This window comes from Uranotaenia lowii, chromosome 3 (genome assembly GCF_029784155.1).
Source record: "Uranotaenia lowii strain MFRU-FL chromosome 3, ASM2978415v1, whole genome shotgun sequence".
NCBI classification, from domain to species: domain Eukaryota; kingdom Metazoa; phylum Arthropoda; class Insecta; order Diptera; family Culicidae; genus Uranotaenia; species Uranotaenia lowii.
Window position 1 is genome coordinate 298,569,304 of NC_073693.1, and position 125,883 is coordinate 298,695,186.

At 35.5% G+C, this 125,883-nt stretch overlaps 3 protein-coding genes across 3 annotated transcripts in view; 1 reads left to right on the plus strand and 2 right to left on the minus strand.

Annotated features, from left to right (window-relative positions):
* Positions 1-3,704, minus strand: part of LOC129757559 (bumetanide-sensitive sodium-(potassium)-chloride cotransporter-like) — a 28,016-nt gene extending 24,312 nt beyond the window's left edge. Inside the window, 2 exon segments of the mRNA XM_055754835.1 lie at positions 2,844-2,943; positions 3,273-3,704. Of these exon segments, the coding sequence (XP_055610810.1) occupies positions 2,844-2,943; positions 3,273-3,511 (339 nt within the window). The 5' untranslated portion in view covers positions 3,512-3,704.
* A 15,761-nt stretch (positions 3,705-19,465) lies between these two features.
* Positions 19,466-31,698, minus strand: LOC129757563 (coiled-coil domain-containing protein 149-A). Its single transcript, XM_055754838.1, has 5 exons — positions 31,323-31,698; positions 21,050-21,745; positions 20,894-20,975; positions 20,544-20,688; positions 19,466-20,441 (listed from the first exon to the last, which is right to left on the minus strand). The coding sequence occupies exons 1-5, from the start codon at positions 31,482-31,484 to the stop codon at positions 19,889-19,891; spliced, it is 1,638 nt and encodes a 545-aa protein (XP_055610813.1). The 5' UTR covers positions 31,485-31,698; the 3' UTR covers positions 19,466-19,888.
* A 27,379-nt stretch (positions 31,699-59,077) lies between these two features.
* LOC129753646 (dynein axonemal heavy chain 5-like) lies at positions 59,078-121,606 on the plus strand. Its single transcript, XM_055749481.1, has 9 exons — positions 59,078-59,123; positions 60,868-61,232; positions 67,307-67,444; positions 95,581-95,879; positions 107,273-109,097; positions 109,583-109,702; positions 109,792-111,061; positions 111,142-111,623; positions 118,380-121,606. The coding sequence occupies exons 1-9, from the start codon at positions 59,078-59,080 to the stop codon at positions 121,581-121,583; spliced, it is 7,749 nt and encodes a 2,582-aa protein (XP_055605456.1). The 3' UTR covers positions 121,584-121,606.
* Positions 121,607-125,883: the final 4,277 nt, after the last annotated feature.

Here is a 125,883-nt window from a genome sequence, read left to right on the forward strand (position 1 = left end):
TTAGGGGTTCATTTTACAACATTATTTGGGGTTTATTAATAGCTATTTTCCCTAGCGACGTCACATGACATTGTTTTTATACTTGCGGTAAACATTGTGCACTGATAGGTTAGGATTTTCAGCTCTCGATGACCTCGATGTACGGCAGATGTAGATGATTCCAATCGGGAACGGCCGGGTAGGTTATTTCCGGCAAGATTATCATTGGCTCCTTACCGGCGTCCCGGAAGGGCCCACGACAAGCACCGAGATGTCAACGGCCTCGTCGTCCTTGTACCCATGAACAAACGGGTAATTTGATGAATTCGTGGATCGATCGGTATTTGGCGTTCCGATCTCCTCTTTCTGTCCGTTCTGGATTTGAGCCGCGTCGTGTGCTGTGCAACAAGCAAATAAACAAACAAAAAAAAGGCCCTCTTGGACCTTCCAAAGAGGTTATGATATCTGGTGACGTCATTCAATGTGCACGTGTTTTACAATATACATGTTTTTTATAGTTTTCAGTAAATTTACCTTTTTTTTATGTCGTATTTGTACAGAATTGTTCTTTTCACTAAATGTTGAGTGAATTTTAACCGCTTTTAGCTATTTATATAAATACAAAAATTTTAACGTGTTTTCTTACAAATGTAACATTTTACAACTAACCGTACTACTTTTTATACATTTTTAACGAAACCGCACACTTTTAACGGTTTTAACTATTTTTTTGTTGATGCTTACAGGTAATTTTAGCTTATTTAACCTGTAAATAGTAAAAAGTAATTTTAAACACTCTTACACCACATTTCACAAAAAAACAACGTACTCTAGCAACGACGCGCACTTCCGACTTCTAAAACGGTCACGAACAGAAAGAACTTCCTCTGCGATGCCGATTTGTAAAAAAGACGTCGGCAAGATTTGAGAGAATTACAAGGTGCGTCGCTCTCCGGGTGGTGACACTTCCCCGTCACGCCAATGGATGACCGACGCCCATGGATAACCCAGAAAGAGAGTGACTGTGCGCGATGACAGATAGGTGGGATGTCTGCCGTTCTGTTTTCGAACGACTGTTGTAGCGTTCTCCATAAAGGACAGGGATTATTGGATTTTGTGACGGAGTCCACAATAAAAAAAGTAACCACGGTTACAATTTCAAATGGCGTAAGATTGCATGAATTTTGACACATTGTGCGTTGACTTGGTGGTCCCACTCCAGGTTACTTTGGAATATTATCCCAAGATTGCATACTTTATCGACGAACAAAACATTAGCTGATCCTAGAGTAATGACCGGTAGGGCAGAAATCATTCTATTACGAGCGATGACCATCATGTTAGATTTCGAAGCATTGATTAGAAGCATATTCCTATCAGACCAAACTTGTATACACATCAAATCGTCATTCAGTTGTTGGGCCATTTCTTCAAGTGAGCTGGTAAAGCAGAGGTAAAGTTGGACATCATCAGCAAACATGTGTATTTGACAGTGGTTAATAATTTCTGGCAAATCGGCACAATGGGCCCAAAACTAAACCCTGCGGTACACCCGAAATAACCGGAACAGGATCTGAACAAATTCCATTAATACTCACAACTTGTGTTCTGCCAGACAAATAGTACTGAATCAAATTCAGCCGGTGCCAGGAAAGTTTAATTTCGAAGATAGTTTCCGCAGTAGTTTGACATGTGAAACCCGGTAGAAAGCTTTGGAGAAATCGATCATCATCAGAAATGCAGCACCAACAAAAAAACCGTACGAAAAATTCGAAAAAAAATAGAAGATTTGTTGGAGCAGTTTATGAGCAGTGCTGTAGGAGCGATGTGGAAAATATGCGAGCCCTTGTTGTCTGCGTCATTTGTTCACTGTCAATTTTGCTACCATTGTGCAGTTTTCTGCAGCCCTTCGTGTTAGATTTAGCCTCCATAGTTTTTCCAAAAATGATGAATGTTGTTTCGGGCAAGTGTCGTTTAAACGTTGTGTGTCAATTGAAAGAAATACACAAATGCAACGGATTATGAATTAAATATTAATTCAATAATCAATTTCTCAGCTTATAATTAGTGTATTTAAATTTATTATTACCCATAGTACTTTGAAATATACAAGGTAGGGTATTTCGCTCTCTTTAAACGTATTAGTAAGAGGCTCCGAAAAATAGTTATGGAAAATTCTGGGAAATGTATAGAATTCATCATAAAATCTTTTTTTTTCTAAAAATAGACAAGCATTAAAAGTATGAAAAAAATGCACTGATGCAACGAACAATATTTGGCTTTTCGAAATAGCTAGAAACTTAGAAAATCTTCTAAAAAATTTTCTAGAGGTGGACATTTTTAAACTGGGATTTAATGAAGGGAAAAGTCCCAACGATGCTAAATAAAATAATGATTGTTTCCTGACACACCATGACTATTCTAGCCTAGTAAGTAGTGCTTCTATGTTTAGTGAAATCATTATCTCTGTAGTTCGAACTCGTGAGCGCTGCATGCACATACTCCTTTTTTTAAATTTTAACAACGTGAGCGCTGCATGCACATACTCCTTTTTTTAAATTTTAACAAAAATTGTTTTACAAAACGCCAATTTTTGTATAGATTCTCTTATCTTCTCGAGTTGTAGTTACCTAAGAAAATTTCTGATTTCTGAATGCGAATTACGTTTTAACATTTGGTTTTGGAATAATCAAGTCAAGAGACATTTTTGTTCAACATGATTTGAAAAAAGATTCTCCAAATTCGAAACTTTGTTATTAAACTGTACTTTTTACTTGTGTTGGATGAATATCGATGGAAATCAGAAAAACTCAGAAAATAGATTCACTAATTTGTAGCACATCCAGAAAAGAAAAAACACCTACCTGTTTCTCTTCGGCCCTTTCCCCGTGCAAAATGCCCATCGAGGGACGTTTGTTTTTCTTAGTCGATGATCGGTAAGCATCCAGCCGCGGAAAGGCTTCCCTGTAATCGAAAAAGCACACAAACGCTTCAATCAAAACGATAGCCATATGATTTTTCACAGTTAGGAGTCATTCGACGACGTTTCATGATCGGCGGGTGCGGGAAATCGCATCTTTATTTTCTGTTATTTTTCTCCACTGTTCCTGTTTGGCTTAGCAATTAATGGCAATGTGTCGAAATCGGATAATTCACAACACCTTGATACTACCCGCACTTGGTCAGTTGTTTCCCATGACGATTGCCATTTATTTTTAAGTTAGTTGCCAAGGGATGAATTTGAATTCACGAAAATAAAAGTAGATCTTGGAGCACAAAAATCTAAAACATACTTCACAATTTGCATGATGCTGGGACGCCTGTGATCACTATTATCGGTCGTCACACTTTCATTTTCGCTAACATAGCTGCTGAACCGCACCGAGTTATGGTGACCGCTCTCTGGGTCATGTTTCCGGTAGGTTGCACCTCCGCCACCTGGAAGACCCATCGGAGGATCCCAGGCTAGGGTAGGTTCTTGGCCACCCTCGATCGGAATCGTTGCATGGACGGTAAATCGTTGCTGCGACATTGTTTTCTGGTCACTTGAACTCAATTTCAATTGTCAACTTAATGTTGTAACATTTTCCAATAGTCACACTTGAAAAAAAAACCAATCATCTGTTGATTGATCTAAATATGATCAACCGCAAACTGTGCGGTTAAGCTAGTCAGCTTTACACCTTGACACTTTACTTAAAAATATATCACTAAACCACTGATCGCGGGACACATCGTTCGACCGAAAGATAAAAACTAAAGCCCCCCAATGGGGATGGGACTTGCTTTTATAACCGAAAAATCTATCCCCCAATTTTAATTAGTTCATCACGATTGAGCTGTTTGGAGGTTGCCAAAAGTGTTACTTGCTTGTTCCGAAAATCAAAATCCTCATCCGTGAATGAGAAAATGTTTTGATCCTATTCTGGTTTGGGGTGGATTCATTGATTATTTCAGCCCGATCGTCATTCAGTAGCCCGATTTGGTCAATTAGAGCTAAGTTCCGATACAACTGAGTTATCCAAACTTTTACGTCATAGACTCAGACTTCTTCAAACATTTACTTCTACAATCTTTCATTTTAAATAGTAATAGATTTTGAACATAAATTTCCAAATCTTATACATACTTGAATTTTTTAAATTTTAAATCTACCACTTACGTATTGTTCAAAAATAACAAGATCTGATTGAATAACTGAATTCTCAACCTAAAATTCAAATATTAATTTTATTACTTATTTTCATTTACTTACTTACTTAATGATCCCGCGCCGATCCTCCGGTACATAGGGCCGTGGTAAAAGACCTCCACTGTTGACGATCTGGAGCCAGCGTCTTCACTTGGTCCCAGTCTTCGCCGCCACGAGTTTCTGGGTCTGCCTCTTCTTCGATGACGTTCTGGATTCCAATCTAGCGCCTCTCTACAAATCTCGTTTTCATCTCTTCGCAGCGTGTGCCCAATCCATCTCCACTTATGTTCCCGAATCTCGATTTCTAGCGCCCTTTGATGACACCGGCGATGCAGTTCCTCATTCGAGATCCAGTTGCCAGGCCACCAAGCGCGGATGATATTCCGCAGGCAGCGGTTTACAAATACTTGCAGTCTTCGCGTCGTCACCGGATATGTGCACCAAGTTTCGCACCCGTACAGCAATACGGATTTGACGTTTGAGTTGAAGATTCGGATTTTCATTCGTAGAGAGATCTGGCGTGACCGCCAGATGTTTCGGAGACTCGCAAACGCAAATCGTGCCTTTCTGATCTGGGTTTCGATGTCTTTTCTGGTACCACCATCAGGCGTTATCTGGCTACCAAGATACTGGAAGCACTCCACTTTCTCAACTTGCTGCCCAGCTACCATGAAACTGGAGGGATTTCCTGTGTTGATCTCCATCGACTTGGTCTTTCCGACATTGACTTTGAGACCTGCTGCCTTGGAACTTTCGGTGAGGTCGTCGAGTTTGCTCTGCATATCTGGTTGTGTTTGGGCGATCAAAACAATATCGTCAGCCAGGTCAAGGTCGTTCAGTTGCTCCATTGTTGAAGGATTCCAAGGCAATCCTCGGTTCGGTGCACAGTCAATCGATCCAATCAGAATCTCATCCATTACGATTAGAAAAAGTAGCGGTGATAGAATACATCCTTGTCTCACTCCAGCAGTTACCGGGATTGGTTCGGACAAGACACCGTCGTGCAAGACCTTACACGAAAATGCCTCATATTGTGCTTCGATGAGATGGACTAGTTTCTCTGGGACCCTTCGTCGCCTTAGAGCCGCCCAGATGTTTTCATGGTTAAGTCGGTCGAATGCTTTTTCGAAATCAACGAACACCAGCAGAAGAGAGTCCTGGAATTCGTTGATTTGTTCCAGTATGATTCGTAGCGTTGTGATACGGTCCACACATGATCGTCCGGATCGGAATCCAGCTTGTTGCCGTCGGAGTGTAGCGTCGATTTTCTCCTGGATCCTGTTCAGCATCACTTTGCAGAGTACTTTGAGGGTTGTACAGATCAACGTTATGCCTCGCCAGTTACCGCACTCTGTCAGGTCTCCTTTCTTCGGGACCTTTACGAGGATACCCTGCATCCAGTCGGCCGGGAATGTTGCAGTATCCCAGATGTCAGCGAAAAGACGGTGCAACATTTGTGCTGACAGGGCAGGGTCGGCTTTCAGCATTTCAGCAGGGATGCAATCGATCCCAGGTGCTTTGTTGGATTTCATGTTTTTGATTGCCGCTTCTATTTCAGCCAGCGAGGGCGCTTCCGAGTTGACGCCATTTATGCGACTTACTGTTGGCGCTTCAAGCTGCGGGTTCTGTTGGCCATCGCTATTCGTGACTCGGAAGAGTTGTTCGAAGTGCTCAGTCCATCGTTTGAGCTGATCTGTTCGATCGGTCAATAACTGACCTGCTCGGTCTATCAGCGGCATTCTTGCATTAGTCCTTGCACCACTGAGGCGGCGAGAAATGTCATAAAGTAATCGGATATCTCCATTGGCGGCGGCTCTTTCCCCCTCTTCGGCTAGGGAGTTTGTCCAGGCTCTCTTGTCTCGTCTACAAGCTCGTTTAACTGCCTTTTCCAGCTCCGCATATCGTAAGCGGGCGGCTGCTTTGGCTGACCCGGTACATGCCTGCTCAATTCCGACTTTCGCCTTTCTCCGATCATCGACCATCCTCCAAGTTTCATCCGACATCCATTCACTCCTTTTGCCACAAACTTTACCCAGAGTACCATGGCTCGTCGTGATAAAGGCATTCTTGATTCCACACCACTGTTCTTCGACTGTTCCGTCTGTCGGCAACTTCGAGGCTCGGGATTCTAGCTGTTCAACGTATGCCCTTTTCACCTCTGGATTCTCCAACCGGCGGACGTCGTATCGACACCCGACTTTCTCCTCGCGCCGTTGGACACGCGCAACTCTCAGTCGTATCTCGCCAAGGACGAGGTGATGGTCAGATGCAATGTCTGCGCTTCGTTTGTTGCGGACATCAAGAAGGCTCCTTTTCCATTTTCGGCTGATGCAGATGTGGTCAATTTGATTTTCTGTTCGGTCATCTCGGGATACCCAAGTGACCTTATGTGCTGGTCGATGGGGGAAGAGCGATCCACCGATCACCATGTTGTTGTTGCCACAAAATTCTACAAACAGCTCTCCGTTTTCGCTCATTTGTCCTAGGCCATGGCGCCCCATGATGCGCTCAAGGTCCTGATTGTCGGAGCCAATCTTTGCGTTGAAGTCGCCCAAATGGATTTGAATGTCACCCTTCGGAATTTTCTCTACCACGCTGTTCAGTTGACTGTAAAACTGCTCTTTCTCCTGCAAGTCGGCAACGTCAGTTGGTGCATAACACTGGACCATTGTAAGGTTTCTAACCCGTGTTCTAAATCTGGCTACGATTATTCTTTCGTTTATCGGTTCCCATCTAATGAGGGCCGCGTAGGCCTGCGGGCTTAACAGGAAACCAACTCCTCGTTCCCGAGTAGCATGTTCTCCTCGTATGCCAGAGTAAAGCAGGACTTGCCCGGACTGTGTCTTGTGTTCTCCAGTGTTAGGCCAACGGACCTCGCTCAGTCCCAGAATTTCAAGCTTGAGGCGGCTAGCCTCTCTAGCAAGTTGTTCCAGTTTGCCTTGTTGGGCAAGGGTCAAAACATTCCAAGTTCCAATTCGTGTTCGTGTTTTCATGCTAAAAGTCGTCGCCAAAGTTCCAGGTCGGTTATTTCTTTCGGATTCCGTAACAATTTCAAATCGGGAGCAGTAGGTTGTTAGCCTAAAGTCCCTATCCCGCGATGGGGCTGCCATCTTGGACTTAGCTGGCGGGAGCCGCATTTCATAAATTCAACCGCTTGCTGCAAGACAGACGCTGTTTGAGCCGCCCCTGACCTGGAGAACAGACGCTCGGTTGTTGTTGCACGCCGACCTGGGGAACAGACGCGTGCGGCCACCTTCTCAGTCTGTATGCGACCAAAGCATCCACCGGGGTTGGGTACCCGATCTCCGCTTAGGTTACTCGCATCCCAGCCGGCACCGCGGGGAGGTAGAGATAGGAGTTGTGAATAAGAGGTGATATGACCACTATGGGGTCTCGTGTTGCACATTATCCACCGTTTACCAGCCAAAGCTTATTTTCATTTAATCAAAAAAAATGCATAAAGGTTCGTTTTTTACTACATGATTCTTTCTACTGGAGTGAAACGACAAAAGACAAAATTAAATTCACTGTTGTTATAATAAACTGAGGCAAATTGGTGTCATTTTTCAATTTCTCCAACCCTGGGGTCTAAAAAGTTTCGTTTTTGTTCAAAACTCATCCATGAATTTTACCATAACTTTAAGTAACGTTTACAAGAGTAAATTGGCCCAAGTTTGGCCATGTAAGTTTTGTTAGTCTTTAAAGTTTTAATTGAGATTATTCACTCTATTTATCTTTTTCAAATTATTGAAAAAAATATTCTTATGAGGTTTTGATTAAAAGAAATTTGAAATATTTTCGCTTGAATGCTAATTCCTCCTTTCACGAAAAACATTTTTTACATCCATCATTTTTTAGGAAGCTTGAATAGATTTGGCCCTATTTTTTTTCTGCAAAAGATGAAACTGTTTTTTTAATCTTTCCTATCCTGTATCTAAGAAAATCTCTGTTGGAGATTATCCCACTTTTCCAGATGGATAATCTTCTTGTACATTGGTTTGTTTAAATTTTATTTACTCAGAATTTTTTTAAAAGACTTCCGAACTTTGTTAAACCATGATAAAAACTTACTTTTCATGTTTTCAATTGTATGTGTGTATTTTTTTTTACCCTAAATATTGAAAGCTCACTAATAGTTTTTTGAAGTTATCGAAAACAGATCATCTCTGACCCGAAGTCACCAATTAAATTTTTCTATTCTTGGGCAGAAACATCCCATTAATTATTTTGAAGAGTAATCAATGTTAAATTCTCAGATATCATTTGTTTGAATTCGCAGTACTAAATAGTCTTAAAATAAATTTTCTCAAAAATGGATGTTTGAATCGACTACATTGGTCATCAATGATAACTCAAAAGTTAGAAATTGGCCAATGAAATTTAATTGTATAAAACTCAAAACCTTAGATTTAATAATCTTATCAATTTTCTAATCCCCCACTTAAATTCCTCGAAGGCTATTGAAGCTCTGAAATCGCAGCTTTGGCCTTATAACTCGGAATCTAATTAATTTTTCTTTCTCTATGAGGATTTCCAAAAATATGAAAATGGTTGGCTTTTAAAAGCTGGAATTTTTAGAAATCGGTTCGTCAGTTTTTCAGCAATCAGTCCGAATAGCTTAGCTTAGCTTAGCTTGGTTGACTACTCATATCCACCTTAAATCATTGAACTTGAAGTGCTTAGCTATGATAATTTATTTAAAACTTCAGATAATATATTCGATAAGACTTTTTTCAACTTACGCACTTCAAACTCCATGATCGCTGGCGTGGCTAAGCGAAACAAGTTTCACGTCGCCAATGGTTGCTACTCCGTGATTGATCGAGGCCATCAGCTTTGTGCAAGGGCCAAAAGAATGATGCTTGGGACTAGCAGTTCATTCACAATGCACAAAACTCATGCTCTCCCTTTGAAAATGATCAATAACGGCGCCGGCCACGTCCTAGTAGTCACTGGGGGAAACAGGAAGGAATGTTAGTATGATACTTTTTAGGTTCAATCAACAACCTCTTATCTCTATATAATCCAAAAACTAGTTTTGAAAAATTCAGAAACAAAGGTAAATCAATATCGCCTACTATAGAAACCGTCTATACGTCTGCGAATCTATATACAAATATCAGAGGAAAGGGTTGTGTTAGTAGGGGAAAGGTTATAGATCAGGATCCATTTTGGTGAATGGTGCGATCGAGTTTTCCTACACCTCCTATGCTCCTAGACTTTTCCTAAGGAAACTCCTATTTCTATTATTGAGGCAGTGATAAGAAGTTTAATTGTAAGGTAAATATGTATTTAAATTTTCTTTAAACTAACTTGTTTTCCTAATTCTTGATCCTGAAACACTAATGTATTTTCAAAAACGACCTTTCAGAGTTTACACAGTTCTATAAAACTTTGAAGAATATTAATAAAAAGATATTTCAAATATTAAAATTTTGTTAATGGATGAAGTGATGTCTTTTGTTCCTTTTTATTTGCATTAGATCGTTTTTGGAAACTCATCTGTGTAATTCAACTCTTTGCCTCGCGATTGCACGGAGAAAACAAATCAACCAAAAAGGTTGGTTATTTTTCATCTAATTGGTGAATTATAGGTTAAAAGTTTTGTTATGGTATATTCTTGTATAAAGATTTTTGAGTCATCATATTTGATTTGGCATCATTTTACATCGTGTTAAGTTTAGTTGATAGCCACCTGGATCATTGAAATCGTTGGGATTGGGATTGGGATAATTTTTATCTTGCAAAGTGGTTTTGTTAATCGATTCTACTTAATACCTTAATACCTTAATACCTAATATCAATGTTAAAACTTTATTTTGAACAAATATGATTTAATGTCCATTATTTGGTGCAATTAAAATTTTTGACTTTTGATTTTTTTTCATTGCATGTAGTCTATTGACATCTTTGAACCTGAATTTTATTTTAAGTCAACTGTCAACAGATCTAAAATAAGATTTTAAATCGTCAAACTCACTATGCTATGCTAACCAACGAAATATATTTTTTTCAAAAAAATAAAATGTATTTAAAAAGTGTACTAAGGTATCACTAGTTTACTAATGAGCAAATCTATTTTGAACTCCACGCTAGCTTGTGTGACTAAGTAGAAAAATCAAAAGTTTTTCGATCAAACGAGTAGTTTTTATCATACACGCGTTTGTAGCTTCCCGAATTCTTAATGATCATAGCTTGATTCATTGTATTGAAATTCATTCATTTCAAAATATTTACAACAGCTCAAATATTTACCCTTTTTTGAAAACTTTTGTTGGTTTGATTTTGAAATTTGGAAACAGAAGGTTCTAATGAAATAAAACTTTCACAGCCTACAAAAAACTACTCAGGGAACTGCATGACATATAAGCCTAAATATATTACCTATTTAAAATGTTATTCAAAACACGTTTCCCTAATAAAAAGCTACAAAAAAATCAACATGATTCCTAAGCCTGAAACTATTGAACTTTTTTAGTGTGGGATAATTATAATGAACTATAATCAATCAACAAATAAGCACCTCAGGAGCATGTTGATTCAAGCCAAGGCTCAATGAAGATTTGAAAAAAAAAACAAAATGTAGAGCACGGTTTTTCAAAATAAACTGAATTTTAATTAATCTTAAATTACTAGCTGAGAAAACATTTGAATTATGTTAATATTAAAGTCTCTATGCAAAAAATATACAATAAATATATCGACAGTCGGAAATTAAAAAAAAACATTGAAAATTTGTTTGAAAAAATTATAAGCGATTTATGAAGGATTGTACTGTTAAACAACCATTTAACCATTTAACCATTTAATTGAGTTTAAAATTTTCGCTACAGTTGAAAATGAAATGCAATTCCCACAATTTCAAGAAAAAAATCTTCTACTCTAGACATTGCGCGACTGTTAGCAAGGATCAAAACCTTCTCTTATTTTTTACTACCGCCATCTGAATTGCGTTTTATTTCTCTTTTCTTTACTTAGAATCTTGAAAATACTCGCTTGTTGCCATGACGACTTGATATAGGAAAAAAAAGTAAATAAAATTTTCAAGCCTAGCTACGAATATCGAAATTGCTAGAACTTGTGAACTAATGTCTTATTGTTACTGACAAAAATAGTTGATAGTTTAGTGAAAAAGACAAATAAACAAAATTGACTTATCTTAAACTTGGATACTCGAACCGTTCCGCTCAAACCATATGGTATGGTTAATGTTCCTTCGCAGCCCATTTTGGTCAATCCGGGAGGGCGTAGTACAAACCCCTCTCTACTCGGCTGCCTCAAAGGAGAAAAAACTCCTGATATCGCACTTATTTATCACTTTCCCGAAACAGGGTACCCCACGGAAACAAAGCACAGACACTGCCCATCTTTTTCGGAACAAAATTTAAAAAACAGCACCAGAAACACACGATAAAATATAAAATCAAGAACCGAAACACGAGCCTTTTCTTTCCGGCAACGTTGGATTTATAATTCTTTGAAATTCACCAAGTTTTCTTTTCTGGAAAAACACAAACGAGAAAAACGCGACGTCCGAAAAAACCCGTCCGTTCTCAAGCACCCATAATGCTTTAAAAGTTTTGAATGTCCAATTACTAAGAAATGAGCTATCAGCATCTCATTTCTAAAAGAACTAAGCATTAGTTTACGCATTGAATAATCACGTTTAAAATAATTAAATTGCTTGTTCTAGAGTGGCTTAAATTACTTCAGGATTTTTTTCCAAATGTGATACAAACTTTCCTCCCAACCCAACCAACACAGTCTATACGCTTTACCTAGTTCTTTTTCAGCAATCAGTCCGAATAGCAGAAGAAGTCAATTCATTGTTCACTGTTCAGTTCATTGTTTGTTTTTGTAGACCCTCAAAGCTCCCAGCAGCGGTTAAGGGGGGGGGGGGGGGGGGTAGGGTCTAACACTTTAAAAAAAAAATCGATTTTTTTATTTTTTTATTTTCTTATTGTAAAACATTTCAAGAATGTTGTGTCAAATTTTCAAGTCAATTGAAGCAAAACTGTAGAAGTTATAGGCCTTTATCTCCTCCTATCTAATACTGCAAGAAAGCAAGAGCAGAAACTTCAACGAAATTAGAGAAACATGAACTATCAAAGAACGAAAGAACATAAGCCGTAAATATCATGAAAATTTCGAAAAAGATACAACGGCTCACCGACAGGACTTGAACCTGCAATCTCCGCTTCGGTACAACGGCGCGTTAGCCAATTCCACCACGGTGAACGTGATGGAACCGGCGAACACGAGCAATCGAGCTCTGCCGATCAACTGCTGGACCTTCTATCGAAACACCATGTATATCCCGCATGTGATCTTTCCCTCCGCATGTATTTTTTTCGAAATTTTCATGATATTTACGGCTTATGTTCTTTCGTTCTTTGATAGTTCATGTTTCTCTAATTTCTTTCATCACATATGAAAATGTGATCATTTTCAGGTACAAAGATGTACCAAGCAATTTCATAACATCAGTATTGATTTCAGAAACTTCAAACGCGTTTTTCTCGAAAGCACATTTTGAAAGTCCGTGGACATCGTCATTTGAAAACTACTTATCCGATTCTTTTCAAATTTGGAACATATTTTCTACATACAGTGAGCGAAATAAGAATAGCACCACTATGTGTTTTGCTTGTTTAAATATGAATGATTGAAAATTACCGAAATTTTCTTCCACAGTTTGTTCTGAATTGCTTAATGGATAAATCAAGCATAAGTTTACTTTTTTTGGACGTAGCAATTGGCGTTGAGGACCAAAAAAGTGAAAAAAGGGTGCGAAATAAGAATAGAACCACTTGAGTTTTTTCAACAAAAACATGATTATTTTTAAAAATTTACTGTATAAAAGTGAATAATAATGCTTCAACGAATTATTTGAATAGATAACTGCATTTTAAGGAGTTTTCCAGAATTCCAAAGGTTTTCAAAGGTATTAAAAGGGAGTTTTAAGAGATGGTCCTCTAGCGTTAAGAAATTTGATATTTAAGCTGTAATTCTTTACCACACTACTTACTTTCTTCATTAAAATGACGTGAAATGATGAAACAAACATTCCCGATTAATTTTGAATCAGAAAAAAATAGGTTGGAAATCAAAATCTTTGATTTTGTTCAGTAAACCACACTTTTTCCAGTTTCAAGTCGTAGATGGCAGCACTATCTTGCAGGTAAAACCAAATTTAGTTTCAATATTGATTTTGCAGGTTTATTTAGGCCCATATTCATCATTTTGAAGTATTTTCCCATCACAGTTTTGTGGAAGTTCACGCTGCAGAAAACTTTCCCGGATTTGCAAAAGAATCACCAGCACAAAAATGTAAAACTGCCAAAATTCCTGCTCATCTCAACTTCCGATTGAATTGCAAATCATACCAATAATACTGCTAGCCGTCTGGTCCATCAAGCTCCATCGCAAAGTATAACTTTTAACTGATCATCGGTCCAAAAAAATCACTTTTAGTGACCTTGATGCAATTCTATTTTTTTTTGGATTTAGTGATCTTAGAATTTTCAAAGCCTTCACACGGTACATGTATTTATATCTTGAACAAAATCATCCAGCACTCCCTAATTAATCCCGGATATTCTAAAATGGGCATGAATTTGGTTTAATGGCAAGATAGTGCTGCCATCTATGACTTAAAACTAGAGAAATAGTGTTTGACTATTAAAAAACATTAGTATTTTTGAATTACAACCTGCTTTTTGGATTCAAACTTAGTTTCAAATCTATGTTTCATCATTTTGCATCATACTTTTGAATGTAAATGAAGAAATCAAGCAGTTTGATAAAGTTTTATAGCTCAAATATCAAATTCCTTAATGCTAGAGGAGCATCTCTTAAAACCCCCTTTTAATACCTTTGGAGACCTTTGGAATTCTGGAAAACTCCTAAAAATGCAGTTATCTATTCAAATAATTCATAGAAGCATTATTATTCACTTTTACTCAGTAAATTTTTAAAAATAAATATGTTTTTGTTGAAAAACTCAAGTGGTTCTATTCTTATTTCGCACCATTTTTTCACATTTTTGGTCCTCAATGCCAATTGCTACGTCCAAAAAAAGTAAACTTATGCTTGATTTATCCGTTAAGCAATTCAGAACAAACTGTGGAAGAAAATTTTCGTAATTTTCAATCATTCATATTTTAACAAGCAAAAAACATAGTGGTGCTATTCTTATTTCGCTCACTGTATAAAATACCAGACCCCAACGTTTTTCTTTTTTGTTTTTTTTTTACTTTGGGGAGATTTTACAGATACAAAATGGCGGATTTTTTCGTGAAAAATCGTAGTTTTTACTTCAAACAGCCACAAAAATTTCATAAAAAAAAATTTCAGTTAAATAAAAACGTTGGGGTCCAGAAAAACATCTATTAAAAATATTTTGCTCTGATTTTTTGACTTCAGATGATTCTGTGCTGAGATACAGTGTCCACCGCAAATCCTGTTTTCTAAAAGGCATCCTTGAAAGTGCTCCGTCACCGGTTCATTTTTCAATATTTTTCTACGAAAAAATTACTAAATGTTCTTTTAACAATGCTTTGTATAATGCAAAAAATTTGAATACATTTGTTTGAACGATAGCTCTAGAAAAAAAATCGTGAAAATGGTGTTTTTTTATCCGTTAGACCCAACCCAACCCCTTAAGAGCACATTGAAAGCCACTACAATTTCAGTCAATATATTCCTAACAGGTTTGTAGTATTTTTCAATCCAACATGTAGGCTCATATTGCATCCAAATATCTCGTACCAGTACCACGTGCTTTAAGCAGTAGAAGTAAAAAAAACAACCGCCAAAATTTCCACTTTCAAATTTTTAATGCTTAGCAAGCTTTGATTTGCTATCTAGTACTCGTGAACTCTGGTTGGTTGCTTCTAATGCCTGGCCCATGGTGATGGTGAAAATAACCCCGCCAAAGGAAACGAAAATTGCTTGAAAAATGGGTGCCATGACTTTTGGTTCGTGGGAATAAAAATAAAATTTGTGTGGGGGACCCCCTCCATCCCTTAAGTCGGAGCGGTTTGTAATTATTATAGAAACCATCTCCGGCCCCAAAAACCCTCAGATGCCAAGTTTCACGATGATCGGTTCAGTAGTTTCCGAGTCTATAGGGAACAGACAGAAAGACAAACATTCATTTATATACATATACTAGCTGACCCGGTGTGCTTTACTACACCTTTCAAAATCAAATGATATTTTCAGAAATTATTCAAACTTTTATTGTTTTATTGGCATTACTTTAAATCAAATTATAACATAATTTATAAGCAATCGCTATAAAATGAGAGCTGCAGCTGGAGTTTCTAATTTCAACACAAAGATAACTTAAACAAATATTCGAAATCTGGCTCTATAAATTTGTGTTAAGGATCTGATAATTTGAAGCTGTCTAGACGGTCTCAAATTAATCGCAAACCATCTAACTTATAAAATATGGTTGTTTTTTCTTGATATGTTCTGGATTTATGCTGAAAAACTAATAAGAGAGCCCTTCCCCTGTCTTTACTTTCACCCCCTGCTGAATGCAGGTCTTGATTTTTAATAATCATACCTATTTTTTTCGTTCCCAAAAATCCTCTTATATCAAATAAAGTTCCATTGGTTGATAAGTTTTTTAGCTTTACAACAAAAATTTATATGGACCCTCCTCCTTTCTTCTCCTCTCTACACTGTAAAGCGTAAGGATCTATAACAATCGTAGAAAGATATCTCGTAACTAAGTACCTTTCCATGCCATATTTGTTTCCATTTGTTGGCTTCGTTAGCATAAATTGAGAACATATGCTAACACAATTGTATTGGGCTCACCTCCCTTCTCCTATGTACCTACTTACTGAAAGGAGGATGGTGTGTCAGATAATCATAGAATCATACCAAATTGATTTTTCATGTTAAGTTTTGTCCATTTCTCGGATTTTGTAAAAAAAAGAGTTAAATGTAAGCCTCCTCTTCCCTTCCTATAATCCCAATTCTATCATCTTATTGCAAGAAAGGAATTGTTTCACATAGAAAAAGTATTTTTCGTACTCAAAAACTTTTTGATGCCAAATTTGGTTTCATTTGGTCGATAAATTCTCGAGTTATGCAAACAAAATTACATGGAAGCTCCCCTTTCCCTTTTTATATCTTTCCGCTGAAAAAAGGTGGGGCTTCAATTTATGACAGAAACATTTCTCGAATCCAAATACCCTCATATGTTATACTGAAAATTGTAAGGGAGACCTTTCCTTCCCCTTTTCATCCACCTCTTTGAAAGAGTGAGGGATACCAAATATTCATAGAAGCATTTCTCATACCCAAATATCGTTCCATGCCAAATTTGGTTCCATTTGCTGTTGTAGTTTTTTAGTTATGATGTAAAAATTGTATGAAACTTCCCTCCCTCTTTCCTTTCTCCCCACTGGAAGAAAGAAGGGTTCTCAAACAATCATTAGAACATGTCACGTTCCCAAATACCCGCCCATGCCAAATTTGGTTCCATTTGCTTAATTAGTTTTTGAGTTGTGTAAAAATTATAAAAGAGGCCCCTCCCTTGTTTATATCCCCCTACTGGAAAGAGGAATGGGTCTCAAATAGTCATAGAAATATTTTTCGCATCCAAATACCCTCCCATGCCAAATTTGGTTCCATTTGCTTTATTAGTTTTTGAGTTATGTAAAAAAAATATGAAAGAGGGCCCCTCCCCCTTTCTACAAAAAAGGGGGAGGGGTCTAGAATAATCATTGAAATATTTGTCGTATCCCAATACCTTCCCGTGCCAAATTTGGTTCCAATATCTTGATTAGTTTTCGAGTTATATGAAAATTGTAAGGTAGCCTCCCTCCCCTCTTCCTATCACCCCACTGAGAGGGGGGAGGGGCTCTTAATATTCATTGTAATATTCCCGTCCCCAAATACCACCTCATGCCAAATAAGATACCATTTGCTTGATTGGTTCTCGAGTTATGCAAAAAATAGTCTATTGTTTGGGAGGCCCCTCCCCCCTTTCCTGTTAGGGGGAGGGGTCTCAAACCATAATAGGAACCTTCCCCGGCCTCCAATACCCCCATCTGCCAAGTTTCACGCAAATCGGTTCAGTAGTTTTCGAGTCAATAGGGAACAGACAGACAGACAGACAGACAGACAGACAGACAGACAGACAGACAGAAATTCATTTTTATATATATAGATAGATTATAAATTATTAAATTGATTGTTAAAGGTTATATACACTGTATCAAAAAATTGTCCGTACAGCACGTACCTTAAAATCCAAACAATCAAAAAGTGCACTTTTTCAGTCAATAAAAATACTACAATTACATCATTCGCTGCAGAAACTAGTCCTTTTTTTAGATCAGTATTAAAAATGTTTATAAATTAAAACTTAAAATTAATCCAATTCATTCTGTATAGAAAGTCCCGAAAACGACGTCAAAAAATTGTCCGTACACTGATGCCTGTGTCAAATATAAGTCAAGCAAACAGTTATGTGTCAGTCTGTCGAACGCAGAAACGTGAGTTGAATCTCAGCGAAGACAATTTCCAGTTGTTTGAGCGATAAATACGGTAAAATGAACTTTATCTCGCACAAATCAGTAGATTTTCGTGTTTCCGGATGTCAACGGGTATTTTTTTATGAAAAGCAAACATTTTCCTGTTAATTAAATCCACAAAAATTATCAAGAAAATGTCTGCTTTTCACAAAAAAAAATACCCGTTGACATCCGGAAACTGATTGCTGACCTGAAGAATGACGGTAAAAGCTTGTCCGAAATTGCAGGTATAGTAAAACGGACACGATCGTCAGTTCAGTATGTCCTTCAGAACTTTAAGAAGATCAACTTCCTGGAGACCACTCCAGGAAGAGGCCGCAAACTGAAGCTTACGGATCGTCACCATCGCATCATTGTCAGGGACATCAGTCAGAACCCTAAAATCAGTGCCCCGAAACTAGCAGACAGCCTGAAGAATTTTGAAAACATACAGGTTAATCTTCTAACGGTACGGAACATACTTCATGAGAAAAAATACCGAGATCGTGTTGCTCTGAAGAAGCCGTTTGTATCTGCTAAAAATAAGAAAAAGCGGCTGGAATACGCTCAAAAGTATGTTCTGGAACCGGAAGAGTTCTGGCAAAACGTCATATTCACTGACGAAAGCTAATTTAATATTTTTGGGTCTGACGGACATGTAAGAGTGTGGCGTAATCCAAATACTGAATTGGATCCGAAAAAGTTGTGGTTGTGACCGACAGTTAAGCACGGTGGTGGCCATGTAATGGTGTGGTATGCTTTCAGTGCAAATGGCACCGGAAACTTGACATTCATTCACGGAGAAAAATAAATAGATTTATCAGTCATATTACGCGTCTACAGGAATATAAATATGATTGTTTGGTTCTGACCCGAAAATACGATCAAACCAACCATCAGCTTATACGATTAGTCTCCAGGGAGTTAGTCTTCTTAAAGTTCTGAAGGAAATACTGAACCGACGATCATGGCTGTTTTACTGTTCTATGCGTAATTCGAAGACAAGTAAATAAATATATTTCGGAAAAGTTTTTACCGTCATTCTTCAGGTCAACAATCAGTTTCCGGAAGTCAACGAATATTTTTTTTGTGATAAGCAGACATTTTCCTGTTGATTTAATCCACAAATTGTTGAAATCTACTGATTTATGCGAGATAAAGTTCATTTTACCGTATTTATCCCTCAAACAACTGGAAATTGTCTTTGCTGAGATTCAGTTCACGTTTCTGCGTTTGACAGACTGACACATAACTGTTTACTTGACTTATATTTGACAAAGGCCTCAGTGTACGGACAATTTTTTGACGTCGTTTTCGGGACTTTCTATACAAAATGAATTGGATTATTTTTAAGGTTTAATTTATAAACATTTTTAATACTGATCTGCAAAAAGGACTAGTTTCTGCAGCGAATGATGTAATTGTAATAGTATTTTTATTGACTGAAAAAGTGCACTTTTTGATTGTTTGGATTTCAAGGTACGTGCTGTACGGACAATTTTTTGATACAGTGTATGAGCCAAGACCCCAAGGTTTTTTAATCTCATAAATATCTACAGGACACCTTTTATAATTTAATTAGCGTGTCTAGGTATAATTACATTTACATTTATTACATCTTAAGTTATTGGCTGAAATTCAACTTGAAAACATCAAACTGCTTAAGGGGGGATGTTAATTATCATCATTGAGGGAAAAGTTCGGATCACTAACAGCTAAAACCATCAAGGTTTACATGATGACATTAGCAGGGGCGAGATTTATTATCTTTCCACCATAAATAGTATTTAATATTTTTACAACAATGCCACCCGTCAGCTGCTCTATGTATGTAAGTATGCCAAAATGGCAATTTTATATCCCCTATATCGTCGGCGAAGGTTTTAGAGACATTTTTCGTACCTACCAGACTCTATAAGTAGGTAAGTAAAGTGTGTGATAAATCGGGAAGTTCGAAATCCGTAGGTTTTTGTGTTAAGCAGTGTGTGCAAAACATACGTAAGCAATTGTCCGGCACCTTTTCGCTTGAAGTCAGGTGCTAACTGATTCCGTCCTCTCCTTTGTCCGGTTGGATGCTGCCTCTTCTCTTACTTGCTGTACAAACTGTCGGTAGGTAGATATATCGCTCGATTCAATTCTGTGCCGCATTTTTCGGGCCACCGGCCGGTTACTTCCGGTTTCAATTAGCGTCGTGGTTGCTGCTGCTGTTGGTGGTCTTCGGTTGACAGCTCGTCGTCATCTCCTCGTGCATGTCGTTGTTGTTCATGTACTGTCGGACGAGATCGGCCAGCTCCGGTGGTAATTCGGTCAGCTCGGCTTGTTTCGGGGCTTCATTGTTGTGGATCGGCAGCACCATCATCGGTTCCCCATTGGAGGTGGACTCGGAAGAAGATCCGTCATGGCCATTGCGATACTCACGGTCACCCAGTTCCGAGCAACTCGGTAGGCTTTTGTTCGATTCGGACGACAGTAATTCGGTCAGTAGGCCCTGCGATGTGTTGGAGCTTGCGCCTTCGCCGCCTACTTTGTCAATTGGGCCGCTGTCCGATTGATCGAGCATGGTCATGGCTTTCAGTTGTTTGAGCTCCTGGTTCAGATCCAAATCGACCGTTGCCGAGGAATAACCATTGAGAAGCGCCTGGGAGGGTGATAAATTGGGCAAACCGGCCCCAGAAGTTCCGGCCAACGAGTGGATACGCCGTTCTAACTCATTTATTTTTGTTGCTAATAACCTATTGATATGAAAAATACGGGGAGAGAGAATTCAAACGCGAAATTAGGCGCGAAGCTGCTAATGATTGATGTAAATGTTTGTTGGTGAGTTAGGTACTTACTTGTTGGTCTTTTTCTGGTGAGACAGAGCAAGGCTTTTGTCGTTGACGTTGTCCAGCAGCGCCAGGCAGAGAGATTTGAGCTCGGAAATGGTGGCCGCCTTGAGGGGCAGCTCGTCCATGGTGCCCCGTTCCAGGAGATCTTTCACTGTTAGAGAGGGCAACATTTATCAACAATTTATTCCAGTAGACATACAATGTTAAACTTCAAATACATTAAAACGGAAAAAATCTAAAAAAAAACACGTCAATTTACATTTTACATTTATAAAAAAATACAAAAATGTATAACCGGCCCCGAAGAAAAAAGTAAAAGTGCTTTAAAAGATTTTTGTCACGATAAGAAACATCACCTTGCGAGTGGGACATAACGGCCTTAGTATTACCGGATCCCAGTTTGATGATTCCCTTTCTCCGATTCGATTCTAGCATAGTCTTTTGGAGAAATATATTTTCAAGGTTAGTTGGTTAGTCACTTCCGCTCCTAAGTATTGAATCCCTTCAATTACCTTATACTTGCCGGCAGATTGCTTGGCCATCTCCAGTTCGCTTTCCAAATTGGCGATCCTCTCCTGCTGATATTTATTCTCCAATATTAACCCATCGAGGTCTAGAATCTGCTGCTGCACTTCATCGCCCTTCAACATTACCCCAAGCTCGTGATTCAGTCGGTGAGCCTTGCACTTGTACGCATCCCTCTCCAGCACCACATCCTCTTTTTCATCCAAAATCGATCGGAAATCGTACTGCAGCTGGGCATTCTTCTTCTTGAGACACTCCATTTGCGAAATCAGTATCGATTTCTCCTGTTGCCACTGTTGAGCGTGCCTCTGAGAGCGTTTTGTATGCTCCGCGCTCTGGAATCGATCGTACACACTTTGCAACTCGGTGTTCCTCGTTCGCAACACCTTGATGTCGCCTTCCAGCTCATGAACTCTCAATCGCAGCGCTTCGACTTCGGTACTCAACGTCATATTTCGTTCCCTTGTTTGATTCATCAACAAATTAACGGCCGATCCGTGGCCGAAGTTGCCCGATTGAACTTCCGGATTGCTGACGCTGTTCTTGATCGCAGAGTATCGCATCTGGAGCGTTTCGGCCATCAGCTTGAACTGATCCCGTTCGGTGCGACATTTTTCCAGCTCGTTGCGCATGATCTTCAGCGCCTCGACTTTGCTTTGAAGCTTGCGCTGGATGGCTGAACTCTGCAACAAAAAATAATACAAGTTTGAAAAATAACTTCTATAGATAAAATATATTTTCCATCATTGAAATTTTATATTTGTAATTTACCACATTTGGGATTTTTTTTCAATTATCTGACAATTTGCGCCGGTGGTCTTCTGATGTTCCCCAAAATTGAAAATTTGAATTATTTTTACGACTTTTAATGTTTTTTTTTACAGATTTCTATATTTTTTTTTTCTGAATAGATTCGGTTAGTTTTGTAAATAAAAAAATAACCATAACTCAGTTATTTTTCAATAGAAATTATAAAATAGCACATCAAAACGCACTGAAACTTTATCAGCTTTACAAATGAAATATTTGGTGATTTGATGACTGGTTTTTTCTAGGTTATTTTTGCTCTTAAAATATTTGTACAAAAAAAATATTGAAAAACAATATAGTGGAGTACTATTTGATTATTCATTTTTATGGATTTTTAACATTACAAAGTTTTTGTACGAAATAGTAACTTTTGAAAACACGTCCTAAAATCTTTAAAATGGTAAGCACAATTTGTAGATGAAGCCTTTAGTAACAATAAAAGGAACTTTTATCAGTGGTTACAAGCTTGGAATGTTCTCAAGAGTGTGGTAGATTTAGCTTATTTGATTTGAGCATAGAATAAATTGTTTTTTTTTCAAGTAAGCATTCAAATTTTTGAAAAAAAACTTATTATATGATCAAATCAAATAAGTTAAATCTACCAAACTCTTGAGCAAATTCAAAAATTTAAACCACCGATAAAAGTAAATCAAATTTTCAAAAGTAAAAGTAAGAGATTAAAATTTTTCGATTCATATATTAATCTTGCGAACTAAATCCAAAGTTAAGATTTTATTTTGTAAGTTTGCTCTTGGAAAATTGCAATAAACTCAATGATGTGTTTGTTATACACAGAAAATATGGTATTTCCTGAAATTTTTTTTTTCGTGAATATAAGTTACATGTTCAACAAATATTTTTCATTCAAAATCAATTCCATAATTAATTTCCTATGTAAAATCTTTAAAAAATATAATCAGATCTTTTCAACAAACAAAACATGCAAAAAATTCTTCTTTTTATTTGTGATTTTCAGCTGTTTGCAAATGGACTTGAATTAAAAATTTGAAATTTAGACAAAATTGAAAGTCTGAGATCTGTGCGATTTTAACACATTAAGGACCGCAAAGAAATCTAAGTCCGAAATTTGGCATTATCTTTCTCAGAAACCACTGGACCAAATTTTACAAATTTAGTGTCTTTGAGTTATCAAAAGTGTTGGTTACAATTTTGTAGAATGAAGTTTCAATATAAAATGTATCACATTTGAAATATACTCCTCAGCAAAGCGCACATGCGTCATGCGAAAAAAAACGAGATATCTCGTAGTTGGGCCGCAAAGTGTTAATTCCTCAACGAAATAGTAATCTGAATCTGAATCTGAATCTGAATTATAAATATTAATTCAGAATAAGAATTCTGAAACTGAATTTAATACATGAATTTTGAATCTGTTTTTTTAATTTCAATACGATTTCTGAATCTATATTCCAAATCACAATTTAAAATATGAGCCAAGAAGTGAAATTTGATTCAGAGCTCTCAACCATAAATCAATTTAAATTCTGATGTTTTGGATTTTAATTTCAACTTCATTCAATCTTTCATATGAATCTGAATCATTAGGAAAAATAACATTTTATGAACTTTGAATAATGAACCTGTTTGTGAGTTTTCAATTCTGTATCGCCATTTGAAACCTATGTTATGTTTGAAATCTGAACATCGAATCTAAATATGAATGTTGAGAAGAATTCAACCTCAATATTGAAAATGTATATGAATCCTTCAGAATTATGGGATAAATAGTTGGTTTCTGGGGAATGGTTTCGGATAACTAGAAATTCAAGACCGATTGATTTGGGTGTCTAAATTCAACTAAAACTATATTTACAAGTTTGTGTCTATGGCACATCTTGGATTTATGTGTTGTAATAAGGTTGATAACTGTGTGTAGAAAGAGAGAAATTTATATTGTGTTTTACATTGAATATTGGTTATGGTATGTGTTGTGAGTATGAAATGGAATTTGAGAGTTGTGTGAAATAATATGTATGATGGTTACGCCACAGAATCAATGGGGTGTAAGTGCAAAAATGGTCGATTTTGAGTTAATAATTCCAAATGAATTCCGAATGAAAAAGGTCGATTGCTTTGATGTGTTTTTTTTGCTGGTTTGGTTCCGTTTGGATAGAGTGGCTCGTTTTGATAATGTCGACAATAAAATGGGCCAAACAAATTTGTTTAATATTGGAGTTTACTTAAATGAAAATTGAGTGCCGCCCACGGATTGCTCAAGGGTAAAATCAGAACAAAGCATACTCCAGTTGGCGTCATCAAGTTTATACAAGCTAAGTATTTTAGTATTAAGTTCTTTCAATAAGAATCCTTTTGATAGTTGCTTCCTCACTAATTTAGCTGTAAAAGCTAATAGTTTTTGAAATGGTAGAAAATGACGGATTTTTTTTTCGTTTCGGAAAATTTACTTAAAAGGTTTAAACATATTTTTAGAAACCCTGTCGCATTTGTTATTCATGTTTTTGGTATATTTTCATTACAGTGATGAGTGATACTTTTTTTTACCTCTAATTTCAATTTTTCCTCTATCGCGCGACAGCAATATTATTCATGATCACCCAAATTCTCCAAATGATTCGACAATGTAAAGATTCCCTTTTTTTACTAAGAGTTAGTTCCAGCGTATTTTTGTTTGAAGTTCAAATATTTACTCCTATGAACATAACTTTCATTTTAACCGTGATATATCAGATTTGTAAAATGTAGTATTAGAATAGTTTTTACTTGTTTTCATCAGATATTTAAAAACCCGAATCTTCTCAGATAGTATAGATTGATGAAATTTCATAATGGTTTACAAACAGATATTCAAAATCAACTTAAAATTGAAATATTCAATGAAAAATCTACATAAGGCCTTTAGTCAAAATAGGGATTTGAGTTCACGGATTTGAGACATAAAAACTACTCGTTCATTTGTCATTGACTGGATAATATGGCAAAAATATAGTATAAATAGGAAGTACAGTAAGAAACAGGAACTTTAACAGATTTCAAACGGTACAGCCACAAAGTGATGGAACATCGAAGGCCTTTAGGATTAATCAGGAGTTTCAATAGGAAACTTAGGCATTGTAAGAGAGTAGGAGAATAGGTTTCAAGTGGCCACATCATTTACCAAAGTGATTTCCATGCCACATCACCCTTACTCCCAAATAATCAGCGTGAGGTTTGTGGAGGGATGGCGTACAGCCGGTCTCCGCAAAACAGATCATCACATGTGATGCACTTCCCTTCCTCCTATCGACTACATGGACTTGGCCGGCGTCGTTATTGGTTCTTTCAAAAGTAGGAGATCCTCAAAATTGTAGGGGAGAGTGGGGATACTTGATCCCCTTTTCTTATTTTCACCATATCTTTTTGGAAAAAATTAGCAACTCGCCGTCTTTGACATTTTCTGACACCTTGTAACTTCAAGTTTCTATGCTCCAAAAATTAGAACGATACTTGAACCCGTTGATGAACTAGAAGCATTTTCGTGGGAGTAAAAAAATTGCGATTTTTCTGAAGTGAGGGGAGACATGATCCCCTATTGAAGGAGACTTGATCTTTTATTCAGGAAACCCTAATCCTTGTATAAAATCAAACAAAACCCCAAGATAGAATGTTAATTGACTATTTTGGTCATGTTTGTTCTCATTTCACAATTTATAGCAGACATAAGAAGAAAATTCTATAACTTTGTCTCAACGCTAATAACATTGCATACTTAAAGGCGCTATTTTTTATAATCAAAAGAAAATTAATTATTTTCGCTCTTTTCTTCAGACAATTGTTTGATAAATATTAGTTTTTGGATAAATATTGGTAATTTCGTAATCAGCAATCATAACGATCAATTCAGAAGAAGAATATGTCATTTGGAAGGGGGATCAATTGTACCCGACTCTAGGGGATCAATTGTACCCATAATCAACATTTTAGAGAACTTTTTCTGAAAAAAGTTGAGGGTTTTCCATTACTTTGAAAATATAGCATTATGAAGTTCATTTTACGCTCGAACGATTGATATATTGGAACAAACATTTTTTTCATAATTTTCCCATGTAAGGAACATTTTAAAGTGATGAAAAAAGATCTTCAAGTTTCATTTTGTGAAATTTTTCAAACAAAGTTCAATTACTCAAACAATTATTTTGTTAAAAATTTTTAAACTACAAGCATTGTTATTTTGCTCATTTTGGCACATTTTTCTAGAACATTTGATCTTTGTAAGACATTCCAGTTTCGAGATATAGCTAAGGAATCAAGTATCCCCAGGGATCAAGTATCCTCATTCTCCCCTACAGTGAGATTGTGTTGCTTGTTCCCAGCACTTTTCATTTGGTTCATTGTGCAATGTTGATTATCTCGAACCAATCACGGAGTGCCATTATGCCATTGGCCAGGAGGGGCCGCAGGTGGACCGTAGTTGATAGCAAGCTCAAGCTCAAATGAATTCCGAATGAAAAATTCAATTTTTTGAAAAGTGCCATAAACTAGGGAAACATTGATAACCTTTTAAGTTTATTTTGGAATATTTTGGAAGGCGTTGCTTGTTTGTAACACATTAATGTTTTAAAATACTTACTGAGGTAAGGAGTATAAAGCATGACCATTGATAGCAGAATATTCAAACGAAATTAGTGGCTATTACTAATAGTGTTTTCGTTTATTGGCAGTGGCAACCTAGTTACCCACGAGTTTTGCCCTAACTGCTGTTTTTACGTTCGGTTATTAATTCAGAAGTCCACTAGTTTTGCCCGAGATTTGAACCTCAAGCAGGCGGTTGCACCCCGTAAAAATTGTCAGTGTTGGGGGTAAGCATAAGGGTGAGTATAGCAACCATATATTTGCATCGTCCCGGGTAACGATTCTGTTTGTTTATTTAGAAAAAGTTTTGCTCCGCGCGAGTGGAGATAAACGAAAACGACATAAGTGTTTGTTACAATACCAAACTTCATGTTTCCGGGTAACTTTGATCATTATGGTTTTAACGTGTCTAAACATCTTCAAAATTATTGTTTTGATGCTAATTAGCACTGAAGGCTTAAAACATCAAAATCAGGAAATTGAATTTTCCAACATTTTCTTTCAAAAACAAATACATATACTCAAAAGATGAACAATGTTGCTGCATACATTTAGGGGCAAAAATTATAAACATTTCTCAATATTTTTTGGCCTCAAAAACAAATGAAATTTTCCCTTGATTCAGTTCTCCAGGTCCTCCCACTGTTCCTATGTTCTTTTTTTTTATTCAAACTTAGCCATTTGATTGAGTTTTTAGCCATTATTTCTATACAGGCTTTCTCCTAAAAAATGTCAGTTTTTTTTAATATACAAAAATTATTATAGAATAACCATAAAAATAACCCTAAAGGTAAACCTATACAAAGGACAAAAGCTAAACTTTCATATAATACAACCAATTTGTTTCTAAATGCTATCATTTTATCAGGAGAGGTGTTTGTTTGTGAGTCTTCGAAAAAACAGATATTTTTAAACTTCAAAATTAGATTTTAAGTAATATAAAAAATCTCCAACTACAAACGAAATTCAGCCTATTTGTAGCTCAATTTATAGGTTCTCAAACGTAGAAAACAGTTTTCAGATATTTTAACAACAGACTTAGTTAATGATGATTATCTGCAAAAATTTCATGTTGATCAAAGTTACCCCTGTGATCAAAATTCCCCCAGTTTACGGTATATGAAAAATTACCTAACACAACAATTTGAAAGCGTGTTTTCACTAAATAAGCTTTATGCATTTATACTTCTTAGGCTCCAAGTTTCTATCAACAAGGGAGAAATTTTTGAAAAACTATAACAGAAAACTGAACGTGGAATTAGCTTTCGAGGATTTGGTATTAGTTCTGAGTTCAAATAGTTACTCTTGAATAATAACACTGAATCATAAAAAATTGATAGAGATTTTGAAATTTTGTGTGCAGAGTAGAATACCTTGCTTGTTTCTCCTGAACCCTCAAGGGGGGGTGTTAACTCCCAAACCCCTCCCTCCCATTTCTACGACCATGTCCTTTCATACAACTTATAAATCCTTTTATAAATCAATCTGCGAATCTATAATAGAGTTAGTTGCCCTACTTTGGACCCTTTAAGCGGTGGTTTTAAAATAATCATATTATCTGCAAGTTTTAATGAGAATGTTGATTGGAACATTTGCAAAGATATGGATGTTGTAAATTTCCATCTTTGAACCTACTGTTCCTATTTTGGTACTGAACTGGTACCTTTCATTGGACATAGGGGAAAGGTTTCCAAAATGGGCCTATCGGGTTAAATGACTCTACGGCCGATTGATGATAAGGCTGACATGACAACATATCTAATCAATGCATTTCGAGGGTAATACGGTTTGAACATAAGGCAAGAAAGAATTTTTTGAATAAACCAACTCATAAAAACTTAAAAATTCAAACAAGGTTTTGAAACCTTTTGATGTAATATTTTGACTTTTAAAAATCATACGTTAAGAAGCTCAAAACAAAAAGTTGGGTGGTTTTTGTTTCTTATTCGAATGAACCTTAGAAGATATAAAAATTTAAGCTTTTTTGACGGTTTCATAATGATTGGAGTGTGGAATAAGGGAGTGTTTTTGTATGCCCCCATCATGTTTATAAAATGCCGCTATCCTAAAATAACAGCTTAAATGAAATAAATATATGATTTTTATCATTAAAACTTCGAATTTAAGCTCTAATTAACACCTTTAAAGAGAATTGAAAATCTCAAAACAGATTTGATAAAGTTTTTCTTATGGACGAATTGCCACCATAATACGGCAACCCTAACTTTTGTTTTATTCTATAAAATAATAAAAGAACTAGATTTTCACAAAAGCTCAGCTTTGTCGTATGAAAGTTATCAGATTCTAGCATTCCCAATGAAATTATACGGAAATATTGCCAAAAAATAGATATTTTGCCTAAAACATAAATAGGCGCATCGATTTCTCAAAAACTGAAAGAGATTTCAACATGAAAATTACTCCAATGTATAGAAAACAGGTGTCTTCTCAAGTGTATATAGTTTTTGTACACATATTCGATGCAATATTTGATAAAATCAGGATTCCGCTTAATAGGCGCATATAGCCCGCTTCTCCCCTACAACTAAAATTTTTATAAAAATTCTGATTTTTCGAAAATAAATAAACAAATTCAATGTAATTTTCAATAAAATATTTAAATTTCTGTCATGAATATCTCAAAAGCTTTCATTCCTCGTCAGATCTATCAGCAAAATAATGGCTTAAACTTTTTTCTGTTTACTTACTTGTAGTTTATTTGCGTAAATCTCTCAACAAATGTTACAGATGTTCAATATTAGTTCTGAATTATGTCCCAATTCGAAATTGGCACCTTTATTGATTTGTTGGTATTAAGAAAATGTTTTGGTGCTGCCAGGTGTCTAAAAATGGAACATTAAAGTCTAAAGTTTCCTATTTTTGGACCCCTTACAAATTTTCCGGGTTTTCCATTGATTTTAATTTATTTTAGGAAAATAGGTAGTATGAATCATATTCTTCACAGTGAAAGTAACTTCCCTTTAAACTTTGACTTGGACAGTAATAAAACGTGATTTTTCCTTATTCACTCTAATTTCTCAAAACAAGACCCACTAATAGGGCATTCTTTTAAAAATGTTGAAGTTTGTTTACAGAAAGACTTTTTATGGCAAAAAGCAGTATGGTAGGCTTCAGGAAGAATACGAGTCACCGTAAAAATCCGTCGAAAAGTCACCGTAAACATCTGTCGGAACCGTTTTTTTACAGTTATTGGATAGATTACAAGTAAATTTAACATTCTGCATAAAAAGTTTGAAAACATAGTTGACAGTATTGTTTTAATAGCCACCGTTCCTACTTACCCCACGCCCCCACTTACCCCGGTGTACCTTAATTGAATAGATATTATTTTAACTATTTCTGACATCACAAAACGAAGTTTTTTCAGTTGAGTATTTGACTGAAGATTTTAATCTATTTAACAACTTTATTATAGAGTAAAACGCGTTTTAATTTAATCTTAAAAATGTCCAAGATTCGCTCTGGTTCAAAATGCTTTCAAAATTCCCGTAACAAGGAAAAAATAACATGGAAAATTAATACTTTTATAATTTTACCCAGAAGCCAATATTACTCAAGGTCTTCAGGAAATTGATCATTAAGTTAAAATCTTTATTTTCTGAAGTGTACATGTGTGCATGTGTGGCTTTTTTACTTCCTAAAAGGATCAAGATATGTTAATTCATCAATCATGGTAGAAATTTTTTGAAATTGAAGAAAATTGCAAATCACATGATTCCGTACATGCATTTACAGTTTATGGAAATCTTCTTGTTTTCTTCTATGTTAACGAAAATAAAAATGAATGAAGGCAATAAATGTATGCCGTCTACTTAAAAAAGTATTTAAGTGTTTCAGTCTAAATAATAACCATATTCACTTCCATATTTGACTTTATCAAATTTGTCGTTCCATTCAAATTCAAAAGAAAATACATAATTTTGAAGCTCAGAAGTTGAAGCTAATACAAAATTCATAACCCTTTGCTCATGTAAGCCTAAGCTTATGCCATTTTTTTAAGTTGCCTCTACATTCAGTATGTAGCTCAAGTGTATAAAAGAAAAATGGTTATTTTGTGAAATTTGGTCCAGGAAATTGCATGTTAAATCTGTTGGAGTTTGGCGGATCGACCATTAAGTGGTTATTAGAATCTTTCATTTAACCAAGACTCCCACGGAGTGGAAAATTTTGGAAATTCCAAAGAACTTCATTTAGGAAAAAATCTAAGTTTTTAATGAAATTACAGTGTTTGCGAATATTTTGTAACGGTTGTCTTTTACTCTTCAATTACTCGAAACCTCCTAACCCGCAAATCAAGCATTTAATTTATAAATTCCCTCAAAAGTGAATGGCTTTGACTTTTGGGCCTTTTTATAGCATATATGTAGCATTGAAAATCTTTGTGTAAGATATATAAAGCTGCATTTCTTGCCATCTTTTTTTAACTTTTCAGGAATGATTGAAAATGCAATTTTCCGCAAAAACTAATACTCAAAAGGAATGTAGAAAATAAATACTTCGAAACAAAATTTATAAAAAAAAGTTGTTTTGGAAAGCTTTTTAAAAATGAATACACTGAATAAATGATTATAATATTTTGAAGCTTTTGCGAGATAATTCGATCTCAGTTAGTTTTTTTTAATCAACGAATTAAGATTTCATAAAAAAATGAAATAACTTCTGAAAAATCAATTTCCAATTGCTCACGCTCGAAAACTTCGTATGTTAATATCGGGACGCAATTTTCCGCTCGCATATTTAATTCAAATTTCTTTCCAAGTAAAATATTAAACACCTTTTGTCGGTATTAAGTTTCAATATCAAAACAGTTCCAAGAATCCCCATTATTTTCCAACTCACCTCAACATCAAGCTTCTCCATATGTTCGAAATCCAAGTCACCTGGGTGTTTATGATGTGCCATTTTGCTGCTGCTGCTGCTATCCTTGCTCGGATTATTGACTCCTTTCGAACGTTTTTCTTTGGTATCTACAAAGTAGGACTTTACCTCGTGCGATATCATCAGAAGAGTTGCTTATCCATTCAAGAAGAAAACAGTTTGCGCTACTACTATTTTACAACTATTTACAGGGTTTAGGAAAAAATGGTTTTACTTTTCACGAGCTCAAAACCGCAGGAAGTTTTTCCTGAGGGGCTTTCAGTTACTTGACGTTTTCACAGTGGGTTAAAAGTCAGTCAGTCAGTCAGCGCTTGCTATGAATGTCGTTCTCGGTTTTCCGTCTATTGAATGTGTGTGGGGGAGAGTTGATTGGAAAATCGATTTTCCTCACCCTCTTCTCGGGCCTTGCGAGGGGGTGCTTGTTTATGTTCATCGCAGTTGGCGCATTTGTTTTGGTCACCGATGATCAGCATAATGCTGTTTGTGCGTGTTTTCGAACGATGAGTTCATCCCATGGAGAATCGATGAAACTTGCGATGAGGCATTCCGGGAGACCCCTGGTGGAAACTTCGAGAGGTAAAATTTGAAATCCTTGAGGCAGTTAATCTCATGTTGGCCGTTAAAATCTGGGTCTGTATCATAATCCGTTGTGCGCATGCTTCGATGCGGGTAAACTTTTGCATGGAAGCTTGGATGAAAGCTTTTCGCTTCGTCTCGCTCGTACAACATAAATATATGTTGCGCGACAATCAACTTTGGTTGACTTGTTGTGTAGCATTAAGTGATGTATTGTATTTCGAATAACTTTGTTGTGCGATATAACATATTGAAGCATAACGTCAGGGAATAGTGTTATCGAGCGTTAAATGTTTTTTTTTCTTCTTGTAATATCTATTGAATCTGAATTATCAATCATAATTATGAATTTGACAAGTGAATTTGAATTTGAATTATTGAAATTATTGAAAAACTGCGCTCTATAGGACGATATCACGTACGTTAGAGTAAGTTATCATCGTTCCAAACTTTGATTAAAGCAAAATATGTTTCACACTGCTATATACTTAATTCTATTATAGTTTCTATAGATAAAGAATAAATATATATTCAAAAAGTCGGATGAAGCACGAATAAGTGATTGGTCATTTGATAAGTCCGAAAGCCGAAAATATAACCTCAGATTAATCACTGGTGGGAAATCATATTAAAGGGTGATACGGTCAAAATTTGGTCAATATCAACTTGGCGTATTTCTTTCAATTTTGCATTTAAAAAACCTGGACACTCCTCATTTTGAAGGTGTGTGTGTAGAATGTTGCTCCTATTTTGATTTTGGAATTCACTCTTCAGTTGTCAAAATGCCGTCCAGGGGAGAAGAGCGGCGTATCAAAATTTTGCTCACGCATCGCGAAAATCCGAGCTACTCCCACGCAAAGTTGGCAAAATCGCTAAAAGCTGCCAAATCAACCGTTACAAATGTAATAAGAGTGTTTGGGGAACGTTTGTCGACAGCCAGGAAGTCTGGATCGGGGGTAAATCGAAAACCGGAAGCCGCTGAGACGACAAAAAGAGTTGCCGGTAGTTTCAAGCGAAACCCTAACCTCTCTCTCCGAGATGCCGCAAGTAAGCTGGGTGTATCGTTTACAACCGTGTATCGAGCCAAAAAACGAGCCGGACTATCGACTTAAAAGAAGGTAGTGACTCCAAATCGCGATGATAAACAAAATACGACGGTCAAAGCGCGATCCCGGAGGCTGTACACGACGATGCTGACGAAGTTTGACTGCGTGGTAATGGACGACGAAACCTACGTCAAAGCCGACTACAAGCAGCTTCCGGTACAGGAGTTTTATACGGCAAAAGGAAGGGGAAAGGTAGCAGATATTTTCAAGCACATGAAACTGTCAAAGCTCGCGAAGAAATATCTGGTTTGGCAAGCCATCTGTACCTGTAGCTGTGGCTTGATAAGTAGCATTTTCACGTGAAAGAGTGTTTGAATAAACGTCTGCTGCCTTTCCTGAAGAAACACGGTTGTTCCGTACTGTTTTGGCCGGATTTGGCATCTTGCCATTACGGTAAAAAGGCCATGGAGGGCCTGCCGTCAACAACGTGCAGGGTGTTCCCAAGGACAAGAACCCACCCAACACGCCAGAGCTCCGCCCAATTGAGAAATACTGGGCTTTTGTCAAGCGGAATCTAAAGAAGACCAAAAAACTGCTAAGGACGAGCAGCAGTTCAAGGCAAATTGGCTTTCTGCGGCGAAGAAGGTAACTGTACAAAATCTGATGAAGGCCCGGCAATTCGGATTTGGAAAAGCGGAAGCCTAACTGAATATTTTTCCTGAATTTTATACTAATGAAACTTAAAAAAGAAATTTAATTTGAGTTTTTAAATAAACGATTTCACCGATTTACACGCGTTTTCCCTTGACCAAATTTTGACCGTATCACCCTCTAAGAGGACAAATGTCTACACAAAAAATGACAAGGAGTTTGGTACCGAAGCACAATAAGTGAGTTTTGAATTTGACTTCCGATTTTTTAGCTTTTTATCTTAATTCTTCACGTTTGTTATAAATCTTCGTTAACGCTAATTCGCTCAACATGAAACTTTTCGAAGTTTAGCTCAAGACCCTCAAGGAATTCATAAAATCATTAATTTTGCATCATTACTTTTATTTTGGACGCACCCTGGAAGCCCAGACAAAAAAAACTCCTTAATCAACCTTCAGTATTAATTTGACACTCGCTGAAAATCGCTATACCTCTTTTGTTTCTAAACTGATTTGTACAAAATTTATGGTTTTAGAAACCTCGTGGTAATGTAAATAAAATTTGTTTTTTTTTCAGACAATATTCAGCAACAATCCTTCAGTTTTGCGTTATTCAGTGTCTAAGAGGAACATAACATGCTTCGTAAACTAGACCGTTAATCAGCTACGAAATGCTCAAACAAAAAAATAACTTCGTTTCAAGAATGCTGAAGTTGAAGTTTTTTTAAGACCACGACATGGCAGCACTTATGTTATTAAACCCCTATAGTAAGTATTAAATTGCTTTTCCAGTGAAATTCATTTTAATACCTTGCATTTATATAATCAAAACCCAGCGCGAAGTTGAATGAAGGTGTTAGAAAATCAGAGAAATTGAAAATATATAAAAAAGTTAGGAAAATAGCTACCTTTATAAATTCTTGAAAAATTCTGTGTTTTATTATTTTGAAAATCTAATAAAGTTTTTGTGGTCATGTTCTAAAAAAAATATTGTTTATTGTTTATTTCGTAATCCATCCAACCAGTCATCCGAGCAAATCCCGTCTTTTTCCATCGGAATGTTAAATTAAAATAACAATCTGCACTTCTTAAGCGTTCCCGTTTTTTCACCGGGAGGCTTAATCAAAACAAACAGTCAGCAGCAGCAGACTTTAAAATCTGCGCTTTCTAATGTCTTTTTCCACTGGAAGCCAAAATCAAAACAAACAATCAGCAGAAGCTGCCTTAAAAATCTGCGCTTCCTAAGCCAATCCGCTATTTTTCACCGTGAGGCGTAACTAAAACAAACAATCAGCAGCAGTCTTAAAAACCTGCGCTTCCTTAACAAATTCCTTTTTTTTCTACTGAGAGGCCAAATCAAAACAAACAATCAGCAGCAGAAGCCTTGAAAATCTGCGCTTCTTAAGCCATTCCGTCTTTTTCCACTGGCAGGCCAAATCAGAAATAAACTATCAGCAGCAGCAGCCTTAAAAATCTGCTCTTTCGAATCTCTTCGTCTTATTTACCGGAGGGACAAACAATCAAAGCAGCAGCCATTTTAGTCAGCAACTACAGCAATTTTTGTCAGGAGTGTCATATTGTAACTCCAGGAATGATGACGGTTAAAAAATTCTAGGACGTAGGATGAGGGATTCTGACAACGGAAAGATAAGGCAATGGCACTTTGTTTAATCTATTGACCCACGACCTATGCATATTTTTCTAAAAGCAACGCACCAAATATCCCTTCAGATACGGAGGAGGTGTCATAAAGTTCAAACTCACCAGCTACGCAATGACAGCCGATGGGCTTTGCTGATTACAAATTAAGGTGTTCTCGGATAGAGAGTTGCATGCTGACGACACAAACACAAGTTGTCTTGAGGGTATCTATCTTTATCTGGTAGATTTCATTCATAACATTCGGATAAGCACACGACCACGACAAATGTCAGATCGTAAATCATATCGTCCGATTTGGCTGGAGGCCCCCCACACGCCCACACTTTGTGATTGGTTGATTTATGTTGAATTATTCAGATAATTGAAGCCGGCATTTCCGGTTGCCTCAATGGGTGAGTAATTTTGACGAGTGTTTGTTTTGGCAACAGGAAAAAAATTATAAACAATTCAGTTGATTTTATCATTGTTTTAATTCGAACAACGAACAAAAAATGGCGTGTCTTTGATTTCAATTGTCTCAAACAAAGTTTTCCTGTATTCCATCATCAGTTACAGGAAGTTATGTAAATCTAGTCTAAATTAGTATACACATAATTAAAGATTTACCCAGTACACGGGCGACAAAAGTTTGTTAATTTCCAATACAAAATCACACATTTCACTGACTCTTTGAAGGGGAGCACCCTAATTTTTGTGAACTTTTTCTTCAACACCTTCTTTAAATAATTTTAATTTGCAACGATTATTGAGATTTTTTCAATCTTTCTTTTTAATAGAATGTAAACATTATTCAAATGTCAAAAATTTTAATTGATTTATCTAAGGGGGCATCCACTAATTACGTAACGCTACTAGGGGGGGGGGGAACGTTACGAATTGTGACATAGGGGAGGGGGGGAGGTATGCTCATCGTTACGTAACGATTTTTTCTTTAAAAATTTCAATTTAATCGCAGCTATTTTGATGTCATGCAAATATTAAAGAATGATAAGCACACTAGAATCAGCTTGAAATTTATAAGCTTTAACATGATTAAACTGGTTTGTAACCTTCCCATTTTAATGATTCTGAGATAGACTCCTAAACTGTGTATTGGATGTCCAAGAAATAATTGCTAGAAAACCGATTATTATGTACATTTACCCCCAAGAACTCAATTCAACCTTTAGACGGAAATTTAACTATTTTTTCTCGATTAATTAAAAAAAAATGCAATTTTGCTTATTCCGACGAATATTACTTAGTTGAGTATATTCTGCATAATTGTTTAATTTATTTCGCTGCTTAAACAAAATAAATTAAACAAGGTAGATCATCAGTTAACAAGCACAGAACAACTAGTAATAAGACAATCATTTTATTTTATCAGAGAGTTATCATCAATGAGTACTAAGAAGCGATTTGGATAGATATTAATTCCGTTTCGAAAAACGTTAAAAAAATTTATATTAAAATCTTTTCTTACCATCGAAAATCATTATTCAAAAACATGAAAAGATGGGGAGGGTGGGGGGGGGGTGGTGGGTGTATTTATCAACGTTACGTAATTTTCATAGGGGGATACGTCGAAGTGTGACGATTTGTGACATACGGGGGGGAGGGGGTCAAAAAAGTGCATTTTTTGCGTTACGTTATTTATGGATGCCGCCTAATCTGAACAGGAATTCGTTTTTGAATTAATTTTTTAAATCTGAAATTTGGAATTGTTCTTTATATTCTGTGTTTAGAATCATGAGCCAAAATATGATATTTTATAAACTTAAAAAAAATGACTTTGATATTCCCAGTATCATTTTTTTTTCTTTTTTAATTTCCAATCGCAAAGACAAAGATAACGACTCTGTTTATTTTGAAATGAATTATTTCTGTTGCAGGTTTTCAGTTTTTCGGTTCGTTCAATTGTTCAATAAACGATTATCAGTAATGAAACTGTAAATGAGATTTATTTTTGGCTGAAAATTAGGTCCTCTAGTATATTTCTCGTTTTTTTCTTAGTTTGGTGCATTTGCAATTTCGGGAAACATGAATTTATAAAATATTTTATGTGTTCAAATCTTAAATTTTAATTTTTGTTTGGAAATAAAAAAAAAAGGTTTTTCTTTACAATGTTAACCAAAATTGTAAAAATCTTGCCATCTTTTGTTCAACTTACGTTTTGAATTTAATTTAATTTGTTTCGATTTTTTACCACCCTTGTATTTGCTATTCATAAAATACCTAAACGGGTCTCCACTTTCCAAAATACTGAAAATTTGAAATAAAAACTCCAAATCATCAAAAACTTATTTTAATTATTTAACAGCATCCGTTGTTTTTTTATGCTAATCTTGATGAATATTCAAGAATAGTTTTTATTTGAATGATGTTCAGAAATTTATACAGGAAAATTTTGCAAGGAGGATAGATTTTTCAATAAATACATTAAATCATCACATCCCCATTTTGCACTTTTTGCACCATTTACAAAAATGGAAGCAGGAGTGTTCAATACAATTATTATCACATAACTAATATCAATACTTACTTCAAAACTTGTCAACATCTAGTTAATATACCAATCTTGAATAAAAATTCTTGGAAATGGTTCTTATAGATTAAATGCTACAATTATTTACTATGACAGCTCCTTTTATAAAATCGGAAGGGTTTTACAATTTAAAAAAATCAGATTCTCATATCAAAGCTTTTTTGGCAATTACAATAATCATCGTATCATGTCAATGATCTCATGTCTATCTTTTTTTGATATTTTTTTTTAATTGCTCAAGTTTTGTCATTAATGTTATTAATGTAATGTATGTAATGTAGGTATTTAATGGATTCTTCTTTTTCCCAAAAATTCTAATGTCTTATAAAATTTCATACAATTTTCTTTCACATAAAAACTTGAATGTGTGCCAAATGAGATAAAAACTTTTTGTTCAAGATTTGCCAGATTTGACATTGAATTTACATGAACCCACGTCAGCTTTCAACAGAGAAAGGGGGTTTTCAAAACAATAATACAGCTGAACATATCAAAACTTGTTCGCCAAATTGATAAATCTTCTTTTTATGTTAAAATTTTTTCGGGCATCGAATTACCAGAAATCACTACCATATTTTACATTTATTTGTATAGGAGACCCCCTTCCTTAATTCGGAGGGGTTTGTAACTACACTGGATTTTTTAAGTAAATTTTGTGTACCTTAAAAAAAAGAAATCGTTTAAAGAAAGTTGAAAACAACCGTGTAAAAACACCGCTCAGTTCGAGAAACTTTGCAAACTCACACTGTAAACCAATCATTTCCAACCTGTTTGACCATTCTGAAATTAACTGAATGAAAAAGGGCAGCTTTAAGATTTGGATATTGTTTTCTGCTACGGTTTTTCAGAACTTCCGTAGAGTCTCCAAGTTTGGAAAAAGCGGTAATGTTTAGGACTTGGGTGGCTAAGATTTTCACTGAAATGGCCTTATAACCTCCGAATTTATGCAAAAATTGTTTCTTCCAATATACATGAAGAATACACTGACGGAGCTATGATGGCAAATTTTTAAAACAAAATTCATTTTATGCTGTCCGCTAGCTTTAAAATGAGGCTATTTTGGTGTAAATCTTTGCCACTAGGACCTGTTTTTTACTTGTTCGAATATTGTCTTATATCGAGAGAATAGTTTAAAAAATCGTTTAAAATAATATTGTGTAAAAGATCGTTTAAAAAAATGGATACAGTGTACGACCCCAAAAACCCTCCAATACCAAGATTCACGATGATCTGTTGATTAAATTCTATAGAGAACAGACAGGCAGACAGACAAACATTCATTTTCATGCATACATACCTTTAGGTGAATGTTCTATTTATTTTACTGAAACGATAAAAATCTTTAAAATTGCTTTTTGAAGCATTTCTAGGCGGGCGTCACATGAGTAGGCGAATGTCAATGAGGTACAAAGAAAGGTGACGAACAAACACGCACACTATTCCAGAACTCGTTATTCAAAATTATGTTTAGTTCAATTATGGATTCTTTTCAATTTTCGAGTTGAAAACTGTATAAAACCCTTACTATACCGATCTAATTTAAAAAATTTAATTTTTATTGAATGATTGGCACTTACGGATCATATCCGGTAAATTAATATTGATTTCATCACTAAATTTTGAAAGTCTGTAAAATTTGGGCTCTCTGAGCAAAAATCTGGGCAAAATCTGTGTCTACCCAATATCTGGACGAAGGGTCAAAAGTCTGCGTTTTACAGACAAATCTGGGCGATTAAACCCACGTTGTGAATTAGGAAACCGCCTGGTTTTGAAGATAGCCAAGTTCAGATAAGAATTTACCAAGTCCTCAAGTAAAAAGGCATAAGATAACTTCATATCTGGATAAATCCATCAATTCTCTTCGGTAATGTGAGTAGGTATTGAAAGTAAGCATCAGCAGTTCATGAAATAACTGAAACTAATCCTTAGAATCTGCTAGGGGAGATACATCGAGGTCGAGATAACCTAATTACGGTGATCCTCCCAACACATGTTTATTTGAGATCGTAAGTAATAAAGTAGAACTATACTATCAAAGAATCATCTAACGATTCTATTACTAATTCAGGCCAGTTTTTAAGAAACATGCTGTGTATAATCGATATCTAGAAAAGAAAAAAAAGTAGAGAATCGTGAGTACAAGAACTCAAGAAGTAATATTTAATTAGAAATGAACCGACAAAATACTTACCCAATTCTCTTCGCTGATTAGGTCGATTATAAGACAGCCTTAAAGTTGCCTTGATTAAGGCCAAAAGTAGTCCGTTAGAAGAACGGAAAGCTATTTTGAAGGAGAAAGGTTTACCAATAATCTGTGAGAAAGAATTACGCTCAAATATCTAATGTTTCACAACTAACAGTAATAAAATTTTAGTTAAGCTGTTTATAACTGCTATAAAACTTGCGTACGCTTCTTCACCATCCAAAAATTACCGGAATAATTTCACTTTTCACGAGGTCATCTCTCATAATTTCACAAGCTTTAGATTGAAATTTTAACCATATAATGTTGTCATTAGCTGTTTTATTTTGTTTGTCGAGATATCACAGCTTGAAAAGAACAACTTTTTGTGAAAAAAAATTCCTTATAAAAAAGCAATGCTTCCTGATAGAAGTACCGTAAAACAGGGTAACAATGATCACCGGGGTAGCTTTGATCAACATGGATTTTTGCCACAAAGTCATCAATAACTAAGTTGAAATATCTTAAAACTTTGTTCTACGTTTAAAAACCTACGTTTCAAATTGGGTAAAATTCGGTTTGTTTCTGAAAATTTTAAATGTAAGGAGAAATATTATTTCAATATCTTGAAATATCTATTTTTTCTAAAACTCACAAACAAACACCCGTCCTGATGATATCAAAGCTTTTAGTAGCAGCAGGTTGATTTATGAGACAGTTCAATTTATTTCCTTAGTAAATTTATAGTTTTAGTATTATTTTTGTTGTACTTTGAGATCAATTTTTGAAATTAAAAAAAAAAAGGAACGTTTTCCAAGAGTAAGCCAGTCTAGGGCAAAAGGCTAGAAACCCTATCAAATTGTAAAGTTTGAAGGAAACAATAAAAATGGAAATAGTGCATGGGCCTAGAAAATTAAATGAAGGCAACATTTCATTTAAGTGTAGTTAAAGTAATGTTAGAATAATTTAGCCCCTTAATTTATGCAGCATCATGGTCCATCTTTAGATTTTGATTGTTGTTCGGCCTTAACACACGAACTACCTAAGTTTATAAATTACTAGCATTTGTAAATATTATGATGGTGTTTTGTATCCTTTATGATCAATAAAACTCGTTAAAACCGTCAAAATAGAAACTGATCAATGTTATCCCAAAGCATCAAATTCTAAACAAAGACGAAATAGATTTTTAAATCAAATTTAAAGTAGTCTAATAAATTTATGCAACCGTGTTTTACGTTCATCGGAGTCCAGTACTGGTTTTAAAAATATAAAACATGCCACATTCCCCACAATAGAAAAAATAATCGAAAAACATTGAAAAAAGTGATCAATCTTACCCCGTTTTACGGTACCTATTTGTATCCGAGAAAAATGCAACACTTTGTTTTGTGAATAACTTTTGAATGCATGGATAGAAATTGATAAAATTTTCAATGAATTCACCTGGTAATGTAATGTTCACATATGCATATTTTTTGGTCGAAGTTATAACAAATTTAGCAGATTCTCCTCCTTCGGCACAAAAAAAAAAACATATTTGACGTTTTATCACTCCACCACCGTTTTTGGGTAGTGACACGATTCCAGATCCAACTTAAACAAAGTATAAACTTTGGAGGACCTATTGAAGTGCTTTACAGAGGAGACCTGCCAGGTGATCGCTAAAGCGTTCGTTTTGCTGTCCATTACGAAATTTTTCAAAATATCTCCCTATAAGCAGTCCAAATATTTTGCGAACGATTTGACCACCGTATTTTGTTATCAAGCTAGACGAACCCCATTGAAAAATTTGACGTTTTATCACTTCCTCTATTCATGTATTCGGATTGAACTTGAAAAAACCTTTCACATTCCTCTCACTTCATGGAATCAATAGTTTTCAGTTTAATTCAAAGTTTAGCTCACTATTGGGTCCTCTAGGATTTTTTAAACGATTTACCATGTGAACTTTGGTCGAATATTTGATTTTCAGCTGTTTTTGAGCCTCCCACTGGGACTTTTCTGGATTTTTCTCGATCCTGCCCAAAAAATTTTGTCCATGAACTTCATTATTGGGCGCCACCTCAAAAACCTCTTTGCAGATTGTACACGTAAACATTACATTACTAGGAGCTTCACTGAAACTTTCATAAATTTCCATCCATGCATTGAAAAGTTATTTACAAAACAAAGGGTTGCTTTTTTCGAATGCTTTCCTTAGAATTCATTGAGAAAGGGTGAGAGCCGATGAACTCGCACTAATCTTATAACATTGAAAAAAAAAAAAAAAACAAGAACACGTTTACAAATCGTCGTATGAATTCGGGTTTTTCGACAAGGTTGCTTCCAAAGATATTTTCAGTAATTTCGTAGAAAATTATTTGGCTTTTATTTGTAATTAATTTTAAAATTATCTTAATACTGACACGTTTTAATATTGGGCTTTGTATTATTAAAGCGCATGCTTTAATGAAGATTTCACAACAAAGCTCTTGGAACTACTTCACAGTATTACGTGCCTAAACTCTCCTCTAACGACTTGAGAACCGACATCTCCTCGCAATGACTCGAGATTCCCACACAAACCTCTCCTCTTCGCGACTTGAGGCCTGATCTCTCCTCTAACGACTTGAGTTCCGACCCCTCCTCGCATCGACTCGAGGTTTACCTCTCCTCTGCACGATTCAAGGCCCGATCTCTCCTCTAACGACTTGAAATCTGACCTCTCCTCGTTATGACTCGAGGTGACCACTTGTACCCCTCCTCTTGTTGGTAAGGGGCCTGATCCCTCCTCTTACGACTCGGGACCCGACCCCTTATCATAAAGACTCGAGGTTGACCACACAAACCTCTCCGCCTGAAGGTTTGAGACATGACCTCTCCTCTAACGACTCGAGGCCCGACCTCTTATCTTCAGGGTTCGAGGTTTGCCATCTTGCCAGTCGTGTGCTTGATCGAGAGCAGTTTATCCTAGACTCGCGCTTGTCACGGCACACGCGCGGGACTTAACGCAACGACTCGAATGATTCCCGACGAAGACGTCATCCTACTCCGACTCGAATGGCTCACCCGGCGTCGAGAGCCACTCTACCCGTGGGTATTCCCCGAACGTAGAATAACCCTTTCCCAACGATTTCCACTGCGAAGAAGGTCATGTCTTATCCCCGCAGCTTCTGTCGTTGAGAACCGCCCTACTCGGATACTCCCCGAAGGTGGAGCATCCTACGCACGAACGTGGCGCACCCACGGCATCCGCTACGCAGAAGGTATTGTCTTATCTTTGTAGCTTCAAACCGTGTGGTCGGACGCACTCTACTCGACAGCCCCCCGTCGATGGGGTCAATCTACTCCGACCGTTGTCCGGTCTTCTATATCCCCCTTGGCTGGCAACCCTAGGATTTTTGGCCCGCAGATTTTCCTGCCCGTTGTGTGCCAGATTGAGAGCAGCTTGTCCTGAGAATCAGAGTTGTAAGATAAGAGGTGATACGACCACTACCGGAAGGTTGGATGTATGGGGTCTTGAGTTACATATTATCTACCATTCGTTAGTTTTAGTATTAAGATAGTTATTATTTGTTTATTAATCTTCATCACTGTTATTGAGACTAGAAGTATTGTTCTTCAAATTTTATGTTGTATGTTTATTATCCACCATGGGTGCACGAATTCACCACAGTTTCGGATTAAGTATTTGCTCACGTGCATTCTTTAGATTATTAAGTTCGACAAATCTTCAATGCAGAGCGTACACTATATTCGGACCCCATGGCTTCGTATGAACTGTTATGGAGTGAATGAATTGTGTTGATGTAAGTTTATTTTGGAAAGACGAGTCAATCAGGTGAGCTAGTTTACTTACAGGTATTCCGGCATCCGTGTATAAACCTGGCCAGCTGGCAACTGATTGAGCATTCTTATTATATAGTCAGTTATAAGAGGAAACACATGTTACCTGTCCTCTACTTACAAGATTCGAACCCAAAAGTTTTCTTGCCGATACCGGGAATCGAACCCAGTACGCCTGGCATACCAAAACCAGACTCGCACCAGCCTATCCGCTACACCACATTGGCGTTTAAAAAAAGGTTTGTTCTTCAAATGACTTAAAAAAAAAGTGTGTACTCAAAGTTCGAAAAAACGTTAATTTATTTGAGGTTTTCTTAATATACACTAGACTAGTTCACTTTTCGGCTTTTTTCGCTGATCGCAACGCCACTTACAGGGTTTGATTCTCATTCATTTTCAAGTACTCTGGCCAAATTTGAGCTCATTTGAGTTAGTTTCCAGCGTGCGCTAGAAGTTTGATTGAAAAAAGTCCATTTTTCTGGAAAATTTTCGTAGATGTGTTCCTAGCAAGCTGTTGTTAATATAAAATGATAATTTTATAGTGCTCGGTGATTGGTATGACAAGCATTCGCATGGACCTGTTTTAGATAATTGACTAAATCAAACCGAAAAAAATTAAAAATTCATAAACTACCAACTTTTACAGAAAATTTACTTACAAGTTGAGAGCTTAAAATCAGTAGTAAATAGAAAAAAAAATATTTTCGATATAAACTTTTCATAAAAAGATAGCCTTATTTATAACCTTTAATTTGATGTATAACTCTTAATGATCGCAAGAGTGCTAGCAAAGTTATTCAAATATCTATGCAACAAATTTGATTTGATAAAATATTTTTCATTCAAGTTTGCTCCACACCAACTTGTGCACAAGAAAGGATATTTTATTCAATCAAGTACCCCATGACGGGGCCAGGAGTTAAAAAAAGCGCGCGCTTTGATCAAGTTGTAAGCAAGTCCTCTTGATGCCACGTTTTGCAGGTTGCATGATGCTAAAACTTGAATGGAGACAACATTATGATTCAAAGAATGTGATGTGAATGTTCGAATATCTTTGCTTGTACTGTTGCGATAATTAAGTGTTATACATCAAATTAAAGGTTATAAATAAGGCTATCTTTTTATGAAGATTTTATATCGAAAATATTTTTTTTCTATTTACTACTGATTTTAAGCTCTCAACTTGTAAGTAAATTTTCTGTAAAAGTTGGTAGTTTATGAATTTTTAATTTTTTTCGGTTTGATTTAGTCAATTATCTAAAACAGGTCCATACGAATGCTTGTCATGCCAATCACCGAGCACTATAAAATTATCATTTCATATTAACAACAACTTGCTAGAACACATCTACGAAAATTTTCCAGGAAAATTGACTTTTTTTCAATAAAACTTCTAGCGCACGCTGGAAACTTACTCAAATGAGCTCAAATTCGGCCAGAGTTCTTAAAAATGAATGAGGATCAAACCCTGTAAGTGGCGTTGTGATCAGCGAAAAAAGCCGAAAAATGAACTAGTCTAATATACACACATTTGACGACATTGAAAATGATTTTTTCTCAAAAACAAATTGGTACTCTCTGGAGCCACTAATGAGTTTATAATAAACAAGCTAGCTGTAGCTTCAACGTTACTTTAAAAAACCGGCTTAAATATTTTATTCATGTAAAAACTATGACGTAAATCTAACTGAATTACCATCCAAGCAAAATATTAGAACAAAAGCTTCATTGGAACGTTCCAATTCGAACGTCCATCCAATTCCGTTACAGCCAAATCAACCGCAAGATAGATGCCGGTGTGGTATTATATTCGCCTCTTTATTCGGTAATTGCTGATCCTTATAACGAATCAAATCGAATGAGACGTTCCTTGGAAATTATTATTACTATTATTATCGTTTCGCGCAGTCAAAAGGAAGAGACTACACACACGACACGTATCGAATTCCAGCAAACTACCACCAAAAGATCTCAAAGAAAGAGGGAGAACGTTTAACGATACTCCCCGAAAAAAAATGTACATACGAATGGCAGCCAGCACGTTTGCCGAATTTGATTCTCGTATCTTCCCGAAGGCCTTGCGTAGGTGTTCTGTGTGGTGTGGAATAAAACGGCGATCTGCTTTTGCGTTTGGAAAATAAATATAATGTTGTTTACGCGACGCGATATAATCGCGTATATCAAATGGCCTAACAACATCAAACAATTGATACCTCTAGCATATCCTGGCTGAGTTGGTTCAACGATTTCGATTTGTCTCTCCTCCTAGTCGAGGTAAAGGTTGACGTAACCTTTGATGGACGATTGGGGACAAATAATCGTGAAAAAAAATGGATGTTGTCTGTGATTTTTGGAAAGTTTCTAATTGTGAAATCTGACTCTTGAATTTTGAATCATATACGTAGAATTGAAAAACAGAAAATTTTCAGATCCAGGATTTATTGCCTAAAAGTCTTAGTCAGGATATATTATTAATGAAGCTACTTTCCAATGTTTCGTTATCATCATCCATAATTACTTTCCACATTTTGTTTCACATTTTGAGCTCAGGCAAAGCGATTTGAAGCACCCGGCAAAGTCATTGAATCGAATAATCCTTAGCCTGTGGCTGCCGGAACTCCAAATTATGTCAATCGTAAATTTGGCTTCTGAATTGAACCGCATCAACTGTAAGCTTCGTTTCACAAAAGTGCATGTAGGTAGAGCATGTTTGCTCATTTTTCGTCCAACCGGCAAAACGAGGACTACCTACAATTCGGCAAAATGTTTGCTCCCAACTGCTTACGGCTGCATAGGTCAGGGTCACGTTTCCGGTCAAGGGCCATGGTATGGAACACAATCAGCAGCGGCTGGCTGGCTTCCGAGAGTGAGCCGGATCCGAGGAATGTCGAACTATAATAACAAATTCCGCACGTTTCGTCATTCTTCGAGTGCCAGCCTTCGTTATTCTGCTTTTGCCCCGCTGACCATTTTCAAGCCGTCTAGCTAGATGCACACATACTGGTTCATTTTTCTGTGGGCCTCTCTTTACCCCATCAATGCTTTCCTTACTCCCCCTATCGTATACGAACAGCTGCTATGTGCCGCCCAAATGCCAAATAATCAGAATTGCATTCCAATACCCATAACTACCTACCTTTTGGCGGTTTGAAGAGTTTCCATTCGCCGCTATTCAACTGGTGGACCAGGCAGGGATGCTAGAATTCCATGGATAAATTATTATTACTGCACTTGAAAGATTTAATTTAAACTAGTCTGCCTGAAAAAAAAAAACATTTTTGTATTTAATTCTCCAAAATAGAACAAAGATGAAGAAAATCGTTAAACTTTCAGAGTTATCCAGTTATGGTGATTTTTTTTCCTTGAATGATGACCGGCAGAAGCTGTATTGCCAGTTTCAAAATGAAGTTATAAAAAAAAGGTTTCCGCTTGATTCTAAATCATTGGTATGTGCATAAAATTTTAAACGTCTCTATTGCAAACTATTGAACAATATCGAATCTACAATCGATTATGCTATCGCCGTTATGTGACGCGTACACAAAGTGAACTTCGTCGGAACCCGAGAAAGTTTTGGAATTTCGTGAATAGCAAACGGAAGGAATCCGATCTACCTGCGGAGGTACATTCAGATGACAGAATTGCTGACTCTCCTGCTGAAAAATGTGTTCTTTTTGCAAAGCATTTCTCCAGTGTATTTTCAATCCAATCGCCAACTGTAGATCAAATTAACGCAGATGTCACGCGATTGCCCACCGATGTGTTAAATCTCGACGTGTTTGTTGTTAGCGAAGAAATGGTTTTCGAGGCTATAACAAGTTTGAAGTACTCTAACTCAGCTGGACAGGATGGAATACCTGCGTGTGTGTTGAAAAAGTGCTGCACCTTACTTGTAAAGCCACTTACTTGCATTTTCAATCAGTCCTTACAAAAACATCAGTTCCCTGCCACCTGGAAAAAATCCTTCACGATCCTAATCTTTAAAAAGGGAGATAAGCAAGGGGTGCCATCTAGGTGTCACATCGCTAGTTGCCTGCTCGAAGGTCTTAGAGAGAATCGTCAACGATGTTATATTTTAAACCTGCTGGAACTGGATTTCGGACAATCAACACGGTTTTTTCCGAAACGTTCGGTTACGTCAAACCTGGAAGTATTCACATCGTTCTGTATATCTAATCCATATTAGTGGCAAACAAGTCGACGCAATTTACACGGACATCACTGCGGCATTTGACTCAGTGAATCACTTAATTTTACTCTTAAAGTTAAAATGCTTGGAATTATCTGAAAGATTATGCACCTGGATCAGAAGCTACTTAACTAATCGTCGCCTAGCTGTTAAAATCGGATCCTCTGAATTCCGACTTCAGGGGTACCACAAGGAAGTAATTTGGGCCCCTTATTATTCACCCTGTTCTGTAATGATATTAACATGCTGCTTGTTGGATGCGGAGTACTCATGTACGCGGACGATTTGAAAATTTTCTTGATCGTTAACAGCTTGGCAGATTGTCAGATATTACAGCGATTCCTCGATACGGTTGAACATTGGTGTGCTGTCAACCTACTGGCCTTAATCGTCTCTAAGTGCTGTATTATAACATTTGGACGCAAGAAACTTCAATTTTTGTTCGACTACAATATCCAGGGCGAATTTCTACATCGTGTTGATCAAATAAAGGACCTTGGTGTAGTTCTGGATAGTCATATGACATTTAAGCGTCACTACGGTGTTACACTTGAAAAGGCTAACCGAATGCTGGGATTAGTCATTCGTCTGAGTAAAAATTTACAGATCCTGTTTGCTTAAGAGCTCTGTATTGCTGCTTGGTCCGTTCACTATTAGAATCTGCAAAATCTGGTGTGGTGGCCATTTAAAGCTACATGGGTAGCGCGTTTTGAAGCGGTTCAACGGAAATTCGTTCGTTATGCTCTGCGTGATTTACCGTGGGATAATCCTCGAAACCTGCCACCTTATGCACAACGTTGCGCTTTGCTTGGCCTTCACACGCTGTCGGATCGCCATTCTATCGGTCAATCACTATTTGTGGCGAAAATTCTCAGAAACGAAATCGATTGTTATTGGATACTCTCCCGCTGTAATATTTATGCTTCAGAAAGAGCTCTGCGAAATCGTGACTGACTTTCACTGGAATGGAGAAATACACGCTATGACAGCAACGACCCCTTGCGTTCCGCAAAAATTAGCTTCTTACGTCATAATGCTCTTTTTGACTTTCATGTCTCAACTGCAACATTTAAACGCTTGATCGAATCTAACATAAGTGACCAGTTAAGAAACAACTAATCAGAAAACTCAGAAGGTTCGTTTAGGTAGACCTAGATTTAAGTAAACCATTAAGACACATACGTTAGATGGTCATTTTTATAAAAAAAAACAATGTCATTATGCACGAGCTAAAAATAGTATTGAAATCTAGATTAATGCTTATAAAAATAGAACGTCTCCTTCAAAATGAATTTAAATTTTATTTCATATTTGTGGTTTCTTCTGGTTTATTTTTCCAACATGACTTTGTTTGAATATAAAATTTAAATTTTTCATCCAGAGTTAAAACTATGAAACTGCGATCTCTTGCAATTTGAATTCCGTATGTTCATCAAATTCAATCAAATTCTCACATTGATATTTTTTATCTTGATTCCTAAACTTACCTTCCTGCTGAATCTGAATTTTTAATTTGAACCTCAGTTAAAAATCTGAATTCCGGATCTGAATTGGATTTTTTTACCTAAGTTTAAGATATTAATTTTTTTAATTATGAACCAAAAAAAAGAAATTCTTATCAGAACCCTCAACAAGAAATCTATTATTTGACTTCTGAATTTTCGATTCTCATATGAGTTCTTTCTTCAGTTATTTATTTGAAATTCAATTTGAAATCTAATCGAATATTGCGAACGATGAAACTTTTAAATTTTGGATAACCATTCTTAAACTTTCATAAGTTAAAATTCTGCAAAAAAGTTAAAAATTGTAATGTTGTAATTCTTGTATTTTTATTTATTTCTTTTCACATTCCGAAATGATAAGTTTCGAATATGAAAAATGCATTGCAGATGAGGTTTAAAATGTAAAACCAAAATACGAATCAAGTTTTTTTTCTCAATGTTTATCCAAACTGGATAACGGACTCGAATGCCAAAAAAGGTCCTAAATAAAAAAAAACTGGATTTCAAGAACAAAACACTAAATAAAAAATACGAAATCTGATAACAGAAATCGAATTGTAAGGATTATAAGCAAGTTTGAAACCACAAAATCCGGAATTATTTTAATCTATGCTCACCAGATTTGAACCGCAAGACACGAACGCCACAAACGTGGTAAAGGGTCTATAACTATGTAGAAAAAAAAAAATTTATCCGTGCAATTTCGGCTTAATTTCCCCAATATGAATGAATAGAATCAAATGAAAAACTATTTTTCACGTCAGTCAATTTGGAACCATATTTTCAGTTTCCATAAAATTGTTCGTTTTAATTTTGATTAAATTAGCTGAAAAAATACAAAATTCTTATGAATAAAATTAAATTTTCAGGGAGTTAACCCCCAAAACCTGTAATTTCACAGAACTTTGAGCAAATTTTTATCGCTGAATCTGTGTCACAGAACACAGAATTCTGAAATGTTCACAGATCTCACAGAATTTTTGAATTACGAAGGAAAATATTAAACTTCGTTTTCTTACCTTGAATTAGATAAGTATGATAAGATAGGTAATGTTAAGTGGTTTTTTCCCAATTAAAATGTAGACTAAAACTAAAAATAAAGACTCAATTTATCATGAATTTTCATTGAAATTAAAGGAAATAGGGTAACAGAAAACCATCAAAGAATTTTAGGGTAAAGTTACAAAAATTCAATTTTTTTTTCTCCTCTACGCTTTTAATGTTATATTAAATTTTAAATATTCTTGATATAAGAAAGGCTCGAAGTTTACTCCTGATAGATTATAATCTATCTTCCATGAGAATTTCCACATTGTAAATAAAACAATTAGAAAGTAAGGAAACGAAGAAAATCTCCGCTGCATCCTTTCATGCTTAGATGCTTAAAAATTAAACGGAATTAGGAGTTTTTAGCTTATGCTTATGCTCATGATACATAAATACTCAGCCAGATCTTGTCAGCACCCCGGTGAGCAGTGAAGGTACTTTTACTATTCATCTTATCTCGGCCGGGCCCACTGTGCAGTGTTGGACGCAGGGAGGATGAAACGTGGACAACAGTGCCATACGTTTCCATGGTTATAATATGTTTTAAATATTCACGTTGGAAACACATTTGCTAAAATTTACTCTTTGATGGTGGGTCTTCGTCGAGAGTTCGTCCTTCTGTGGATGGAAATGAGGTTTTTCTGCACAGAAATCCAAAACATTGCGAAGTAAATCGAATCAATTGTTATTGTATCAAATCTGTATTAAACGTTTGATTAAACCACATGTTTCTTTTTTTTGTTCACCATCATCCTTGGTTATTGACCTTGGATATAGCGCTCAACTCGCTCTTAAAAATAAAAATTGGAAGAACAGAGAAAAAAAATGAGTACCATCACAAAATCTTTCGAAATTAACTTTTTCAAAGTATTTTGCGGGAGAAAGTTTTGAACATAGATATAATTGATTGTATAAATGTTTGTGACTTTAACCACACATCCATGACTGACACAGTAACCCGAACAATTCAAATGTGTCGTCATAGTAACGAAAATAAATCAATATTACTCAAAAACTTACCTCTTATTTACCTTTAGCAAAGAAAACTTTGGTGAATATCTCAAATTTTAAACCTAGAACAAGATTTATGAAACGAGCATATGAACAAACTCTCAGGTTCCAAGGGGCAACATAATTAAAAAGAATCCTTTTATTTGTACGACGATTTCACCCAAGTACTTATGTGCATCTCACTTCGCTTCCAGCCACTAGTTATAAAAACACAACTTCAACACATTATTATTAATTAATCCCGAATTTTTTTCCTAAATTGTACTTCTTTAAATGAAAAAGTAGGTTGCAATAGAAAAAAACTCCCATGCGTTATTCGCAAAATGCGGAAAATCACGTTACGTCTCTTTCTAAATCAATTAACAATATTTAAAAGTTTTACAATTTTGAAAATTCTCAGGTTGAAATTTCGGGAAAGTTCCACATCAGTCCAGAATAAATGAATTAGAAGCATCATGGACGGAATTCACCAATTGTTGAAGTAGGAAGTGTGTTTCCTCTTGCAGCGGATCATTCAACGAAGTCAACTGCTGCAGGTGGATGAAATCAACGGAAAATCGGGTCGGGCACTTGCAATGAAACATGCAAATATTGATCACTATGCATTATCCATTAATCTTAAGAAAAATTCACAATTTCACAATGACAAACTACTTAAACTTCAAAATTTTAATTTTTACGCGACGGAGTGAAAAACAAACACGTGCTATACCAATAGGCCATCGCCTACTTCCTCGGATTTACATAAGGTTAAGTTTGTAGAACTATAACTCAAAGGATGGGTCTGGGGTACCACGACCAGCCCCTGGGCGACCCGAACACCACAACCCACAATCTTCGAACACAAGAAGCTTGGAAAATCAAAATTTTAGTCTCAAGAAAAAAACCAAAATAAAAAAAAAATGAGAAATTTGAACCATCCGAATTAAAAAAAGAACAAAATGAAATTTTGATTATACCTATGAACTTCTAAACATTGGATTACGCTGTGATATAACAAATCATTAAATTGGTATTTATTGCGAAGAAATTTTTTTAACAACATTTCTGATTTTAAATTCAAGATCACAATGAATATCATACTATAGAATCAACGTTAGAAAAATGTATTTACATATTCCTGAGTCAGATTTTGAACATTGATCAGAAATAGCAGCAAAATTCAGAATAAAATTATGCAAAAATAATAAAAAATTGCCTTTTTATGAAATCATTTACGATTTCATAACCCTTTGATTTGAAGTTGCTGATTATCAGAACGCGATAAATATTTTTAATGTTTTTACCAATCCAGGTTCATGAACATAAATAATTATTTATGACCATAATCATCTTCATACATGAGCACATGAGCAAAATTATCTCAAATTTAAAAATAAACTCTGATGGTTTTAACATTCATTTTCTATGATTTCAACTTATTTTACTGCAAGATTCAACCTCAAATTTGAAATCCAGATTTAAGACATTTTGGATTTTTTTATCTGTGATAAAAAAAACTTCCCAGAATTATATGCAATTTGAAATGTTTCAGCCATCTCGTTAAAAAACTTTACTTAAGGAACAATGTTAAATAAGAATCAGAATCAATCATCTTAATAAAAAATCAGGGTTCAGAAACTTATTTTCGATTTAGCACTCTCGTTCAGAACTGGAATGAAAAAATGACTTAAAACATTTTCACACGGTTTGTTGACAATGCCCTCAACTTCTGAGTTAAAGGAAAATCAAGCAGTGAATAACACATTGTGTTCGATGTTTTAATAAAAAAAACATTGGAGTATTGAAAAAGCTTCTTTCAATTTGCCCTATGATTTCAGACATTCTTCTCTGCATTTACTTAATGTTCATTGATTGATATCAAGTTTCATTTGTTTTTTTTTTGTTTTGGTAAGATTTCAAGTTCTATTTTTATATATTATTGAAATTTTCGATAAAGATGCCTTTGATTTAAAATGTTGAAGAGTTTAACAGTGTGGATGTAAATATTTCGAATCCATTATTCTAAGAGCTTTTGTAAAGAGGGGATTGAAGAAAGATTGAGTTAAAAAAATTGTTCATCAAATTTTATTTTTGTAGCTGTATTACTTAACACATTTTTTTTTTTCCAAAAATCGACTTTCTGAGATTTAGCCGTTTTCGGAACACCAACCAAGTCCCATAAAATCCATTTTTGACATGAGACAGGTCTTAACTCACTTTTCTCAGGTCTCAGAATTCAGGTCTCAGAATTCAGGTCTCATGTAAGTTTCAATCAGTTTCAAAAAAATTCTAAGTGTTTTCCTTTGAAAAGCACTAAGAATATTTTCTCTCAAATACCGCGTAAATTGCGAAAACCGCCGTTATTCCCGAAAACCGTGTAAAAACTGCGTAAATACTGCGTAAAAAAACCTTAGTGTAGTTGTTTTATGAAATTGGACATGACATGACTCATTTGGCTGCCATCATAATGTATGTGTTTAGGAGGTTTATTAGCCTTAGACAGAGCCGGATCAAACCATCGCACAGTGGGGATTTTTGATCAAAAAAGGGTACCTATTTCTGTGACGATCGCCTAAACTGTTCTAAATTTTGGAAAACTATCATTTCTAATGCAAAAAAAACACGAGGAATCGAATGGTCTACACCGCTTTCTGATAAAATGACTCTTAACGTCTCATTTTGCCCGATTTCCCCTATTTTTTTGGGTGCAAAGTTATAATTCCGGTTGTAGCCATCTACCTTGTAACCAAAAAGTCATACAAACCATACTTATTTATGTAAAAATGTCAGCTGAATCGATTGGTGTACTCCAATTTTTGTTGCTACTACGACAAGTGACTCATTTTGCCTCTTTTCCCCTAAATTTAAGATTTTTTTCAAAGAAATGCAGTCAAACAAAGTGTAATCTAACAGTTTTTCATCATGAATGATCATTTTTGGTAGATTTATTCATATTCTAGCTAATCGCGTCACTTTTTTGTACTAGAATGAATATAAATGGCTAAATATCCCCAACCTCCCCTAGCTATTTTTAAACTTATGCATAAATGTCACTGTAACAATCGAGCGATTCACATACCAAATGCAAAAACCAAGTGATTTTGTATAAAATTTGTCACTGAATCGAGTAGTGTACACCGCTAAGTGCTCAGCTTACGAGAATGGCCGCAATCACCCCGATTTCCCCTAAAATCGAGCGATATGTGGAAAAAAAATCATTATAACAAATGACAATGTATCATAAAATGCACAAAAATGATTGAAACAGGTGTTAAACTTATTGCTGAATCGAATGATGTACACCGCTTAGCGGTCAGTTGACGAGAAGAGCCTCAATCACCCCGATTTCCCCTAAATTCATTAAATTTCTTTGAAAAATATATTGTTACAAACGAGAATTTAATTTAACAGATACAAAAAACATTGAATCGGGTGTAAAACTTATTGCTGAATCAAATGATGTACACCGCTAAGCGTGAAGTTGACGAGAAAAGTCACAACCACCCCAATTTCCCCTAAATTCATATAATTTCTTCGAGAAAAATTGTAACAAACGAGTGAATTTGAGTATTACTGTCGAATCGATGAGAAGAGCCTCATCATGTTTAAACCAACATAAATTATCAATTCAACAAAATATTTTTCGAATTTAGGGGAAAATGGGGTGATCCAGGCTTTTTTCTTCATCTTAACGTTCAGCAGTATACATCTTTCTGTTCAACAATTAGTTTTTCACATGGTTCAGTTATTTCTGTGCACTTTCTGATGCATTCTCGTAAGTTTACAAGATTTGTTTTCTTAAATTGCAAGTATTTGGGGGAAATTGAGTCAAATAGGACTTTATTCATCAACAGAATTTAAGCGGTGTCCATTAATTTATTCAACAGTTAGTTTCACATATGATTTGTTGTGTTTGTAACTTTTTCGATGCTTTCTCATTTGTTACTACGATTTTTTGGTTCAAATTTTATGAGTTCATGAATGAATTTAAGATAAATTGGGGAAAATGAGACTTTTCTTGTCAACTCAGTGCAAAGCGGTGTTCTTCATTCGATTCAGCGATAAGTTATCCACCTGATTCAATATTTTTCTCATATGTTCATTTGCATTTTCGTTTGTTACAATGTTTTTTCCAAGAAACTGCATAAATTTAGGAGAAATTGGGGTGGGTGTGACTCTTCTCGTCAACTTCACGCTTAGCTAGGGTTGCCATCCGTCCCGCAAAAGCGGGACATGTCCCGCTTTTTTGTTGAATGTCCCGCTGTCCCGCTTTTTCATCAAAATGTCCCGCTTTTTTTCATGGAAAATTTTTACAAAGTTCACTTATTTAAACTGAAAGAAATAAAATTTATATTATATAATTTGAATTCATTGGTTCAACACAGAAAATCTCAAATACGTCTTTTTACAAATAAGCAGCCTTTTTCATAGTTTATTTAAGACAATACTGAATAAATCTTAAGTTCTAAGTAATACAGTAATATTCTAATCCATTTATGCTTTCTTGGGGCACATTCAATCAATGTATGAAGAAAATATTTTTGAGCTTGCTTCCAAATAATTTTAGATTATTAGATATAGTTTTTTGGCAGGAATCTCAATTGAATTGTCTTATATTGTACACCATCTTTTTTGCCTCAATTGTCCAAATTATATAAAAATTGAAGCTTTCTTGAGTTTTCATATTTTTAAACAAATTACCAAACGAACAAATTTGTATACAAACTGAACAAAAGTTTTTTACGTGGTATAAAATTCGCCGTTAACATGCACGACATGAAATATTTTCCCTAAAAAACGTGTTAATTCGAAAGAACCGTGAGAAATAACAGTGCATATGGTGAAAACCGTGTAAATAGAAGTCATGTAGGAAAAACTGAGAATAGTGTACTTTCTATGAACAACTTTGGCTAATGGTATACGTTTAAATTGAGCTATACAATTGAGATTTTTATGAGTTTCTAAAATGTCCCGCTTTTTTCGGCTATGTCCCGCTTTTTTTCGTGAAATGTCCCGCTTTTTTCTGAAAGTATCTGGCAAGCCTACGCTTAGCGGTGTACATAATTTGATTCAGCAATAAGTTTTACACCCGATTCAATGTTTTTTGTATCTGTTAAATTAAATTCTCGTTGTAACAATATATTTTTCAAAGAAATTTAATGAATTTAGGGGAAATCGAGGTGATTGAGGCTCTTCTCGTCAACTGAACGCTAAGCGGTGTTCATCATTCGATTCAGCAATAAGTTTAACACCTGTTTCAATCATTTTTGTGCATTTTATGATACATTGTCATTTGTTATAATGATTTTTTTCCACATATCGCTCGATTTTAGGGGAAATCGGGGTGATTGCGGCCATTCTGGTAAGCTGAGCACTAAGCGGTGTACACCACTCGATTCAGCGACAAATTTTACACTAAATCACTCAGTTTTATCATTTGGTATGTGAATCGCTCGATTGTTACAGTGAAATTTATGCATAAGTTTAAAAATAGCTAGGGGAGGTTGGGGATATTTAGCCATTTATATTCATTCTAGTACAAAAAAGTGACGCGATTAGCTAGAATATGAATAAATCTACCAAAAATGATCATTCATGATGAAAAACTGTTAGATTACATTTTGTTTGACTGCATTTCTTTGAAAAAAAATCTTAAATTTAGGGGAAAAGAGGCAAAATGAGCCACTTGTCGTAGTAGCAACAAAAATTGGAGTACACTAATCGATTCTGCTGACATTTTTACATAAATAAGTATGGTTTGTATGACTTTTTTGTTGCAAGGTAGATGGCAACAATCGGAATTATAACTTTACACCCAAAAAAATAGGGGGAATCGGGCAAAATGAGACGTTAAGAGTCATTTTATCAGAAAGCGGTGTAGACCATTCGATTCCTCGTGTTTTTTTACATAAAGAATGGTTGTTTTTTCATACAAGGCGTTCTTGCCTGAATTGGGTACCTTTTTTGGCTCGAAAATCCCCACTGTGTATCGAGGGGCCCGGAGCAATTTTTCTCGGAGGGCCCCTATGATTCGATTGTTTTTTCAAATGCTATCCCAGAGATTCTAAAACATTTTAAACTTGTAAAAGACCTGGATATGAGCTCAGTTTACTGTATTCAAATAGCCATGTTGTCTGCGTAGAAGATAGTTTCTGGTACCTTCATATAAAAATGCAGACAAACATTGCGGAAGAGTTTAGACATTTTTAAATAATGAAAGCTCTGATTTGAGCTGCAAAATGCTAAATTTAATTCTCATTTTTTTAATACCCTTATCACCAATTTAAATTCTCTGATTTAGAAAAATAACCGGATAGATATGTTAAATGATTTTCATTTCATCGTTGATCGTCTGGTTTGTGATTCACCGAAAAATATTTACCTCATGACAACTGGGAAGTATCATGAAGATTTGAAACATTGAATACAAAATTCAAAAAATAAACAAAATAATTAAATTCAAATTCCATAGAGATATATATTTATATTTTTGAAACACATAAAAACGCTTTCATGAAATGTTTATGAATATGATTCTCATCAGATAAAAAAATTGCTATCAAATTGTTATTCTAAATGTGACAAAATTTTCATTCGATGCCCTCAAAGCCAAAGGGGTATAAGTGCAAAAATGATCGATTGAAAAAAAAAACAGATTAGAGATTAAATGCTTAAGACACAGAATCATTTATCATTGAAAAAGTCAGATAAGGAATCCAAATTAGTTTACTACCTTAAACAAAGATCCTGAGTTCTCAAAATTCAGAAAAACCATGAAACTAAACTTCAATAACTAGAGAAACAACACAAGACTTGAAAATCTTAATCAATTGAATCTGGAAAAAGATAAGATTAAAACAGATAAATATTATATGTTAAGAGAATAACTCTATGATATTATTTTTTTTAAACAAATGCGAGGTATTGCATGGCTACTTTTCATGCAATACTTCGCGAGGCTCCAGCAGTGATGTCTATTGAATTTATTGTTTATCAATGTGAAAAGACATACCTCTGTTAAACAGCTAATAACTTTTTTACCTAATTAGAAACGGAGTTGTGATCTTCAACAAAGTTGTTTAGCAGAAAATTTCCTTTAGGAATTTTATAAATTGGCACAAAATCTGTCAGCTGTCTTTGTTCCACAGAAGCAACAAAAATGATGTTGATTTTTCAGTGCAAAATATTCAATTTTACCATACAAACCTAAAAGTTCAAATTTACTCATGTAAATGTTACCTAAAAATTCTGCAAAAAATCATGGATGAGTTTTGGACCAAGACGAAGCTTTTTAGACCCCAGGGTTTGAGAAATTCAAAAATGACCCCAAATCGACTCAGTATAATGAGTCATTTTTGCGATACATTGATTGTAACCATTTGCTTCGGTTTCCAGCATATCAACAAGTGCTTCATTAGATTGGCTGAATTAGTTTGCTTTTACCCACAAACTAATAATAGGGGCCCGATTGTTTGTTGATTGTTTACCTCCCAAACCGTGTCGGGGTATCAATGGCAATTACTCAACAGGTGATTTATTCGTTTTCCGTTATCCTAGGTTAGTTAGGTTTAAATTGGACCACTGCTACTGGAAGCTCAGTATTTTCGGCTCAAGGCCAAATAAAGTCGCGTCACGTAGATAAGTTCTAAAAATAATAATAGACTAACAACAGGTGTTTATTTGTTTTTAAAATGAGCGTAGTTTAGAAATTCTAGTTTAAAATTAAATGCTGTTATGGAAACCAAAAATATTGTTCAAATCACGTAAAACTATTGTTTTAACGTTCTTTGTTTTTGTCGTTTGCCATAGGTGCATACTGATGTAAGATCATCACGTGTCGAAGCATTTTGTTTACATGACTTAGAGCAAGCAGAGCAAGTTCACTGGTGTTGGGAAAAGTGGTAGAAATTTTGACATTTTGAAAATTTTACCATGCAAAAATGTTTTCAAGATCTTTGTATTTGTTTACAGCACTGTTTCTATTTCAGCCGTATGTGATAGAAATCGAGCTATTTTTGCATCACAGCATGCGAATTGAAATGAAGGTCTTGAAAACGTTTTTGCATGGTAAAGTTTTCGATATGAGCTACGAGTGTCAAAATTTCTACCACTTTCTACCACCAACACGAGTGAACTTGCTCTTAGTTTGACATGTGATATTTGGAATATGTACATCAAAATCTGCCACCTTTAATTCGTGACCCATCAAAGATCGATAACCTCTGATGGGTTCGCGACACGCTACAATAAACACGAAACCCTTTCGATTGATTTGTAAACAAGCCGGATCAACAAGTTAGTAAACAAAAACACACCAGTTGATCCAAACATGATCAAAGGGGAAAAAATTTCCCCTACGTGGGGAAAAATTTCTCCTTCAAGGGGAAAAGATTTCCCCAACGTGGGGAAAAACGTTCCCCATGATCGTATCCATGACACTTGTTATTGTTTTGATCGTGTGACGTTTGTTTGTTTAAAAACCTGTTGATCCGGTTTGTTTGTTTACAAACCTGTTGAACCAGTTTGTTTGTTTATAAACCTGTTGATTCGATTTGTTTGTTTACAAACCTGTTGATTCGGTTTGTTTGTAAACAATCCGGCATTTTTTGTTTGTAAACAAACCGTCTTTTGTTTGTTTGTAAACAAACTTGTTAGTTGTTTATAAACAAACAGTGACCTTGATCCGGTTACCATGGTTTCCGTTTGATCAATCGATCTAATCATGCGTGTTATAACTATTGGCCAGTAACGAGTCGTTGCTAGGTTAGTTGTTGACTAAGCTGTCAAGTTTGTTTACCGATCGCTTAGGAAACGGGACGCCGATCATGCTCAATATGGATTTGATCCGATTACCTTGTTTTTTGAAAGAATTTCGTTAAGGGGGTAGAGAATTTACGACAATAATTTTTATTTGAATTAAACAATAAATGATTGTTTATTTAAGTCTAAAAACTGTTCTGGAGAAAGAAATATTTTAAAACGTGCGAGAAACTATTTGTCAGGAACTTCGGAATAAATTTTCCGTTAATTAAGTTTAACACAAGTTTCAGTTTCTCGGGTTGTTAGTTGACCCTTAAATATTTTTCATTGAGAGCTGTGAAAGTTTGAGGAAGTTTATTGAATCTGATTCGATTTTCTTTATTCTGGCTCAGAAAGCGTTCGAAACAGGACCTGTTTTGTCAGAGCTCTCCCAATTTAAAGTCCGAAACTTAATATTTTTCTACCATTGAGGGTGGTAAGTACTGAAAATTAAAACCCAGGATGTTAAACCCTAACTTTTCAAATGTTTTTATCGTCTCAGCTCAAGAAGAACCACCGCCCGATGAGGCGGTTCCAGAGAATGGCGCAGCCGAGGAAGCCGTACCGGAAGTGGAAGTTGAGCCGGAGCCAGCAGCAGAAAGTCCACCAGCCGCGGATCAACCTCTAGAACAACCAGAAACGCCCGTAGTTGTCGAAGAAGCTGCAGAGGTAGTGTCGAAAGAACCGGATTCAGTCGAGGGAGCTGTTGCTCCAGAAATTGCGGTCGACGAAGCTGCCGGAGAATCCGGAGCGGAATATCTGGACGACGATGGCGAAGAGCATGATGGCGACGATTCTCAGGGTCATCATGAAAGCGAAGAAGAGGAAGAACCCGAGGAGGAAATATCCGAAGAAGATCTTCTGCAGGTGAGTGGAAACTGAAAGCAGGTTGCCGTAGAAAAAATATTTGTAACTAATTTTTTTGACACAATTCGGCTCCATAACCTTAAACTGAGGTTAACTTCCAGCAAATACCTGTTATGCAACCAACCTCGAAGACATCATTCGATCAGAAGTTAATCGATACTTTTTTCAAGACAAACACCAAATACAGTGTAGCCAGTCCAGTTATTCCGACATCCACCACATTTTGCAGTGATGTCTGTGGTTCATTCGAAGTTGCACTCAATAGCAATAGACAGGCATCGCTTTCGGATGTTTATAACACTGTACTTTTGGCAACAGTAGTTTTTTTTTGAAGTTTTTTTTTTTTTATCTACTACTTGGGATATCTACTTCTTATTGCGTGCTTGCAAATTTTTTCTGATATGGCGGATTTTGTTTCTTGACGCGCAATAAGCACGCTGCTGTCCTTCGCCAAGCGTTTTTCACAGCATGCTTTGATTGTTTTTGCTTTTTTTTCCTGTTTCCTTCGTTCCAATTCGGTTTGATTGATGGGAATTTGGAGCGAATGCGTTTTGATAAATCGATAGTTTTGATTAAACTTGACAACTAATTCCAGATTTCGGATTATCAAGTTTCTCTTATTTTTAAATAATGGTTTTTAATTTCAAATTCGATTTTTGGATATAATTTTCAGGTTTTGATATTTTAATGTAATTTTCACTAGAGATTAAGGATGTAAATTTAAGGTATAGGTTTTTGTCAATTTCTTTCCCTTTTAGTCATTCGAATTTCGATTTCGTGATTCAGTATTGAAAACAAGAAAACAAGAAAACAAGAAAACAAGAAAACAAGAAAACAAGAAAACAAGAAAACAAGAAAACAAGAAAACAAGAAAACAAGAAAACAAGAAAACAAGAAAACAAGAAAACAAGAAAACAAGAAAACAAGAAAACAAGAAAACAAGAAAACAAGAAAACAAGAAAACAAGAAAACAAGAAAACAAGAAAACAAGAAAACAAGAAAACAAGAAAACAAGAAAACAAGAAAACAAGAAAACAAGAAAACAAGAAAACAAGAAAACAAGAAAATAAGAAAACAAGAAAACAAGAAAACAAGAAAACAAGAAAACAAGAAAACAAGAAAACAAGAAAACAAGAAAACAAGAAAACAAGAAAACAAGAAAACAAGAAAACAAGAAAACAAGAAAACAAGAAAACAAGAAAACAAGAAAACAAGAAAACAAGAAAACAAGAAAACAAGAAAACAAGAAAACAAGAAAACAAGAAAACAAGAAAACAAGAAAACAAGAAAACAAGAAAACAAGAAAACAAGAAAACAAGAAAACAAGAAAACAAGAAAACAAGAAAATAAGAAAATGACAGAAAAGGACAGAAAAGGACAGAAAAGGACAGAAAAGGACAGAAAAGGACAGAAAAGGACAGAAAAGGACAGAAAAGGACAGAAAAGGACAGAAAAGGACAGAAAAGGACAGAAAAGGACAGAAAAGGACAGAAAAGGACAGAAAAGGACAGAAAAGGACAGAAAAGGACAGAAAAGGACAGAAAAGGACAGAAAAGGACAGAAAAGGACAGAAAAGGACAGAAAAGGACAGAAAAGGACAGAAAAGGACAGAAAAGGACAGAAAAGGACAGAAAAGGACAGAAAAGGACAGAAAAGGACAGAAAAGGACAGAAAAGGACAGAAAAGGACAGAAAAGGACAGAAAAGGACAGAAAAGGACAGAAAAGGACAGAAAAGGACAGAAAAGGACAGAAAAGGACAGAAAAGGACAGAAAAGGACAGAAAAGGACAGAAAAGGACAGAAAAGGACAGAAAAGGACAGAAAATGACAGAAAATGACAGAAAATGACGGAAAATGACGGAAAATGACAGAAAATGACAGAAAATGACAGAAAATGACAGAAAATGACAGAAAATGACAGAAAATGACAGAAAATGACAGAAAATGACAGAAAATGACAGAAAATGACAGAAAATGACAGAAAATGACAGAAAATGACAGAAAATGACAGAAAATGACAGAAAATGACAGAAAATGACAGAAAATGACAGAAAATGACAGAAAAGGACAGAAAATGACAGAAAATGATAGAAAATTACAGAAAATGACAAAAAATGACAGAAAATGACAGAAAATGACAGAAAATGACAGAAAATGACAGAAAATGACAGAAAATGTCAGAAAAGGACAGAAAATGACAGAAAATGACAGAAAATGACAGAAAATGACAGAAAATGACAGAAAATGACAGAAAATGACAGAAAATGTTAGAAAATGACAGAAAATGACAGAAAATGACAGAAAATGACAGAAAATTACAGAAAATTACAGAAAATGACAGAAAATTACAGAAAATGACAGGAAATGCCAGGAAATGACAGAAAATGACAAAAATTGACGGAAATTGACAGAAATTGTCAGAAATTGACAGAAAATGACAGAAAATGACAGAAAATGACAGAAAATGACAGAAAATGACAGAAAATGACAGAAAATGACAGAAAATGACAGAAAATGACAGAAAATGACAGAAAATGACAGAAAATGACAGAAAATGACAGAAAATGACAGAAAATGACAGAAAATGACAGAAAATGACAGAAAATGACAGAAAATGACAGAAAATGACAGAAAATGATAGAAAATGACAGAAAATGACAGAAAATGACAGAAAATGACAAAAAATGACAGAAAATGACAGAAAATGACAGGAAATGACAGAAAATTACAGAAAATGACAAAAAAAGGACAGGAAATATTAAAAAATGACGATTTCCCATCTTTCATTCTCGATTTTCGATTTTCCATTTCCCATTCTCCATTTTCCATTTTCCATTTTCCATTTTCGATTTTCGATTTTTGATTTTCGATTTTCGATTTTCGATTTACGATTTTCGATTTTCGATTTTCGATTTTCGATTTTCGATTTTCGATTTTCGATTTTCGATTTTCGATTTTTGATTTTCGATTTTCGATTTTCGATTTTCGATTTTCGATTTTCGATTTTCGATTTTCGATTTTCGATTTTCGATTTTCGATTTTCGATTTTCGATTTTCGATTTTCGATTTTCGATTTTCGATTTTCGATTTTCGATTTTCGATTTTCGATTTTCGATTTTCGATTTTCGATTTTCGATTTTCGATTTTCGATTTTCGATTTTCGATTTTCGATTTTCGATTTTCGATTTTCGATTTTCGATTTTCGATTTTCGATTTTCGATTTTCGATTTTCGATTTTCGATTTTCGATTTTCGATTTTCGATTTTCGATTTTCGATTTTCGATTTTCGATTTTCGATTTTCGATTTTCGATTTTCGATTTTCGATTTTCGATTTTCGATTTTCGATTTTCGATTTTCGATTTTCGATTTTCGATTTTCGATTTTCGATTTTCGATTTTCGATTTTCGATTTTCGATTTTCGATTTTCGATTTTCGATTTTCGATTTTCGATTTTCGATTTTCGATTTTCGATTTTCGATTTTCGATTTTCGATTTTCGATTTTCGATTTTCGATTTTCGATTTTCGATTTTCGATTTTCGATTTTCGATTTTCGATTTTCGATTTTCGATTTTCGATTTTCGATTTTCGATTTTCGATTTTCGATTTTCGATTTTCGATTTTCGATTTTCGATTTTCGATTTTCGATTTTCGATTTTCGATTTTCGATTTTCGATTTTCGATTTTCGATTTTCGATTTTCGATTTTCGATTTTCGATTTTCGATTTTCGATTTTCGATTTTCGATTTTCGATTTTCGATTGATTTTCGATTTTCGATTTTCGATTTTCGATTTTCGATTTTCGATTTTCGATTTTCGATTTTCGATTTTCGATTTTCGATTTTCGATTTTCGATTTTCGATTTTCGATTTTCGATTTTCGATTTTCGATTTTCGATTTTATATTTACGATTTTCGATTTTCGATTTTCGATTTTCGATTTTCGATTTTCGATTTTCGATTTTCGATTTTCGATTTTCGATTTTCGATTTTCGATTTTCGATTTTCGATTTTCGATTTTCGATTTTCGATTTTCGATTTTCGATTTTCGATTTTCGATTTTCGATTTTCGATTTTCGATTTTCGATTTTCGATTTTCGATTTTCGATTTTCGATTTTCGATTTTCGATTTTCGATTTTCGATTTTCGATTTTCGATTTTCGATTTTCGATTTTCGATTTTCGATTTTCGATTTTCGATTTTCGATTTTCGATTTTCGATTTTCGATTTTCGATTTTCGATTTTCGATTTTCGATTTTCGATTTTCGATTTTCGATTTTCGATTTTCGATTTTCGATTTTCGATTTTCGATTTTCGATTTTCGATTTTCGATTTTCGATTTTCGATTTTCGATTTTCGATTTTCGATTTTCGATTTTCGATTTTCGATTTTCGATTTTCGAGTTTCGATTTCTAGTTTTTCAGATTTTTAGTTTTTAAGTTTTTCAGTTTTCCAGATTTTAAGTTTTTCAGTTTTCCAGATTTTCAGTTTATCAGTTTTTCAGTTTTTCAGTTTTTCAGTTTTTCAGTTTTTCAGTTTTTCAGTTTTTCAGTTTTTCAGTTTTTCAGTTTTTCAGTTTTTCAGTTTTTCAGTTTTTCAGTTTTTCAGTTTTTCAGTTTTTCAGTTTTTTAGTTTTTCAGATTTTTAGTTTTTCAGTTTTTCAGTTTTCCAGATTTTCAGTTTTTCAGTTTTTCAGTTTTTCAGTTATTCAGTTTTTCAGTTTTCCAGTTTTTCAGTTTTTCAGTTTTTCAGTTTTTCATTTATTTTGAATTCTTAAACTATTTTTGAGAAGTGTGTAATAAACTGATTCTATAATGTTCCTCAAGTTTCGAGTTTTTTAATCAAATTGGTTCATCTTGCATTTTCTTCATGCTTTTGCATTTTTTGAAGCACGTTTTATGATAAGTGATATTAAACTAATGAATTGTTGTAAATATTTAGCAACTGATTTGATTTTTGTAAATGTTCTCTTTAAATGGTTTAAATTATAAAAACAATATATTTAGCAATAATAAAAATTTAATTGGCAGTAATAGACTAATTTATAGATTGAAGAAAATTACAATTTAAGCACAGTATACTCATGAAAATAGGAAAAGTGCAATGAAATACTAGCATTTTGTAACTTTTTTCTCCTGGAGCAAGTACACTGAAAAATTGTGTTATTTAATTTTAGATGAATTTGCATTGAAAAGCAAATTACCGTTATATCTCTTTTTAAATCTTGAATTTTAAATAACCTTATTCGAACCACCATCGAAACACTCAAAAGTTCTGTTTATAAAATTATGATTATTATTCTTCTCTATTTCAGTGTGAACAGTTAGTGTGTGAATAGAAGATTTACAGTGATCAGTTGAAAACGTCCATGATTTTTGCATGCACATTTTTGCATTTACTGCACCTGTTTTTCCCTTCGTATTTTTGTCGCACAAAAACTGGTGCAGTTTTTAATTTCCTCTTTTTTGATTTTGTAAATAACCGACACAAATTGCAATCATTTATTTCAGCTAAACAATCCACCGCGGCGAGAAACAAGCTAATGACAAGCGTTTGTGGCTGCTTAGAGTTGCTGTAGTTTTGTTGGACTTAGAAACTCACAGAAAAACAAAAACAAATAAACACAAAAACGAACAATTTGGACTAGTACAGTGTATAAAGTGTAAAAAAAACCAAAAACACTTCTACAAATCGGACTGAAAAAAGTACAGAGCAAAAGACATTCGATTCACACAGATTTGATATGTATATTTATGAATGCTGCAGACCAAAAATTCATAAACAGAAAACTAGCTTCGAACACGCAGTGACGCGTGGGAAAATCTGAAGAAGGATAATATTTTTTTTGAAAACTGATAAAAGATTTTTTCCCCCTCCCCACTTTTTTGCATAAAAAAAAACTCTTCGGTGTCGGTTTGTGAACTTATTGTGAAACAAAAAAATCCTCCTAAACCCCAAACGAATCCCACTAATTTTTGACGGCGCGGCCTGATTTTTGCGCGTTGTGATCGCTGAAACGTGATCATCTTTGACGTCGACAAACCGCCTCAACATGACGGAATCGCCCGATTCACAGCGTCGGCGGGAGGAATGCGAGCGGAAGGCTCGCCGAGGCGAGATGGACCCGCGGCTGGAGTTCACCTTCCAGCTGCTGATGGACGCCACCGGATTGCCCCGGCATCAGATCATGGATCACATCTTCGAGGGGAATATGGTGAGTAAATCGTTTTTGATTTTTCTCCTTAGCTTCTAGGTTAGCCTGTATTTCCTTCACTAAATAAAACATAAACTCTCTACTAGGAAATTGTCCTCTCTTTCATATATCTCATTTATACACACAAAGAAGGGGTTTAACAATCTAAATGAGGTAAAACTTGAACTACTCCAAATATAACATGTTTGGTTTTGCCAACATTCGCATAGAGACTCGAGCTTTCGGGCAAAATGATGCATACAAACTAAAATTGTAGCAAAACAAAAAAAAAAAATGCCAGCGTGAGAGTGAATATTGAACTCAACACAACTTTCTCAGCTCGTCTTGCCAGTTGCACCGCTTTGTCATGTGTTCTACCTATGTCGGTTGGAGAATCATAATCATGTGACAGTTTTGCGTAGAAACTCATATCCGTATGCACTCAGATTCAACGCAAAAATGTCACACATTTTTGGCTATAACTTCCAGGTTTTTTTTGGTATCAATTATAGTTGTTTTAACATCTTTATGTCATTCGTGACTTTTTTTTTTATCGACGATGCAGTTGGCAGACACTCACTAAAAAAAAGTTTTATCGGTTGGGTCAAAGATTACGCCCCTTACAATTTTTCAGGCTTGGGCTGATAATGCAATTTCTATAGGATTTTGGACGATTGTTTGCAAATGAAAATAATGTTTATAACTTTGTTTCTAAAAATTATAAGATTCTGATTCAAAAACATGAATAAATCATTTGTTTTGTTATACCTGTAATCAGAAATTCATAGACTGATTGGATGAGTAAAAACATATTGTTCCCATGTTCCTTTCAAAATTCTATACAACTCGCATTTTTAAGTTTAAATAAAAAAAAATTATTTACCTCGCGAATCTTTTGATTCAACTGATTGAGTTATTCAAAAAATATCATGGAAACTGCTATTTAAAGAGACATATTTCGACGGAACATCGTTCAAGAAGAAGGCGTCAGATGGATGTGATGAATGATGAAGAAACTGTAGGGGAAAAGTCGGGTAAGATGGACACTTTCAATATTTCGAGAATTACAATTTTTGGTACTAATTTAATGATGGGAATATGTTTGCCTAAGTTCATAAACACTTTCGAGACCCTTTGTTTATTTATAGCAAGCATCCATCAAACATTTTTGTAGGTATATTCCGCAACAGCTTTGTTATACGTTTCATATAGGGCTAGGTGGGGTAATTATGGACAAAATTATTCAGTTTTTCATGCTATCAGCTCAAACAAGTAGCTCTTTAATGTTAAAATTCTGGAAAGTAACCAAACATAAATGACTGGTTCACTTCTTCATTTTAAGATTTTTTTTATTTTTAAGTTGCAGCTTGTCGGCGTAAAACGCTTGTTCATGATTACCACGTTGTTCATAATTACCCCCTTGTCTATAGGGTAATTATGAACAGTGTTACGATTCTTGTTATGTGATGACTTTTGGTATTGGCTTTATTACTAGATTGACATAACATCTAAACAGTGTGCTGTAGTAAGATTTGTTGATTTTTTAAATTTACTGTTGAGAAGTTATAAGTTATTTTCAGTTTTACATAGCTGGGAGGCATCTTTTCATATAATCACAGATCCACGATTCTAAAAAACGCATAAATTAATGTTTCAAGCCTGTTTTCAAGATTTGGTTGGTCATCGTGATTTTGACGGTAAAATGAAAATTTTAATCATAAACCACACAGAATATTTTTTTGATTATTACGTGTCACTGAAACTGCAATCTTTAAAATAAATCAACCAGTAATTAACAAAACCTATAATTTTAAATTGTTTGAATCCTGTTAAAAAGTTGTACACTGAAAATAAAATGTCACGTAATTTGTTTTTCGACCTGTAAAATAACGGTAAATGTCCTGCTCCTTTTTGTTACAGGACATTTGCGTAATTTTACAGGAAATAATTTTTGCTGTGCAATGCTGAGAAAACATGTGTTCATAATTACCCCACATCTTGTAAAGTATGGGGTAAATATGAACACTTTTTTGTCGTGGGTGGAATTTTTTTAACAGAAAATCATATCACACCCCATGGAGCATTAATTACCAAACGTAAAACTTTTAAGAACAACATTTTATCTCCATTCACATTGACGAGGGAGTCAATTGATAAGACACGTGGGGATTTTTTTTTTATTATCTGACAATTTGCGCCGGGGGTCTTCAGATTTTCCCCAAAATTGAAAATTTGGTTCATTTTTGCGACTTAAAAACACATGTATTTTTTCAGATTTCTAACATTTTTATTTTTTGAGTTAGCTTCGGTTAGATTTTTTTTGTCAATAAAAAATAACCATTTTTCAAAGCTACATAACTCTGTTATTTTTCAACGGAAATTATAAAATAGCACATCAAAATCCATTGAAATTTTATCAGCTTTCCAAATAAAATAGTTTGAAAAACATAATTAAAGACCTTCAATATGAAAAGTTGTAAATAAACTTTAAATGGCGTTTAAAAGTACCGTCTGCACCACCGAATATTTTGCAAAAAATACCATTGAATAGCTCAATTTATGGTGCAACTTTCATCTGAAGACACCAAAGTGGGCCATCAATCCCTTGAAGAGTTATGAAAGAAATAATGACATCAAATCTCACTTTTTGCATCGGAAACAAACAATGGTCGAACAACTGCACTCACATATGGAGATAGCGCGCACTTCTAACAACATGGAAACAAAAGAACTTATCAAAGTAGGTAAAAAACACTATTTTTTGTGCTTTGTAGTGTTTGCAGCATAACTGATTTTAAATTTTAACCAAAATTCTTAGTATCGTATTGTTAATGTGATATAACAAAAAATGGAAATCTTGCTTGTACAACCTGGTCATATGCTATATAACTTATTAACATTTCGATCAAAGATCATTGTGAAGCATAATCAATGCCAATAGTAGAAGGTTCAGTCCCTGTGTTTGGGATCACAAAAATGTGATTAAAAAATGAAATATAGACGTGCTTTACATAGTTTTTATATCGGGAGCTTAGCACTGGACACCAAAATCCTATCCCATTGATCAAAAACAAAGAGTGTGGCACAAATGTAGAAATAATCGAAGAGCTCAGTATGGCCAGCCCAGGTTGTAAAAAGCATCATTCCCATTGTAGGTAATATGACATTGAAAATATGATACTTCGCTTTCTCCATTCGCCCAGTTTTGAGGTTTACCATACTAGAACGAACATAATTAGTCGTCAGTGTTTTGCTACCTCGATCGCTTACAAACGAATCTTCAGTGTTCCACCGTCCATTTTAAATCAAATCTGGAGAATTACGGGTGCAAAACTGAGCGCAAAACTTCTAAAAATGAAAGCAAAATTTGCAAAACTTGTTGTGACCTGATGCAAAACTGGGTATAAACGAATACGTTATTAGATTTTTGGATATAACATGAAGTCAGTTTAGCTGCAACACTCTACCGCCCCTACTTTCATAACAGTCCCATATGCAAAAACAAGCAAGCGAGAAAATCAGCTTTTCCTGTTTTGGAATACATTCTTAAATTGTGATCACCACTTTCGGCATAAACGAAAATCGTTTCTAGGTTGTCATAATAAATCGTAAGACCTGAAATTTTCGAAATTGGGTTATTGGTATGGTCGAGAGCACCATTTTTATTCATTATGGGACTGTTAATTGACCATATTTGAAACCTTTTTCAAATCTACTCGCATAACAGTCCCATACAGATTTTTTTTTCTTACCAAGCTACTTTATAAGACTTAAATTTGATCATTTTTGAACTTCTAAATGCAATTTTCAGAAATTTTTTTTTTAAATATCGTAAATACCACATTGTAAGTTGAATCTTTTCACGATTTTTTATTGCATCCGATAGTTTTTTGCTCAGGAAGTCATTCCTAAGGAAGTTAGACCTGCCTTCGAAAACTCGTGTGCATCATTCGACATCAAGTAAGTTACATTTTTTTAAATGATTCAAAGCAATAAATCAAAGACTATTTCGCCAAAAGAAGCTTTTAAAAGTAACCAAATCCGTGGTATTTCACATATGGAACTGTTATTCGGGTATATTTCATATAGGACAGCAACAAATTGATATTTTTTTTTTCGAAATTTGTAGAACAAAACCTCTTTTTAGTGTTTTATTTTGAATCCCTATGTTGACCTAAAATGACGAAAATTCATATGGGACTGTTATGCGAGTAGAGGCAGTCTACAAAGCACAAAGAAATAGTGTTTTTTACCTGCTTTGATAAGTTCTTTTGTTTCCATGTTGTTAGAAGTGCGCGCTATCTCCATATGTGAGTGCAGTTGTTCGACCATTGTTTGTTTCCGATGCAAAAAGTGAGATTTGATGTCATTATTTCTTTCATAACTCTTCAAGGGATTGATGGCCCACTTTGGTGTCTTCAGATGAAAGTTGCATCATAAATTGAGCTATTCAATGGTATTTTTTGCAAAATATTCGGTGGGCAGACGGTACTTTTAAACGCCATTTAAAGTTTATTTACAACTTTTCATATTGAAGGTCTTTATTTATGTTTTTCAAACTATTTTATTTGGAAAGCTGATAAAATTTCAATGGATTTTGATGTGCTATTTTATAATTTCCGTTGAAAAATAACAGAGTTATGTAGCTTTGAAAAATGGTTATTTTTTATTGACAAAAAAATCTAACCGAAGCTAACTCAAAAAATAATAATGTTAGAAATCTGAAAAAATACATGTGTTTTTAAGTCGCAAAAATGAACCAAATTTTCAATTTTGGGGAAAATCTGAAGACCCCCGGCGCAAACCCGTCAGATAATAAAAAAAAATCCCCACGTCTTAAAACGATTTTTGTTTCTCAGAGACATGAATTTTGTTAACAACTATAAAACTTATACAGTTGGGTTTGCAAGTTCTAGCTGTAACTTATCAATAAAATGACAGACTATCACATTTGATCAGTTTTGAGACCCTATTATGACCTAAACGGAGATTACGGCGTTTGTTCGGAATTACCCCTTGTTTATAATTACCCCACTAAGCCCTACCTTATAGAATGAACGTATGAAACTCGAAAAAACAGCATGTACCTATCAAAGTGGAGGCAATATATTGTCATTGAAGTTGAAATCCGAAGTTTTCGCGCTGGTGATCGGCAACCTTGCCAACCAGCGACGTTGTGAAATATATAAAAATATCATTACTGGCAACGCTTGTGTAAAGTAATAACCAGCGTGCCTATACAGCAACGGGTGGTTGCATATTGAGCAAAAGTAGGCAAGGAGTACCAAAAGTTTCTCATTAGTGGGGGTGGAGACGGAGCGCTTTTGAACAGCGAAATGTTCGCCTACCATGCCTACGATTACGATTGCCACAAGATGAACGATTCCGTGTATTCACGCAGAGTAAACTTGAATTTTGGAACGAATTAAATCTGACTTTGATTCAAAACATTCATTTTTTTTTTAATCCAACTCCTGTTTTCTTTGAATCAATGAATTATAGTTTTGATTCAAAAGAATAATTTTTGAAAGAAAGAATAAATTTTTTGAATTGAATAATTTTGGACTTTGATTTCAAACAAATTCTTTGATTTAAAAGAAATTTGTTCAATTGCATATTTCTTTAGAAATAAAGTAAATTTGTTTTTATGTGTTTGTGAATAAAAACGAATTTAAGAATTAAAATTGTATCTTTTTATTATTGAAACTCCTAATAGGAACTTCGAAACAACAGGGTAAAAATCTACCAATTTTATGTGTTTGTGAATAAAAACGAATTTAAGAATTAAAATTGTATCTTTTTATTATTCAAACTCCTAATAGGAACTTCGAAACAACAGGGTGAAAATCTACCAATTGGAATACATGGAAAATGGTTCAATGAATAAATGCTTTTAAATCTATATCTAAATTACCTTTGAGCAAAGATAATAACTTTGAGTCAAATGAAACTGGTTTTTGTATCAAAGCATTAATATTTTGAATCAAAGATTTTTCAAAAGAAAAAATCTTTGAAACAAAGGAAAATGCATTTGAATCAAAGGATTTTTTATTTATACTACAACCAAAGAAGAAATTCCTTTGTTTTTGCGGCACTTTCCTTATAAATAAAAAATCTTTTTCTGCGTTTTGGTATAAGAACATACCCGAAGCTGTACACGCCCTGATAATAACAAACTGACTTGTTGCCAGTGAGTGTCGCCAGTTAATGTCGCCAGCGCTCATTGACGATAACTCCGGTTTGGGGATTCAGCGACAATACATACATATTTTCAACTTCTGGCTAAACCGATATGAGTCGATTTGCACGATATTCGACACCATATTCTTGCATACTGAAAGAATGCTACAGAGCACAAGTTTTTTCGCTCAACGCATGCGGACCGATGCCAGCGACAATATTAGCTTCCTCTGTCATTGGGCAATTCTTGCAAATACACCATCTGATATTTAGCAATCTGGTTGCACTGATGGTCACAGAGAGAACAACAAAGCTGTTCTCTCACTTGAACCACGCGGGAGAAAAAAAACGAACGAAATCGTCTTCAAAATAAGCAAATATGGCGGACTTTTTATCATATCCGATTTTAATCATTTAATCCGACTTCGAGTAACGATTTTTACGACCTTTTACTTGTGTTAGTTGGAATTACGATTCGCAGTAACGTTTTCAATGACTTGAGTTATCATTTTTAATGCGATGTTTGCTGGGCAAGGTCCGATAAAAGTAAACAAAACAAACAAAAACTTTGAGGATCTATTATTTGATGTAATTTCTCCTTTGAAAATAGTTCATAACTCGCAAAATTTTCGAAAATGTCAACCGTTTTCAATGGTAGAGTGTTTTGTAGGCTTCTTTTTAACCATCTGGAGGAAAATCAGTACACTTCGATCAAAGGGCTCGACTAACAAACGTTTTGAAAACAAAGTTTCTTGGGCGGGTAAGACGGACACCTCAAGGTCGGGTAAAACGGACACATAACTTTCTCCAGGTATTTTACATTTTTCATCGGTTTGATCCTCCATATGCCTGTAGAAGACCTTGGCAAGAGCAATTGTCGGTCGAAAACAGGCCATTAAAACTGTAAAAACAGGATCTCCGGTGAAGAAAGCGCATATAAAATACGAAATTCCGAAACCACACTGTTTCGCTTCTGGATTCGGACTAGTTGGTTCCATTTAGGTTTAAAAACGTTTTCAAATACTTAATTCACAAAAATATCTACCTTGTGGAAAAATTTGTTTTTTCTGAGCAGTGTCCGTTTCACCCGACCATTTTTGAAAAGTGTTATTTGCAAGCATTTTTTAGATAGCTATAAAAACAGAAAACAGTCTTGATGATGGAAATTTACTAATTCTAATGGTTAATGCGATAACAAATAACCTTAACTGCCCTGTCGTAACCGACGGTTCCGCAACACCGCCATTCGATTTCCTTAACACTTTTTCTTCCGAAAATTGTACAACACCCGTTATCTCGTACAATATTGTTCAAACTGAAGACGGAGCCGAGAGAGGGAATCCTTCTCACGACTTTTACCTAGGTTCACATGCTTTCTCTTTTTCTCTCCTTTCTTCGAAGCTGTATTTCTATTTCTCTCTTTCTTAACGATGAATTCTCATCAGACGCTCGTAAGAGATGAATTCTAATGTTTCGTTATTCTTTCGCACTGATATAAATCATCAGATAGATTCTTATGTACATAGAACGTTTCATTTTCTACTTAATATAATTATTTATTACTTCTATTCACTACATTCGCCTCCTCCCCTACTCTTACAAAATAATGTAGGGTTGTTTAAATTATGGCGTCTATGCCATTCAGTTCCATTGTTGTCATTTGCATTGAAGTCCGAATTTGTACAACGTTTTGCAGCCAAAATTATCCGTATATTATAGGATAACAAAAATTACGCAATTAATTCACCGCCTCCTCCGAATTTTAATTTTTTTAATTATTTATTTATTTATTTTTTTTTTTACAAGATGAAAATTCGCAACTCATATCGAAGCACTACATATTTAATTTTTTACAATGACTTTTTGAATCAAACGCAGAGCTTCTCAAATTTACTTCATTTTACTCCTTTTCGATCATTTAAAAAAATTTTCAATATTGAGATATCGTGCATCAGCGTGTATTAGCGTTATTGTTCGGTTGACAACGTAACGTTAGGTAACGTTTTCGTCAAGTTTCCTTTCCGTATAAACAAAAATGTTTATTTTCAACATAACTGTGCCACTTGACACGAGACAATTTCTGTACGGAAAAGTTTGCATTCTTGTTCGGTACGCCATCGCGAAAGGTTGTCAGCGGTAGCCAGTGCGATTCATTGTGAAAATTTCCACGTGCTTTCGAAAAAAAGGAAAATTCACACAAAGGACAAGTTTTTTTCTACTAGTTACGTTGATATTAAGGAGAAAAAAGTGAGAAAGTTAAGCAAAAGTGCTTAAAATGGCAGAAAGCGGAGGGACAATCCCTCCAGACAAAACGTCGGATTACCCTAACCTCAATAACAAAAATGGAAAAAGTAGAGAATCTGTTCTTTACATTGGCAGTGATATTGGGCCATACCGCGTATACGTCGAGTCGAAGCTGGAAAATGTAAAACTCAACAAGTTCAAGATGGGGCAGATGCTGCGGCAAACAAATAAATTTCGTAATTGTATAATGGAAATGAAGTTCCTTGGACGAAACAAGCTGATCATCTTTCTGAATTGTTGGGCAAAAGCAAACTCACTTGTGATGAAACCAGATTGGATCGATAATGAAACTTACCATATGTATATTCCTCGGCATGCAGTAAGCATAACAGGAGTCATTAGTGGGATCCCTACAGACATCAAAGATGACGAGATCGCCGCTGAAATGGAATGTAGCAGTATGGTAATGAACGTTTACCGAATGAATCGATGGGACAGCGTGAAGGAGGTAAAAGTGCCCACTGCAAGTGTTAGCGTAACATTTCGTACCAAGACCCTTCCGGAAAAGGTTAAGCTATATGGCATATCAACTAAAGTGAAACCATTCATATCAAGGTTGATCTTCTGCGAAAATTGCCATCGTTTTGGTCACAAGACACAAAACTGTAAAGCCAAGAAGCGATGCGATAGATGCTCGAGAGTTCATGACGATGGACAACAGTTTTGCACTGCAGAAATTAAGTGTTTTCATTGTCGAGTATCATCACATAAGAGTTCCGACCCAGCGTGTCCGGCAAGGCAAAGGGAAATTAGTATAAAATCAATAATGGCTAGGAAAAATCTGACGTATGTGGAGGCAAAAGAGCTAATAACACCGGTTACCATCAATAACACTTACGACTTGCTGGCTAATACTGAGGAGTTTCCCTCGTTACCACCAAGCTATGCCAGCAAGGTGGTCGCAACTCATCCGAACGAAAAGATAGGCACGAGATTAATTAACGAAAACACTGGAGCTATCCGAAAAAAAGATAAACCCTGGGAACCAGTTAACAGATCATCAGCTGGAGCAAAAAGGAAAAAGTCCGAATACGATTTCCCACCACCATTGGAACCGACAGAAGAAAACGGCGGAAGAAATGGAGTAGCTTTGATCAACAAACATGCAGTCAACGAAAAGGAAAAAATAGAAGAAGCTATTCGAAAAGCAGTTGCCAAAGCCGAGGAAAATGTGCGTTGTGCTGTAAGAGGAGATCTAATGAACTTTTATGCAGCGCTGTTGAAGGTACCGGGTATCATAGAATCAGAAATAATACAAAGCAATATTAAAGAGTGTTCCAAACAATATTTGAGACTGGATCAAACAATGAAATAATGTTAAAAAAAAAAAAAAAAAAAAAAAAAACAAAACAAAAAATTAAAAAAAAAAAATTATATATATATAAGAAAAAAAAAAAAAAAACAAAAAAAAATTTGAAAAAAAGAGGACAAAAAAATTAATTAAATAGTTTGCTTTAATAACTTTTTCTTTATATTTTCAGAAATGGATGGTTTTACAATAATGCAATGTAATATTCAAAGCGTTTTCAGAAATAAGGACAGTTTAAGGTATAATCTGGTCACAGACGATTATTCAGCAGCCTTCGTTTCCGAAACGTGGACAGACGCCGCATTAGAGCAAACTAAAAGGTATGAAATTTCCGGTTACCACAAATTCCTTAAATCCAGATTTGATAACTATGGCGGTTGTGCCATTTACTTGAAACAGGATTATGCTTATACTACAATAACTCTACCTGTACTATCCGACCTGTTCCAGGCAATTGCAATTAAAGTTCACTGTCATGATATGGTTCTAGTTTCGTTGTATATTGCACCAAACATCACCAGTAGTAATCTAGAGCAAGACCTTAAAGTTCTATTCGATAGCTTAGATAAATACAATAGAGTCGTTATTGGTGGAGATTTCAACTCTCACCACTATGCATGGGGAAACAATTACCAAGATCTAAAAGGCAAAATTGTAGTTGATGCGATTAATGACAGTAATATTATTTTAATGAACAACTCATCGATGACCTTCTTTCCATTACAAATTAACAAAAATCCTACCGCCATTGATTTAACCCTATGTTCACCCAATTTAGTTAATGATTATTCTTGGAAAACGTTAGATTATGGAATCGGAAGCCACCACGTAATAATCAAAATAACCTTTTTCTTTACTAGAAACACAAAACCAAGATATGTTTATGACAAGAAAGCTATTGAAAATTCAATTAAAACACTTATGTTCGAACCCCATCAAAATATCGAAGACTTTCAAAAATCAGTTATAAAATTACATAAAACACATCGAGTTAAAAACAAATATCAACCAAAGCATTGGTGGAACGAAAGTTTAAGAGAAGCGTGGGAGAATAAAAAGAAAGCTCAATCGGAATTTAACAAAAAATCTACAGTAGAAAACTTAATAAAATTCAAAAAAATGAAAGCAATATTCACTAAAACTAAAAAAGAAGCAAAAAGCAATCAGCTAAAAGAATTTGTTGAAGAGATAAATCCTTCCATGTCTTCTAGCGAACTTTGGCTACGGATAGGTAGATTAACTGGTAAGCGCAATAAAGCACCTCAGAACAATATTCTTTATGAAAACGATAACATGGCTGAGGACTTTCTAGACCAACATTTCGGTAAAAATGACCCCTATCACGATACTGATCAGAACTATAGAATCGAAAACAATATTTTAGACATCAGCAAATTCAATGAAATTATTCATAATAAAAAGAAAAAATCAGCGCCAGGGCAAGATAAAATAACCTATCATATGCTACGCGAATTGAATTTTGATACCAAACAAACTTTAGTTAATCAGCTTAACTCTATTTGGAAAAAATGTGAATTGCCTTCAAGTCTCAAAACTATTAAAATAGTTGCTATACCTAAGCCAGGCAAAGATCAGTCCACAGTGGCAGGCAAAAGGCCAATTTCGTTAGTACCTACTTTGACGAAAATAATAAACAGCGCTGTATTAAATAGACTGTTAACACATCTAGATTGTCATAATATAATACCTGAAACATCTTTCGGATTCCGGCGTAATAGGTCCACAATAACTTGCACCAACTACATAGTTAACATAATTAAAAATAACAAAAGAAACAGATTTATAACAGCAATAGTTTTTCTTGACCTAAGCAATGCATTTAATTCCGTTAATACAGAAGACTTGGAACACATATTCCAAAGTTACAATATACCCGCTGAGATAAGTTCATGGATCTCACAATTTCTTAGAAATAGAAAAATCACTTTTGCAACTCAAAACAATAACTTAGAGAGAATTATTTCAAATGGACTCCCTCAAGGAGATGTTCTGTCGCCTACACTATTTAATGTGTACACAGCAGAACTACACAAGGATAATGATGATGAAACACTTTTAGTACAGTACGCGGATGATTTCGCATTGATCATACGAGAGAAAAACCTTCTAAGCCTTAAACAAAAATCTCAGAATGCTTTAAACAAACTAGTGAACAAGTTGGAAGAACTTAAATTCAAAGTAAACCCAGACAAAACAAAAGTAATTCTCTTTCAGAAAAGCAATAACATTCTGCAGCTATCAATAAATGGAAATTTGGTTGAAACAGTTAAGTCACATAAGTATTTAGGAATAACGTTAGACAGATATTTTAGCTTCGGAGAACACATTAAAAATACAAAATGTAAAATAATAGACCGACTCAACATGATCAAAGTTATTTCGAATTTAAAAACAGGAGCTCATCCGCAGACGATGATTACTATTTATGTAGCAATTTTTCGCAGTATACTAGAATACGGTGCTTGTATCCATAACAACGCTAGAAAGACCAATAAAAACGTATTAAATATCATAAACAACCAATGCCTCCGAAAAATAACAGGCTGCACCAGAACAACTCCAATCAATTCATTAATGGCCATAGCTGCACAACAACCGGTTCACTTAAGACAAGATTTTATAATATGCAAAGAAATATCTAGATACTTTCATTTTGATAACGCAATAGCCCAGCAATTAAAACTTTTTAATTACAACATTGTCCCTACTGATTTAACATACTTAGAAAAAATGTTTTGCAATTTCAAACATATCTTCGATTCAATCTCTCCGCTAGTAAAAATAAATTTCCCAATTAACACAATAGATGTACATACAGAACTTGAAATGATAATTAATTCTAAAGCTAATACAAATCCCTTCAAACTTAAACAAGCCGTGCTGTTTGTCATGAACGGGAAATTTAAAAACAGACCTAAAGTATTCACTGATGCCTCAAAAGAAGGCCAAACATGTGGGATCGGTATCTACGCTGAATACAACAGATCTAGATTTTCATTTAAACTCAATAACGAAACTTGTATCACAACTGCTGAAATTCTGGCTATTCACACAGCACTAACAAAAATAGGAGAAGATCAGATTGAAAATTCGGTTATCTACACGGATTCCAAATCAGCTTGCCAAATAATTCAAACAGGAATACACTCTGAGAAATCCTCAGAGCTTATTAGACAAATAATTGACCTTGCACAAAAATGGCACTGTTCATTGCAATGGATTCCGAGCCACATTAACATAAAGGGAAATGATATCGCGGATGCTCTAGCCAAAGCAGGACTAAATGAAACTAGAACCATTGAAAACCCGATCTTGCTCAGTGATGCCTATAACGTTTTTAAGAATGATATGATTACAAAAACGAACTTGTGGTACCGGGAATATTCAGAACACAAAGGTAAACTACTTTACCAATTTCAATCCACTGTGGAGAAGAAACCCTGGTTTCACAATAAACATCTCACTAATGAAGAAACAAGAATGCTAAATAGACTACTAACAGGCCATGATTGGTCTACATATTGGAAGGCTAAAATAAAAATCGTTGAAAACGGTGATTGCGAAAATTGTCATGTACCAGAGAATAGCGAACATATTATCTTACATTGTAGTAAACACAATCTAATTAGAAACAAATATAATTTCAATAATAAATTTGGTAAACTCATAGATCTATTCAACACGAAAGATTTAGATAACTTTAAAGAAATTTGTAAATTCCTGAAAGAGATTAGAGCAGACATTTAATTAAAAAAAAAAATAATTACCAGAAGGAAAAAAAAATGCACAAATATATATATATATATATAAAGAAAAAATTACAGTAAAAAAAAAAAAAGTTTTATCCAGTTTCAAAAATTGCATTTTAAATTACTTTCATTAACTATTGTTATCCGGTACTAGAGATATCTGCATAGAACGATTTGGTGATTCAAATGCACACAACGTACAAAATATGTTCGACAAAATCACAGGGCAATATAGTCTCGCAACTGAGCCCTACAATTAGAGTCCTCCGACGGAAGGCTCGATTATAAGAAGAAGAAGAAGAAGAAGAAGAAAAGTTTGACTTGTTAGCCCAGTAATTCACAAATTGTTGTTCTTTAATGAAAAGGTTTAGTCGATTTCCGTGCCAAGGTGGGGTAGCAAATAAGAACATAAAATGAAATAGCCGTTCCGGTACTGTGCCAGTGAGTGATTATTCTTCCAGAACGAGCCTAGTTTTCATAAGGATAACCATTCCTACTATAATCTCGTTTGTCACCTATGGTTTTATGTTTGTTATACATAATTCCGACTTCATGGGTTCAAACAGCATTACTTTTTCTATACCAATTCTTCATTGGAATGACTTTAATGCGGTTTTATGAGTGTTTCTTCTCAATCATAGCTCAAAAATCACTACTTTTGAGACTACAGGTCTAGCGGGGCACTGGTGACACCAGGAAAACAGATTTATGTATATGCTCGTTTCTGATTCATCTACTTCATCAAGAGTTGTAAGTTCTAGTTTTTGTTAAAATTTATTGCAGATTGAAAATCAGATTTGGAACTCGCATCTTATATTAAGTTTTAAAATAGTGGCTTGAACTTCATATTCCATAATTCATATTCAGTTAAAAGTTTCAGGATTGTAATTTTAGGTTTTATATACACGATTTTTTCTTTTCTCAAACCATATATAAGATTAAAATTAATATAAAATAGTTTTACACGAACGCTTTAATGATATCCATTGATTTCTGTTTAGCCAGTTTTAGTAGAATTATATCCACTACTTTATATTTATGAAAGTACCTAATAATTCTTCATGCCAACTAATTTCAGATTACCTTTTAGAATTCCAAATCCATTGCTTAAACCCAAAATAAGATTTTAAATTTAGAGTTCAACTTCTTAACAATAAATTTAGACTTATATTGCAAATCTCATTCAATTCATATGTATTTTTTTTCATATCTCACGTTCACAAGATTTAAAATTTCTGAAGTTGAACTGTTGCTTTCAAATTCCAGTATTATCTTGTTTTTATGCAGCATAGAGCCTTCATAATTGAGGTTTCAGTCAACGTTTTTCATAATGAACATGCTCGTATCGTTATTCGTAAACAATTTTTTTTTATGTCGCTCATTTATAATGATCGTTTAGAAAACTCTGTAATGGAATAAGTAACATGCTACTTAATTTTAACGAACTTTTGTACTATTCTTCAATCGATACTCAAATATCACTTTATGAGTTATATTCTTTAATCATTTCTTCGTCACATTAACTTGTCTACTCTTGTATGACCAGAGCATAAATTTTTCAGACATCATAGTTGACAATGCTTAGCTTTTCAAGTGTAGTTTTTCACAGGAACATTTACATTCTATCAAACTGGAATCAAGGTTGCTGAACTATCTGGTAAGTGTTTCAGATAGCTTATAAGAGCTTCCGTCCTTCCAGGACTAATATTAACGTGTTAAGGATTAGCTAGAGCTTCTCGAGCTCTCTCCTTTGTGCAAAGGATTAATTTCTCGGAGCGAAATAACAATTTGCTTCTCAATGCATCGGATCTTCACAGGTACCGTCTACACTTAAAATTTGCCTGTCAGAGTGATACATGCTATTTGGAGAAAAATAATGAAGTCTTACGGAGACCATTTTATGTTAAGCTTCTTGAAACTTCTATAGACTAAGACTAATTTAACCTGTTAACTGCGATCAATGACTTATTCCAAAATATTTCATTTTTGTTTCTTTTCCAACAATTTTTAAATCGTTATTTCTCTTTTTTTTATTTAATAAAGCTTTGATTCGATTTCTAGAATCAAAATTCAGTTTTGATTCTCTGATAATTGTTTCCCCTTTAGACGTTGATCTTGATCTGATTCGTAAAAAATGAATAAGATTTTATCTTGCATTTATGTGTTGGTTTTGGCATAACTTTTTTTCTAGTTCTGTTTTTTTTTATTCCATTCCATTTCAAATCTTCTCAATTAACAAACCTTCGACCAATATTCCATATTTTTAAGAAAAATTTCAACATTGGACGAAATCTCTTCAAAAGCCTCTACCAAACTTCAGATTATGACTCAAATCTAAAACATGAAAATATTGGTAAAAATTCTGGATTCTACCTACTGAATACTCCACTCTGACTACTAATTTAAATCGATATCGTAGTCAGTAGGATTATACTATCCTCTTTGGAATAACCATAATCTTCTCAGGGTTGACCTCACTTCACCTACTCAGTGATTATCATCATCCTATCAGGGAGTAGTGATTGTCATCATCCACTAAACGATTATCATCTTCTCCTCAGGAAATATCATCATCCTCTCAGGAGTGATTAGCTTAATCTTCTAAGTAATCATCATCATTATCATCCTCACAGGGTTTATCATCATCCTCTCAACGATTATCATTATCCTCTTAGCGATCATCACCCTTCTCTCAAGTATTATCATCATCCTCTCAAGAATCATCATCATACTCATCTTTTCAGGTAATCATCCATCAAGAAATTTCATCATCCTCTAGGAAAATCATCTTTTCAGAGATCATCATCAACCTCTCAAGGATCATCATACTCTCAGGAAATTTCATCATCCTCTAAGGGATCATCATCATCATCCAACCATACAAAATGATATCATCCTGTCAGGAATCATCATTCTCCCAGGGCTGATCATCATAATCTCAGACAATTTCTACATCCTCTCAGGGATTATAATAAACCTTTCAGGGATTATTATTATCATCATCCTCTCAGGAATTATTATCATAAATATCCTCTCCGGAATTATCATAATTCGCTCAGGGATCATTATCATCATTATTCTCACTGGGTTTATAATCAAGCTCTCAGGGGTCATATTTATTCTTTAAGAAGTTAGAATCCTCGCAAAGGTCATTATCATCATCACCCTCTCAAGGATCATCATCAACATTATCCTCTGAGGAATTATGATCATCCTCTCAAGGATGGTCATCATCATCCTCTAAGGGATCATCATCAGAATTATCCTCTCAGCGATCATCATCCTCTCAGGGATTATCATCAACCTGTCAGGATTTATAATTATCCTCTCAGGGATCATCAGCATTTTCACAGGGGTTATCTAATTCCTTTCAAGGATCATCATCATCATCATCCTTTCAGGGATCATCTTCATCCTCTCAGGGATCATCATCATCATCCTCTCAGGGATAATCATAATCCTCTCAGGGATCATCGTAATCATCAGCCTTTCAGGGATATTGATCATCCTTTCAGGGATCAAAATCATCATCATCCTCCCAGGGACCATCATTATCATCATCCTCTCGGGGATCATCGTCATCTTCTCAGGGTTTATCATCATCTCCTCGCCTCTCAGGAATTATCATCATCCTCTCAGGGATCATCATCATCCTCTCAGGGATCATCATCATCCTCTCAGAGATCATCATCATCCTCTCAGGGATCATCATCATTATCCTCTCAGGGATTTTCATCACCTTCTAACTTCAGGGATTATCATCATCCTCTCAGGGATTATCATCATCCTCTAAAGGAAGAATAATCATTATCCTCTCAGGGATTTTCATCATCTTCTCACCTCTCAGGGGTTATCATCATCCTCTCAGGGATCATAATCATCATCATCATTCTCTCAGGGATCATCATCATCATTCTCTCAGGGATCATCATCATCCTCTCAAGGAAAAATCATTATCCTCTCAAGGAAAAATCATCCTCTCAGGGATTTTCATCATCTTCTCACCTCTAAGGGATTATTGTCATCCTTTCAGGGATCATCATCATCCTCTCAAGGGTTATCATCATCCTCTCAAGGAATAATAATCATTATCCTCTCAGGGATTTTCATCATCTTCTCACCTCTCAGGGGTTATCATCATCCTCTCAGGGATCATCATCATCATCATCCTCTCAGGGTTATCATAATCATCATCATCCTCTCAGGGATCATCATCATCATCATTATCCTCTCAGGGATCCTCATCATTATCCTCACAGGAATTTGCATCATCTTCTCATCTCTCAGGGTTTATTATCATCCTCTCAGGGATCATCATCATCCTCTCAGGGATTATCATCATCCTCTCAGGGATCATTACCATCATCCTCTCAGGGATCATCATCATCATCCTCTCAGGGATCATCATCATCCTCTCAGGGATCATTATCTTCCTCTCAGGGATTATCATCATCCTCTCAGGGATTATCATCATCCTCTCAGGGATCAAAATCATCATCATCCTCCCAGGGACCATCAGCATCATCCTCTCAGGGATCATCATCATCATCCTCTCAGGGATCATCATCATCCTCTCAGGGATCATTATCTTCCTCTCAGGGATTATCATCATCCTCTCAGGGATTATCATCATCCTCTCAGGGATCATCATCATCCTCTCAGGGATCATCATCATTATCCTCTCAGGGATTTTCATCACCTTCTAACTTCAGGGATTATCATCATCCTCTCAGGGATCATCATCATCGTCATCCTCTCAGGGATTATCATCATCCTCTAAAGGAAGAATAATCATTATCCTCTCAGGGATTTTCATCATCTTCTCACCTCTCAGGGGTTATCATCATCCTCTCAGGGATCATCATCATAATCATCATTCTCTCAGGGATCATCATCATCCTCTCAAGGAAAAATCATTATCCTCTCAAGGAAAAATCATCCTCTTAGGGATCATCATCATCCTCTCAGGGATTATCATCATCCTCTCAGGGATTATCATCATCCTCTCAGGGATCATCACCATCATCCTCTCAGGGATCATCATCATCATCCTCTCAGGGATTATTATCGTCCTCTAAGGGATTATCATCATCCTCTCAGGAATCATCACCATTATCCTCTCAGGGATCATCATCATCCTCTCAGTGATCATCATCATCCTCTCAGGGATCATCATCATCCTCTCAGGGATCATCATCATCATCATCCTCTCATGGATCATCATCCTCTCAGGTATTCTTATCATCATCCTCTCAGGGATCATTACCATCATCATCCTCTCAAGGAACTCTATCTACATAATTCTCACAGCAATCATTATCATCATGATCAGTCTTCACGGATTGTTATCATCATCCTCTCAGGAATGCTGCCTCAACGAAGACTTAACATTACGCAGAAAATTATCATCTCAGATTTATTTTCCATTTTAAGAAGGTTTTACACATTTCTCAGTTTTACATTTTTTTTATTGGGATTATTCAAAGGTTCACGGTCCACATAATCTTTACAATAATGATCGAAAATAGCTTACCTTCATGACTTATTTTAGTTTTGTTGAAGCTTATCTTCTACACATACATTAATTAATAGCCTTTTCTGAAAATGACTACCGATGGCTTTTCTGAAAACATCAATTTTACTAGAATTTTTAACCTTTTTTTATTTTAACAAAATTACAAGCTAAGAAAAATTTCTCCGCAAACCTGTTACTCGCCATTAAAATCATCCATTTTGTTTCCCTTTTTTTAAGTTTTCATTTCACTCTAAGTCCACTTGAAATTTCTTTTATTCATTCTTCTTTAATCTATATTTACCTTACATTCGAACGGTTGGGAGCGTAACCCACGCCATTGTCGTAACCGACGGTTCCGCAACACCGCCATTCGATTTCCTTAACACTTTTTCTTCCGAAAATTGTACAACACCCGTTATCTCGTACAATATTGTTCAAACTGAAGACGGAGCCGAGAGAGGGAATCCTTCTCACGACTTTTACCTAGGTTCACATGCTTTCTCTTTTTCTCTCCTTTCTTCGAAGCTGTATTTCTATTTCTCTCTTTCTTAACGATGAATTCTCATCAGACGCTCGTAAGAGATGAATTCTAATGTTTCGTTATTCTTTCGCACTGATATAAATCATCAGATAGATTCTTATGTACATAGAACGTTTCATTTTCTACTTAATATAATTATTTATTACTTCTATTCACTACATGCCCATCTGCACGAAAATAGTAATATCTGATTTTCTATTGCGATTCTACCTTAGAGTGTCCGTCTTACCCAACTTTAACCCAGGGTGTTTTGAATCTTAATATTGATTCTCGAATACCGAATACCGCCCAAAAACCGTAAAGCCGAATATTCTGCTCACCGAATATGCCGAATAGCCGCACCTTTTATCAAATAATTTTTAAGAGTAAATTTAAAAATGATATGATTTTAACACTGGTGCTGAGATTCGATGAAAACATTCAATTTCTAGTAATTTTCTTTCGTTTTTATCTTGTACTAGCTGATTTTACCCGGCCTTGCTCGGGTTCACATTAAGTATAAATCAAAATCAATCTTTTGACTTTTCGAAATTTTCTAAGCTTTGTTTTCATTACTATACTAAATTTGGCCTATGTTTGGCCATGTAAAGTTTGTAAGTTTTGTAAGTCTTTTTAAAATTTTTACTGGGATTCAAACTAATAGTTTGTATTAACTGAAATTTAAAAATATTTTCCCTTCAATGCTTATTCATATTATAGCAAAAAACCAGTGTTCGGCACAACAGCGCTAATCCGCTATTCGCTAATTAGTCCGCTAACTTTTCGTTAGCGGTTTAATTTTGCCGCTAAGTTTTGATTGATCTAGCTAATTAAAAAGTTCCGCTATTTTTTGGTTCCGCTAATTGAAGACCGCTAACTCCCATATATTTGTATCATTCTCCCGAATTATTAGTGACAGAATAAACTTTTTGTCATTAATCAGTTAAGGTGACATTGGGCACCATTCTGATTACTTAATTGGATTAGTTGGAGGAATGTGTACTTGAATTAGAGAAAAGATGTATTTATTGTCATTTTTCTCTCTTTTAGCACTTTTTTCGCAACATTTACAGAAGAAGATAACAATAAAATGTGTCAAACAATATAGAACTATTTTTAACATTCCTTCATTAACATTTGTTTTCAAATGGTTGAGATATTTACTTTTTTCAATACAGTTTTTTAAATGATTTTGCAGATCAGTACATTTAAAAATAAGATAAAATTACCATTGTAGTCTTCAGATTAGGTTCAAATAGAAATTGTATATATGTTTACGTTTGACAATACTCCTGAAAGTTTGAGTTTGAAAAAGGGGAGAACAGTTTAAAGATTAAAAATGATGAAAATGTAAAATAATGCAAAAATCATCAAAATGAAATCAATTGAATAAAAGATTGCAATGAAATTGCATAAGTACTATCTACTTTGCACAACACCGATAAATCGAGTAAATTTTTAACCAAAATTTGAATTTTATAAAGAAGAGATATCTCCCATCTTCCTCATTCTGTTCTTTTCCTCTTATAATTGTTCGAAAGTTCGTTTTTTTTAAATAGTGGAAGAAAGAGAGCATAGCATAGCATAGCATAGCATCGGGTGACTACACACATCTTGCATTGGCTGATACATGCGGTACAACTAATTATCAAGAACAATACAAGATGCCAAAATGAGTATCTGGATTCAAAACTCATTTCAAGTGTTGCCATTAAAAATCAGTGTAGTACTACAATGCACACCTCGACAAGTCAATGTAATCATAGTGGGGATAATCTGAAACAGCTAAAGAAACTTTTTAGGTGCAGAGAACTCATACGACCCAGGATGCTGTTTTCAGATAGGAAGGGGAAAGGTTGTTTTATAGGAAATCCTACTTGGCAGATAGGATTGATGAAGAATTTAAATACAATTGCTAAATCATATAAGCTTATAAAAAAAGAGAAAACAGGAACAAGCTCACCAATCTGTAGACAATTGTAGATGGACATCGTACTATGCAAGATGCGCTGCGATACACTTTTAGTGAACCTACATCCACCGGCTTCTGATTTAATGAATGCAGATCGCATTGCAAAAAAAATCTTCAGAGGGTAGCAGTAGTTAGAGTCAAAAAACACACTGGCTGTGACTGCGTGGAAGCACTACAGCAATTCGTCCGAAGATAACAATTTTTGTATTGTTAATAATTAACTTATTTTTCGCGGTATACATTCAAATTTATTAAATGGACATTTTAAAGCAGGAATTTTCCACTACACTAAGTTTGTGATTTTCTTCGTTTCATAGTCTCATCTATTCAAACTACACTTCCGGTAATTTTGCTCTCACAAAACACGTGCATCGTTTTTTAAAGACTCACATACGGCATAAAAAGCACTTTTACATCCCGTTAACACTGAATTCTGATGATAGCACAAAACAAAATAATCGCTCTGCTTTCCGGAGCTAGCGGTAAGATCCGCTAATTGAAATAAATGCACCTATTTTACTCTAAATTTCCCGAACAACATGCGAACTTTTTTTCTCTGCTTCTTCATTAAATAGTGGAAGAAAGAGAGTTGTTAAAATTCCCATCTTTGACAGTTTTTGTTTTGCTAAGACCAAGCCCACCAATGGTTGCTAAACCTCGAATCGAGTACATTTAGCAACGTATCTATCAACCCATCATCGCACCAACAGTCGCTAACTTGATTCGAGAAATAGCAATCGAGCAGTAGGTTGTTACTGGATGCGTTTATGTAGCAACCCGGTAGCAACACAACCGGTCATCGCTATGAGAAAATAAACAAACAAAAATACCAACCTGGATGGCTACAATGGGTGCGAAAATCAGTAGGTAGATAAAAAGGCAACCAATTAAACCATCTAAAATACCGACCGAAATAGGAACGCCCGGTGGGCTTGGTCTAATGTAATTGTATGAAAATTCGATCAGTTTATCCAATTTTAAATTAAATACTTGAAACATTATTTATTCCCTTTTGAGATGTTGAAAAAATCGAAAGGGGGAGCGGCGTGACAAAACAAAAATTTGATATTTGTTCCAGCTTTTATGTTGGTCAACAGTTAGCGATTAGCGATTAGCGCTTTAAGCTTAAAGCGATAACTTTTTCGGCACATTCAGCGAATTTAATTAGCGATCGCTAACTTTGAATGAGTTAGCGATCGCCAACTTTGAATGAGTTAGCGATCTAATTAGCGACGCTATTTTTTCAGTTAGCGATGCCGAACACTGCAAAAAACTATCTTTTAGGTTGAGTAGATTTGGCCTTGTGCCAATGTGTTTTTATCTTTCTCGTGTATTATCTAATAAAAATGCATTATTTTAAGCTTGTAAACATATGCGAACGACCGCTTTTGAAAAAAAAGACCTCCGCTGAAACCTTCTTGAAGACTTACTTAGCATGTTTTCAGTTGTTTGCTGTTTTATTTAACATTTTTGAATGATTAGTGTTACTTAGTCGTTGGAAGTTCCACAAATAGTTTTTTGAAGTTTTCAGAATACTTCATCATTCAATGATGTTATGAAAAAGGTGTTATTTGAGTTCAATTTAAATTTATCTAGAACACAATAATCACATTAGTTATTGTGAAGTGTGATCAATGTAAAAATTTTTAGAAATCATTTGTTTAAATTGAACGGTTTTAGTTTTCTCTCACTTGGATTAAACACATTGATAACCAATAATAACTCAAAATAAAATAACAATAGCATTTATTTAACTAAAAACCTCAGATTTAAATACTAAGAAGTTTTGAGCGTTGGATTTAGTTTTAAGTTTTTTTCAATAATGCACGTTCAATTTTATAATTCTCCGTTTGAATTCCTCGACGGCTATCAAAGCTTGAAATAGTAGCTGTTCAGGATGCCCCTGATGGCAGGATCGATAGCATCAGATATTTCTCGATGAATAATAAAACCACAGACAAAATAAAACCGTACACACATTCATACAAACAACATTACAAATAGTGGACTGTATTACTTCGATAACTTAGACTTAAACAACATTCAAAAGTACTTCTGACACAAACTGACTCTGGCCTCTCTAGACCTCTGACTTTGGCTACTTAGGCCTCTGACTCTGGCCTCAAGGGCCGCTGATTTCGTTACCGTCTCTGCTGGTGGTTGGATGAAAAAGAGACCGAGTTAAGGGTTAGATTTTGCTTAACCCTTTGGAAAAGCTACTTCGTTTCCGAGGTAAACCCGAATGTTTTGGCGCGCATTACTGTCGTTAATGCGCGCAGCATCGCCATGTTACTACTGGGCCTTTTTGACTCTACAGTGCGGCCCATGATTATTTGTTCGTTCCAGAACAGCAGCCTTTAACTTATAACTCTAAATTTAATTTTTTATTCATTCTCTGTGAGGAATTCCGAAAATATGAAAATGGTTGATTCTTAAAAATTTGAATTTATGAAAATCGGTTCATAAGTTTTTAGCGCTCAGTCCTGATAGTAGTTCAGCTTAAGAAGTCAATTTATTATGAAGATGAATCATTGCATCCATACTTTACATAATGCATATTCTTGTAGACTTTAAACGTCCCCCAGGGGCAGAAGGGATCACTTTGAAAACCACTGTTCTAATTAATGTATTCCTAACAGGCGAGTAGTATTTTTTCATTTGAAATGTAACTTCGTGCTTTTGCCCTGTGCTTCAAACAGTAGAAGGAAAATCGCGCTAAAAATTCCGCTTTCAAATTTCAATGATAAGCAGGCATTGATTTGCTGTCCAGCACACGTGAACTCTGGATGGTCATTTCTTATGCCCGGCCCATATGGTGATGGTGAAAAGTGAAAACAATCCGCCAAAAGAAACGAAAATCAGTTGGCAAAATGGGTGCCATGACTTTTGGTTCGTAGATTTAATGTTTAAATAATAAATAGTAAAAAAATTATAAAACTAATCTATTTTTCTTAATATAGGCATTTAACCTGCCTTGATATGGGCATTCAGAACCTGTCTCTTATTCCTATATCTTATCATTTACAACTTTGCCAAAAGCTTCAATTTGTTGAATTTCCGATTTCCAGATGAATAAGAAAGAAAAACCATCAAAATTTTTGTTCGCAGAATCTGTACGGACGATAATTAAAGTTTTTTTTTTATAAACACAAACACTTACAGGATCTCAATGAAAGGGCTTGTGATATAGCTCAGTTGGCAAGTCTGTTGTCTCCTGAGCCGATGTCCGCGAGTTCGAGCCCAAGAGTAAACATCGAACACAGTTGTACCGGATGAGTTTTTCAATAACGATCCGCCAACTGCAACGTTGATAAAGTCGCGAATGCCATAAAAATGGTAAAACGACTATAATCGAAACAAAAAAAAAAAAAAAATCTCAATGAAACTTGATGTTTCCTCGAAGAGATTCCGTATAACTTTCGAGATAGATGGCTAGCATCTTACGAATGCTAAAACCACCAACCCACAGAAAGTGTATGTATGCCGTGACCGAGATTCGATCTCATACCCGCTGGCTTAGAAGACTTGAAGGTTATCCTCTACGCCACGGGCTGCAGCAAATATATTCTAATAATAATTCTATTCAGTTAAATATACTCTAACAAAACTAACAAAAATCTTGTTTGAATTTTTAATTTTTTTCGACTTCATATAACCATTTAATTTTTTTATGCCATGTATTAAAAGCGTATTACTCTCAAACTGCACTGATTAGATATGATGAATCTCCAGCCATATCGTCAATCGGCTGTATGCGCATATTACCCAACATGCACATTTAGGAACACCCTACCGCGTAGTTGGGGCCTTCAACCGAAACCCGAACGCCTCCGTTCGGGATGTGGCTAAGAAGCTAGTACTGTCCAGAAGGCCAAAACTAAGGCTGGGCTTCGAACGTTCAAGGTACAAAAGACCCCTAATCGCAACGAGAAGCAGAACAAGTCCGCCAAAACCGGTGCCAGGAAGTTGTACCTCAACATGCTGACGAAAGTTGAATGCTGCATCATGGACGACGAAACATATGTGAAGGCCGACTTCAAATAGATCCCAGGCACCTGTTTTTCAAGGATAAGTTCAGCGTTCCGGAACATGTCCGCACTCAGAATATCTATATATATAAAAATGAATTTCTGTCTGTCTGTCTGTCTGTCTGTCTGTCTGTCTGTCTGTCTGTCTGTCTGTCTGTCTGTCTGTCTGTCTGTCTGTCTGTCTGTCTGTCTGTCCCTATAGACTCGAAGACTACTGAACCGATTTGCGTGAAACTTGGCAGATGGGGGTATTGGAGGCCGGGAAAGGTTCCTATAATAGTTTGGGACCCCTCCTTCTTTCTGGAAGGGGGGAGGGGGTCATTTAAATAAAAATGATAAGTCTTCATAACTCGAGAATTGATCATGCAAATGGAACCAAATTTGGCATGGAAGTGTATTTCGGTACGAGGGATATTTTTATGGTGCTTTGGTACCCCTCCCTTCATCCAGTGGGGAGATAGGAAGCAGGGAGGGGGCCTACCTTACAATTTTTTACTTATCTGGAGAACTAATCAAGCAAATCGAACCAAAATTAAAATTGGCATGGAAGGGAAGTGTTATACGAGAAATCGTTCAATGATTGTTTCAGACCCCTCCCTTCTTCCAGTGGAGATTCAAGAAGGAGGGGAGGGGCCTTCAACCCCTTTTTCATTACTTAACTTGAAAACTATTCGAGCCAACGAAACAAAATTTGGCTTGGAAGGGTATTTGGGTACGATAAATAGTTCTATGAATATTTGGTACCTCTCCCTCCGTCTATTGGGGATATAGAAAGTGGGGAGGGGGCTCCTTTACAATTTTCAGCATTACTGGAAAATTAATCAAGCAAATGGAACCAAATTTGGCGTGGAAAAGTATTTGATAACGAGAAACATTTTTTTGATATTTTGAGAAGCCTCCGTTCTTCCAGTCGAAAAATGTTAAGGGAGGAAGGTGCTCCCTTACAATTTTTTACATCACTCGGGAACATACCCAGCAAATGGAACGAAATTTGGCTTGGGAGGGTATTTGAGCACAAGGAATGTTTCTGTGAATAATTTGATGCTCTGCCCCACTGGAGAGTGGGGGGCTTCTTTACAAGTTTCCGCATAATTCGAGAATTAATCGAGCAAATGGAAACAACTCTGGCATGGGAAAGCATTTGGATACGTAAAATGGTTATTTGCTTATTTGAGACTTCATTCTCCTTCAATTGAGGATACAGCTAGGGAAGACGGGAGCTCGATTGTTTTGTTCAAACTAAGAACTTATCTAACAAATGGAACCAAATATGACATGGGATCAATCATACACTCGAGCATATGGAACAGAATTTGGCATGGGAGTGTATTTGAATACACGGAATATTTGATCTTGATCCCCTCCTTCCAGGTAGGGTATAGGTAGGAAGAGAGGCTCCGATACAAATTTCATAGTAAAACTTGACAACTAATTAAGCAAACGTAACCAAATTCGGCATGAGAGGGTTTTCGAGCACAAGAAATGACTTTCCGTTGGTTAAGCAGCCCTCCCTCCGTTCAATGGAACGATAAAAAGTGGGGAGAGGGTCACTCATACAGTTTATTTTAGTATTTCGATAACTTATCGACAAAAGTGTGCCAAATTTGCATGGAAGCATATATTTCTTTGATGGTTTGAGACCCCCTTCTCTTGCCAGAGGGGAGTTATAATGTGGGAAGAGGGTCACACATTTTTTTAATAACTCGAGCACTTATCGAGAATGGAGCCATACATGGGATCGTATTTATTTACAAAAAGTGTTTTTCTGATGTTATGAGACCCCTTTCCTTCCATTAGGGGGTCACTCTCACATTTTGAATAATAATAATTTGAGAACGAATAGGCTAAATAAGTGTCCCGTGACGTAATTTTGTTAAAAAAATGTTTCTGTGATAGTTTAAGACCTTCTCCACATTAAAAAGGGACAGCAAAAATGTCCTTATATAAATAAAATATTTTGGAATAAGTTTAAACTTATGAAGCAAAAAAATCCGGAGTCATGAAAAGGATTAAAACAGGGATTAAAAATTATTAAGATTTCAAAATTAAAAGTTGCAATTTTATTTTGAAAACACATTCTAATGATTTGAAATTGCATTAAAAATTCTGTGCAAATAAATGAAAAGTTAAATAACAAGATATCACAAATTTCAATAATTTTTGGAAGGTGTAGCAAAGCACACCGGGTCAGCTAGTGTAATAAAAATTTCGGTTTTTCCGATTTTCTTTGGTCGCCCCTTAGGTGATTTTTGAGAGTCGAAGCCACAGGTCAGTTTTTTGGGCCAATCCACACAATTTACATGGTCGGGTGAAATTCGACATGACCCATTTGGCTGCCACCCTAAGCAAAATATTATCTGCTCATGTTCTGCTTAGATCCAAAAGCATTGCAATTTTTTTTATTCAAGAAATTAATCACTCTAAGACTGAAGGTTTTTCTGATAAAGACCTTAACCCACATATTCCGGTGCTTCGAAATCTATATTTCATATTTAAGCAAGTCCTTCCGTATGACACCTGGGTATTTAAAAATGATCTCTAATTCAACTTTCCTTCCAGCTGGACGAGATCAACCAGCTGTTCCTGCCGAACATGCGCAACAAGCTGATGTGGTTCTACCAGGAGGTGGACGAGGTGGAGCAACCCTCGGAGCGGGACCTGGCCAAGCCGGGGCCCTCCCGAGCTGGAGCATCGAGTTCCTCCAAGACACCGCAGGGTGCTTCCGGCGGGGCTCTGCACAAGCAGCACAAACTCTTCATCAGCGATGGCTGGAGCTGCTCGTTCACCGGCATCGGCATCTACATGTTCCGCATCAACATCCAGAAGCAGCTGCCGGAGGAAGGCTTCCACAAGGATTTGTGAGTGCATCCAATGAACGGAGGGCGTTGTTTTGTGATTTTTTTTATGAAGCGTAGGAGTAAGTAAGTAGCGTAGACTAGTGAATCCTATCAACAAATTTTAAAAAACTCCAATATTTATATTTAATCCATTTTTTTTAACATCAGATTTCTTGCAACAAGTTTAATCTACGATTGAGTTTATAATTGAAGGCTTAATTGCCCATTATGTTAAACATGCCGTCAAAATGTCCCAAAATAAAACAGCAACTGCCACCGGAAGTGGGTGATAATTGCTTCATAGCGTAGATGATAATCGGTGAATTGCTTCGTAGCAATTAAGTGCCCTCCCCATAATGGGACAACCTTTTTCTCCTTCCTGTCCCTTTCCATCCAATCCTTCTTCACGGGTTAAGAGAGAATTTACTTAGTAACATCCTCAATAAAGAAAGGGGTTGCAGGGAACTGAAAAATTCAATACAGTGAGAAGAGAAGACTCAATTTGCATAAAGATTAGTTTTCTCTTCATGGACGTTGGCTTCCACCGAAAGGAAATCACAACGACATATTGAACAACATTTGAAGGGATAATTTCAAAGAATTTTATCCTCGTTATCTGATGGTTTTAATTTTATTACCTGCAAAAAGTTTGACTTCATCTGTTAAATTTTTTAATTTGAAATTGAAAAATTTCTTATTCAATATTAACTTTGGTTTATATAGTTAGTTATTCCCTTTCATAAACATAAAATTCAATAAAATTGATAGTTTATTGTTTGTTCTGGAGCAAAGTTTGGTTTTTCTATATTTTACCTGATCTCGGGAAAGCAATTTGTAACGTGCTGTCAAGCAGTGCTAGGCCACGTGGATAATAACCTCGTGCTTCGGTTTCTAGAAGTTTCGCATTTGGACCAATGTTAACCATCTACTGTTATAGTTGATTTGTATTTCTTCTTCGACTGGAACTTTTAAAGATTCTTCCAATAACTAGACTAATTTTTATTTCAAAGCATCTTATAGTTTTTAGTTTATTTTCCTGTGAAACTAAAGAAAGTCTATTCAAAATAAAAAATAAAAAAACGAGGAGGCATTTCATCGTATATGAACGTTTCCAATCGATTTATTTTCCAATTAAATTATAATCGTTACGTTTCAAGTTTATGATTAGTCGAGCGCTGCTGGCGGCAGCTATGCTTTTTAGATTTTAATTTCAGCAGTCAAATCGTTTCAGTCAGTCAGTCAGTTTTTCTGGTACCTCTTCTACTACTCACTTTTGATGCTGCTTCGGGCGATTTCTTTATTAATATGAAAATGTGCCTGGTGAAGTGTGAAATAGGAACGGTTTATCAAATTAATCTTTGTGCGTGGGTTAAGAAAAAAAAAAACAGTGGAGTTTGAGTAGGCATTGACTCGCGCGGACGTCAAAAATTTTCGCTCCGTGAAAGTCTTTCCAACTGAGGAAGAAAAAAGTTTGAAAAGTTCAGAATTTCAGGAATTGTTGTTCAAACAATGATAAACAAGTTTGTAAAAGATTGTGACGCGATACGAGTTAACTGTGATGAGCTATCCGCAATTGAATGTGTGATTTTTTTCGCATTTCATCGATATATCGTGAACGGTGTATAGGTGGATTATTAGTACTAACTTGATCGCATTGTCACACAATGAGAATAACATATAGAAAGTATGTGTCCTCGACAAAGTTGTTGCTTATTTTATAACAAATATCTTTGCAAAAAGTTGAAAGAAAGGTCAGAAAACTATGAACTGCTGCATTGTGTGACGATGCGATCAAGTGAGTGCGATTAATTATATTAGCCCATACACCGTTCACGATATATCGATGAAATGCAAAAAAAATCACTCATTCCATTGCGGATAGCTCATCACAGTCAACTCGTATCGCTTCACAATTTTTTACAAACTTGTTTATCATTGTTTGAACAACAATTCCTGAAATTCTGAGCTTTCTAACATACTGGAAACATATTTTAGAGCACAAAGAGTGAAAGTATGTCGATTTTTCATACATTTTGCTGAAAATCTCCATACAAATTTCAAGTCCTTTGCGCCAGCTCGTGCTTCTTCCAAATGACCTGAAACTTTCAGAAAGTCATTTTTTCACCTAAAGGCACCAATCTAAGGGGTGCCGCGTGGAATATAAAGATTTTTTATGGGCCAGTCTAATCTGCATATTGAATCAACATACATTCATTTTGAATGCATGTATCAATATCATTTATACAGACATTGTATAGTAAAGGACTTAGTACAGAACCCTGTGTTAACCCATGAAAACTGTCACGAATAGTTTTAACTTAATTTAAAAAAAAAATCATACGTTTGAAAGATAAGAGAGAAAATAAAAAAGATGTCATCTGACATGGTATTCCAAAGTTGTTTATCTTGTTACACAAAATATCAATTAACACAGCATCGTATGCTTCTTTTATATAAAAAAATACTGAAGCTAGTTCTTGTTTCATTTCAAAAGCAATTTGGATGTCAGTTGCTAGTAAAACTTGTCAATCTCTTGTACTACGCGATTGCCTATAGCCATATTGAGTTGGTGATAAGAAATTTTTGCTTTCAAATACGCACTCCAGACGAAATTGTATCATTTTTTCAAAAGTTTTTCTGCAACAAGAAATCAGTCCGATAGGTCGATATGAATCAGGGTGGTTAGGATTTTTACCTGGTTTAATGATTGCCACAATTTTTATATTTTTCCAAGAATCTGGGATTGTGTTTGTTCTAAAAATCCAATTGAACGATTGAATGAGAAGCAGTTTCGCTGATGTAGGTAAGTTTTTAATCATAGAAAATTTGATTTCATCTAATCCAGGTGATGAATTATAACACGCACCCAATGCATGTTCCAATTCCATTACGGAAAAATCATCAGCTAGATTTCTAAAAATATCAGTGTTTTGATCAAAGTTAGGATTTTCAAGTCAAAAATTTTTTGCATCAAATCGATGCTTTTTTGTAGTTTCTGTACTGATCTGAAAAAAATTTAAATGAAAATGAAATATATATTCTTGTGTTCAATTTTGATTAAGTTTCTCAGAAAAATGGTTGAAAAAAATTGGTAAAAAAAACTAGGTTAGTATAGCCAATGGTAGTGTCGTATATCCAAGGGCAGAACAAATATTTCCGAACACAGCACGAAGATCTTCATTGCCCAGATATGGTACTCCAGTGATCCAGATCGAATTTTTTGGTGTACTACATCGAAAATTGTAGCTCGTTGTAAACCGATTGAATGTTCTTTTGAAGATTGTTGACGTTTGTCGCAAGGTTGCCGAAATAAATTCTGTGTTTTTGAGAAAAAAAAATTCTGACTTTCTGTGATTTTACCCAAAAATTCTGTGATGGATTTCTGTGATGCTATTCCCTTGAATTTTATAGAAAATTCATGATAACTTGTGTCTTTTTCACATTTTAGTTGGATAAAATAAATAACCATTACCAATCTTATCATACTTTTCTTATTCATAGTAAGAAATCCTAATTTCATTCTGTCATAAAAAAAATTACACGCAGCGAAAAGATTTTTTATTTCAAAGGAAAGTGCCGCAAAAACAAAGGATTTTTTCCTTTGATTTTGGGATAAATAAAAATTCCTTTGGTTCAAATGAATTTTTCTTTTGAAAAATCTTTGAATCAAAATTCTAATCCTTTGAAACAAAAAACAGTTTCATTTGATACAAAGTTGTTTTCGTTTGCTACAATGTAACATAGATTTAGATTTAAAAGCTTTCATTCATTGAACTCTTTCCCATTTATTCCAATTGGAAGAAATATTTTCATTTGTTCCGAAGTTCCTATTAGGAATTTTAAATAATGATAAGAAAAATATAAAATTTTAATTCTTTTTTAATCACGAACTTAAAAAAAACACTTGTTCACTATATAGATAATTGAATGGTCCGATCCTAAATTTCGGTGACAAAGTTTACCAGTCTGGCGTAGAGGCATTTCTTCGTGAGCTGACTTCCTGAAGCAAGTCTCGTTGCTGGCTTTCCTCGCTATCCGACTGGTGGTTGCCGCTGAAGATCGGGCCGAAGATAAACTAACCGCTGAATTTCGGGTGGAATCAGCAGTGGTCCTGTAACAATGCAAGCGCTTATAGAAATTCTTAACGATTCCCTTTTTTATTAACGGGTACACTTACCATTCTTCATCCTGAATTCTCCTTAGCTAACTCTGATTAACTGGTTTAGATTTTCAACACAACCTACCAAACTCAATTCTATTTTTCTGTTTTATTCATCTTGCTCAATCCAAAATTACTCTAAGTTTGAAGTTTTTATTTAAAGAAATTATTCCTTTCGTTCGAAAGCATTTTTCTTTGGTTAAAAGGAAATTTACTTTGTTTCAAAAGAAATATGCAATGGAAAAAATGTCTTTTAAATCAAAGAATTTCTTTAAAATCAAAGTCCAAAATTATTCGATTCAAAAAATTTATTCTTTCTTTCAAAAATTATTTATTTGAATCAAAACCATAATTCATTGATTCAAAGAAAACAAGAGTTTGGTTCAAAAAAAAGAATTTTTTGATTCAAAGTCAGTTTTGTTTTGTATCAAAATCCAAGTTTTCTCTGCGTGTATAACTTCGAAAATCCATTCAAAATTCAAAAATTCTGTGAAATTTGTGAAAATTTCAAAATTCTGTGTTCTGTGACACAGCTTCTGTGATGAAAATTTGCTCAAAATTATGTGAAATTACAGATTTTTCTGTGATTGCGGCAACCTTTGTCGTCGGTTTATCGTGCAGTCATTTTAAGGTCAGGAAGTTGCGTTTCCAAGCCTTCAATTCTCTGTCGTGACTCACCAGTACTACGATTGATTTGTTCTCCGATTCCAATACGAATTCTTTCTGTGTCGGCAGCCAACATTTTGCGCATCTTAATCCACAAATCCTTAAGTGATGTAACTTCCTCTTCATCTCTCGGAAGAACCAAATCGTCTTTGGACCGTTTGAGCACGTTTGAGTGTCGGTCTGGCGGTTAAGTTTGATATCGCTGGGTGAAAATGCGTTCGTTAATCTTGTGCTCTTTTGTTTTGACATCGTGTTTGTAAACAAATTTGATACCAATTGAGCACAAAACAGTCGATGAAATGTTGTGGTCTGTTTAGAGGATCGCGATTTCTAATGTTTCTGAAGGGGGTTCCACGAATTAAAGTTTTTTTTATCAATATTTTCAGGAACATATTTTTGTACTTTTTCTTTAGTGAAAGTTCGAAGGACTTATACAATAACGTCCGCGCATCGAAAATAAATCAAGAATTCACTTTTAAGAAGTAACGATCGATTTTGCTACGAGCACGTTTTTCGCACCTTATGATACATAACTTTTCAGAAACAATGACTGAATTTAAATGCTACAACATGACGAAAATGTCATTTCTAATGCTCACCTCTTAGTGTGATCTTATCCGGTAGTATCCTAGAATTGTGCGTCAAATAAGCAATACTCCGGAAACGCCCTTTGATGGTGGTTTGTTTTTTTTTTATTTTATCAGTGAATCACCGAAGTGGTATTTTTTTAAAAATAGTATTGCAATGAATGTCAAGCGGACGTTTCCTTCCAGTTTTGTTCTCTTAATCTGCTTAAGGTCCATGAACCCTGAGTAAGTAGCAAACTAAGGGGACCTAACCCCCTATTATCTAAATACTCGGAGCCTTCGAACTTTATCTCCTCAAAAACCACAATGAAACTGTCATTTTAAGAGGCTTAAAGGTCTGACCTCTCCTATAACGACTCAATGTCCTAGCTCTACGAGCAGTGACTTTCATGAGCCTCTCTACTTCGAGGGTATTCACCGGCAGCGAAATACCACTTTTTAACGAAATCCACTTGGTCTCATCTTATCCCCGCAGCTTTTAAGTAGGAAACATAACAACCGAGTAACGTGGCGTACCCATAAGAGCCACTACGTATGTAGGTTGTTTCACTCTACGTAGGTTCATCATCAGGGATCATTCTACACCGTTCGCGGTTTCTGCGAAAGGGGGACTTCAGCCATTGCCGCTCTACTGCATGAGACGTGACTTTTGTAGCTAAGCCGATCGTAGACCATCACATTACGTGTTGGGACTGGATGTCGCATGGTCCATTTGGTCCAATTGATCTTGTTTGTGCTGAGATCAGGTTGGTGATCAGAACCATCTTGATTTTGTGGTTAACCAACCGTGGGCTCTTAGAGCGTTTCTTCCGCGAATACCACCAGTTTATCTCCTATTGTACCTCAAAAACTAAAACGTACCTGGTATTCCGCAGGACCAGACCAAATATCGAACTAAGAGGAACACCTACTGAATACTCCATTCCATCATCATTCCCTGGCTAGTCAGGCGGTGGATGCGAAGGATGAACCACGAGCTCGCGCACCTCTAAATACGGCGAACCCAGTATCCAGAAAGTGGTGGAGGCTGGCCGGATACGCTGGGCAGGACATGTTGCGAGAAAGCCGGACGACTTTCCTGCAAAACGGGTGTTCACTACGCATACGGTAGGAACGAGAAGAGCAGTGGCGCAACGAGCGAGTGGACCAAGTGGATCTTGATATGGCGAATGTTATTTTTTTTACTGGGTACCTCAACCGCCCTGGCCTTTGAAGCGTTCATCCTCGGCCGGGTTTTCATCATCTAATAAATATCTAGCACGGTTTTGAAGATCCGTTTAGCTCCTTAGGATATCTAAATGAGTTCTTTCCTAGGAACGGAAATGTAAATTAAGATCCCAAGCAACCAAAAGTCTCATATATACTTAAACTCGTGCCTCCAAAGTTTGAATTTCGCTGAACAAAGATTTCAAAGGGAATTGGTACCGAATTTTCTCGAATGTTCTCGAACATGAAAGTTACAAAAGGTTCCTCAAATAGCCTTCTATGGACTTGAAGTTCTAAAAAATTCCTCAAATAGCTTTTTTTGTGACATGTCAATCGCATCCACACAGTAGGGGGAAGTCGTCTATGGCCGGACATCTCCTATGGCCGGACAACATAGATTTTTCGAAAACACAATATCCTAATAATGTTTAACGCCATGAAAATAAAGTGAATTGTAGCCTGATATGGTGTTAGAAATATGGTAATCCAATCTGACAAGGTAAACCAATGATAGGCATCTGAAGCTTTCGCCTAAACTTTGCATTTGTATTGTGGTAAGTTGAACTGCACATGAACGACATCGTTGATTGGTTATCTTTCGACTACAGTAGATATAAGATAATAAAACGGAAGTTCAAACGAAATATTAGGAAAATTTAAAAAAAATGCGATTTGTCTATGACCGGACACCAAGTTGTTGTCTATGACCGAACAAAAAATAGTAAAAATTATAGATGATTTCAACTTGAAACTTACATTTTTCCATCTCTATAACACCCTCAAATGGTTAGCAGAAGATAAGGATTCAATAACGAAACTATTTTGGTCCCTTGCTGTCCGGTCATAGACAATTTTTCTCTAGTTTTTTCGAAACAAATAATTCATTCTGGTTTGTCAAAAAAACTTTTATGACTGGCTTCATGGAACGTTCAGTATTGGAAAACACATACTCACAAGACCTGTGCAAGTGATTTCAGTCATTTTGATACGTTTTTGTGCCATTGGTGACAACTTTGGTCAAGTAATTCGTAGTGTCCGGCCATAGACAACACTTTTGGAAATGAGTGAAAACTAACATGAAATGATTTCTCTTACCACATGAATATGTTGTAAATTAATTTTTTTCTAATATAGTTAAGTGATCATAATATTGATACTCTGCAAATCAGTAGAGGAACCAATATTTACAAAAATATATTTTTGAAGTTATTACTTAAAAACCTTAAGTGTCCGGTAGTAGACGACTTTCCCCTATAAAAGTTATAAATTAGGTCTCAAAAAGCCTTCTGTGAACTTCAAGTTCCAAGAAGTTCCTCAAAAAGCCTTCAATGAACTTCAAATTCCAGGAAGTTCCTCAAATTGCCTTTTTTGTGACATGTCAATCACATTCACACAGTATAAAAGTTACAAATTAGGTCTCAATTAGCCTTCTGTGAACTTCAAGTTCCAAGAAGTTCCTCAAATAGCTTTCTGTGAACTTCATGTTCCAAGAAGTTTCTCAAATAGCCTTTTTTGTGACATGTCAATCGCATCCACACAGTATAAAAGTTACAAATTAGGTCTCAAATAGCCTTCTGTAAACTTCAAGTTCCAAGAAATTCCTCAAATAGCCTTTTTTGAGACATGTCCGCCAATTCATGAATATGAAATGTGTACGAACATCACAAAAGGACATATAATATATAAATCATTTTTTGGAGCTTGGAACTTGTCGAAATGTATAATTTATTTTGAAACTTCAACTCAGAACAACTTAGAGCTAACTTGCAAATGATTGTTTTTGAAAAGAGTAAATATTTTGACTTTATAAAGTTTCGTCCAATTACTTACCACTAATTTATAACACATAGAAAGTCAGTTGAAGCAATTTATTAATTAAATATCAAGATAAACTCGAGGAGCTCGAGGAGCTGGAGCAGCTGCATCGTTCCCAAGAAACACGAAAGTTCTATCAGAAACTCAACGCATCCCGCAAAGGCTTCGTGCCGCAAGCCGAAATGTGCCGGGATAAGGACGGGGGTATCCTGACGGACAATCGTGAGGTGATCAAAAGGTGGAAGCAGCACTTCGATGAACACCTGAACGGCGCACATGCAGGAGATCAAGACGGTGGGGGAAGGTACATCGCCGGCGTAGCCAACGACGAAGACGAGCCACTCCCAACGATGAGTGAAGTTAAGGAAGCCATTCGCCAGCTGAATAGAAACAAGTCGGCTGGGAAGGATGGCATCGCAGCTGAACTCATCAAAATGGGCCCTGACAGGTTGGCCAATTGCCTACACCGGTTGATAATCCGGATCTGGGACATAGAACAGCTACCGGAGGAGTGGAAGGAGGGGGTAATATGCCCCATCTACAAGAAGGGCGACAAATTGGACTGTGAGAACTACCGAGCGATCACTGTCCTCAATGCCGCCTACAAAGTGTTGTCCCGAATCTTACTCCGCCGCCTAACGCCACAAGCAAACAGATTCGTGGGAAGTCATCAGGCCGGCTTCATGGAGGGACGGTCTACGACGGACCAGATATTCACATTACGGCAAATCCTCCAAAAATGCCGTGAACACCAGGTCCCTACGCACCATCTATTCATCGACTTCAAAGCCGCATACGACACGATCGACCGTAACGAGCTATGGAAAATCATGGACGAGAACGGCTTTTCCGGGAAGCTGATCAGACTGATCAAGGCGACGATGGATGGAACGCAGTGCTGTGTGCGGATTTCGGGTGAATTGTCGAGTTCATTCGAATCGCGCAGGGGGCATCGACAAGGTGATGGTCTATCCTGCATGATGTTCAACGTGGCGCTAGAAAGTGTTATTCGACGAACGGAGGGCGAAATGCGGGGCACGATTTTCAACAGATCCAGTCAACTTATCTGCTTAGCCGATGACATTGATATAGTCGGCAGATCATCTGCGGCGGTGGAGGAGATCTACCGCAAACTGAAACGCGAAGCAGGAAAGATTGGGTTGATGATTAATACGTCCAAGACGAAGTACATGCTGGCCTGCGGATCCGAGACCGACCGAACCCGCTTGTCCAGTAATAACAAGGTCACGATCGACGGCGACGAGCTGGAGATAGTCGAAGACTTTGTCTATCTCGGCTCACTGGGGACCGCAGACAATGACACCAGCCGTGAGATCCGGAGGCGAATTATCAGCGGAAGTCGTGCCTACTATGGACTCCACAAGCAACTGCGGTCGAGAAGACTTAGCCCTCGCACAAAGTGTAACCTGTATACGACGCTTATTAGACCGGTTGTTCTCTACGGGCACGAGACATGGATATTGCTCGAGGAGGACCTGCGTACACTCGGAGTATTCGAGCTACGAGTGTTAAGAACCATCTTTGGCGGCGTACAGGAGAACGGAGTGTGGAGGCGAAGGATGAACCACGAGCTCGCGCGACTCTACGGCGAACCCAGTATCCAGAAGGTGGTGAAGGCTGGCCGGATACGCTGGGCTGGACATGTTGCGAGAATGCCGGACGACTGTCCTGCAAAACAGGTGTTCGCTACGAATCCGGTAGGAACAAGACGAGCGGGGGCGCAACGAGCGAGGTGGTTAGACCAAGTGGAGCGTGATCTGGCGAACGTGGGGTGCCCGAGAAATTGGAGAACGGTTGCTATGAACCGAGTGAATTTTAGAAATTATGTTCGTCAAGTTATGTCGTAAGACGGAATACTATGAAAATAAAATAAATAAATCAAGATAAACTCAAGAATTTGTATCATTTTATGCTTAACAGTTATAAACATGGAATTCCATTTTTTGAACTGATATTATTTTAACCGATGATTGATTTATATGCCATTTCATAATGTTTGTTAGCAGCGTCTCCAATTCTCATATTCACAACAGGGAAATCTAGCCCAGCTAGTGGCCAACGGGAAGAAGCCGGCATCCCATCGGAGGTTCCACATTTAAAACGGTCGGCGGTGATGCCGTCAAGTATTGTATTGACAATGTGAAAAATAAGTGAATATTTTGTTTAATTGAAGATTTTTTTTAAATATAAATAAAGTTTTATTGCACTCCTTGAAAATGTAAATTTTTCATTGTATAAACCATGAAATCGTACGGTTAAAATTATATTTTTGTACCGTCAATTAACTTTGATTTTCATCTTCGCTAAAACGATCGAAATAAACGTATTTTCATGGTTTTATTGTGAAAAACTGGAAGCTGATTCAACCATGAACTTTATATTTTTGGGCTTTCCAATGTATGGAAAAATCGCCATTTTTTCATGGTCACGCTGCATAACAATACCCCTTTTTCATGGTTGTTTTCGTCAAAACGATGAAACCTATGGTCGTAAACTATGAAGTTAAATGGGTATTCACGGTATTGTAGACCATAAAAATCATCGTGTCAACCATACAATTCATGGTAAAGTGAAAGTGAACTTCATGGTTTTTTCACCGTACATTTCTATGCGGGCGTACAGCTTGGAAACGGAAAATTGCACTCTTTTTCACAGGACAAACCGATCTGAGGAATTTTGCCATCCATGGTTGTAGGTATTGATGAATAATGTCCCTTCACCTTTTTGGATTATGAAATCTTAAGACTTAAAACTGTGGGTTGGTGGTTTTAGCATTTGTAAGCCATCATATTCTTGAAAGATGTACACCTTAGTGTTAAGTAGATCAGATCCCTTCATGAAGTTTTACTGATGAGTGTATTCGTTTTTTAAACAGCCAAAACTTTCACTTTTTTGCAGCAATTTGTGTCGAGCTTAGAGCAAATTTCCACTAACATTTCGGTTTTGTGTATCTTTGTTAGGTACTGCGGCTACATCGACGCCAAGCGCGTCGGCCTAGTGACGTCGATCGAGCGCATCGTCGAGTACGTATTCATGCAGGCATTGGCTTATCCCAACATCGAATCCGAAGATGAAGAGATGAGCTGCAATCTGGTGAAATCGCAACTGCTGCCCGGATTGCGCTCGTTTTGCAGCGCCCTGCGCGTCTGCGAGCAGGTCTGCAATCATTTTAACGTGTTTGATGATGGGAAGACAATCGTCTGCCGGGTGGACACTTTGGCCGAGGTGCGGGAGATGTCCAAAAGCGCCACGGTATGCGCGGAGTTGGAGGAACGCGTGGGAAACTGGATCAAGGGCATCGCGAAGATTCTGATGGAAAGCGAACAGCTGAGGAGAGAGAACGATTCAAGTGGACCGCAGGACGAGCTAGAGTACTGGAAGCGTCGCGGGGCTCAGTTCTCGCAACTGCTGTCCCATCTACAGGAACGCGAAGTTCAATGGACGTTGTATTGTTTGTCGCAAGCGGGCTCAAAGGTGTTGAAGCAATGGAAGGAAACTGATAAAAAGATCACATTCTGCTACAACGAGGCGCGAGACAACTCCAAGTTTATCCAGGCGATGGAGGCCTGCTGTCATTCGCTTTACCTGGATGATCCGGTCAACATGAAGGAGTCCATCGTTAGTCTGCTCCAGACGGTGCGTCTGATCTACAGTGTATCGCAATTCTACAACACCTCTGAGCGTACGTCCACTCTGATGGTGAAGATCACCAATCAGATGATTGAAACTTGCAAGTCCTACATCACATCACGCGGCAAGGAAACGATCTGGACCCAGGATCGGGATCTGGTTCGCACCAAGCTGACTAACTGTTTGAAACTGAATCACATTTACAGAGAAACATATCGAGCGGTCAAATCGCAACCTTTTCTACCGGATCAAATTCCGTTCGCATTTTCGGAAAACTACGTTTTCGGAAAGTTTGACACCTTCTGCGATCGGTTGTCAAAAATTATTTCGATGTTCAACCTGATTGACGACTACAACCACCTGTTCGAGCGTCGCTTGGAAGGACTTTTGCTAGGCGAATCCCTAGAAGACGCCATCAACACCTTCGACGAGGCACGCGTCGAAATCATTATGAAAAAATATGACTACCTGGATCATCGTAACTCAGAGTTCAACAACGACTTTCAAGTGTTTATGCAGAAAACTGACACCCTAAGGGAAACGATCGCTTCCATGATCGAACACAACTTCGACAGTGTCTGGGAAACCCCTCAAGGAATTCGGTTCCTGGTTCGGTTCGAGAAAGTGAGCGAAAAAATCCCTCTGAGTACGATGGACGAAAAATACCAGCGAGTGTCGAAGTACTGTGAGAAGGAGATCGATCGGATCCTGAAACTGTTCCGCAAACAGAGGGACGATCCTCCCCTGCCACGTAACTTCCCCCCGATTGCCGGTCGCATCAAGTGGTGCCGCTCGCTGGAAAGCCACCTCACGGAGCTGGTCACAACTGTAACCACCCATCCGGTTCTGGCCGCACTTCCGTCCACCAAGGACATCGAGAATCGGTACAGCTCGGCCAAGGTCATACTGGCCGAGTACGAACAGGAGATGGTGCAAATTTGGCTCAGCCAGGATGTGGGCGTGGCCGATGCGTGTCTCGTGCAGCCGATCCTGGCGCTGCAGGGTGATCGGTTGGTGGTCAACCTGCACCCGACCATTCCGTTGCTGATTCGGGAGAGCAAGTGTATGGCGAAGATGAAGATCGATATACCGATCGTGGCGGCGACGTTGCTGTGCAAGCAGAATCACTTCAACACCATACAGGATTCGATTAACGTGAGTAAAATGGCTTTAAAAATGTAATACAAACAAATAACATGGCACAAGTCCAGTTCATATTGGTTTTTAAAAATCTCACGCTTCTAATTTAAAAGTTCAAAATTTAAATAGATTTTTACGAGAAAGGCAAGCTGCTGTTCTTCACAGCAATTTGAGTAGAAGAAACATATTTTTTTGTGTTTGTCATTCTTATCAACATCAAGAAATTCTTAAATCTACATTGAAGTTATAATTTTCTCAATAAATTATTGTAGTTATTTAATTATTTTAAGTTTATACTAAAATGATTTCAAGAATAAAATTTAAGACTTCATAAATTTTGTCAAAAATTAACTTGCATGAGCTGGATAGGTTGTCTTTGCACTAGAAGTTTAACTGAATCTTTAGATTTCAATCAAAGATATTATTTGCTAAACAGTTGTTGATTAGATGAACTTTTGAAACTAACGTGTGGGATTTATGCTTTTGAAACATCCTTTCAGAGTCTTATCAAAATGTTTCTCAATACCATCAAGAAGGTAAAGCTGGAGGTGCGCCCTCTTCTGCTACCGCAGCTGGTCCGTCTGACGGCCATGCTCAAACCGGGCCTGAAGCACATTAACGTAAGTCGTTTGATCAATTTTTTATATTTCTAATTCAATGGTAATAAGTTGCTTTAAACATTTATAATGTCGCTTAACTCTTCCCTCAGTGGACCAGCCTGAAGTGGATGGAGTTCTATGACAATTGTAAGGAAGCCATCGAAACGTTCGATGTGTTGGTTGCTCGAGTTCACGACATCTACTCGAACCGAATTCTTCATGTGCTAACGTCGATGCAGGATATCCAGCTGCAATCGCTCCCGCCGGACGACGAAATGTGGACGGTGGACGATTTCCTGGACAACACGGAAGAAACCTGCCGCATGGCGGCTATCGAGCTGAATCGAAAAAGTCAAATGGTGGAGGAAGCCGTCGAGGAAGTACTGGACCTGGTACATCGAGCTTCGCAGGTGTTCAAACGTATGGTGGGGGCAGAAAACGATTTCTTCGTCGACGAAGACAAGAAACCGTCGGAGAAATCGACCCCGACTCCGGAAGCCGAGAACGACGATGGCAATGGCCAACAGCAGGACTGGAGCATCCTTTGGTCCTGCTTCGAAAATCCATTGCAGCTTCTTTCTCACCACGGTGGAGGTTTGCCGAAAGGGATGCAAGATATGGTGTTTAATGCGGTATCGGAAATGCGCCGATACTACAGCCGGAAGGTGATCGATGTCCTCATCCGCGTCACCCGCACTTCGTTGGACTGCTTGAGGCGGCGGTTCTCCGAAGGTGAGGGTGAAGAGATGCCACGAAAGCCTATCTTCATCCTACAATCCCTACTAATGATACCAAATGTGACGATCCGGCCGAACCTGGAGGAGTTGCAGGAAGCTTTGACGATTGCCGGTAAGCAGATCACTGGCGTCTCGAAGGGCGTGGCCCAGTGGAACACCGGCAAGGAAATTGACGAAAAGCCAAGGCCTTCGGCAGCAGCTCTTGCTTCGGCGGCTACAGCTGCCAAACTGGCCAAGGCCAATGCGGCTGCCCTGGATAGCAAATCGCGGCGTCGCAAAATGTACCGGTTGCAGTCCGAGGAAAAGCCCCGGATAGTACACATGACCAAGAGCTTCTACAGCTACGTCATGGATAACAAGGAGGTCGTCAAAACCCTCTCTCTGCTCTCAAGCTGTATTCGTAACATGAAACCGGAGCTGCAAAGCTTCATCAACAAGTGGAAACCGTACCACTTCCTGTGGAAGAACGATAAAACCATCCGGCAGCTGCTCGAGAACTCGCTACTGGACTTTGAGAGTACTCTGCGCCACTTGGTTGATCTCGATTCCAACCTGCTGGTCGAGCCCGATATGCAATTCTTCGGTCAAAGCATTGCTTTGTCTACCGAAAAACTCAAATTCGGTTTGACTATCGAAATCAAGTGTAAGTAACCTTCTATCTTCTATGGGATTATCACTCCGAAATATTCTATTTTGATCGTTCAATTCTCTTCCCCATTTCAGCATGCATTCACAAGCTCGGGCAGGCGATGAAGAAGAAGTACAAACGGGAGATGGATTACGTCTATGCGGTGATCAACGAGATGGATCGCAAACTGGATCGACAGATCCGCGATCTGGACGATGTCCGTACCATCATGGACACCCTGTGCAAAATCCGTGAGCAAGAGGTCGACATGGAGCTCAAAATCGAGCCCATCGAGGAGGCCTTCAACATGATGCACAAGTACGAAATCCCCGTGGACCGAGAGCAGATGGACCAGGTGGACAATCTGCGCTACACTTGGGTTCGGCTGCAGTCGCGTGCCAAGGAGGTGCACTGCAGGCTGCTTGAGATGCAACCGGATTTCCAAAGCGATCTGCGCTCCAACCTGGAGAAGTTCAAGCAGGACAAGATCGACTACGTCACCGAGTACCGGGCGGCCGGGCCGATGCAACCCGGCCTCACGCCCCGGGAAGCGTCCGACAAGTTGTTGCTCTTCCAGGTGAGTATTGTTTTGGTTTGGAAGGGGTCCAATGTCAAAATCGGGGTTTGGAAAAAAAACGTGTTAAAGAAATCGTGCTGAGACCTTAGATCAGAGAACAGAGATAAAGGACTCACAGGCCTCATGTGTAATGAGCCAAATGTCAAGTCTTAATACACATACTCTTTTTCTTGTTGACACAAGGCTTGATCTCTCCGTTTGTGACGTGAAATTCGGCCTCTCATCATAAAGACTCGGGGTCAAAAATACAAACCTCTCCTCCTGGAAACTCAGAGCCTGACATCTCCTCAAAAGACTTTAAGTTCGTCGTGTGCCGATCGAGTGCAGCTTATCTTAGACTCGCGCTTGGACAGCACACAGATGGTTGTTTTTCAGACCTGAGATCTCAGTGCTTAGTTCAATGTCTTATGTCTCGGGTGTTAGCTGTTATATCTGAAGCTTTAGTGCTTATCCCACCTACAACTTTTAAAAAATGATCAAATTTTGAAAAACGTTCAAAAGTTTCAAAAGATTTTTCCATTTTTTTTACAATATAAACAGATTTTCAAAAAGTTGTCAACATTTTACTGAACTTCATAAGTTTTAACAAATGTCCAAAAAAAAAAATCGATATATTAACAAATAACTAAAAAAAGTACAAAAATTACCAATTTAAACAAATATTAACCAATTTATACAATTTTGTTCAAGATTGTTCATGGTTTTCACGAATTTTTAATTGCTTTTAAATTATAAGGTATGTAGGTTTATAACATTAAAAAAAAATAAATAAAATTTAACAAATTTATTCAAATGAAATTTTTACAAATATTTTCTAATTCTCATAGGTTTTTTCAATTTCGTATAAATTTTTACAATTTTATTTTCTAATTCTTATAGGTTTTTTCAATTTTTTTACAATTTTTTTTAAATTTTAACAAATTTTTATAACAGTTATAAAGCCCAACGAATACATAATGTTTTATACTGATGCAATTTCTCTCAAACTTAACAATTTTAAAAAAATTAAAAATCAAATTTCAAGTTTTTACAACATTTTAAAGAATTAAAATTCATCAATTTTTCTCATATCTACAAGTTTACAAATTTTTAAAAACTTTACGAAAGTTTACGAATTTCTTCAAATATTTTTTTTAATTGATGTGTTTCATAACAGCTTTGAATTTTTTTATGAAATGTTAACGATCTTCAACAAATTATGCTCAATACAGACGAATATTAGAAAATGAAAAAAAAAATAGTGAACATTGAAAGGTTTAAAAAGATTTGACAATGATAGAAATTTGAACAAAAACTTGTTTTTTTTTTTAAATTCCAACAAAATTAAACAAATGCTCGTTTTTACAAATTGGCAAATAACAAACTATCAGAAATTCCAATCAATTCAAACATTTTTTTTTCTCCAAAAATTTGAAAGTTTGACAAGTTTTAATAAATCCTTACCAATTGGTAAAAAAAATTATAAATTGCTACAAATTGTCACAAATATCACGAATTTTCAAAAATGTTTTATACTTTTCACTATTTTTTAAAACCTTTCACAATTACAAATTCAAACAAATTTTTGCATTATGATACAGATTTCCAAAAATTTCTAACATGTTTTAATAACTTAATAAAAACTAAATTTATATTTATTTTCCAAGTTTTAACAAATTTCCATATTTTTTCAATTTTTTCTAAATTGTAAAGAGTTTTAACAAATGATTTTTAACTAGAATAAATCAGATTATTCAATTATGATTAACATTTTTATTCAAATTTTACCATAAATTCAACAATTATGGTTTTCCATTTTCTCAAATTTGAATAACATAACTATATTTTTTCAATTTTTGCAGTATTCAAAAATATATTTTCATGTTTTAAAGTTTTTATGAATATTCATTAAATTTTTTAGATTTTTTTATAGCCCGTGGCGTAGAGAATAACCTTCATGGCTTCTAAGCCAATGGTCATGAGATCGAGTTAGTTATTTAATAAAAGTCATCAACCCTGAAAGTCTCTTAAAATAAAGAAAAAAAAAATAAAAAAATAAAAGTCATGAGGAAAAGCACTTAAAACTCTTTTTTCAAATCAAAACGCATCAGTCAATTTTAAATCATATTTTAAGTTCCAAAACCATCGTTCATTTCGATGAAATTTCCCCTACCTATGAATTAGTGAAAATTGGTGAAAATTTTGACAAAGTTTTACAATCATGATTTTGACAAATTTTTATTATCATATTATTCAATATTTTTCTGATTCCTTTTTTCAAAATTTATATTATTTTGACAAATTTTGCAGTGTTTTAATAAACTTCACAAAATTTTGGCCGAATCCAAAAAATGTTAATTATTTTTGTGAATTTGGAAGTTTTTGACAAAATTTTACAGTGTTTCCAAATTTTCAAAATTTTCAATAAATGCTTAGAATTTTGTTTTATTTATGTTTAGTTTTAACAAATATTTTCAATGTTTTTAAAATTAATTAAAAAAATTCAAATTTTCTTTAACTTCCAAATATTTTGACAAACTATGCCCAAAAGAGACAATCTTCGATAAAATTCGAATAATTTGTAAAAAAAGAAAAATTTACAAATCTTTTTAATTTTATTGGTGGAAGATTAAATTTTTAACTTCCACAAATGAAAATACAATGACAAATTATGTCAAATTTTTAAACATTTTAATTTTTTGAATTTTTGTAAATGAAATAAGAAATATATTTTATGACCTTCCGTTGCTTTATGGATAGTTTTTATGAGCTTTCATTTTTTTTTATGATTTTCACCGCTTCTCATTGAAAAATGTTGAAAAAACAGCGAATTTTCGCGTGAAGAACCCGCTTGATCGTGTGAAATTAAACGAGAATTTCGTTCCTCGAATGCTTATGAAAAATGCGCGATTTGTTTAAACGCGGTTTTTGCAAATAACTTGGAGTCAGAATGATAAAAATTAACAAAAAATAACAAAAAGCACTGATTTATTTTTATTAAATTATAACTAATGTTTTAAAAACAAGGCAAAATAATGACACAAATATAATCAAACTATGATTAAAAGTTGGCTTCCAAATGACAAAAATTTGAAATAACTATGACAAAATTATGACAAACGGAAAAGTGACAGAACTTTGCATAAAATTCGACAAATTTATATTGTCAAATACTTGTCCTTATTTTAGATCTGTCAGGGTTTTGCATCTTTTTTTTTTAATTTTGTAATATTTTTTATCACATTTGTCATAGTATACTAAAGCATTTTTTTGGTAATTTTTCCATATTTTTCTCACAATTTTATTATATTTGTCATATGTTGGCATAAGTTTCTAGCCAAAATATGACAAATATAACAACATTGTGTTTTGAAAAAATTGCCAAAAAATGCCTTAGTATACTATGACAAATGTGATAAAAAATATCACAAAATTTTGAAAAAAAAAATACAAAAACCTGGCAGATCTAAAATCAGGACAAGTGTTAGACAAAAAATTTACAGATGTGACATAACAATAACAAAAAAATTTCAATAAAATCACAAAAATCTGAATAACATATAAATGATAAAATAATTAAAATTTTTTGAAAAAGTTGGTAAAAATATGGTAAAAATTTGACATTTAAATGATAAAAGTATGATAAACGTGCTCGAAAATGACAAAGTTCGGGCAACAATATGACAAAATACTTAACAAAAATATGAAAAAAATCTGAAAAAAAAAATGAAAAATGTTTTACAAATATTTTATATCGTTATAAAAACAAGACAAAATTATGACAAAAATATGAACAAAACTGTGGCAAAAATATGAGAAAACTACGATTAAAATTTTACTATCAAATGATAAAATTCTTTCACAAAAATGCCTTAGTATACTATGACAATGCCTAAGTATATTATGAGAAATTTTGAAAAAATGCAAAAACCTGACTGATCTAAATACGGACAAATATTTTAAATTTTTTTACAAATATGACATAATAATAACAAAAAAATTACAAAAAATCACAACAATCTGAATAATATATGATAAAATTATTAAAAATTTATGACAAAGTTGGTAAAATTATAGTTGAAATTTGACATTAAAATGACAAAAGCATGACATGCGTGCCAGAATATGAAAAGGTCTGACAAAACTATGACAAAATAATGACAAAAATCTGACAAAATTATGAAAAATAGGATTAAAGCATAAAAAAAATCTGATAAAAATATGTCAAAAAAATAACAAAATGATAACAAATACGACAGTAGAAGAAGAAATATTTAACAAAAATATGACAAAAATCCGAAAAGAAATTATGAAAAACAAAAATATGAAACGACTATAATAAAATAAAGACAGTACTTTGAAAATTTTTCGAAAATCAAATCATAAAATTTTTACAGAACTTTAACAAAAATACGACAAATGAAAAAATGACAAAATTTTTACAAAAATGTATAATAATATGACAAAAATCTGACAGAACTATAACAATGTTTTGTACCTTTTTTGTCATAATTTTGTTATATGTTCATCATATTTTTATCTTAAGAGGAGAAATCACCGTGAATTTGTTTTATGAAATGAATTTGCGGCTTTATCGGTGAGGGTTAAAGAGTTGAAATGAAAGACGGATAGAAGATCAGTAGAAAATTCTAAGGTGGTGAAAAGAGCGAAGAGCATTTGAAATTGAAGCTTGACCACATGCTAAATTCTTTGTCCCACATCAATTAACTGTATTGAAGAAGTAGTACCCAATAGAGAAGGCACTACATTTTTCGATACAGTTAATTCTGGATGGTTCGACCGCCATGTGAGTGTGCACATGTGCCGAACGGACAGTCCGTTCGGCACATGTGCACACTCACATGGCGGTCGAACCATCCAGAATTAACTGTATCGAAAAATGTAGTGCCTTCTCTATTGGGTACTACTTCTTCAATACAGTTAATTGATGTGGGACAAAGAATTTAGCATGTGGTCAAGCTTCAATTTCAAATGCTCTTCGCTCTTTTCACCACCTTAGAATTTTCTACTGATCTTCTATCCGTCTTTCATTTCAACTCTTTAACCCTCACCGATAAAGCCGCAAATTCATTTCATATTTTTATCATAATTTGTCATATTTTAGTCACTTTTGTCATATTTTTATCACATTGTAATATTTTCTAGTATTGTCAGATGTCTGTAATTATATAAATATAAATATTATCATATTTGTCATATTTTTAGTTATCATAGTTGTCATATTTTTTTATCATATTTGTCATATTTTTTTTATCATATTTGTCATTTTTTTTAAATTTTTTATTATTTTTTTAATTATTATTTTTTAAACGAACACAAACACATATAGGATCTCAATGAAACTTGATGTCTCCTCGAAGAGATTCCTTTTCCCTATCTCTAAGCGCACATCTCTCGAGGATATGATGGCTAGCACCTTACAAATGCTAAATCCAGAAACCCACAGGAAGTGTTCTATGTATGCCGTGACCGGGATTCGATCTCATGCCCGCTGGCTTAGAAGATTTGAAGGCTATCCTCTACACCACGAGCTTGCAGCTCCATAGTGTTTAAAAGGTTATTTTCCGCGTTTTGTCAGAATTTTAATTTTTTGTCTAGATTTTTTTTTGTAAAATTTCGGCCATCTGTCATATTTTTATTTTTTTTATATAAATTTAAGTCATGGTTTTGTCATTTTTTTTTGTTGGATTTATCAAGTTTTTGCCGTATTTTTATCATATTTTCGTCAAATTTTTCCATTTTTTTGTCTTTTATCATATTTGTAATATTTTTCATATATTTTTGTCAGAGTTTCGTAATTTGTTTTGTCATAATATTGTCATATTTTAGCCATATTTTTTTATAACTTTGTTATATTTTTGTCATTGTTTTGTTAGATTTTTTTTCATGAGATTTTCATCCATTTACAATATTTAAACATTTGAGCGGATGCCTCATTTTGGATTTTAAAAAGGTGTACCAAAGAGTCAGACAGCGAAATTCGACTTCTAATAATTGAGTCCTTTCTCCCTATATCCATATTGCAGGTGTTTCATGCGATTTTCAGTGATTGAAAGCATTTTGAAGTTAGACGGAAGCCACCCCATCTTGGATTTCAAAATGGCGTCAAAAATCTTTTTTTTTCCGGAGCTCCCACAAGGTTCTGGAATCGTGCATTCATGTCTTGAAAATTGCCTGCGGTCTTAATTGTGTTCACTGTTCTAGATTTTTTACGCGGTTTTTCGGAATAAACGAGGGTTTTACGCGGTTTTTTTTCGAAATTAAAGCGGATGGTTTTTTGCCCGGTTCGCTTCGCACTCAAAGTGTTTGTACCCTCAGTTCTTAGGTCCAAGATCTCAAGTCTTATGTCTGACTCAGATCTCAGTGCTTAGTCCAATGTCTTATGTCTCGGATCTCAGCTCTTATTTCTGAAGCTTCCGTAGTTTTTCATTATTAATTTTCATTAGCTTTTATTTTTTAAATATGATTTTCATATATTGTTCATGTTTTCAGAAATTTTCATGAGTTTTCATAAGTTTCCATGTTTCCGTAAATTTGCAAATTTTTTTACTGTCGTTAAAGTGTTTAATATTTAAAATGACCCACAATATTTCTCTCTGATACTGTGTGAATCAGCGAAACCCGTGCAGCGCAGCGTTGCGAAAACCTACAAAAAAGCCGTAAAAAAGATCGTACAAAAAATCGTGTCAAGAGGACGATGTTAGTGTAGTTGTAGAAAAAACTGTACTGAAAGTTTCCCCTTTTTCTCACCCGCAGAACCGATTCGATGGAATGTGGAGAAAGCTCCAGACCTATCAGAGTGGCGAGGAGTTGTTTGGTTTGCCTCAATCAGACTACCCTGAACTTGGCCAGATCAAGAAGGAGCTGAACTTGCTACAGAAGTTGTACAAGCTTTACAACGATGTCATTGATCGGGTCAGCAGCTACTATGATATTCCGTGGAGCGACGTCGACATCGAAGAGATCAACAACGAACTGATGGAGTTCCAGAATCGCTGCCGTAAGCTACCGAAGGGGCTGAAGGAGTGGCCCGCCTTTTACGCACTCAAACGGACAATTGATGACTTCAATGACATGTGTCCATTGCTCGAGCTCATGGCAAACAGAGCGATGAAACCACGTCATTGGCAGAGAATCATGGAGGTAACAAAGTACACCTTCGAGTTTGATAGCGAAGGCTTTACGCTGAAGCACATTCTGGAAGCACCCTTGCTTAAGCACAAAGAGGACATCGAGGATATTTGTATTTCGGCAATGAAAGAAAAGGACATAGAAGCGAAACTGAAACAAGTTACCAACGAATGGTCAGCACATGAGCTGAGCTTTATGACATTCAACAACCGGGGTGAATTGCTACTGCGGGGCGATACGACTGCAGAAACCATCGGCCAGTTGGAGGACAGCCTGATGGTGTTGAGTTCCCTGCTGTCGAATCGTTATAACGCACCATTCCGCAAGCAGATCCAGCAGTGGGTCTATGATTTATCTAACTCGAACGACATCTTGGAGCGATGGCTTCTGGTACAGAACATGTGGGTATATCTGGAGGCCGTATTTGTCGGTGGCGACATTGCGAAGCAGCTTCCGAAGGAGGCTAAACGGTTCTCTAAGATCGATAAGTCATGGCAGAAGATAATGCAACGTGCCCACGAGACCCCTGGTGTGGTCGCCTGTTGTGTTGGTGATGATTTGTTGAAGCAGCTGCTGCCACATTTGCAGGAGCAGCTAGAGCTGTGCCAGAAGTCCCTCAGTGGGTACTTGGAGAAGAAACGGATGATGTTCCCGAGGTTCTTCTTCGTATCGGATCCGGCTTTGCTGGAAATTCTCGGACAAGCGTCCGACTCACACACGATCCAGAATCACCTGCTGTCGATCTTCGACAATACGCGCTACGTGAAGTTCCACGACATCGAGTACAACAAGATGATGGCGATCATTTCCTCCGAAGGCGAGACGATACCGTTGGACCGGGCCATTCGGGCGGAAGGTTCCGTCGAGACGTGGCTAACTTCGTTGCTACAGTCGATGCAGCAGTCACTTCATGCCATCATTCGTCAGGCGTACCATTTGATGAATGATCCCAACTTTACCTTGTTGTCATTCCTGGAGAAACTACCTGCGCAGGTCGGTTTGCTGGGTATTCAAATGATCTGGACCCGGGACGCGGAGATGGCACTGATGCAGGCCCGCCATGAGAAGAAAGTGATGTCCGAAACGAATAATAAGTTCTTGGAGCTGTTGAACACTTTGATCGATCAGACCACGAGGGATCTGACGAAGATCGAGCGGACCAAGTTTGAGACATTGATCACAATTCACGTACATCAGCGAGATATTTTCGATATCATGTGCCGTATGAACATTCGATCGGTGAACGATTTCGAGTGGTTGAAACAGTGTAGATTCTACTTCAAGGAAGATATCGACAAAACCTGGATCAATATAACTGATGTGACTTTTATCTACCAGAATGAGTACTTGGGATGTACGGATAGGTTGGTGATCACCCCGCTGACAGATCGATGCTACATAACGTTGGCACAGGCACTCGCCCTCAGTATGGGTGGAAGTCCTTGCGGGCCTGCTGGAACGGGAAAAACCGAAACAGTCAAAGATATGGGAAAGACGTTGGCCAAGTATGTGGTCGTATTCAATTGTTCCGATCAGATGGACTACCGAGGTTTGGGTCGAATCTACAAGGGACTGGCCCAGTCCGGATCGTGGGGCTGTTTCGATGAGTTCAATCGTATTGAGTTGCCGGTGTTGTCGGTTGCCGCTCAACAGGTAGCCGTCATTTTGACGGCACGCAAAGAGAAAAAGAAACGATTCATCTTCACCGATGGTGATGACATTGAGATGAACATGGAATTCGGTGTGTTTATTACCATGAATCCCGGCTATGCCGGACGTAAAGAGTTACCGGAAAATCTGAAGATTCAATTCCGTACAGTGGCCATGATGGTCCCCGACAGACAGATCATTATCCGCGTCAAGTTAGCTTCGTGTGGTTTCTTGGAGAACATAACTCTGGCGCGTAAGTTCTACACCCTGTACAAACTTTGCGAAGAACAGCTAACGAAACAGGTTCATTATGACTTCGGTCTACGCAACATTCTCTCTGTCTTAAGGACGCTAGGAGCGGCTAAGCGTGTCAACAACAAAGACAGCGAAAGCACCATCGTAATGCGTGTGCTACGTGACATGAACCTTTCCAAATTGATAGACGAAGATGAGCCCCTATTTATGTCCCTAGTATCGGATTTGTTCCCCAATCAAACGCTAGAGAAAACAAGCTACGGTGAGCTCGAGGGAGCCATCGCCAACCAGGTGGAACAAGCCGGGCTCATCTCGCATCCACCCTGGATACTGAAACTAATTCAGCTCTACGAAACGCAGCAAGTTCGCCATGGAATAATGACTCTGGGTCCTCCGGGAGCCGGAAAAACGTGTTGTATTCGTATTCTGATGAAGTCCCTCACCGATATCGGGCTGCTGCACAAGGAGATGCGCATGAATCCGAAAGCCATTACGGCGGCGCAGATGTTTGGCCGACTGGACGTGGCCACCAACGATTGGACCGACGGAATTTTCTCCGCCCTTTGGAGGAAGACGCTCAAGGCGAAGAAGGGTGAAAATACCTGGCTGGTCCTCGATGGACCCGTCGACAGTATCTGGATCGAGAACCTAAACTCAGTACTCGATGACAACAAGACGCTAACCCTTGCCAACGGCGATCGACTGCCGATGGCCCCGACCTGTAAGATCATATTCGAACCTCACAACATCGATAACGCATCACCGGCAACCGTTTCCCGTAACGGGATGGTCTACATGAGTTCGTCCGGATTGGATTGGAAGCCCAGTAAGTGGAAAACCCACCACCATGGTTGTTTGTCAGAGTTCAACGCCGAACGCCACAGAAGAGCGAATGAACGGGAAGCGGAAGCGAAATTCATGTGAACCTTATGCATGGGTAATTTGACCATTATTTAGACACGCTTAGAGAGGAGGAAGCAATGGCCGTTGCTTCCTGGTGAGGTGTTCCTGTTTGGGAGCTGTTTTCCTATGGTAACGAAGTGGGCTTAGTAGGGTTGTAGGTTCACATAAATTAGGATCATCTTCGTTGCCTAGGATTGCAATTACCAATGGAAATATCTACCGTTGCAGTGGATTGTATTCTCAACATCGACCTTCACCCTTAATTGAGCAAAATACGGTAATCCTCGATACAATTTGGGTAATAAATCATCCAGAGTAAAAGACGTGACATTGATGTTTTTTTTATGAAAAACATAAATCGACCTTTTACGTGGATGGAGTCTTAAGCTAGTCTTATTCCAACGAAGTGTGTGTTAATCAGTGTGTGGACAATCAGATTGAAAAAAACAATTCACAAGTTTTTTTTCCAGGAAACCAACTCACATTCCGCTTAAAACTGATTTTTAAATTAAGAAAGATGAATTCAGAAAATTGATAAAATCGACAAACTTGACAAAATTGACAAATATAAAAAAAAGACAACATGACAATAAAAACAAAAATTTAAAAAAAATTACAAGAAAAAAAACAAAAATGACAGAAATTACAAAAAGATCAAAATTGAAAAAAATGACAAAATTGACAAAATTGACAAAACTGACAAAATTGAAAAAAATGGTCAAAATTTTCAAAATTGTCAAAATTGACAAAATTGACAAAATTGACAAAATTGACAAAATTGACAAAAATTGACAAAATTGACTAAATTGACGAAATTGACAAAATTGACAAAATTGACAAAGTTGACAAAATTGACAAAATTGACAAAATTGACAAAATTGACAAAATTGACAAAATTGACAAAATTGACAAAATTGACAAAATTTACAAAATTGACAAAATTGATAAAATTGACAAAATTGACAAAATTGACAAAATTGACAAAATTGACAAAATTGACAAAATTGACAAAATTGACAAAATTGACAAAATTGACAAAATTGACAAAATTGACAAAATTGACAAAATTGACAAAATTGACAAAATTGACAAAATTGACAAAATTGACAAAATTGACAAAATTGACAAAATTGACAAAATTGACAAAATTGACAAAATTGACAAAATTGACAAAATTGACAAAATTGACAAAATTGACAAAATTGACAAAATTGACAAAATTGACAAAATTGACAAAATTGACAAAATTGACAAAATTGACAAAATTGACAAAATTGACAAATTTGACAAAATTGACAAAATTGACAAAATTGACAAAATTGACAAAATTGACAAAATTGACAAAATTGACAAAATTGACAAAATTGACAAAATTGACAAAATTGACAAAATTGACAAAATTGACAAAATTGACAAAATTGACAAAATTGACAAAATTGACAAAATTGACAAAATTGACAAAATTGACAAAATTGACAAAATTGACAAAATTGACAAAATTGACAAAATTGACAAAATTGACAAAATTGACAAAATTGACAAAATTGACAAAATTGACAAAATTGACAAAATTGACAAAATTGACAAAATTGACAAAATTGACAAAATTGACAAAATTGACAAAATTGACAAAATTGACAAAATTGACAAAATTGACAAAATTGACAAAATTGACAAAAATAATAACTATGACAAAAATGACACAAATGACAAAAATGACAAAAATGACAAAAATGACAAAAATGACAAAAATGACAAAAATGACAAAATTGACAAAAATGACAAAAATGACAAAAATGACAAAAATGACAAAAATGACAAAAATGACAAAAAATGACATAAATGACAAAAATGACAAAAATGACAAAAATGACAAAATTGACAAAATTGACAAAATGACAAAATTGACAAAATTGACAAAATTGACAAAATTGACAAAATTGACAAATTGACAAAATTGACAAAATTGACAAAATTGACAAAATTGGACAAAATTGACAAAATTGACAAAATTGACAAAATTGACAAAATTGACAAAATTGACAAAATTGACAAAATTGACAAAATTGACAAAATTGACAAAATTGACAAAATTGACAAAATTGACAAAATTGACAAAATTGACAAAATTGACAAAATTGACAAAATTGACAAAATTGACTAAATTGACAAAATTGACAAAATTGACAAAATTGACAAAATTGACAAAATTGACAAAATTGACAAAATTGACAAAATTGATAAAATTGACAAAATTGACAAAATTGACAAAATTGACAAAATTGACAAAATTGACAAAATTGACAAAATTGACAAAATTGACAAAATTGACAAAATTGACAAAATTGACAAAATTGACAAAATTGACAAATTGACAAAATTGACATAATTGACAAAATTGACAAAATTGACAAAATTGACAAAATTGACAAAATTGACAAAATTGACAAAATTGACAAAATTGACAAAATTGACAAAATTGACAAAATTGACAAAATTGACAAAATTGACAAAATTGACAAAAATTGACAAAATTGACAAAATTGACAAAATTGACAAAATTGACAAAATTGACAAAAATAATAACTATGACAAAAATGGCACAAATGACAATAATGACAAAAATGACAAAAATGACAAAAATGACAAAAATGACAAAAATGACAAAAATGACAAAAATGACAAAAATGACAAAAATGACAAAAATGACAAAAATGACAAAAATGACAAAAATGACAAAAATGACAAAAATGACAAAAATGACAAAATGACAAAAATGACATAAATGACAAAAATGACAAAAATGACAAAAATGACAAAAATGACAAAAATGACAAAAATGACAAAAATGACAAAAATGACAAAAATGACAAAAATGACAAAAATGACAAAAATGACAAAAATGACAAAAATGACAAAAATGACAAAAATGACAAAAATGACAAAAATGACAAAAATGACAAAAATGACAAAAATGACAAAAATGACAAAAATGACAAAAATGACAAAAATGACAAAAATGACAAAAATGACAAAAATGACAAAAATGACAAAAATGACAAAAATGACAAAAATGACAAAAATGACAAAAATGACAAAAATGACAAAAATGACAAAAATGACAAAAATGACAAAAATGACAAAAATGACAAAAATGACAAAAATGACAAAAATGACAAAAATGACAAAAATGACAAAAATGACAAAAATGACAAAAATGACAAAAATGACAAAAATGACAAAAATGACAAAAATGACAAAAATGACAAAAATGACAAAAATGACAAAAATGACAAAAATGACAAAAATGACAAAAATGACAAAAATGACAAAAATGACAAAAATGACAAAAAATGACAAAAATGACAAAAATGACAAAAATGACAAAAATGACAAAAATGACAAAAATGACAAAAATGACAAAAATGACAAAAATGACAAAAATGACAAAAATGACAAAAATGACAAAAATGACAAAAATGACAAAAATGACAAAAATGACAAAAATGACAAAAATGACAAAAATGACAAAAATGACAAAAATGACAAAAATGACAAAAATGACAAAAATGACAAAAATGACAAAAATGACAAAAATGACAAAAATGACAAAAATGACAAAAATGACAAAAATGACAAAAATGACAAAAATGACAAAAATGACAAAAATGACAAAAATGACAAAAATGACAAAAATGACAAAAATGACAAAAATGACAAAAATGACAAAAATGACAAAAATGACAAAATTGACAAAAATGACAAAATTGACAAAAATGACAAAAATGACAAAAATGACAAAAATGACAAAAATGACAAAAATGACAAAAATGACAAAAATGACAAAAATGACAAAAATGACAAAAATGACAAAAATGACAAAAATGACAAAAATGACAAAAATGACAAAAATGACAAAAATGACAAAAATGACAAAAAGGACAAAAATGACAAAATTGACAAAAATGACAAAAATGACAAAAAGGACAAAAATGACAAAAATGACAAAAAGGACAAAAATGACAAAAATGACAAAAATGACAAAAATGACAAAAATGACAAAAATGACAAAAATGACAAAAATGACAAAAATGACAAAAATGACAAAAATGACAAAAATGACAAAAATGACAAAAATGACAAAAATGACAAAAATGACAAAAATGACAAAAATGACAAAAATGACAAAAATGACAAAAATGACAAAAATGACAAAAATGACAAAAATGACAAAAATGACAAAAATGACAAAAATGACAAAAATGACAAAAATGACAAAAATGACAAAAATGACAAAAATGACAAAAATGACAAAAATGAC

Excerpts from the sequence above, each read along its gene's own strand:
- LOC129757563 (XM_055754838.1), bottom strand. The coding sequence starts at position 31,484 with ATGATATCGCACGAGGTAAAGTCCTACTTTGTAGATACCAAAGAAAAA. Across the intron at positions 21,746-31,322 it reads TGGAGAAGCTTGATGTTGAG|AGTTCAGCCATCCAGCGCAA; the intron begins GTGAGTTGGAAA and ends TTTTTGTTGCAG. Across the intron at positions 20,976-21,049 it reads AATCTGCCGGCAAGTATAAG|ACTATGCTAGAATCGAATCG; the intron begins GTAATTGAAGGG and ends TTTCTCCAAAAG.
- LOC129753646 (XM_055749481.1), top strand. The coding sequence starts at position 59,078 with ATGGCAATTACTCAACAGGTGATTTATTCGTTTTCCGTTATCCTAG. Across the intron at positions 109,098-109,582 it reads CCATACAGGATTCGATTAAC|AGTCTTATCAAAATGTTTCT; the intron begins GTGAGTAAAATG and ends ACATCCTTTCAG. Across the intron at positions 111,062-111,141 it reads TTTGACTATCGAAATCAAGT|CATGCATTCACAAGCTCGGG; the intron begins GTAAGTAACCTT and ends TCCCCATTTCAG.